Source organism: Adelges cooleyi, unplaced genomic scaffold (genome assembly GCF_023614345.1).
Source record: "Adelges cooleyi isolate 19-005CV unplaced genomic scaffold, UGA_ACOO_1.1 ACOO_flye_CR_arks_rails_tigmint_CR_PRNA_450, whole genome shotgun sequence".
Classification (NCBI taxonomy): Eukaryota; Metazoa; Arthropoda; class Insecta; order Hemiptera; family Adelgidae; genus Adelges; species Adelges cooleyi.
The window spans coordinates 13,889-156,414 of record NW_026096134.1 but is presented as its reverse complement, the minus strand read 5'-3'; the positions used below and the strand labels follow the sequence as shown (position 1 = coordinate 156,414).

The 142,526-nt window shown below is 34.6% G+C and overlaps 28 protein-coding genes and 1 long non-coding RNA gene across 31 annotated transcripts; 15 read left to right on the top strand and 14 right to left on the bottom strand.

Annotated features, from left to right (window-relative positions):
- Window positions 1-20,338: 20,338 nt before the first annotated feature.
- On the bottom strand, window positions 20,339-24,161 carry LOC126842183 (cullin-3-B-like). The gene is made up of 2 exons (XM_050579068.1): window positions 21,573-24,161; window positions 20,339-20,587 (listed from the first exon to the last, which is right to left on the bottom strand). The coding sequence occupies exon 1, from the start codon at window positions 23,912-23,914 to the stop codon at window positions 21,617-21,619; it is 2,298 nt and encodes a 765-aa protein (XP_050435025.1). The 5' UTR covers window positions 23,915-24,161; the 3' UTR covers window positions 20,339-20,587; window positions 21,573-21,616.
- A 396-nt stretch (window positions 24,162-24,557) lies between these two features.
- On the top strand, window positions 24,558-26,631 carry LOC126842184 (uncharacterized). The gene is made up of 5 exons (XR_007686276.1): window positions 24,558-24,767; window positions 24,865-25,073; window positions 25,146-25,260; window positions 25,327-25,433; window positions 26,186-26,631. It is a non-coding gene; the product is annotated as an uncharacterized LOC126842184 (long non-coding RNA).
- Window positions 26,632-34,031: 7,400 nt separating this feature from the next.
- On the bottom strand, window positions 34,032-35,678 carry LOC126842181 (uncharacterized). Its single transcript, XM_050579067.1, has one exon. The coding sequence runs from the start codon at window positions 35,676-35,678 to the stop codon at window positions 34,032-34,034; it is 1,647 nt and encodes a 548-aa protein (XP_050435024.1).
- An 11,409-nt stretch (window positions 35,679-47,087) lies between these two features.
- LOC126842201 (histone H2A) lies at window positions 47,088-47,553 on the top strand. Its single transcript, XM_050579087.1, has one exon. The coding sequence runs from the start codon at window positions 47,131-47,133 to the stop codon at window positions 47,506-47,508; it is 378 nt and encodes a 125-aa protein (XP_050435044.1). The 5' UTR covers window positions 47,088-47,130; the 3' UTR covers window positions 47,509-47,553.
- A 928-nt stretch (window positions 47,554-48,481) lies between these two features.
- LOC126842209 (histone H4) lies at window positions 48,482-48,891 on the bottom strand. Its single transcript, XM_050579095.1, has one exon. It carries the CDS (start codon window positions 48,849-48,851, stop codon window positions 48,540-48,542), a length of 312 nt encoding a protein of 103 aa, XP_050435052.1. The 5' UTR covers window positions 48,852-48,891; the 3' UTR covers window positions 48,482-48,539.
- A 2,859-nt stretch (window positions 48,892-51,750) lies between these two features.
- LOC126842192 (histone H1-like) lies at window positions 51,751-52,464 on the top strand. Its single transcript, XM_050579078.1, has one exon. It carries the CDS (start codon window positions 51,791-51,793, stop codon window positions 52,418-52,420), a length of 630 nt encoding a protein of 209 aa, XP_050435035.1. The 5' UTR covers window positions 51,751-51,790; the 3' UTR covers window positions 52,421-52,464.
- Window positions 52,465-54,526: 2,062 nt separating this feature from the next.
- LOC126842196 (histone H2B) lies at window positions 54,527-55,008 on the bottom strand. Its single transcript, XM_050579081.1, has one exon. The coding sequence runs from the start codon at window positions 54,954-54,956 to the stop codon at window positions 54,579-54,581; it is 378 nt and encodes a 125-aa protein (XP_050435038.1). The 5' UTR covers window positions 54,957-55,008; the 3' UTR covers window positions 54,527-54,578.
- A 349-nt stretch (window positions 55,009-55,357) lies between these two features.
- On the top strand, window positions 55,358-55,823 carry LOC126842198 (histone H2A). The gene has a single exon (XM_050579084.1). The coding sequence runs from the start codon at window positions 55,401-55,403 to the stop codon at window positions 55,776-55,778; it is 378 nt and encodes a 125-aa protein (XP_050435041.1). The 5' UTR covers window positions 55,358-55,400; the 3' UTR covers window positions 55,779-55,823.
- A 930-nt stretch (window positions 55,824-56,753) lies between these two features.
- On the bottom strand, window positions 56,754-57,163 carry LOC126842208 (histone H4). Its single transcript, XM_050579094.1, has one exon. It carries the CDS (start codon window positions 57,121-57,123, stop codon window positions 56,812-56,814), a length of 312 nt encoding a protein of 103 aa, XP_050435051.1. The 5' UTR covers window positions 57,124-57,163; the 3' UTR covers window positions 56,754-56,811.
- Window positions 57,164-60,012: 2,849 nt separating this feature from the next.
- Window positions 60,013-60,726, top strand: LOC126842191 (histone H1-like). Its single transcript, XM_050579077.1, has one exon. It carries the CDS (start codon window positions 60,053-60,055, stop codon window positions 60,680-60,682), a length of 630 nt encoding a protein of 209 aa, XP_050435034.1. The 5' UTR covers window positions 60,013-60,052; the 3' UTR covers window positions 60,683-60,726.
- Window positions 60,727-62,789: 2,063 nt separating this feature from the next.
- LOC126842203 (histone H2B) lies at window positions 62,790-63,271 on the bottom strand. Its single transcript, XM_050579089.1, has one exon. It carries the CDS (start codon window positions 63,217-63,219, stop codon window positions 62,842-62,844), a length of 378 nt encoding a protein of 125 aa, XP_050435046.1. The 5' UTR covers window positions 63,220-63,271; the 3' UTR covers window positions 62,790-62,841.
- Window positions 63,272-63,620: 349 nt separating this feature from the next.
- LOC126842197 (histone H2A) lies at window positions 63,621-64,086 on the top strand. The gene has a single exon (XM_050579083.1). The coding sequence runs from the start codon at window positions 63,664-63,666 to the stop codon at window positions 64,039-64,041; it is 378 nt and encodes a 125-aa protein (XP_050435040.1). The 5' UTR covers window positions 63,621-63,663; the 3' UTR covers window positions 64,042-64,086.
- Window positions 64,087-65,020: 934 nt separating this feature from the next.
- On the bottom strand, window positions 65,021-73,717 carry LOC126842180 (uncharacterized). The gene is made up of 3 exons (XM_050579066.1): window positions 73,371-73,717; window positions 71,143-71,506; window positions 65,021-65,571 (listed from the first exon to the last, which is right to left on the bottom strand). The coding sequence occupies exons 1-3, from the start codon at window positions 73,675-73,677 to the stop codon at window positions 65,079-65,081; spliced, it is 1,164 nt and encodes a 387-aa protein (XP_050435023.1). The 5' UTR covers window positions 73,678-73,717; the 3' UTR covers window positions 65,021-65,078.
- On the top strand, window positions 65,632-66,101 carry LOC126842194 (histone H3). The gene has a single exon (XM_050579079.1). It carries the CDS (start codon window positions 65,666-65,668, stop codon window positions 66,074-66,076), a length of 411 nt encoding a protein of 136 aa, XP_050435036.1. The 5' UTR covers window positions 65,632-65,665; the 3' UTR covers window positions 66,077-66,101.
- LOC126842189 (histone H1-like) lies at window positions 68,292-69,006 on the top strand. Its single transcript, XM_050579075.1, has one exon. The coding sequence runs from the start codon at window positions 68,333-68,335 to the stop codon at window positions 68,960-68,962; it is 630 nt and encodes a 209-aa protein (XP_050435032.1). The 5' UTR covers window positions 68,292-68,332; the 3' UTR covers window positions 68,963-69,006.
- On the bottom strand, window positions 71,072-71,553 carry LOC126842206 (histone H2B). The gene has a single exon (XM_050579091.1). It carries the CDS (start codon window positions 71,499-71,501, stop codon window positions 71,124-71,126), a length of 378 nt encoding a protein of 125 aa, XP_050435048.1. The 5' UTR covers window positions 71,502-71,553; the 3' UTR covers window positions 71,072-71,123.
- On the top strand, window positions 71,903-72,368 carry LOC126842199 (histone H2A). The gene has a single exon (XM_050579085.1). The coding sequence runs from the start codon at window positions 71,946-71,948 to the stop codon at window positions 72,321-72,323; it is 378 nt and encodes a 125-aa protein (XP_050435042.1). The 5' UTR covers window positions 71,903-71,945; the 3' UTR covers window positions 72,324-72,368.
- A 201-nt stretch (window positions 73,718-73,918) lies between the features above and the next one.
- Window positions 73,919-74,392, top strand: LOC126842195 (histone H3). The gene has a single exon (XM_050579080.1). The coding sequence runs from the start codon at window positions 73,953-73,955 to the stop codon at window positions 74,361-74,363; it is 411 nt and encodes a 136-aa protein (XP_050435037.1). The 5' UTR covers window positions 73,919-73,952; the 3' UTR covers window positions 74,364-74,392.
- Window positions 74,393-76,576: 2,184 nt separating this feature from the next.
- Window positions 76,577-77,290, top strand: LOC126842188 (histone H1-like). The gene has a single exon (XM_050579074.1). It carries the CDS (start codon window positions 76,617-76,619, stop codon window positions 77,244-77,246), a length of 630 nt encoding a protein of 209 aa, XP_050435031.1. The 5' UTR covers window positions 76,577-76,616; the 3' UTR covers window positions 77,247-77,290.
- A 2,325-nt stretch (window positions 77,291-79,615) lies between these two features.
- On the bottom strand, window positions 79,616-80,097 carry LOC126842205 (histone H2B). The gene has a single exon (XM_050579090.1). It carries the CDS (start codon window positions 80,043-80,045, stop codon window positions 79,668-79,670), a length of 378 nt encoding a protein of 125 aa, XP_050435047.1. The 5' UTR covers window positions 80,046-80,097; the 3' UTR covers window positions 79,616-79,667.
- A 349-nt stretch (window positions 80,098-80,446) lies between these two features.
- LOC126842200 (histone H2A) lies at window positions 80,447-80,912 on the top strand. Its single transcript, XM_050579086.1, has one exon. It carries the CDS (start codon window positions 80,490-80,492, stop codon window positions 80,865-80,867), a length of 378 nt encoding a protein of 125 aa, XP_050435043.1. The 5' UTR covers window positions 80,447-80,489; the 3' UTR covers window positions 80,868-80,912.
- Window positions 80,913-81,855: 943 nt separating this feature from the next.
- Window positions 81,856-82,265, bottom strand: LOC126842210 (histone H4). The gene has a single exon (XM_050579096.1). It carries the CDS (start codon window positions 82,223-82,225, stop codon window positions 81,914-81,916), a length of 312 nt encoding a protein of 103 aa, XP_050435053.1. The 5' UTR covers window positions 82,226-82,265; the 3' UTR covers window positions 81,856-81,913.
- Window positions 82,266-85,139: 2,874 nt separating this feature from the next.
- On the top strand, window positions 85,140-85,853 carry LOC126842190 (histone H1-like). Its single transcript, XM_050579076.1, has one exon. It carries the CDS (start codon window positions 85,180-85,182, stop codon window positions 85,807-85,809), a length of 630 nt encoding a protein of 209 aa, XP_050435033.1. The 5' UTR covers window positions 85,140-85,179; the 3' UTR covers window positions 85,810-85,853.
- Window positions 85,854-88,179: 2,326 nt separating this feature from the next.
- LOC126842207 (histone H2B) lies at window positions 88,180-88,663 on the bottom strand. The gene has a single exon (XM_050579092.1). It carries the CDS (start codon window positions 88,607-88,609, stop codon window positions 88,232-88,234), a length of 378 nt encoding a protein of 125 aa, XP_050435049.1. The 5' UTR covers window positions 88,610-88,663; the 3' UTR covers window positions 88,180-88,231.
- Window positions 88,664-89,010: 347 nt separating this feature from the next.
- On the top strand, window positions 89,011-89,476 carry LOC126842202 (histone H2A). Its single transcript, XM_050579088.1, has one exon. The coding sequence runs from the start codon at window positions 89,054-89,056 to the stop codon at window positions 89,429-89,431; it is 378 nt and encodes a 125-aa protein (XP_050435045.1). The 5' UTR covers window positions 89,011-89,053; the 3' UTR covers window positions 89,432-89,476.
- An 811-nt stretch (window positions 89,477-90,287) lies between these two features.
- On the bottom strand, window positions 90,288-90,695 carry LOC126842211 (histone H4). The gene has a single exon (XM_050579097.1). It carries the CDS (start codon window positions 90,655-90,657, stop codon window positions 90,346-90,348), a length of 312 nt encoding a protein of 103 aa, XP_050435054.1. The 5' UTR covers window positions 90,658-90,695; the 3' UTR covers window positions 90,288-90,345.
- Window positions 90,696-93,392: 2,697 nt separating this feature from the next.
- On the top strand, window positions 93,393-99,105 carry LOC126842186 (MAD2L1-binding protein-like). Of its 3 annotated transcripts, XM_050579071.1 has the most exons (6): window positions 93,624-93,639; window positions 93,935-94,016; window positions 94,957-95,097; window positions 97,477-97,659; window positions 97,914-98,015; window positions 98,099-99,105. In XM_050579071.1, the coding sequence occupies exons 2-6, from the start codon at window positions 93,996-93,998 to the stop codon at window positions 98,726-98,728; spliced, it is 1,077 nt and encodes a 358-aa protein (XP_050435028.1). In that variant the 5' UTR covers window positions 93,624-93,639; window positions 93,935-93,995; the 3' UTR covers window positions 98,729-99,105. The 3 variants fall into 3 exon arrangements, with proteins under 3 accessions (XP_050435026.1, XP_050435028.1, XP_050435029.1); XM_050579069.1 differs by lacking the exon at window positions 93,935-94,016 and having other exon boundaries at window positions 93,393-93,639; XM_050579072.1 differs by lacking the exons at window positions 93,624-93,639; window positions 93,935-94,016; window positions 94,957-95,097 and adding an exon at window positions 96,399-96,614 and having other exon boundaries at window positions 98,099-99,100.
- Window positions 99,106-100,881: 1,776 nt separating this feature from the next.
- LOC126842187 (ras-related GTP-binding protein A-like) lies at window positions 100,882-105,584 on the bottom strand. Its single transcript, XM_050579073.1, has 8 exons — window positions 105,013-105,584; window positions 104,705-104,804; window positions 104,127-104,193; window positions 103,809-104,037; window positions 103,623-103,718; window positions 102,955-103,169; window positions 102,720-102,835; window positions 100,882-101,621 (listed from the first exon to the last, which is right to left on the bottom strand). The coding sequence occupies exons 1-8, from the start codon at window positions 105,022-105,024 to the stop codon at window positions 101,527-101,529; spliced, it is 930 nt and encodes a 309-aa protein (XP_050435030.1). The 5' UTR covers window positions 105,025-105,584; the 3' UTR covers window positions 100,882-101,526.
- A 20,519-nt stretch (window positions 105,585-126,103) lies between these two features.
- LOC126842179 (uncharacterized) lies at window positions 126,104-129,013 on the bottom strand. Its single transcript, XM_050579064.1, has 4 exons — window positions 128,996-129,013; window positions 127,242-127,397; window positions 126,397-126,567; window positions 126,104-126,274 (listed from the first exon to the last, which is right to left on the bottom strand). Exons 1-4 carry the CDS (start codon window positions 129,011-129,013, stop codon window positions 126,104-126,106), a joined length of 516 nt encoding a protein of 171 aa, XP_050435021.1.
- Window positions 129,014-142,526: the final 13,513 nt, after the last annotated feature.

Here is a 142,526-nt window from a genome sequence, read left to right as displayed (position 1 = left end):
GTTGGGTTCGGCGGCTTCTGGTGGCCGCAAGACCCCCGGTGCTAACTTTTTTCATATAGACGAATTTTTAGACATTTTAGTAAGCTTTCGATTGGTATAGTCAAATTGAGGGAACCTCTTCCGGAACATTGTCAAAAATTGACATAACTGCCGTCGGTTTAGGTCGGCGGTCGGCCGTTTTTTTATTGCTGGGTTGGGTTCGGCGGCTTCTGGTGGCCGCAAGACCCCCGGTGCCAACTTTTTTCATAGAGACGAATTTTTAGACATTTTAGTAAGCTTTCGATTGGTATAATCAAATTGAGGGGACCTCTTCCGGAACATTGTCAAAAATTGACATAACTGCCGTCGGTTTAGGTCGGCAATCGGTCGGCGGTCGGCCGTTTTTTTATTGCTGGGTTGGGTTCGGCGGCCGCAAAACCCCAAGTGCCATTTTTTTAAGTTAAATAATATACTCTTACTGTTTTGTCGATAATTATAATATATTTTAATTATTTAAGTCGATATCGTATAATAATAATCGTCGGTGTTTGGGGTATATATGGACTGCCCCTTAGAATAATAAGTGTATTGGCAACACAACATACACCAACGCCATGACACTTTCTGTTATCAAATATTGCTGGCTCGTTTATGGCTAACTTCACACACGTACATAATTTACTTGTATTAATAGTTTTATTTAAATAGGATGTAATAATATTGTCACACAAATTAGTACAATATAGTGTATGTATGAACTTTGTCGCTAGGTACTATAATTGATAAATATATTATGTTATTCATATTAAATATTGCAAGTTTATATTATGTGAAAATAAGAGTTTTGAATTATGAATTAAAAAAGAATTCTAATAAAAATATTCATTTAATATTAATAAGAAACGAAAGTAAATTTTATTTACCAATAATTATCGTTGTCGTCATATGAACTAGTTGGTTTTTTGTCATTATAAATGTATCGTAAAAATGTGTACTATTTAAGAAAATATAATATATTTTAACACGGTTATTTTTTTTATCATTTGAATTATTGCCGTTTAGTTCTAGAGATAACAGTTAACTCTGACAAACGTTAGTTATATTTTAGTTACTTTTATTCTGATAGAATTGGCAGACTGATAGAATGTGATTTTATATTTTGGTGTTTCTGGGTTGGTCATGCTGATAAAATAATAATTGTGTTATCTTTTGGAAGAACTCTTATCTCTTATCATTTATTGGAAGAATTGCCCTAAACACTAGCTAAGTATAAACAAATACTAACAATTAAGCATTGGTAGTATATATGGAAAAAAAATGTCAACCACAAAATAAAAAATAGCTGTATATTTCAATAACAAATGGAACTTATCACAGATGTTATAAAAATAGCGTAAACAGTAGACACAACGCGGTCACACGGCGCGCGTAACAGTGTTTTTGTATACTATTATAATTTATAACTTATAAGGTTCTGTTCAAACAATAAGTGTCAGCTAAAATACGTTCGATGACATTATTTTCTACTTAAATATTTTTCGGCTATTATATTTTCGGTTAATATATGTTTTGGTTCTAAATTTTTTCGGAATTATTATTTTCGGCATATATTTAACTATAATTTATTATTGTGTTATTGCCTATTGGAAGTTGTAAAGTATTTAAGTAAATGTGTTTAATTTTATTGTCGGGTATCGAATAGTTTCGTATGAGGTATTCACGATGTATTGTTTTTAATAGATAGGTATAATACATCGGTATTAAATAATTTAAAAAAAAAAGTATAATTTCATTGAAATTTGATCAATGAACATTCTGCTTTACTTATTATAAAACGTGTAAGTATGTTTTGAAAAACATTTTTTTTTACAAACTCAAGCGGCAATTTATTGTTGGTAAATTATCACTATAATATAATATTGTAAATATTGTTTCATATACTTTCAGTTTTTTTTTTTATATAAATTTCAATAATAGAAACTGATTTGATTATAACTTAAATAAAAAAACTCAAAACAGGAGACAGGTCACACAGTGAATTAAAAATAGTTCAAGCCTTATTGCATTAATTATGAAATGTACAAGTTTTCCCCTTTAAAAAAACAATACTAGCCGCACAACATACACGAATAATAATCATGCATTTTTTATAAATATTGTATATGTTGGTACCCCTTCGAGTGGCTGCTTGTCGAGTGGCTCGGTGTCGATTTTCGGTGGTTGTTTGTCGAGTGGCTCCGTGTCGAGTGGCTCTTTGAGGTGTAACCCTATTTTGTGGCTCCCTTATCGATGTCGAACACTATCTTTTCTAGTTTTCCTAGTTTTTCTAATTTTTCTAATTTTTATAGTTTTTCTAATTTTTCTATTTTTTATAGTTCATCTAGTTTTTATAGTTTTTATAGTTTTTCTATCTTTTCTAGAAAAACTAGAAAACTAGAAATACTAGAAAAACTAGAAAAACTAGAAAAACTAGAAAAATTAGAAAAACTTTTCTAGTTATTCTAATTTTTAAAGTTTTTATAGTATTTCTAATTTTTATAGTTTTTTTAGTTTTTCTAGTTTTTCTAGTTTTTATAGTTTTTATAGTTTTTCTACTTTTTAGAGTTTTTTTATCTTTTCTAGATAAACTAGAAAAACTAGAAAAACTATAAAAAGTAGAAAAACTAAAAAGATAGAAAATAGTACAATATTATAGTTATTCTAATTTTCTAGTTTTCCTAGTTTTTCTATATTTTATAGTTTTTCTAGTTTTTCTATTTTAAACTCTAAAAACTATAAAAATTAGAAAAACTAGAAAAGATAGGAAAACTATAATATTATACTATTTTCTATCTTTTTTGTTTTTCTACTTTTTATAGTTTTTCTAATTTTTTTAGTTTTTCTAGTTTTTCTAGTTTTTATAATTTTTAAGTTTTTCTATCTTTTCTAGTTTTTCTAGATTTTCTAATTTTTATAGTTTTTATAGTTTTTCTTCTTTTTATAGTTTTTCTATCTTTTCTAGATAAACTAGAAAAACTAGAAAAACTAGAAAAATTAGAAAAACTAAAAAAAGTAGAAAAACTAGAAAAGATAAAAAAACTAACAAAAATAGAAAAACTAGAAAAACTAGAGAAGTTTTTCTAGTTTTACTATCTTTTCTAATTTTTATAATATTTCTAATTGTTAGTTTTTCTAATTTTCTAGTTTTTCTAGTTTTTCTGGAAAAGATAGAAAAACTAAAAAAACTAGAAAAACTAGAAAACTAGAAAAACTAAAAGAGATAGAAAATAGTATCATATTATAGTTTTTTTAATTTTTCTAGTTTTTCTAGTTTTACTAGTTTATCTAGAAGAGATAGAAAAACTATAAAAAGTAGAAAAACTATAAAAATTAGAAAAACTAGAAAAACTAGAAAAACTAGAAAAACTAGAAAAATTAGAAAAATTAGGAAAACTAGAAAAGTTTTTCTAGTTTTTCTAGTATTTCTAGTTTTCTAGTTTTTCTTTCTTTACTAGAAAAACTAGCAAAACTAGAAAAGATAAAAAAACCAAAAAAAAAAGAAAAACTAGAAAAGTTTTTCTAGTTTTTCTATCTTTTCTAGTTTTTCTAGTTTTTCTAGTATTTCTAGTTTTCTAGTTTTTCTTTCTTTACTAGAAAAACTAGCAAAACTAGAAAAACTAGAAAAGATAAAAAAACTAAAAAAAAAGAAAAACTTGAAAAGTTTTTTTGTTTTTCTATCTTTTCTAGTTTTTCTAGTTTAAACTAAAAAAACTATAAAAATTAGAAAAACTAGAAAAGATAGAAGAACTAGAAAAACTTCTCTGTTTTCTTGAAAAGATAGAAAAACTTTTCTTGTTTTTATATTTTTTTAGTTTTTTTATCTTTTCTAGTTTTTCTAGTTTTTCTAATTTTTATAGTTTTTATAGTTTTTCTACTTTTTATAGTTTTTCTATCTTTTTGAGAAAAACTAGAAAGACTAGAAAAACTAGAAAAACTAGAAAATTAGAAAAACTATAATATTATACTATTTTCTATCTTTTTTGTTTTTCTACTTTTTATAGTTTTTCTAATTTTTTTAGTTTTTCTAGTTTTTCTAGTTTTTATAATTTTTAAGTTTTTCTATCTTTTCTAGTTTTTCTATCTTTTCTAGTTTTTCTAGATTTTCTAATTTTTATAGTTTTTATAGTTTTTCTTCTTTTTATAGTTTTTCTATCTTTTCTAGATAAACTTGGAAAACTAGAATAACTAGAAAAATTAGAAAAACTAAAAAAGTAGAAAAACTAGAAAAGATAAAAAAACTAACAAAAATAGAAAAACTAGAGAAGTTTTTCTAGTTTTTCTATCTTTTCTAGTTTTTCTAGTTTTTCTAATTGTTATAGTTTTTTTAGTTTTTCTAGTTTTTCTATTTTTCATAGTTCATCTAGTTTTTATAGTTTTTATAGTTTTTCTATCTTTTCTAGAAAAACTAGAAAACTAGAAATACTAGAAAAACTAGAAAAACTAGAAAAACTAGAAAAATTAGAAAAACTAAAAAAGTAGAAAAACTAGAAAAGATAAAAAAACTATCAAAAATAGAAAAACTAGAAAAACTAGAGAAGTTTTTCTAGTTTTTCTATCTTTTCTAATTTTTATAATATTTCTAATTGTTATAGTTTTTTTAGTTTTTCTAGTTTTTCTAATTTTCTAGTTTTTCTAGTTTTTCTGGAAAAGATTGAAAAACTAAAAAAACTAGAAAAACTAAAAAAGATAGAAAATAGTATAATATTATAGTTTTTCTAATTTTTCTAGTTTTTCTAGTTTTACTAGTTTATCTAGAAGAGATAGAAAAACTATAAAAAGTAGAAAAACTATAAAAATTAGAAAAACTAGAAAAGTTTTTCTTATTTTTATATTTTTTTTAGTTTTTCTAGTTTTTCTAATTTTTATAGTTTTTTTAGTTTAAACTAGAAAAACTAGAAAAGATAGAAAAACTAGAAAAACTTCTCTGTTTTCTTGAAAAGATAGAAAAACTTTTCTTGTTTTTATATTTTTTTAGTTTTTTTATCTTTTCTAGTTTTTCTAGTTTTTCTAATTTTTATAGTTTTTATAGTTTTTCTACTTTTTATAGTTTTTCTATCTTTTTGAGAAAAACTAGAAAGACTAGAAAAACTAGAAAAACTAGAAAATTAGAAAAACTATAATATTATACTATTTTCTATCTTTTTAGTTTTTCTACTTTTTATAGTTTTTCTAATTTTTATAGTTTTATAGTATTTCTACTTTTTTAGTTTTCCTAGTTTTTCTATATTTTATAGTTTTTCTAGTTTTTCTAATTTTTATAGTTTTTATAGTTTTTCTATCTTTTTGAGAAAAACTAGAAAGACTAGAAAAACTAGAAAAACTAGAAAATTAGAAAAACTATAATATTATACTATTTTCTATCTTTTTTGTTTTTCTACTTTTTATCGTTTTTTTAATTATTCTAGTTTTTCTAGTATTTCAATTTTTTCTAGTTTTTCAGGTTTTCCAATTTTTTCTAGTTTTTCTAGATTTTCAATTTTTTTAGGTTTTTCAGTTTTTTCTAGTTTTCAATTTTTTCAGGATTTCTAGTTTTTCAGGTTTTTTAATTTTTTCTAGTTTTACAATTTTTTCTAGTTTTTCTAGTTTTTCAAGTTTTTCAATTTTTTTCTAGTTTTTCAATTTTTTCTAGTTTGTTTTATATAGTACTATATTGTCCTACCGGGGATACAGAAGTGTGGGGGTTGTGTTGGGATGACTAGGAGGAAGGTAGGGCAGCTTGAATAAGCGCCTACGGACTCTAGTCACCGGGAGGAGGGCGCAACTTTAATAAGTGACTCTGTATTTTAAGAAGGACGGCCTTCGATGTGGAATCGTCGGTGGAGCCGTGGGAGCTGTCGGCACATCTGCTGCGGGTGCCGCTTCTGTCGGTTCCGCTGCTGCTGGGGCCGCTGTGGTTACTACTGGTGTCGCTTGCTACTACTGGTAGACGCTGGCGGTTGATAGTATAGGTGCTGGTTTCCAATTGATCCAGTGTATAAGATACCCGGATGGTTGGAAGAAGACTGTACTGATTATGGGATTGCGCTCGGTATTTATGCTGTTCTCATAAAAACCCCGCAATCCCATTGGTCGATTTTTTGTTACTGGTTTTCTGTCGTTGTGTTTACTGTTCGACACGGCCGTGTGGTGTGTTGCTCCGTTACATATATATATATATATATATATATATATATATATATATATATATACCGGGTGATTGGTTAACTATGGACCACTCAATATCTTAGAAGATATTAGACTTTTTAAATTATTTTTTTTTTTTGCACTATTATAGTTATTAGGTGGGACAAATTTGATGTATTTTTCAAAATTTTAATACCATCCCTTATGCGTTAAAACCATATCAACTTTAGATTTTTAAATGGTAACCCCCAATTTTTTTTTGATGATCGTGTTTATTTTTTTAAATTTAATTTAAGGCGTAAAGACTAGCTAAATCGGACAAGTACTTTTAAAGTTATAGCTTAGTACTACAATATTATAATATTAGCTTATATGAGATGCTTTTATAAGTTTTACAACTAAAGAAAAAAATTGTTTATCGCCAGATCTCACGTTGCACAAAATAAGATTGATTAACGATACGGCTGTTGATTAAAATTAATAGTTGACGGGCGTCGGTCACAATGAAAACGAACTAATAATAAATCTATAATATTATATGGGTAATGTCTTCTTATCTGTTTTTTCTGTAGTGTTCCTAGCGGTGCGGTGTACCTGTACGTATTGAATATTAGGCATTAGCTGCTGTTATGTATGAACAAACCATATTATGAGCCCTAGTAAATAGTTTTTTTTTTCAATTTCAACCATAGGTTACCGTGGTCTAATCTTGGTCTTATATAGAGTATATACCGTGGTTCTACCAAAACGATTCGTTACTAGCGTAGATTAATATCAACACAGAACAAATTATTATAAAAATACGACTACTTGAAAATTAATTAAAAAGTTCATTATTCTAATTTTTCAATTATTATGGTTATTTAGCGTCTTGTTTTTTCTTTAAATATTTAGCGTCTTGGTCTTAATAAATGTTACTTGTACTGGTGTCTTAACTAGTCAAATTATTAATTCTGTTAGTGAAAATGTTTTTAAAAAAACTTTAATAAATAACATTCAATTTTTTGTTTTTTTAGTATAATACTGTATTACATACAGTTAATAGATAATATGTACCGAATATATACAGAAATAAACAAAAACTAAACTTAATATGTACAGAAACTATTTTAGCATTTGTTCAAACTGGTTTATGATAGGTACATAAGATGTCAAACAACATCTTTATAAGGCAACTATTGTGTTTATTAAAATGTTTAGATAACAAAGGATGCCATAAGAAATATGTTCATCCAATACTTGTGCACTAAAATAAATTTTCATTTTTATAATTTAAAGTTGTAACGCGTCAATTTTAACTATTTCTAGTTCAGTATTTTTAATTATTAAAAGCTGTATTTATTTATTAACTCTTTATTATATTACCACCTTAAGCCTATACTGTATATATTTCATAGTATTAACTATTCTTACTTACTTTAATATGTTCATATGAACAGTAAAAGTATGTTTTTTATTTAATAAATGGTTGTTTTTCTCGTTGTACGAGGTATAAACAAAAATTTAGAGTGACAATGAAAAAGTACAATTTTTGTTGTTCTTGTACGGCTTTTTTAACAGTCATAAGCTTAAAATTCAATAATAATATTACTAACAAACATTTAAAAACTATATTATGTTATGTTTATTATGATAATAGTAAAATAAAAAAACAAGTAACAAGATAAATAATACGCTTATAAGATACGAATAAACATTTTTATTTGCTAAATCATATTAAAAAACTAAGACTAAATAAAATTAACATATCTATAATTAACTTGTAAATAATAGAGGTACTACATATTACTGTATATAGTGATGTATTTACAGGAAGTTACCTAGGGCGGTAAAGTTTGTTTGATGATTTTCCACTAGAAGAAATCCATCTCCATTTACATATTTAAGATAAAAAATATTTATAAGTATATTCATTCAATTTACTTTTTTACACTTAATCCAGTAGTTAACATTTTTTTTTTCTATTTTGTGTTTTATAATTTTATTTACTTTATTACTTATAAAAACTTAATCGTAAACCACTAGAAAGTTGTCAATAAATTCTGTAATAGCTAATGCCAAAACTATGCCATCATGAAAATAATTTCAAGATTTGTATTAAGACAATAACATATTTTAGAAATATTAACATTCTCAGCAGCATTTTAAATTAAATTAATATTAAATAAAGAATTCATCATTAATAATTAATAAATAATGTATAGTAATTATAGATATGTTAAGTATATGTGTGTTTAAATACTTAGAGTTTAAAAACTCATTGTCACTTTCAAAATGATAAAGTACTTTTAAATTATTTTATTGAATTACATTTTTAGCTGAATAACTAAATATACATAGTTGTCTAATATTTGATTTGAACTTGTGAATCCATCTTTTTCTCCTTACTGACTTAATGGAAAACCGTTATCTGCAATAGTGTGCCACAGTAACTAAAAAAATAATAATAATAATAAATTGTTAGTGATGAATTCATAGAAATTAACTAAATTATTGCAAACTGATGATCTTATATATTTTACCTTAAAGTAAAACACCTATAAATTTACTGAAAATTGAATACCACAACATTCGACAATGTATTGATGGAATTGGTTTAGACTGATTGACTACAATAATATAATACACCAAATTTGACGTTGGTAGTAGTGTAGTTGTAGACAATAATAAATATCAATTTAAGTTGAGATAGTCCATATTAATATTGAACATACTGAAACATATAATTTAAAAAAAATTAAATAAGTTTCTTAGATACTTAAATAATTATATGGTTAAGCAACAAATATCAGTATACACATATATTTTTTATAATTATACAAGTATGATAATTTTTAAGTTAAAAGTTAATTTTTAAGTAACGCATTTTAATAAAACATATTAAGTATGATAAACTTAAGTAATCCAAAAAAACTTATTATGTAAAAACATTTTATATGTTCATGAATAATAAAAAAATGTACTTATACAATACACCTATATTAATAAATACATTATCTTACCTATTATTGATACAGTAAACGATGATTGAAGATTCAATTTTTTCATACAAAATTTTATATTTTTTCTTTGAATTCAGATACCAATATGTTAAAACACAAAACTACACATTTATAAGTTTCTCAGAACAAAGACATAATACTGTAAAAATAAAAGTTTTAATTAAAATATCATCAAGCATAATTCAAATTACTCTATTTATTTTAAATAACATATTATTATTATAAGTATCTTTAATTTTGATATCTGATGTGCATACATTTTATAAGTAATGTTTTAGGCTTTATAGACTTGTCACTTGAGCAAAACTCCATCTCGGTATTCACATTGATTATGGATATTTAATACCAATGTTATTATTTAAAACACAATAAATGTTGACAAGTTCATAGATCTAGTAAGTTATGATACTATATTATTATAATATACTATGAAATTAAGACGTACAAATCGCATGAATAAACAAAATGTTTCAAATTAACCAAAACAAATAATTGCTAAATGCTGGAAAAATATACACAAGGTATTGATAACAAATTAAACATACCTACTATTTTACAAAATAAATGTAAAAGTGTGTAGTGGTGGTATATTTGTCAGTCGATATAGCGGTTATCATTTTAATTTACTATCGGTGAATTATTTACCTAAAGTAAATAGTGTTTGGTACGGTTATGATTTTTAAACGCTATTATAGCTATTGTCAAAGTTAATTGTCAATAAATAATAACAGAGAGCAGTCAAGTGTCACCTTAATATGTTAGCGTCTCCAAGATATTTAATTTATTTTTTACACTCCCTTTATTTTAAAACTGTGTAGCTCGTTAACTACTCAGTCGATTTACTTAGTTTTTACGCCTAAAATTATATTTAAAAAAAGTAAACACGATCATCAAAAAAAAATTGGGGGTTACCATTTAAAAATCCAAAGTTTATATAATTTTAACGCATAAGGGGTGGTGTTAAAATTTTGAAATATATATATAAAATTTGTCCCAACTAATTACTATAAAAGTATAAAAAAAAAAATAATTAAAAAAGTCTAATATCTTCTAAGATATTGAGTGGTCCATAGTTAACCAATCACCCGGTATATAATATATTTATTATGTATGTGTATCATACACAATATAATATAATGTATAACATCAATATATAAAACTTAAAATATACCCATAAACGTACAATGTATAAAAATTATGTACCTGAGACGTCGCGTAATCTACAATAGTAGAACATGCAACTTTATCGTCCAACATACAGAATTACACTAAAAAATAAAGTCCGAAATCATAACAGATTTCAACTATACAATGGCATTTAAAGGTATTATAATTATCATTGTGATGAGGAAATCCTAAAACTATTTAAAATAAAATTCATTATCGGTGTACTACAAATTACAATAGTAGAACGCGCGACTGATTTAGGGTTAATCGCATTACTCAACCGCACTTCAACACAGTCCTTAATTTTAAACTCCATTCAAAAGATTCAGCAAATTATTCTTATTTTAAAAAGTTTGGCAATTAATTAAATGCGTTCACATTAAAGATTCAAAAGTTAAAAATAATAACAGTGTTTATTATTTATTAGTTTAATAATTTTGTACAATAACATGAATATTTTATTTAACCATCTTGATTGATGACTAAAGTTTCTCATTATTTACTTTTAGTTAAATTTAATCTATAATATTTGCAAAAGCTTAAAAAATAAATGTCGCTAAAAAAAATTGTATAATTTATACATAACAAAATCGGCACGTGGTTATTATTTGTTGAGTTAACTGAATAAACACGGCATGGCACTTGTGTGAAACATGATGTCCCAAAATAAAATAATTTAATAAAATATGTTTAATACTAGGTGATCTTGTTGGACTTTGTTTATAGTTTTTAATAGCAAACTGGTTTACGATGTTTAGGTGTAATATAAAGGAAGTATTTTTTATTCTGTATTATCCAAAAGTTACCCAAATAATTTAAAAATAAAATCATTTTTTTCTCGGAAGTGTCATACGCAGCTGTGTGCACCACCCGTCCGAAACGCCTGGAAAACATGGTTATGTACGTGGCACGTGTAAGATATTTAGGATATTTTGTGATTATCATTGTCAAAATTTTGTATAGCGTTCCAATGTCAAGTTATTGTAAACTAACATAATATTATAACGTCACACGGCCCTTGGGTTTTCTTATCGGATATCCAATACGAAGGAAATTATATTATGTAACATACAATATTATTTTTACTTTTTTTGTCCTATAAATGTACACCTCTATATCCTGCTACAGTATTGAAATACTGATATTTAGAAAAATAGACAATGCCAATTTCTGAAACAGCTTTGCAGAACTCGAATTTTAATTGGTAGTTTTAGAGCATATATTATGCAAAACGCATAATACAAAAACCGAAAACCAATAATGATATTGCACAGGATAAATTTAACTAACTGGAACGGTAGTGAACAAAATCCTAATTATTTATTTATTCCACAGAAAAACTGTAAAAGTTAGATTTGGTCCAATAATATTATTAGACAATATTCAAATTTGTATCATGTTTATTATTTACTGTAAAAATAACTCTACCCTCCACCCTTCCTCCTGTCATAACTTTAAAACTTAAATAACTAAAACTGGTTAGCGACCAGTTAAAATTTTTAGAAAATCATTCTTAACTTAAAGAGTTAATAAAATATGTACGTTACCATTTAAGTTTTTAAACCTCATAAAACTAGAAAATTCTAAAAAGATAAAAATTTGAATATCGTGAAATATTGTAGTATAGCATAAACAAAATATTTTCAGAAAGAAAAACTAAAAAATTGTTATTATTTTCCGAGTAAACTAGTATAGGACGTTAAAAGAATCATACGGTACATATTATAAATATAAAAATAATAAAACAAATATAATAATATATTTTTTTTGATACGAAACGATTTATTTTAGTATTACAATTGCATAATATTTCACGCAGGTTTGGATTCAAATTTTCTGAAAAAAATCATGCAGTATAGGGTTTAATAAAAATGTTGGAAGTACATAATTAATGTGTAAGCCTTGTTTCAAAATAGTGATAATACACTATGCTTAATTTACCAAAGTGTGCATTTGGTCATTGATATTAATATTATGTCAATAACAAACTATTTATGATATTTATATGTAGGAAGTATGAAGGTATATTTCAATATTATCCGTAAGTTAAAATATTTTAAATACATGACTCGTGTAGCAATATTATTATGAAATAAAATTTAAGGGTGTTTTATAAGTTCATATAAGTGTCGTATTTAAAATTTTTAAAACATAAAAATAGGCTCTCTAATTAAATAAAAAAATACACATTGGTAATAACTAATGTATTGGTTAAAATCTAAATACATAATTTTTTAAAATATATATATTATTATTATATCAAACTCTACAGTTTTTATTTATAAAATGGCCCGTGAAGTATATTATTAATATTACAGCAAATAACTAAGCCATGTGTATGTGTGTGTAGTCGCACCAATTTTTATCGCCAAAAAAATAATAGTACAACAATACATAGGGCGGAAGTGTTAACAACGGTATGTTGAAAATACCTATAAACTATAAAGACCCATTTATCTATGTAAGCACACAATCACTTTATTTTTCTCGGAAATAATTATGTGTACCATCTAAACTATTATTTTTTGGGAAAATTTGATTTTATCAAGAAGAGAGTTATTTTGTACCGATGACTGGAAATATTAATTAAAGAGATGGGAGAAAGTGACAAAATTTAGTAACGGTTCCAATGGTGACAGTGACCAAAATGTCACCGTTACTTTTTATGGTGACTTGTCACCACTTATTCTACTGATCGAATATTTAACATTTCACAAAGTCGCCATCACGTATCAGCCTAAGAACGGTCGCCGGTCAGCCGTCGCGTTCTGCGGCGAAGTGAGAAGGCCCCAGTGACCACAGCTGTCACGGACGGTTGTGTGTAACCATGGTTGAAATATACAGGTTATTGCACATCGTCTCGAATCGTTATCTTCAGAAAAAAAATTGCCGCGTAACGGGATATCAATTTTACTATTACTGTATATTTTACTGTGTACATATAATATACCTACAGTATACTTTATTATTGCTAATTGCTAAGCGTTACGCTGACATATTTGATTTCATCATCAAAGGGTCCTATTGATAATACGTTTTTTGAGACACGTAAATACTAAATGTGGTAAATTGAACCAATATTACTTCCACCAAGCTAAAGGATTACCTACTCTTGATAATAAATCTATTTCTAGATATCTATTGACTTAAGAAGACGTTCTTTCTCCTATTTATTAAGGCGTTATGTTATTCCGTATAGACATTTTTTTGGAAAATCCTAATTTTAACATAAAACTGAAGTGTTAATATTTGTTCAGTAATTAGGACTGTGTTTTTGAATTACCACAGCAGCATCCTTGACAGGGATTTAAAAAAAAATTAATTGAAACATAACTACGCAAAATACGCTTTACTCAGTTCATAGTGGTTTTAGAGCAAAAACACCTATTATAAAATCGAAAGATATCAAAATTTCAGAGACAATGCCATGTCCGATTTTGAAAGTAAAAAAATAATGATTTTAAATGTTAAATATTTGGTTTATCAAAAAAAGAATATGTATGACATTGTCTCCCAATTCTTTTCATTTTTCATTTTTGTTATCAGTATTTTTGCTATGAAATACAGCTTCACAGAGCGAGTAAAACGCATTCTGCGTAGGTATATTTAACGCTGTACAATTAGGTGTATAACATACTCTTAAATAATACCTTTAGATATAGGTATTTGTTCCTTATGCATAATAACATTTGATCTAATTTACTATGTCTACTGTAGCATTTATAATTTCAGATTTTGTTTAAGCGGAATTTTTTAGGTTAATGGTAACTATTTAAATCTTGGTTCTAAAAATGTACTATTCTTAAATTACTGTTTTCCAAGTTGGAGAAACGTTTGACGAGTCCATTTTTCAGTTGTAAAATAACTTTTGAAATATTAGTAACATGATCTTTTACATACATTTTATCTGTCACTGCCTTTAAGCTATTGCCCGTAATAATTACCAAAGAATCACTCATGTATATCTCTCCACTCACTGCTTTAGTAACTTCCTCAAACGACTTTAATATAAGACAAAGTTCCTTACAAATTTTCCAATCATTTGGTAATAAAGTAGGCAAATTAATATCGAGTATAGCAACTGTTGCTTTTAACGCATTTTCTAATTCTATGAAACGACTTAACATATAATAGGTAGAATTCCACCGTGTGGCTACATCTTGCAATATTTTTTTTGGCGTAGCTCGCAAATTTCGTTGATATTTATCAAGTTTATGGGAGGCATTTGAACTTCTTTTGAAATGCCCCACCAATGATTTAATTGTATTAATTATATTTGTTATTTCAGTTACTTTTTAACGATTCTTGGACAATTAAATTGAGCGAATGGGCAAAACATCCAGAATGCTTAATATTTTAATTATTCAACGCTCCTTTTATACAGAGGTATTATCAGATACCATTAGTAAAATTGTATTATCTAGCTCTCAGACACTTATAATAGTCTGTATTTCTCGACTCAGATTTAAACTAGTATGTTTTTCTTCAAATGACGTACATAGTAACAAAATATATTTTAAACAAAATCAGCTTTGAATATTGATTAAAGTTCCACAATCTGTCATTTAACTTAAGGATAATGAATCTACTTTTATATGTATCTTCATATAATTTAGGTGCACATTTTTCATATAAAACAGGCAAAGAAGTATTTGATAAGTATTGGTTTCTAGCCTTTCATTTAGCAGCATGAGTTTTTTTAAGTGTAAGTAGATATTAATCATTAGACGATGGACCTTCCACATTATATGCTAAACGACAACTACTTGTAGAAGCACAAACTTATGAAACAACAACCATCTGTTGTTTCAGGTAGGTACCTAACATTAAATAAGCCATGATATTATGTAACTATATTATTATATAACTACAAATAACATAGTATGTATTCATTGACAAATATTTAACTAAAAATAGTATAATAAAATATACTAAAATTTTTAAGCTGTAAATACTATTGGTAGTAGGTACACTAATAGTTATTATAATTATTATTGTTATAATTGTATAAAACTCTATAGTCAAGTAAAATAAACTTTTTTTTTGTAAAAAAAAAGTTAATAAATTTCAGAAAATCTAAATAATGGCCTAAGTAAGGTATTATAGTACGTAAATTTTAACATGGTGGTATTTTCAGATTTTTCACTATTGCAATTAGTTTAAAATAAGGCTTTTGGTTTTTTCTGCCATGATATGGAAAATCTAAAAAGTATTCTATTTTCACTTTTTTTTTAACATACACGTGATTGTGGTCACGTGACTTCCCCTCGAGTGATTTTGCCAATATTTTCACCCTTATCGTCTTATGCCTTCTAAATATTCACATTGATTTCTTTAACAGCTAGTGTAAATCGTAAAAAAAACTATCTTAATTATAATTCATAAGTTTTGTCATCTGTGTAATATTAAAATAAAGATAGTTCTACTTAAGTTATAACTGAATTTTATCATGAGTGATTCGAGAAAACGAACTAGTGAACTATGGCAGTTTTTTACTTATATTGACTCAAATCATGCCAAATGCGATGCATGTCATGTAAAAATTTCACATAAAACTACCATGTCTAATTTAAAATAACATATGGAAAGGAGGCATCCATTGGTTATTTTAGGAATACCCTCTACATTTGAGTTACCACAAGTAAGCTCAGACAAGTTTATTTTACTTGAATTTAGAGTTTTCTATAGTTTATTTAAAATAATTATCAGTGTACTACCAATAGTATTTACAACTTAAAAATTGTATTATATTTTATCATACTATTTTTAGTTTAGTATTTGTTATTATATTTGTAGTTATCAAATACCTCACTACCTTTTTTGTATGAGAAATGTGTATCCGATATGAAAATTAAAATGAAAGCAGAAGCATTATCTATATGTTTAACAACAGATTGTTGGACTTCCATTAACAATCAAAGCTTCTTAGCGTTAACGGCCCATTATTTAGATAGCAACTTTAGTTTAAATTCGGTTTTGTTGCAATGTTCTCCTTTTGAAGAGACACATACTAGTTCAAATTTGAGTTTAGAAATGCAGACGATTATAACTGACTGGGAGCTAAATGACAAAATTGTATTAATTGTATCTGACAATGCCTATAATATTAAAGGAGCAATAAATAGTTTGAATCTAAAGCATTTTGGATGTTTTGCCCATTCACTAAATTTAATAGTCCAAGAATCGTTAAAAATAACTGAAATAACAAATATAATAATTAAAATTAAATCATTGGTGGGGCATTTCAAAAGAAGTGCGAATGCCTCCCATGAACTTGATAAATATCAAAGAAATTTGGGAGCTACACCAAAAAAAATATTGCAAGATGTAGCCACACGGTGGAATTCTACCTATTATATGTTAAGTCGTTTCATAGAATTGGAAAATGCGTTAAAAGCAACAGTTGCTATTCTCGATATTAATTTGCCCGCTTTGTTACCACATGATTGGAAAATATGTAAGGAACTTTGTCTTATTTTAAAGCCATTTGAAGAAGTTACTAAAGCAGTGAGTGGAGAGAACTATATGAGTGCTTCTCTGGCTATTGTAATGGTTAATAGTCTAAAGGCAATAACTGAAAAGATGTATATGAAAAATTATGATATTAATATTACAAAAGTTATTGTAGAGTTGAAAAAAGGACTAGACAAACGTTTCTCCAACTTGGAAAATATTAACACTCTTACCAATTGTACATTTTTAGATCCCAGGTTTAAACAGTTACCCTTAAGTGAGAAAGTTGCCACTCTTACGAAAAATAGAATAATAAGTGCTACAGCAGACAAAGTTAAAACAATACAAGATAATATGACAACAACTAGCTGCAATGAGGAGATAGAAAGTGATGAGTTTAGTATTTGGAATAGTTTTGACATAATTAGATCAAATGTTACACCCCAAGGGACAAATACATCCAAAGGTATAATTGAGGTTAATAGATATTTAGAAGAAGATCTTTTGATTAGAACTGGTGATCCCTTGGCTTGGTGGAAAGAGCATGGGTACAACTACCCACATTTACGAATTTTGGCCCGAGAAAAGTGTTGTGCAATGGCGACATCAGTACCATGCGAAAGAGTTTTTTCGAAGGCAGGATATGTGTTTAATGAGCGCTGTAACCGCCTAAAACCAACAAAAGTCAGCCAAATACTATTTTTAAACCATAGTTATAAATTTTAAATATAATATTAATTTAAAAAAAAAGTTCTTTTTTTAAATTTAAATGTTTACATCGTGTACAAAGTATATAAGAGCAATAAAGATAATTAAAGATAATATATTTTAACATAAGTAAAAAACATTACAAAAGTTTAAACTACAGAATAAAATTTAAATTTATAACATCCAATATCCATATTTTAATTGTTTTACAACAAGTGTAAAATTAAGTGATTACAGATATTTACTATTTTGTAGTTTATCACGGTGATAGTGACAATATTATCGTAGAAGTGGAGTCACCACTGGCAGTGTCGCCACGGGCGCCACAATTTTTGTTTTTTTTTTGTAAATATATATTTTACTACTTTAATCACTGGTCACCATATATTTTACCCAAGTGTCGCAGTGACTACTAGTGACAGTAATGTCGCCGTGACAAAGTCGCAGCGACGAGTTTACTTACCCTACTCTATTTAATTTACACGCGAATGAAATGACGTCGCATATTATATAGTGTATTAAACAAACACGACACCTAAAATACAATAAAAATGTATTTCATATGGTACAGTATTCGTATACCTGGACACATGAGTAATATACCGCTAGAAAGATGATGTTATAAAGCGTTTTGTTGGAATTAGATTTTGATAATTATAATTATTTTCCACATTATAAACAAATGAATATTACTAATTAATGATGTTATTGGTTAGCCGCAATGCTTGCTTTTTGGCACCATTTTCAGTATCGGATTCCAACAACAAATTGAACCCAATAAAACCAATTAAAAATCATCAATACTGTATTTATAAGTATAAACTAGTTAAGATCTAAATTAGTATTTAGCGAAACGTTATCTATGCGTCTATGTTTATGAAAAATGCTGTGTAAGTGTAATTAATCACGTTAACTTTGGTAAGCAAAAATTTTAAAAAATTAGGTTTATATTCTAACGTAATAATTACTACACATAATTAGTGCTATGTTAAAATATTTATTTACCAACATTAACAACTTGTAGTTGTTTAATATATTTTACGAACTGTTAAATATATGATAAAATATTTTAGATAAAAATTATACAAAATTAAATATTCTAATAAAAAGATTTTGAGTAATATTTTCATAAGATAGACAATTTAGGGTGTTCCTTAGCCATATGAGAAAAAAAAATAAATGATATATGTTTGGTCTCACCCCCTAAATCGATGTGTATACATATAAAAACGAACTGCAAAAAATGTTAGATCAATCAAATAAAGTTATTTCCTAAACCGTTATGAAAATCGTAATTTTTCTTCAAATGTTTTTTCAAGTAAATTAAATTTCCAATATATTTTATAATATAACATTTTTTGATAAATCTATTTATTTATAAGATGCATAAGCTTTACTCTTAAAATACACAATTTCTCCATAAATGTATTTATTTACATTACATTTATAATACTATAGTATTTCACTGTAGGACATTAGACATATATATAATTAAGAGTCAGAATTATATAATAAAGGGCTAAAAACACAATCTATTACTTTCGATGAGGTCATAAAAATATCAAACAATTTTTTACTGTAGTTTGAAAATGCACTCGTAGTGGATTATATTTTCGAAAACCGTAGTGCCACAATTTTTAATACTTTTGTGTACGCGTCAAGAGTGCGCCTCAGGGCGCCATCAGTAGTGCGACCCGGCGGTAGTCTTTCGGCTGGATGGCGACCAGTGCGCGGCCCGGGGCGTAACCGTACTGCGACCGGGCCGTAGTTTTTGGGCTCGGGTGTATTTTCCGGGCCGAGTCCGCTGATTAAACTTATGTATTTAAAAAGCTAAGAAAATTTCCCATAGGACGGGCATAAGGAAAAAGGTCACCCGTCGGGGGTTATATTTTTAATTGTTTTCTGAACGCGGCCCGGGCGTAGGTCTATGGCTCGGTCCCGGGCGCGCCGCGGTAGTCTGCGGTTTATGGGTCTTTGCCGTCGCATATACGGAATATGCGGCGGCCTCTAGCGGTAGATATCATGATATTTCATAGGTCACCAGTCGGTAACCTATTTGAACCGCAGTGGTTACTGCGGTCCATACGTAAAATCGTTATCACGAATTGCTAGAATGGAATTGCTAGTTTCACACTCGTTAGAAAAAAGACAACTCCTTTATCCTAAGAACCGAGAAAACCAGAAAAATATAACTGATTGGTAAAAAATTAAGTCACTGTATCAACAGCAGGTCATAGCAGTCATTGGGGTTTTCATGTTAAAATGTACATATTATTATTATTCATTTAGTTAATACCAAGTAGTTCCATCTATAAAAAAAAAATAGAAAAATATTGCAAATGAAATAATTAAAGAAAGTGTTGTTGGGGAAATTTAATACATAGTTTATATTTCAATTTAAAAGTGTTTAGACAATTATATACATATATCAGTTTATTCTTATTATTATTTCATTTTAAACATTACAACTTACACATACTATTTAAGTATACTGTAACTTTTTCTTACTAATCTGTTTCCGATGAATATATCGGTTCATAACAAACGGCACCGTGTAAATGGGCTGGATTAACATTTACTATTTATAATACATTACTTTTCTATTTACTGTCATCCAACGATGTCGAACCATCTTACATTCTAATTAGTCGGTTTTGTTGTGGTATTTTGCAACTTTGTTGCATTGTTCACCACATACGGTGCATTCATCATCGCTGTCGAGGATTAAGGATATATGTATAAAGTAAAATGTAAGTATATTTTTTTTTTATCGAGTATATTTATAAACAATCACTCAAAAAAATACCTAAAATTATTCCTAATGTAAGTAGTGAAAAGTTAATGGCAAAATCAAATAATTCTTATAGAAAACTAACATCTACATAATATGCACACTACATAAAACGTAAAACACAATCTTATCACTAGAATAATTTTGAATTATTTTCATACTACACTTAAACAATAATTAAATAGGAAAAAAAAACACGAGTAAAAACCGTCGGTATTCATTAGTTCAAAATCACATGTTGATACATTTCAGGTTACATTTTAGGTTGATACATTTCAGGTAGAAATGTATCAACCTACAAACTTCTTTTTTACAAAACCATTATCTGAAACATAAAACAATGCACAATTAATTTGGTTAAACATTTACAAAGGTTTGTGTTTAAAATAAAATTGTTTGCAATACTAGTGTGGCAAAAACAATGATTATCAGTCCAACGGTCCAATTGATTTAAATTTATATTAATGAATTAAAAATCTATTTAAAGCATTAATTTAAATTATTCCCCAATGTAAAAAAAATTGTAGATAAATATTTATTATGCATATAGTTGCAAATTAGGAGATTAGAGAATATTTTTATCTAGTTTGCATAATTTTCTGAAAAAATCATATTTTTTATCAATATATTGATGAATTATTATTTATAATTGTATTATTTTAAGAGAGACTGTTTTTAAATTACTACATTAAATTTAATGACCAAAGATATAGTGAACAATAATAATATTATTTTTTTTTACGTTCAAGTATGTTGGCATTAGTTTGTAGTTTTTATTAAAAATGTTTTAGTATTTAGAGAGATTGTTTTTAATATTTAAATATAACATTTTGGTAATACCTATTTCAGGAATAAAATATTTTTTAATTTGAATTTATTTTATCTCTCAAAGAAATAATATTCAATTATAATTTTTTTCTTTGTTCAAAATGTATTTGTTGTTTTAACTGAATAATTAAACATATTATATAGTATGTTTTTGTTACATTACTTTAGCTATTATAGTGGATTTTTACATGAAAATATATTTTAAGTTTATACATATATTTATTGGCTTTCTACAGCTTTAAAAGGGTAACAAATGTATCAATCAGAAATTATATTATTATCATTGAAAAAATATTATTATGGAGATAAGAGATGATTTTTAGGTTTTTTTTCTTTTTACCATATTTTACCAGTTTTTTATTAAGTATTAACAGAATACTTTAAGACATTATTAGTGCCTATAATAATTTTAACTTTTCAAAAACCTAAAATTCTGTTCTCTAGTATTAAAAACAAGAAAATATATATTTTAAAATAATTACCTCATACATAAATGGACGTCGGATAAACAATTTGTGGCATGTGTTTATATGACATAGATGTAAGTGTTTTGATCTTCCAGAGTACGTGCTATGTATTCTTTTTCGATCAACCACTCGATTCGTTCTTTAATGTATTTATATGACGGCATGAATTGCGACCTCAACTGCTCAACAACTTCTATTACGAGCGTATCGTGCGTTAGTTTTTTGCGAGCTTTCATAATGCAAACCACTGCTGCCTCGATTTTGTGCATTCTATCCTCTTCCACCGTGTCCTTGGTCTTTTGAAATTCTGGCTTGCTTTCGCTTTTAGTTGAGGTTGACATTATTTGGACTTGGAATTTGTTCGACATGTACGACTCGTTCACAGAGAACTCGTGAGATAGTTCAATTTCTGGTGTATTAGGGCTCTTCAACAGCACTCTTTGCGGTGGTTTGCCCATCACCAACGATTGCAGAACGTGGGTCAGATCTTCCTTGTCGATTTCGGTTTTGTTCATGATGGTTTCCATAGTGATTTTCTCGTAAGTGTTGAACAACATCAGTATTGCCATTTGATAGGTGGAAACTTGGAAGTTATATTTTCGTGTAGACAACGTACCAATAGAATTCACGCTCGTACCAGAATTTAATGAACGGGACACAACGATGGCATTTGTGCTTGTCGCACTATTATCTTGACGAGTCTTGTTAAACACGGCAGTAATGTCCGCCCATCCCAATTGAGGTTGGAGCCTTAATTGTTGGTGGCCCTTGGGTTCTCTTATACAAAAGTTTTGATAATTATTGTATGCCAGTTGCGCTACACTTGGCATGTTACATTTCGGTGTGGTTGCTGGCAACGGCCAGTAACCAGTTGTCAAGACGCAAACGGACAGTTCCATATTCTTACAATTCAAAGGAGTCCTGGCTAAATTTTTAAAAGAATCCATCATGAAGTTTGATAGCGCCATGTCTTTGAGCATACCTTCTAGTTTATACGTGAATTGACGTCCACACACCAATATCAATTTAGAGATCATGTTTTTCTCGATATCGTCGCTGACAGATTTGTTGTGCAACAATCTTTTGGCCAAAAGTCGCCTATAGTATGTTTCGAAAACATCTTTGTCCTGAAGCAATCGGAACAACGCTATGGCTTTGTCAAGTACCGATTCCAGGTCATCCTCGTCCATTCCACAAACTCCTCTCTTCAACTTGTCATCGATAAATAACGACAAGTACTCTGGAGATTTTGGATTTAAATTTAAAAAATATATGAAACCCGAAGATATCGTCTGTTTGAACATTTTGTCGTTGACAAAACATTTGTTGAGGAATAAATCGAATCTATCTTTGAGATCCAACAGACTCTGTATGCAAGTGATAGGATTTAAATTGGTTTCGTCTTCTTTCACCAACGAACAGCCTTCTTCTCGTAGATATTTACTTAAACAATCTAACATGGTTTCGAGTTCGTCTGGAAATTTTTTCAGAAAATTGTACATACAAGCCAGGTCATTTGTTCTTTTGTTTCTCAACATGAACACTAAGCCGGAATTTTCCATTTCCAAAATGGCTTTTATATTTTTCTGGATAAGATGTTCCTTAAACGCTTGTATTATTTTCTTTGAGGTTGAGTTGTAGTCATTCTTGCAGCAATTCTTGGGGGGGTCCATGAAGTTTTCAGCCAGCTCGACTTCCTTTCTGAAGCACGCTTCAGCTTCTTTTATGTAATTGGGAGCACTGTTTATGGCCAGCAGCCTTTTACTTTCGAATTTGTAGAACTTGATGGACAGGGCAAGAAAAGGTTTTTCGAAATCTTCTTCATACACTGTCCGTTGTTGAATTCCCAACACCATGAGCATTCGACACGCACGCTCCAACTCTTTCCTATCGATGACCTCGCCGTTTCTTTCACTCATTACCATGCTCAACAATGTTTCACGTAAATGAAATTTAATGAGATCGTTGTGCACCACAATGTCGCAAAACAATCTGAGTCCAAGGCTGTAAACGCTGTGTAGCCTGTTCACTGCATTCAAATGCATGAATAAATATGTAATCACATCCATTGCTCTCTGATGATTCTGCCAGCATTGCTCCAGCTTTCTTAAAAAATGATTGTTTAATGAGCCGAGCACTTTGGCTAGCACGTTAGTCTTTAAATGCGCAGACACTGTTTCCTTCAGGCCGTTGTACAGTCGTTCGCCTTTTTTTAACGATAACAATTTGTATGTGTAGTTATACAGATCCGTATGTAACTTAAAGCTCATAATAGAGTTGTTCTTTAGTACATTTTGTACGGTGGTCATCAGCGTTTCCCACAAGCGGTCGTCCTCGGTGAGGTACGGGACTGCCATCTCGGTTTTCTTCTTCCGTATCTAGCTGTTCAATACGCTGGTGTTTGGTGAGTCTCCGTCCAACTTAAATCGATCTTGTGGCGCAACTAAAGTTGTTAGACGTTGACTAGAGTTAACAGCGATTACACATGAGGCATTTCACATTAAGCGTATTTTCGCGAAGGAACCAAAAGCAATAGGCAAATATTATACTAAACCAATGGCTTACAGATTACTGACAGCTGACTACTGTTTATTGATCGATAAAATGTTATCCAGGGGGTGTGACTCTCTATTCTATACTCCGGACCCTGATAAAAATTAACACAGGGATGATGCTTATCACACAAACCGCGGCGGCCATCTTTTTTAGGCTTCACCCCCTTGGATCCACCCCGGTCTACGCATAAAATATTTAAACACAGTGTTTGGTGTGGGTACCTATTTAAATATTTTTCAATTTATTTGGAAAATCAAAAATGTTGTCTTAATTAATATGCTTCAGAAATCGCTTTTACAATATTTTTCACCGTGTATACTTAAATAACCGCGGTTTGCTTGTATCGCGGATATAGCTTGGGACCTCCTGGGAAATTTCTTATCATTAGTTTACTATTGCAGCGTACTGATAACATGACACATAACAACAGAATCGCCAATTACATTTATATTTTTTATACAAAACATTTATATTTTTTATATAATACTGAATACTAGCCAGTAGTCGTTCGCTAGGAACATTATTTTGAGACAACTCTACAAAACAGAAAAATTAAAAAAGTGATTGCACAGCTATTGTAATTTAAAGGGTTTAAATTTTTTTTTGTAATGAACAAACTACGCAAAAAATCAACGCTTCTAAATAATCGTTCGGGTTAGTGTGAACAAAAACTGATTATATAATATTATGTATTTATGGGGTATTCTAATTTTAGAACCAAATCGTTCTATATTTTTCTTTTGCATTTCAGATTTTGTTAATTTTTCTTCGTTGTCTATCAAATCAACATTTTCCTATTAAGGCCCTTGACTTTGAAGGCGTTGACAGGCCTTTGAATATAAAAGCTCGAGTTAAATGGCCTTGTTACACATCATGGATGAAGATCTAGCCGATAGAAGGTTTGGACACCGCTATGGTAGAAGAGGTGACTCCGAGCGGGAACTCGAGTTGGAGCCAATGGTATGTAAAAAATAATAGAAATTCCAAAACATAATTACAAGAAATCATAATACGATCCTCATAAAATTACAGACTTAACTGCGTGATAGCGATATAGAAGTCTCTGATGCTTGTCCAAGTTTTTCAAAAGATAATGACGAGTTACTATGTTGTGAGCTATGGATTTTATCATCGCCGATAAGTCCAAGTAAGCAAAAACAATAGAGGCTATAAGAATTATGCAAAATGTAACTTTATAGTTTTATGTTTTAAGGTGAGAATTCATGGGGAGATAGCTGACTAGTTCCTGGGATCAACCGCTTGTTGTTGGTGGCCTTGGGTGCAGTGGAAAATTTGGAAATGAGCGTAATGTATTTATAGGTACATATATATTTATGTATATTATTTTTTTCTATATTAAAGCCATTATTTTAATAAATAGTGAATAGAGTGTATTTTATATTGGATTTAAAAATATATTTGTTTTGCTATTGCAGGTAAATTTTCGTTAGTGATTATTTGAAAAGTTTTAACTTAATAAAAATTCGGGTGAGATTAGGTTAAGTTTGCTTTTTGAATATTTGGTTTGAAAAATCGTTTTGTTTTTGTTTAAAATCGTGTAGTTGAAAATGTCTACTCGTTTGTTAATGATGTGAGGTATTGTTATGCGTACTTGTGAAAAGGCCTACAAATAAGACGACGCATGCTTATGAATTTTTCTCAAGAATCTTACCTACTAAAACAAAGACGGCTGCACACTTTTGTGATCTCAGCCTATAATTTATGTTAATTTTTTTAGCTACAACACGGAGCTGAGAGGCTAATTTCATTTGTTTTTTTTACTGAGTTTGTGTATGAATAGGGTGTAGATAACTGCAATCAAATAGGGTAATTATTACAACTGCTAAACTTTTCATTAATATTTTTAAACATTGACTAAATAACTATAACTAGATGCATAAGCGATTTAACCTTAAAAAAAAACCTAATTGGTATTTTTGTGTTATATGAAGTTGATATTACCTAATCTATGCTGTAGAATTTTTTCAACAAGAATTATTTGTATTGTAAATTTAAGTTATAAGATATTTTTTGTTTGTTTGTAAATTAATTACATGTGTTCCTTTTTTTAGGACTTTATGCACAAATGGTTATCATAACAAAATCTTCATAAACTGTTTTTGGCAAGCTATGAATGTTACATTTGTTGCTACTCTCTTCAGTTGTAAATCATCAACTACTGCTGCTACTACCATAGAATCAGCCACTGTTGTATTTGAGTCTTAACAAGCTCTACAATCTGTTTATCGCAGAATTATTTGTTTATGCTCAGTTTTCTTATTAGCCCATTATTATTGTTATTTATCGGTCCACACAAAGTGCAGTATAAATTAGTACAATAACAAAAGTTGGGTTAAACCAATTATAAAATCCAAGGGCGGATCTAGAAACAAAAAAAAGAGGGTTAGAAAAAAAATCAAAGAAAGAGTATATTTAAAGTCCTGAGTAAAAATGTTTATTATAAACTTTATTAGGTAATTAATTAACAATTTTGTATATAAGTGTGTAATGAAAAATAAAAGTGTGTTTAATATATTAATAATAATAGTACTGTAATATGTATATAATTTTATTATTATACGAAAAAATGCTTAGTGTATAGAAATTAGTTATCACTAGGTTCCTGATCTGAATTATCATTACTACCTACTCAATAGTGATTCCGTTTTTGGATCATCTGGCCATACTTGAACAATTTGGTTTCCATTCATTTGGTAGTGGGTAGTAATATCGAGTGAAGAAGTTAGTTTGCAATCGTTAGGATGGTATGTCTCCGTTATTATTATATATCCAAATGATTCAACTGACAGGAGCTTTGTATTTTTTTACAATCCTATCAAAAGGCAATGGTGGCCAAGTTGGAATCCTGGTAGAGTTTTACCTTGATAAAACATAAGATTTTTTTTAGTTGCCTAATGTAGCTTACTAGTTATTATAGTTTATTTTGTTGTGTCATTCATCGAAATCTAATAAAATACATTTATGTAGTCCTTAGTTATTGTTACATAATTGGGGTATTTTAAATGCTAAAAAGATTTTGTATTAAAAACTATTGTTATTGGAAGGTCAAGCTTTACCTAAATATTTTAAACGTAACTTTAAATATTCTAGCCATAACGTGTTATACGTGTGGTTATTAAAAAATAAACGTTTATATTTTTGTTAAACGGTTATGAATTATTAATATTTAAATGACTTTTAAATGTATGGCATTCAAATGTATCACGTAAGTGACGGATCAACAAAATTGACTAAGCTGTGCTAGTCATGTATAGAGGTCAGAAGGCCCCATTGGGTTGGCCACACGAGAAAACTAGAAACCAAACGACCCAGTAAACGAGGGGAGATAAGGTTGCCAAAGTTTTCTTTCAATGTTATAAAGTGAAAGTAGAAAATGGAGTACAATAAAAAGCAATGCCATTACAATTCTATAATAATATTTACCCTGGTAAACAGGTCGGTAGTTCAATCCATTTCTAATTATATTTTCTACAGCATTTTCAGTATACTTTCTTCTCTCTTCTCCAAGTTTGTCCAACTTTAAGAATAAAGTAACTTAAAAATTTAATGAATAACCGTGTTAATAACATATTATAATAAAAATAAAATAGGTAGCATCTTTTTTTTTGGTTTTTAAGTTGAAATTTTAAATTTAAAGTATCTAGAGGGCTATATCGTCAACAATGTTTTAAAAATCTTGAAAACGCAAAAAAAAAAGGAAAACTACACTTGCATTGTATTAAATTTCTAGATTGCTTTTTTCAAAAAGAAACAATAGTGAATAACCCAACTAAGTATTCTTACTATGATAAATTCTTAACTTTTCTTTAATTATACTAATTTAAATTTCAAAATTGTAATTTTTTGGCAAAATAATTATTTAAATAAACAAATTATGCGAAAACAATTTGGTTCGAATTAGGTTCTAAGTGTTTTAATCGAATAAACATATTTAAATAAATCAAACAACTTGAACCTACATTAGACAAATTTTTCGTTAACGTAAAACGTATTGACAAAAATGTGTTATTTATTGTGATGCGAAGTGATCAAAAATCATTTATGCTGTTCAAAACAATACTTTAAATACAATTTTTGTTGAATCCCGCTTTCTCTCCCACAACTATAATTATAAAAGTCGATAGTTAATTTTGTTTATTGTTTACAATTTTTTTTTTTAAATAATAAAAGCTCAAAAAAGTCTACTATTACTTATTGTAACTATTATGTGATCACAAAAAAAGTAAATTTCAACTTTGAAATAAACTAAAAGGGCTATTTACAGTTATTGAACAAATTCATACTTACAAAAGTAGAATAACTGATTTTAGGATCAAGTTGGCTTAGCTCAGGCTCAGGAACAGCTTGCAAATAAAACATTTCTCTTATACAATACTGTAATAAAGAGTTAATCCAAGAGTATCCAATAAGACATTAGGACCTATTGAAGTATTGAACCCTGCGGTCAATATGAACGGCACGGGTTGTGCAGCTAGCGATATGTACAAGATAATATTTGTAGACCAAACAATATAAAATCAGATTCTATTTTTGACCAAAAAAAAAAGAAGACACATGGCGGTCCTCGGCCGCCGGTGTGAATATTAGTCTGCGTTCACTCTGATAGAGATTTTATTTGTAATATTACATAAAATTGATTTATGAACAATAAAAAACAAAAGCTTTGCCCCAAAATTAAAATAGCAAATACTATGATATAGCCAACGGGGGGAGGGGGGGGGGCGCCTTACCCCCCCCCCCACTGATTTTACCCACGCCTGGCCGTTCGACTGACCAAGAAACCCCACCTGCCCTTTTCAGGGCACTCGACCGGAAAGGTTACTTGACAGCAATGGCGGAAGTCAACTGTTCACAGCAGTTTACTACTGTGAAAACCAAGAAGAACAGGAAAAGAAACCAGACCACGCCTACCACCAGGGCTAACAAAAAACCGACGATCTCCACCTCCACACCAGAGGACAACTCCGACACTGAAATGTCGATTGCTAACTCATGTATCTCCGAAGAGGATCATTCAAGGCCAGCCACTCCAGTGGACCGAACACCAAAAATTAAGATACCGCCAATCATAGTTCAAGGCTCCGCCTGGAGGACTGTGGCGAAAAAACTAATGACTTCAATGCCCGAAGATGCCGTGGAGGCAAAAGCCTTCGGCAAAGAAGAAATCAAAATCCAATGTTCTAACATGGAGGCCTTCAAGATAGTGCAAAAATACCTTACAGTGACCGGAACCAAATTCCACACCTTCAGTCTACCCTCTGAAAAATCACTCAAAATCGTCATTAAAGGCCTCCTCAACAGCATCACTGAAGTAGAGGTCGCCGAAGAACTGAAAGATCTTGGATTCGCCACCAAAAGCGTCCGTCAGTTCGGAACTGCAGACAAGAAATTGCCAATCCACATGGTAATTCTACCAAACTCTCCGGAGAACAAAGGGATATTCCAACTTCGCTCTCTGTTCTACATGACGATCAGAGTCGAACGTTACAAATCAAACGCCCCATCACAGTGCTACAACTGCCAAAAATTCGGACACTCAAGCCACAACTGCGGATTTGCCACCAAATGCGTGAAATGCGCTGGACCACACCGACCCAGCGAATGCCCCAAGACCAAGGAAGAGGAACCAACCTGCTCCAACTGTGAAGGCCGCCACACGGCCAACTTCAAAAAATGCCCCGCAGTCATCAAGGCCATCACTGAGAAGCGTTCCACAAGGCCAATCATAACAAGAATCCCCGCAAAAACTACAGCTCCAACACAACCGGAAACCTCCGGGCCCGTCCAACAAGTCTCCCCAGGAATAACCTACGCCAAGGTCACGAAAGGAAACCCAGCAGTGATGATGCAACCAATAGCAGCTAAACTGCAGGAATTGTTACTCAACATTTCCTCGGGAAAAACGGATATGAAGGACGCTCTTATCGCCACAATCATGGCAATCCTGCCCCTTATCCTAAATAACAATGGATAACACCCGCATCCTCATTTGGAACTGCCAAGGCGTAACTCCCAAACGCCTACAACTCCTCCAGTTTGCCAGAGACAAGAAAGTAGACATAATGTTACTAAACGAAACGCACCTGACGGACACCGTGAAGTTCAAGCTGGCAAATTTCCACACGTACGCGACAAACCGTACTCGTACGGACAACAGCCGCCCGAGTGGAGGCACGGCAGTTCTCGTGCACAAGAAGTACACCCACCATCAAGTACAAGTTCCAACGATGTCCATCGAGAACACCACAATCCACCTACAGCTCGGCAGAAAAGAATTCAGGCTAACAGCAGCATATAAGAGCCCACACACCCAGCTGGATACGAGCGACATATGCTCGCTGCTAAACTCAAACCTCCCTACAATCGTGGCAGGCGACCTGAACGCCAAACATCCAACGTGGAACAGCAACCAGACAAACACGGCCGGTAGGCGTCTTGAAAGATACCTGTCCACAAGAAACGACACTGCGGTAGCTGCGCCGGACTCCCCGACACACTACCCGGACATCCCGTACCACAACCCAGACGTACTAGACATAGCCATCCTAAAGACGGGCGGAATGCAATACCAGCTGGACAACCTAACTGACGAACTGACTTCGGACCACACAGTCCTACTACTGGACATCTGAACTGGAAAAGAACATTTGACGCCCCCGAAACCACTCCGAGCAGTCAACTGGACCCAATTCATGACCGACCTCACGAACTCAGTGGACATTAACCCACACACTGAAACCAAAGAGTCTATTGACGAAGCTATCACGACACTCACCTCCAACATAGCCCAGACACTCAACAACAACACGACAACAGTCACACCGACTGACAGAAAATATGACTTACCCAGAGCGATCACGCTGGAAATTGACTACAAACGCCGGCTTCGGTCAAGATGGCAAAGGACAAGGGACCCCACGGTCAAAACCGCCCTGAACAGACAAAACGCCTTGGTCAAGAACCTCTTACAGTCCCACCATGAAGAGAACTGGACAAACTTCCTGGGCACAGTTGACCCCAGCGAACGCCCATGGACGAGACTCTTCAACCTCAACCGAACCCTCCTCCGGAAAAAACCCGCAGACCGACCACTGGCCGACCAAACCGGCAACCTCCACTACAACGCGGACAACAAAGCAGAGATCTTTGCCTTAGCAATGGAGAAGCAATTCTCGCTGCCACCTGCCGACGTCATCACTCCAACAGACGAACTAGTACAACAAACCCTAGACAATTACAGAACAGAAACATACGTCAAGTCGATTTACTTCACGCCCCTGGAAATTCAAAAGAAAATTAAGAGACTCCCAGGCAAAAAAGCCCCAGGACCAGACGGCATCACAAACGCCGCCCTTAAACATTGCAGCAAAAAGGTCATTATCCAGCTAGCTCACATTTACAACGGTTGCATTCGCCAAGAATACTTCCCGCGGCAATGGAAAACTGCTACAACGATAATGATCCCGAAACCAGGAAAGGACGCCAAAATACCAGCCAACCACAGGCCGATATCACTGCTCAACACAATGTCGAAGGTCTTTGAGTCGCTTCTTCTGGATTGTCTCAAAATGTCATTCACACCACGCTCCGAACAACATGGATTCAGAACCCAATACTGTACGACGACCCAGCTAGTCAAAGTAATTGACGACTTAGCAAACAACTTGAACAACAGGAAGAAAACGGCAGCAGCACTCCTTGACATAGAAAAGGCCTTCGACAAAGTGTGGCACGACGGCTTAATATATAAGCTAATCAAACTCGACACCCCGCACCAACTGGTACACATCATAAAATCCTTTTTAGAAGACAGGTCATTCCACGTCAGAGTCTAAGAAACTGAATCGACACCAAGACACATCAACGCCGGCGTCCCACAAGGATCGAGCCTATCACCACAGCTCTTCTCCGTCTACATCGACGACATGCCCCGGCATCCCAAAACCAAGACCGCTCTCTTCGCCGACGACACTTTAATATACGCATCGAGCCCAACGAACACCTGCTCGTCAAAACGACTCCAAGAACACCTGAATCTACTGACACCGTGGCTCAAACAATGGAAGATTACAGTCAACGCCCAGAAAACAAACGCTATCATGTTCTCCAACAAAGCCACGACGAACACACCACGGATTGTCATGCAAGGTCAACAAATCAAATGGTCCCACTCGACCAGATACCCGGGAGTTCAAATCGACCGGAGGCTCAACTTTTCCCAGCACATCAACAAGACGGTCCAAAAAGCCAAAGCAGCCAAGAGAATGCTATTCCCGGTCATAAACTCAAAGAGCCCCCTCTCCATCAACACAAAACTGTCAATATACAAGCTATACATCAGGCCAATCATGACGTACGGAGGAGCAGCCTGGGCGTCAAACCTTTCAGAAACAAGTTGGAAAATACTCGAAACCGTCCAAAACACCACGCTCAGGGCAATAATAAATCCAGCGCCATTTGTGAACAACACGGCAGTAAGAAACAGCACGAAAATGCCAACAATCCGAGAAACCATAAAGAAAGCGACACAAAACGTATACAAGAAGCTTGAAAACACCCCCCACCAACATCTCAAGCTAATCACCACCCGGCCAGCTACAAGAGAGCGTCACCACAAACGACCCCTCAGCATCGGAAGTTAAAACACAAACGGAAGAAACCAAACAGGGAAAATAAAATCCACAGAGATTCAAGCCAATATATCAAACTCCCTGGAAGAAGCAAATAGCTTGAAACAGAGGAACAATCCAAACCAGCAATGCAATGCAATGTACCTTACGCGAAGTACCTTAACGACCTACCGCTAACCGCACACTCCAGGACAGCAATATTCGCGGACGACACCATGTTCCACTCAGGCAACCAAAACACTAACTTCGCAATACTCCAGCTGCAAAAACAACTCGACCTTGCCGCAACATGGATGGAAAAATGGAGACTCAAGCTCAACGTCGATAAAACCGAAGCCATCCTATTGGGGCCCTACCGAGCAGAAAAACGAAGAAAATAACTATACAAAACCAGCCCATCGAATGGAAACACAAAATAAAATATCTTGGCATAACACTTGAACACTAGAATCCTACAAGGGGCATGGGACAATTTCTCAGAAACGTTAAATTTCAAAAATAAATCACTCTATCAACTAAACCGCCGCCTCCTGAACAAAAAACCTGCAGATACACCGCTACAAACAACAACAGGGGTCAAAATATATGAAGCAGGCGAGAAAGCAGAACTATTCGTGGATACAATGGCAAGCCAATTCACAAACAACCCGGGAGATGATATACGGGAGGTGACTCAAGCGACTATTCCTATTTGCCTAGTGATTCTGACTCACAACGCAAACGCTAAAGAGATTTACGACCTCGATTCACTATTTTATATTAAAATTTCCGTCGAACAATTTAAGAAAACAGGACCGGCCCAATGCACAAAAACCCAAGAAATGAAACCAAAGTGCTGCAATTGCGGTGGCGAGCACACCGCAAATTATCGCGGCTGCTCCTACTACCAACAAGTTACCGAACTGGGTAACAAACACCTACCACCCAAAGCAGAAATAAGTCCAACTGGAGACGTATTACACCCAAACATAAATATACCATTATCAAACAAAAAGATAATCCAGATCCAAACCTATGCAAATACCACGAAAAACATCCAGCCACCACAAACCTCATCCAACTACTCAAAGATCTTGTTGTATATTGTTATACTGTATATTGTTATATTTATAATATGGTTATTCAGATAACACTAATTAATGTGTACGCAGTGGGGACTGTTCACGGCGTACGCTAATATTGAAAATAATTACTTGTCATTGCTGTTATAGCGTTTCATAATAAACGTCTTTTATTAATCCTAAAGTTGAGTTGTATTCTTCTACAGTTAAGTATACAACAAATTGGCGACGAAGATGGGATTTATGGTAATTTTAAAGTCTCCGCACAGCCTGACACTACCGCCCCTTTTCAATATTGGAACTACGGGAGTTGCCCATTCACTGTGGTCGACGGGTATCAGAGCGTTGATAGACAACAGTCGATCTATCTCGGTCTCAACTTTTCCCCTTAATGCTAAAGGAACTGGACGATGTTTAAAAAACTTTGGCGTGATCCCCGGTTTTACTTTTAGTGATATTTTGTATCCATTAAAAGTCCCCAGCTCCTCACTGAACACGTTTGGATACTTTTTTAAAACCGTTTCAACGCTATCCTCTGCGCCGGTAAAATTACACTTTAAGTTTAACACGTTATTAATACCGAGCGTTGATAAATCATTTCTACCGAGTAACGGTGGTCCCCCGTTTTGAACAATATACACCCATATGTCGGCTGTTTTATTGTTATACGTGACGGTGAGCGCGACTTTACCTATCGGTGTGATTCTATTGCCGACGTAATCTGACAACTCGACGTCGTTAGTGACAATAACCTTCGGACCTATTAATGATTTAAACATCGATTCGGAAATAATACTGTGCACAGAACCGGTATCAATTTCAAAGGTTATAGGTTTACCTTCGACAGCTAAACTAATTCGATACGGGGCTACTTTAAGCTTATCGTGGGAAATATCATTAAGTGCAAAAAAAGAATCGATTAAATCTACGCAAGAATCGTGATCGCCTGACCGCTCCTTTACCGTTAAAAACTTATTTTGCGCCTTATACTTAGTACCTTTATTTTGTGTACCCCTAGCTTTGCACATAGGGGCCAAATGACCTACTACCCCGCACCCATTACAAGAATAATTTTTAAACCTGCATGATCCGGTGTCGTGGTTGGAACGGCCGCATACTTGGCACTTCCCTTTCCCGTTGGCTTGGTTACTCGTGGCCGCATTCTGGTGATGTCCACTTGACCGCTTAACTCCATTTCGCTTCGGTGTCGTGTATACTTGACTCCCTTTCTGTTTGGTGAAGTGGAGCGCACTGGTCGTTTCCCTTGACCACTCTTTACTCGCGTTGATGTTTGCCTCCTTCGTGGTCGCCACCTCCATCAGCTTAACCAGCGTGGTTGATGCTACTGACGCATCCTCTTCCAGTAAACGATCCTGGATCTTGCCGGATCCCATTCCAACAACGAATACGTCCCGCACTACTACCTCCAGCTCTGGCCCAAAACCGCATTTAGACGCAAGTTCGCGTACGCGAGCGCCCCACTGGACCACACTTTCATCGTGGTTTTTACGAGCTAGGTAAAACTGGTGGCGGGCGGCAAAATACGATTTTTTTGCCTCATAGTGATTTTGCAGTATGACCGATAACGACTCAAAAGTCTTACCGTCGGGGTCCTCGGGCAAACACAGACTGAACAGAATTTTATGCACTTCCTCCGAAATCGAGGATAGCAAAATTGCCCTCTTCTTACTCTCCTCCGTGATGCCGTTGGCGGCGAAAAAGTTCTTTAGCCGAGCGAAATATATCTTTACATTCGTCTCTTGATCGAAAATTCCCGGAGTGCCGATGACTTGCGAGTAGATGGTCCTTACTGACGCCGATGATGCTCCGTCGTTGCGTGATGATTGTGTCATGTTAAACGAGTTCGGTTTTTTTTTTTTAAATATTTTTTACTAACAATATGTATATAAAATATGTTATATACTAGCAAAGAACAAAAAAAAAAATTTTAAATCTTCGTCGCCAATTTGTTGTATACTTGACTGTAGAAGAATACAACTCAACTTTAGGATTAATAAAAGACGTTTATTATGAAACGCTATAACAGCAATGACAAGTAATTATTTTCAATATTAGCGTACGCCGTGAACAGTCCCCACTGCGTACACATTAATTAGTGTCTCTGAATAACCATATTATAAATATAACAATATAACAATATACAGTATAACAATATACAACAGTGGCTTTTGCTAATGTCGCGATTCAACGCGCGCTCGGTTTGCCGTTTCCGAGTCGACAAAATACATCTGACAATAGCGAGATGCACTACCATCAGCTGGAATAACGTGATTGTACTGATGATACATTTGGCCAAACACTGTAAAAACCCTTGGCCCTGGACCAACCAGCTGTTGACGTTGATGGGGGTTTGCATTGTGGGCTTGGGCGCTGACGGTAAACGAAGCGAATGCCAACACATTATTATATTGACGGATTTCTCCTCTGAAGTGACGACCCTTAGCACTGTCATCTATTAGTAAAGCCATCAACGATTCCGGTGGCTGTCGCAGTGTACGGTCGTCGTCAAGAGCTACCACTCCGTTCCTGCAACACGTCGAAAAGTGACCAGCTCGCACTCTCTCAGCTAAAAAGTGTCGAGCTTGGCAGTGTTGACAAATTAAGTTCATGGCTCCGATGTTATGTGACGCAGGCAGTGGATTTTGAATTCCAACCTCTCGGTCCACCAGCGGTCTAAGCTCCACCTCATCCTAAAAATGAAATAATGGTATTTTTATAACAGAAAAAAGAAGCGAGAGAATGTCAAATTTAATACTTACCTCGACCGGAGCATGTCGGCCGGCTACAACCGGCAAGACGTTGATAAGGTCCGCTAAGCCAACCACTTCTTCTTCGACTTCCTCCTCAGCGACTGGCGCTACCACTCCAACCTTTATTAAGGACATCATTTTTATATATAGTTGGTTGGGAGATTAAATTTTAAAATACATTTTAAAAAAGACATTTAATAATGTGCAGGTGAGGTTAGGAGAGGCACATCATGTAATAATACTTCCATGGTAATAATTGTATATATATATAATTGTAATAATGCGGTAGGTAGATAAAAAAGTTAAGTACTCAAAGTTGTTATCAAAATACTAAGTTGGGAAGAAAGGAAATACAACATTTTTTTTGAAAAAATTGAGATCACATTATATAAAAACAATATTGGGAAAAAGTAAAATTCATGTAAAATCCTATGAGATATTGAGTGGCCCATGATAAAAGAATCACCTTGTATACTTAAGTAACAAACATTTAAATGTAATAGAAGAATTTGTATAATATAATGCTCCATGACTCACTCATAAACTAAAAAACTTTCAACTCAAAAAAATAATAATTGACTTGGTTAATAATGAAATCCAATAATCCAATAATACTTTCATAGCCGTGTTATGAATACACTGTGTTATAATATGAAATATTATATTAATTTTAAATAATATAAAATCGATACCCTTTGCTATCTAATTGTTATGTTAAAAAAAATCTACATCTAACTTAATATTTAGTTGGCCCACCAGTAAACGCTATATGTCACTATAAGAGTTTAAAATAGTGAACCCTGATGTTATATTTACTGCTGCATCAAAAGTAAATTTTAGAATTTTTAAAAGTTGGATGCCGGGTTGCATAAAAACCTACTTATCCAAAGGTCACTAAATAAACGTTCATGTAAGTTTTAAAATGGGCTATTATTTTTAATAATAATTTATTGTATATCTTAAGTATTAATAATATATTAATCAATAACAATATATACGTTGATCACCTCCAAATAAAAGGTACAAAAAAATTAACCTAACCGCAAAACATTAATAAAAAAAAAATAATTTAGAAATTTAGAAAAATTGATATAATGCCAATAAAAGTCAGTGATAATCTTAAATGCAAATGATTGGAGAAATATTTGAGTGTCTACTAAAAAAAGTAAAAGAATACTGGCTTACCAGTTTTGCCTGAATACATATTGAATTACCAGATTAGTAACCTAATAACGCAGCCTATATGCTCTGTCACCACCGTGCTAACGTTTAGTGATACTTAGTGACTTATTAACTAATAAATATTAATGATTATGTATACTTATGCCGTACTATTGAAGGCACAGCTGCATTAGTAAGGCGACGCCGGTGCACTGCTCTTGTGTAATCTTCTGGAATGAAATGCCTCGAACAGAGGACTGAAGTCCGTAAAACGTCGCGGAGATTTCTGCCGTTAGGTTCCACAAAGTCTAACCATCGCTGTCTGCGTCCTCCAGCATTATTTTCGGGAAACCTATGTTAGAGAACACATAAATGAAACACGTGTTACATGATATACAAAGAATATATTTACTTGTGTAATGCGACTCCATCAGCCCGCGTAGCTGCACACAATAAACATCTCTCGACCATAACGTCAAAAAATAAGTTAAATAAAAAAGTTTAGTAACAAATAAGTGTAAATAAAATAAGTATTAAGAAACACTTTAAGTGCGACGGGAAAAGATCGCTTGCAGGTTATAACATTAAAACATTTACACGATGTAGTACCAGCTAATAAAGTGACCGATAATGTCCGTCTCTCTCCCTCCTACACCGGTCAATGAGAGATAAGCGACACGGCAGATTTACACAGCGGTTATGGTATACACTGACCAGATGTTAAAAAAAAAAAACCTAAACGCGCTGAATTTCAAAATTAAAATAAAAAATGTTTAAAACAACTATATTTTGCAAAACATAAGTACTTAAAGCGTGCAAGTACGCCTGTATGTAAGTAAGTGTATGATTGAAGAGTCTAAGACAGCCGTTGTATTTGTTATGATAAAAAATATCAATAAGTAGATAAATTTCACATAATTGTCCGTCTATTTTACCAAACCAGTTACCGGTAAACGATTGTGATCACATAGATAAAACATAATGAATGTGTCAAAACAGAAAATTGCAAAATATAAAAACTCCAAAATAGCGTGCAAGTACGTCTGCATGTAAGCATATGTATGGTTGGAGAGACGAAAACGGTCATTGTAGGCACTGTACTTGTAAGGGTGCTATGGTATATATTAATATTATTGTTGTACATATATTTTATGGAACTTATGAGCCATAATTTTGAAGGCAGCAATCTTTAGATAAGACGTAGATAAATCATAAATCGTGTAAAAATTGCCCGTCTCTTTTCGCCAAACCGGTGTTCAATTGTGCAATGCAATCTGGGGAAATATTAAATATTCCAAAAGTTCAAAGTCCAAAATCATATTATGCTAACAGACGAAAATAATTTTTGACGGTGGTGTCATTTTCCTCCCGTCGAAGCCCGTGGAAACAACGTAAGTACCAGCCACATATTCTCCGTTATAAATATGCACGTGAGATTTCTTATGATATTTTACTCGAAAATTAATTGACTAAAAACTTACTAAATTAACTAAAAATATGTTAATTTTTTAATTTATATTGCATTTGAATTTGTTTTCTTAGTGAAATATGAAACCAATAAAAATAGTAAACATTTTTAAAAAGGTATGGACCTACCACAATGGTCCCCTACAAGTTAGTGCCCGGCGTGGGAGCAAACGTAAGTAGTATTTTAATAAATATATTTTAATAAATAAAAAGCTATAATAATGTAATACTAATGTTTAATAACGTATATTTCGGATATACATATGGGGCATCATGAGTCAAACCACGCGGTCATCGCCCTGACCTCCTCAAATTTTTTTTTAATCTTCTTTTGGTCTAATGTAAGATATGTTAATTTTCAACAAAAAAAATGGATTTCGACCAGTTTTAAATTTCTAAATTTTTATCATAAAATCAGAGACTTACTCAGAGACTCACGGATGGGTGGCCATCCGGAAAAATTTTCATTATAAAAAAAAAAAACAGAAATAAATCTCGGCCCACTCCCGTTATTAGACGAAAAGATTTGATATAAAACTGTAAAATTTCAGAAATGGTCATCGGCCTGCCCTCCCCAAATATATATTTTTTTTGAAATCATTACCGCTCAATATATACCGATAAAATAGAGGATTTTTAAATACATGTATTGTAATTAAAGAATTATTTGTTTTCCAAGTAACATCGGTATCATCTAATTACACGAAAGGTGGTCGGTGTGGGCTGATTATATAATATATATATATATATATACTATCGAATTTTTTGTTCCAGGTTGCTGGGTATGTCGCAGGACAGGCCACCTGGCCCGTTTTTGTAGTAAGTACCGAACGTACTAACGCACACACCTATTTAAAAATTAAATTACAATTGTTTTTCAGAAAAAAACCGTCAGGCTGCCGCCGCAGTTGTACCGCCAGCAGCGCCACCCCGACCGCTGACCCCCCAGGCAGCGGAATTCCCGAAAACTGACCCCATTGTAGACCCGCCAGAAGGTAAATAAATATATATCAAAAAATTTTAAAAGTAAACTTAGAGTACCTTATTTCCCTACTAAAATGTAATTTATTTTTAAGATTAAGATTATAAATAGGCACAATTAATTTAATCACCTAAAGAAAGGAAAACATTTTTTTTTGGTTACATCAAGTTCAAGCACTATCTATATCTACCTGTACCTATTTAAACGTTTAAAAATAACATGTTTTTTAAATAAGCCACAATGAGGCATAAAATCTAAAAAAATTCCAGTTTTGTTTTTATTTAAATGGAAAAAATAGTTTATTTATTAACATCATATGGATGTTCACATCATACATAATAAATAGGAAATACTTAAATGTATGTTAAAAAAGTTGTGATCATTCCATCTTAATAATAAATAAACATTTTAATCATTTAAATCACATGACAAATTGGACTTATTATACTATTAAATAAACTATATGTTCATTTGGCATGTTTGTCCTATCCTATATGACTGAAAAGTAATATTTTCCTTTTAATATAATTAACATTATTATATAACATTATTATATATTATTATAATTAACTTATATTACATTAATACATTATATTATATAATAATATATATATATACATAACATAAATGTAATCTTAGAAATATTAAAATGTTAGCAAAATTGTCAAAAAATAGCAAAAATCACTTTAAACTTTTATTTTGTTTCAGAACCCGAAATAGAAGAGATGGGTAAACAAAATTTCATAAATAACATAATAAATAAATAATATAATGACTATGTCCTCTTGTTTTTGAGGTGAGATGGTTGTTGACAATCACATATAATAAAAAAGTTAATTATTTAAATTGGTGTTAATTTTTTCAAACTCAATTTAATATTCCACAACCACAAAAGAGTAAAATTAAGCCATGCATATACATTATTAATTATTATTATTATTATTAATAATGAAAATTAATTTACAATTATAGATATACTGTAATAGTTTCAATAATAATTAATAATATATAAAACAAATTATCTAAATAAAATGTGGTATCTATAAATTTATAGATATAAATATTATTAAAAAACGTGAAATAATATATTATAAGAAATATATAAAAAACCTATAGTATATTATATGTAGTGATCATAATTGAAGACAGCTTTAACAAAAAATGGTGAAATAATTAAAGTATTTATTATTCATACATCAGTATTTGTATGTGCACGTTTAGAAATGAAAGTGTTAAAAGAAGTCGCTTTAAGACACTTAAATTAGGGTTGAGTATAAAGATTGGATAGGCACGAACTATTAAAAAATACTTCATAAATAACAAAAAAACCAACTTTGTATGGTGTAAGTTTTCCGTTGGCCGCAAGAAAATTAATCGGTAACGGCACAGCATAGCAGAGTCTGTAACCGATGGTAACAATAATAATTCTTATTGTATTAATTAATATAGAGTAGATAGAAGCATAAAATATTCTACTCACCTTTCATTGCAAATAGCCAATCTGTCTTCAAACGGACACGCATCGGTTATGATTTCATTATATAGTTTAGCCTAAAACAAATAAATAAAATGGTAAGTTATTTATTTCCAATAAATAATAGTAGTAGATAGTAGATATAATATAAACCAACAAATTTTGCAAAAAAATATATAATGTACCGTTATCAGTTATCACACACAGCGGTGTGAAAATATAGGAATTTTGTAAAACTAATTAATTGGATATTTGGTTTAAGCAAGAAAAAAGTAATGCATCAATATGAACTATACTATATATATATTGTAAGAAACCTACCAAAATTATTTATCAACAGATCAAACAACAATCCAACGACGCATAGGTAACGTTTCACACACCGGGAAACACTATTGAATAAAAAACCACGTATGACAATGAACAACAGTGTAATAACAATAATAATAATAATTTTACGTTTAATTTAAGGAAAGTACAAACTCGGCAATAAAAACAACACACGCCGTCACCGTTATTATTTGATACGATAACGTTGTGACATGATAAAAACGCGCGCCAACGCCACGCGCTGCCCAAGCCGCCTTTATGCTTGTCTATGAGCCAGATGTATTATACGAATCCCATGGAAGAGACGATTAGGCGACTGGCGGGACGTCGGCTATTTGAATTGACATTTTATTATTATGATTGACCTAAAAAAATAACTAAATTAGATTTGCTGAAATTCTAAGTTATAATTGTTTAAATATACCTATATTTTCTAAGGGCTCGACAAAATAATGTAACGATATTTTTCGCCCAACATAGCACATCATTTTATACCGGAAACACAACAAGAGTGTTGCAATAATAGTAAATATTGGTGGCCCTGAAAAGGGCCGTTTTAATATTTGTATTAACTATGCCAGGCTGAGCCTTTGCTAGTGATGGATTGTTACTTTGGTTGCTGTTGTTGACGGTTTGAGCTACTGGTTGCGTGGTTTAGGTCTGTGTCCAATTTAGAGGTCTTGTTAGGTTTGTGGCGAAGCGGTTTGGCCAGTTCGGTTCTTTGTCTTTTCCTATTAGACGGATATGATGGTAGGGCGAGATGCTGTTTTTGTAGAGCATTGTTCTAGATTGCGACTTAATAGTGTCTTTAATAGTACTGGAGTTGGTTTGTTGGAGTAGGTGGATGTTTTTGAGGATCTTTGGCATTCCTGTTAGTAGTCGTAGTGCTGATGTTTGAGCAGATTCGAGGTTTTTCTATTGGGTTTTCGTTGCGTTTGGCACCCATGCTGCTCCGGCGCAGGTTAGGATCGGAAGCACATACATTTCCCATAACCTTAGCCTTGATTTTAAGGGAATTGCCGAGTAATTGTTCAGGATTGGGTAGAGGATGCCTCTTCTTTGAGTAGCTTTTTTAATGATGGTCTTTATGTGTGGGCCTGCGTTGAGCTTCCGGTTTATTGTTATCCCTAGGTATTTGACGTTTTTTGACCATTCGACGGCAGTACCTGCGAGATGGATTTTCGGTAGTCTGTCCAGTTTAGTACGGCCGAATAGTACTGCTACTGTTTTGTTTGGGTTTATTTTTAGACGCCATTTTGTGAACCATTCATTGGCCTGATTTATTTGGTTTTGGACTTGAATTATTGCTCTTGTGGCATTGTGGTTACTAGAGTATACCATGGTGTCTTCGGCAAAGAGGGCTACTTTAGATTTTTGGGTTAGTGGCATGTCGTTGGTGAAGATGATGAAGAGAAGAGGAGAAAGGCACGATCCTTGTGGGACTCCGGCAGTTATTTTGCGCTCTGTTGACAGTTGGTCTTCGCATTTGACTAGGAAGGTCCTGTCGGTCAGGAAGGATTCGGTTAATTTTATGAGCGAAATTGGGATGCCCATTTGATCCATTTTGTAGAGAAGTCCCCCGTGCCACACCTTGTCGAAGGCCTTCTCTACGTCGAGGAAGACTGCTGCCGTCTGTTCGCCGTTTTGAAAGTTGATCGCTAGATTGTCCATGAGTTTGGTGAGTTGTTGCGTTGTTGAGTGATTAGGACGGAAGGCGAATTGCTCGTCTCTTATGCTGCCGGCTGAGTTTAATTTAATGTGATAAAGGATAATTATTTCGAAGATTTTTGAAAGTGATGTCAGAAGAACGATGGGCCTGTAGCTTTCGGGTAGATTTGGGATCTTGTCTGGTTTCGGAATTGAGATGGTTATTGTTTTTTTCCAGATTTTCGGGAAGTAGGCAATTTTTAGACTTCCATTGTAAATTTTAGTGAGGGTGAGGATAATGTTCTTAGGTAGGAATTTTAGAGCGGTGTTTGATATTTGGTCATCGCCCGGGGCTTTCTTTTTCTGTAGTTTTTTTATTATTTTGGCTTTTGTACCTGGAGTGGTGAATATTTTTGAAGAAGTAATTTTGATATTTTTGATTTCGTGCGTTTTGTTTTCTACTATTTCGTTTGGGGGGTCTGGGTTGGGAGTGAATTGATGAGCGAGTGAGTCGGCTATCAGTTCAGCCTTTTCTTTCGGCGAGAAGACTAGACCATTCGGACCTAGTAGAGGGTGTGTTGCGAGTCGCTTTTTAAGGAAGATTTTATTTAGTTTATATATTGAATTTGGGTTGTCACTGCGTTCCAGTTGGTCTAGGTAGTTGTCCCAGTCGTCTTGCTTTTGGGTCTTTAGCATGCTTCTAATTAGTTTGATTTTGGCGTTGAGAGTTTTCTTGGTGTTGGGGTCTCGGTTTATTTGCCATTCGCGACGAATTCGGTTTTTCAGGGTTATTTCGTGGAGGATGAAGTCTGGGATTTGGTTTTTGGTGGAGTTCTTTTTGGAGATTGATGCGCTATTGTTGAGGACTGTTTGTATGTAACTAGTAAGTTTTGTTATGGCCGTGTCAATTTCTTGCATTTTGTTCGTTGGAGGGTTGATGATAGCGGATTCTCATGACAGGATGTCTTTGAATTTTTTCCAGTTGATTAAGCGATTGGTGGATGGTGGGGATGATTTGATTGGAGAGCTTGAAATTTCCAGGAGTACCGGATTGTGGTCTGATGAGGGCTCGTTTAGGTTAGTGACTTTGACTAGTAAGGGTACTCTGGTCAGGGCTATGTCCAGGACATCAGGTCTGTGGCCTGGAGATGATGGGTAGTGAGTTGGGGAGTCCGGAGCGTAGATCATATAGTCGTTTTATTGTAGGTAGTTGTAGATTGTCTTTCCGGATAGGTTGTGCAGTCTGCTATTCCAGAGAGTGTGCTTTGCGTTCAGGTCTCCTGCCGCTATAAACCATTTGGCGCTTTTTGTTAGTATGTCGAGGTCGGTAATCTCTAGTTTTGCATTTGGGGGCTTGTAGACTGCTGAAACCAATACTTCTTTGTCGTCAATTTGTATTAGGATGCTAGTTGATTGGAGAGCTGTGTTTAGTTTCGTTGGTTGATGAGTTACGCTTCTGTGTACAAGTATGGCTGTTCCTCCGTGAGATGGTGAGCCTGGAACTAGAGGTAGATCATTTCTGTAGGTGAAGAAGTTCGGAAGTTTGAGGTTAATTTTCGGATTCAGGTGGGTTTCGTTTAGTAATATAATGTCTGTTTTGTTTTGATTAATGTAGTTTTGGAGTTCGAGGATTTTATTTTTGATGCCGTTGGAGTTCCAGTAAACAATTTTTAGGTTATTCATTGTTGATTGCTAATATTTTGAGAAATGAATTAATTGTTGAAATTAGAAGAGTTTTTGGGTCCTCGTTAGAAGTGATAGTTTGTAAGAGATCTTTGAGTAGTTGGATGATTTGGTTTGTGTGATTTGGCTGGATGTTTGGCTACATCCAGCATATTTATGTTTGGGTGTAATACGTCTTCAGTTGGATTTATTTCTGCTTTGGATGGTAGGTGTTTGTTACCCAGTTCGGTTACTTGATGGTAGTAGGAGCAGCCGCGATAATTCGCGGTGTGCTCGCCACCGCAATTGCAGCACTTTGGTTTCATTTCTTGGGTTTTTGTGCATTCTTTAGGTAAGTGGGGGCCGGCGCACTTGACGCATCTAGGTGGGTGTCCGCAATTGCCCGAGCCGTGCCCAAATCTTTGGCATGCGAAGCATTGGGCCGGTCCTGTTTTCTTAAATTGTTCGACGGAAATTTTAATATAAAATAGTGAATCGAGGTCGTAAATCTCTTTAGCGTTTGCGTTGTGAGTCAGAATCACTAGGCAAATAGGAAGTAGTTTACTTGGGCTACCAAAGCGCTTGACGGTCTGTATCTCGAAGCCGTGGTTTGTTAGTTCTTGTTTGAGTTCGTCTTCTTCGATGTCAGTTGGTAGGCCTCTAATTATGACTTTCATAGTTCTTTCGTCTGGAAGTTTGAAGGTGTGAAATGCAATGTTGTTTTCGGTAAGAATTTTCTGAATTATTCGGAATTGGTTAACTTCGTTTGTGATTAGTTGGATGTTGTTGTCGGACGTTATTTTTGCTGTGAAGGAGTCTGGATTGGTGTCAGGATTTTGGAAAATAGTTGGGGCGATTTTTCTCCATGCCGAGGATTCTAGCATTATTGGTGGTATTTTGAATTTTTTGACAGAATTTGGTTTAACAGAGCTTGTCTTATGAGGAGAATCTTGACATTGTTGGTTGGATAGGCTGGAGGAAGAAGATGAAATGTAAGGGTCGCCTGACATGGAGTCGTTGTCGGTAACCTCCGGGGAGGTTGGTGCGGAGCGCTGTTTGCCTTTATTATCAGACAATGACAATGACTGGACTATTTTCTTAGCTTGTGGGGAGCAAGAGCGACGGTTAAATGAGGCAGGCGGAGATTTTCTTTTTCTGGCCATGGTGGCGAGAGTAGGGATGCTACGGGTTTGTGTTGAAAGTTGTACGGACGGCGTACCGACTAGTAAACACGATCGCGACGTATCAAAGATACGCTTTGAATTGTTTGTGTTGCCCGTTGGCAGTCGAGCGCACGGCGGAAGTACTGCGGCAATGTGAGGGCGCGGCCCCACGACAGCGCTGGGGAATTCGACGCGACGAACTTCGGTTGGCGGACTGTGACTGGAGGACTAGTCGGAGTACCGTACGGTGGTCGCGGCGGACTATATATGATGGTTCGAAAATCGTTTACGCTCATATTTATTACGCGTCGCGACTTCGTTTATCGAGTACGATTTGTAAGAGTCGACGAAAAAACGACGAGTAAGACTAACACTTTGTGTTTAAAAGCGAACCCTACGATGTGCCGTTTTTTCATCGTCAACGTCTAAGCATCAAAGAAAAACACGACGAGTATAAACAACACATAGCTTGGGACGTTCATACCTACGAAGTGTGGTTTTTCATCGTTGTTATTTTCAAACGTAGGCCAACATACAGACGCGTTTACGTCGTATAAGTGTATAAATACCGATTTTGGCCTGTTCCGATCATCAGTATCGTCTGGATTTTCTCTCGTTTCACTACACGACAATCTACAATCGAGCATCATGAGCGGACGCGGCAAAGGAGGAAAAGCAAAGAGCGGCAAATCGAAGACCCGGTCGTCCCGTGCCGGACTCCAGTTCCCGGTCGGTCGTATCCATCGTCTGTTGAGGAAGGGCAACTACGCCGAGCGCGTCGGTGCCGGCGCTCCCGTGTACCTGGCCGCCGTCATGGAGTACTTGGCCGCTGAAGTGTTGGAGTTGGCCGGTAACGCCGCCCGTGACAACAAGAAGACCCGTATCATCCCCAGACATTTGCAGTTGGCCATCAGGAACGACGAGGAGTTGAACAAACTGTTGTCCGGCGTCACCATCGCCCAAGGCGGTGTGTTGCCCAACATCCAAGCCGTCCTTTTGCCCAAGAAGACCGAAAAGAAAGCATAAGAACGTCGTCGCCGTATTTACAAATATTAAAACGGCCCTTTTCAGGGCCACCAATATTTACTATTATTGCGCAACACTCTTGTTGTGTTTTCGGTATAAAATGATGTGCTATGTTGGGCGAAAAATATCGTTACATTATTTTGTCGAGCCTTAGAAAATATAGGTATATTTAAACAATTATAACTTAGAATTTCAGCAAATCTACTTTAGTTATTTTTTAGGTCAATAACAATTTATAAAATATGACTATAACTCGAATTGGAAATAATATTTAAGTATAATATACAATATGATTATTAGTATGAGCTTGAAATACCAACGTATACATATGTGACAACAGTGATTTAATGACACTTGACTAAAACAAAAAAGACAATTGTATTTTGCTATTTAGCTACAACATCGGCCGGCACTACAATAATAACATCATTGGTTAATATCGAAATATTGTCTCTTCAATAATATTGTCATCGATATTAATAGATATTATAGATTTAGATCAATGACTTACAATATTATATTATTGTGACAATAAATTAGTACTATATGTCTATTTTACCAATGGGCTATAGTTATAAAAATCGTATATTACCCACGTGCGATTCTACTAATTGTATAATACACAAATATTCAATTATTATGTTATATTATATTATACATTTAGTTTGTTATATTTTTTATGTCAACTAGCATGTATGTTACAGAGTACACAATAGTCTGTATGTACTATAAAATATTAACTCGAACAATTACAAATGTATACCGTTAAAACTACTCGTTTGTATATATATTATTATTATAATGGCAATACGCCATAACGTTTTGTTAATTCATACGGTATACTTCATAATATTAACTATTTTGCGCATCCAAACACGTGACACATAATATTAGTACTCATGTAGCCGACTGCGAAATGCATTAAATGACATAAACGTTAATGGATAATTGTGATAACATAAAATGGTGGCCCTGAAAAGGGCCGTTTTAAAGAACAGTAGGTAGGGTGCAATGCGAACGGTCGTCGGGAATTAACCTCCGAAACCGTACAGAGTGCGGCCTTGGCGTTTCAGAGCGTAGACCACGTCCATGGCGGTGACGGTCTTCCTCTTGGCGTGCTCGGTGTAGGTGACGGCGTCACGGATTACGTTTTCCAGAAACACCTTCAACACTCCGCGGGTCTCTTCGTAGATCAGGCCGGAGATACGTTTGACACCACCGCGGCGGGCTAACCGACGAATGGCCGGCTTGGTGATTCCTTGGATGTTGTCCCGCAGCACTTTACGATGACGTTTGGCGCCTCCTTTTCCCAAACCTTTTCCTCCTTTGCCGCGTCCGGTCATTGTTGCTGATTGTCGTTCGGAGAGCTGCGTCGGACTGAAGAAACAAATCGAATGATGCCCGGACAACGTTTTCGCGTCGTATTTATGTAATCGGGCCGTCGCGCGGACCAATCGCGGCGCGGTATCGCGCGAACCCCCTCTGTTTCGGCAGGCCGTTCCGTCGACCAATGAGAACTCGCGCCTATGATCCGAATTTGTATATAACCAGCTCGTTCGGTGTGTGGAGACACATTCGACCGTTTCGAGTTTTTACAGACAGTCTACGAACTACCGACATGGCCCGTACCAAGCAAACCGCCCGCAAATCTACCGGAGGCAAGGCTCCCAGGAAGCAGTTGGCCACCAAAGCCGCCCGCAAGAGCGCACCGGCGACCGGAGGAGTGAAGAAACCCCATCGTTACCGTCCCGGTACCGTGGCTCTCCGTGAAATCCGTCGTTACCAGAAGAGCACCGAGCTGTTGATCCGCAAATTGCCGTTCCAACGCTTGGTCCGCGAGATCGCCCAAGACTTCAAGACCGACTTGCGTTTCCAGAGCTCGGCCGTCATGGCTCTGCAAGAAGCCAGCGAAGCATACTTGGTCGGTCTGTTCGAAGACACCAACTTGTGCGCTATCCACGCCAAGCGCGTTACCATCATGCCCAAGGACATCCAGTTGGCTCGCCGTATTCGCGGAGAACGTGCTTAATCGTCTCAAACACTACAAATCCTCTTTAAAACGGCCCTTTTCAGGGCCACTACATGCGTTACAATTATTTCTTTATTGACCTTACAGCGGGCGCCGCGCTGTTGGTAAAATTAATACAACAGTTTGTACTATGTTTATTATTATCGACGGTCGTGGGTATCCCCCCGAGAATGTTGTTACTTACATTTTTAGATTAATCTTGAAAATTTCCAACGACCGTTTTTATTGAAGTATTATTTGTATTAAAAAAAAGCGGGTAAAATAATAGGCGATAGACGATGAACGGGTCGGGATAGTGTTAGGCAAGTGTAAATGTATTTTTGGCGCGCGCGGGAAGTAGTCGGCGGCGGCCGCCGCGTTATAGTCGATATGAATTTGAAAGGTTGTAGAACGTGGTGTATAAAGGAATTATTATTTTCTATCCGGTTTGTCCGACGGGAGGGATGGAAGCGTTATTAAAAAAAAGAAAAAAAAACCCGTAGATTGTGGTGTATTGTTTAAAACTATTTTAACTGAAAGTAGGTAGATAGATGAGCCCCACACGTTTCCGCGGCACTTAATTTAAAATACACGGGCAGTGACGACATCAATAGGTTCTATACGTTTCTCAAAACTAAATAATATAATATACCAAATGACGTATAATAATAATAATATATTACTTGCTAATGTGAAATGGCCATTGTTCAGCTGGTGTTTGTATTTTGTTTATCGAATACCTAGCCCATAATATACAATTAATTATAAAAGTCAACACTTTTTGAAATTTTGGGAAAACATGAAAAAAACCGTTTAAAGACATAATAATTAAGACAAATAGTTGTTATCTAATAATTGCAATTTTTTTTTGTTAATTGCTCTATATTTTAAATTATTTTTCCAACCACGTTTCAAATGAAAAAGTAACTAGGTTCGGCACTCAAATGTGAGTAAACGAAAAGTTTTGGAATTAAGTAGATTATTTCTGGAGAAAAAAAAAACAACGATTTTATTCATAAAATACATTTTCTATTTCTATTTCTAATTTTACAATAATAATTTAGCATTTTCGTTTAATAAAATGAGAAATAATTGTTTCCGACTTTAATATTAAAATATAATAATATGTAATACCGTTGTGATGGTAATAAGTTTTTATTTGACAAACGGTCAATATTACATGCCTCTTGGCAATTACTGCAGACAATAACTTTTGGAAATAAGCCTACACATAAAGTATATGTTTATCGGGTAAAAAAACGGGTTTTGGAAATTTATTTCGAGACAAAATAAACCAAAACGTCAATCATAAAACTTTAAAAGATAATACCGATATTAATTTTTTGCAACGTAATCGGTTTTGTAAACGGGCTACTCGTCGTTCAGTTTATACACTGTGCTGTCCTCGTCATAATATGGACCCCCGACGATCACGGGCGAGTCTAGATATTTAACAATACTACTGTTGAGCAGACGTAATAAATCGGTCTCGAACTTTCAAAAATATATAAAATAAATTTGAACAAACGTAAAGACGTCTTAGTCGCGACGGTTTACTCGTTCGAAGCGGCTTACGGTTCGATTAAAATACAGTTCAGCGTTCGTTTGGAAGTCTTATTTTTAATAGAAATCGGGGCAGCTTTGATAGCCGAACGGGTAATATATTTTTATAATGACAATTGAAATTGTTTTTACTATTTTCGGTGTAATCTTAGGTCGATTCGGTCGGTGTGGCCGCCGTCAAAATATCGCATAGAGTCTCGACGATAACTGCGCGACGCGTAAAACTACTAACGACCCGAATTCGACACGGCCCCCTTCGGTCCCTTCATAACTCAGACTCTTATACCCTACGCGATAATTTTTCAATACACGTGCAGATTGCGAATCGAAAAGACTTTTTAATTTAACTCGACATTAACGGGTTGTAATCGACCTCGAAAGAGGTGTATCGTTGAATAGTCGGACTGGTCGGAACAACCTCCTACGGCACAGCGGCCGTCGACTTAAAGAGAAAATTCGACCGACCGACGGCTTTGCTATAACGTTGGCTTTAAGGAGAAAGAGATTTATCGCCGTTGAGTGATTTTCGAGCGGAAAAAACGAGATAAAACGGAACGGGATCACGTCAAAACGGAAAATTCGATTCCGTAAGCGTTTACTAGTCGGTATGGCGACGAGTATATAGACGGTGTGACGGCCAAACTCGAGTTATACACACCGTTCCTGTTCATTTTGCCAGAGTACCAGAGTCTATTTTCAAACCGCTTCACCATGACCGACACCGCAGTCGCCGCACCAGCACCAGCCGCCTCGTCGCCGGCCCAGGCCAAGTCGCCGAAAAAGAAGTCCGCCGCTCCCAAGGCGAAGAAAGCCGCACCGGCTCATCCTACCACAGCCGTGATGGTGATCGCAGCCGTCAAGGAACTGAAGGAGAAAAAAGGATCGTCGTTGCCGGCTATCAAGAAATATTTGGCCGCCAACTACAAAGTGGACGCTGCCAAGCTAGCGCCTTTCATCCGCAAATTCCTAAAGTCGGCCGTCGCCAGCGGCAAGCTGGTCCAGACCAAGGGCAACGGAGCGTCGGGCCATTTCAAATTGGCCGCCGAAGTCAAAAAAGAGAAGAAGGTAGCGCCGAAAAAGAAGCCGATCGCCAAGAAAGCGGCGGTGTCCAAGGCGCCCGGAGCGGCCAAGAAGAGGAAGAGCACCGGTGCCAAGAAACCGAAATCCGGCGAGCCCGCCGCCAAGAAGGTGAAAAAGGTAGCCGCAGCGCCTAAACCCAAAGCCGCGAAACCGAAAAAGTCTCCGGCCAAGGCTAAGAAAGCGCCGGCCACCAAAGCCAAGGCACCCAAGGCGAAGAAGGTGGCAGTCAAGAAGACGGCTGCGCCCAAAAAGAAGGCGTAATTTGTTAAAAACACTCTCTTAAACCCTTAAAACGGTCCTTTTCAGGACCACCAAATATTAATAAAATATAATATACACACAATAGTCGTGTCGGTCAACGGCGGTGTCTCGTACCGATATTTAATATTTTATAGATTATAGTAATACAAACTACAGTAAGTAATAGTGACTGTGAAATGGAATGAAAAAGTTAAAACGATTACAATATGAGTAAATACGTTTGTTATTGTATATTTAGGAAAATTATGTCCTACAGATACAAACTTAGAATAAATCCGTAGTTCATCAACTGTTAGTCGGTATTACCCGTAGAATACAAATAAAAAAAAATTATGACAATCGTATTTTAAACAGATTGAAAGGGCAGGGGTGACGCCTTTAGAATGGACGAGCGGGGAAATTTAATAAAAATACCAACGTTATTTTAATGCTATAAAAAATACTTGGCTATTGCAGATAATATGTAAGATGATTAAAGCGATTATGAAGTATGCAAGCATGTATGTATGTATGTATGTATGTACGTATGGATGGCGTGTACGTTAAAAGACATTGCTTTTAGAATTGATCGATATCGAGATAGTTTTTCGTGTACAGTTTATCATACTACAAATTGACCTGACTGATTAAAAACGGAAAAAAACAACCGACGCGGCCGCTGCGCTGTGCGTTAAACGGCACACGCGAGATATAGATAACAGGACAAAAACAAAAAAACAAACGAGCGGAATGAACGACCCACGTCGTTGTATTCATTTGTATTTCATTGTAAATTTGTATTCAAATTCAAATACTTGTGTACTATAGTCGTATATGATAAACTGTACACGAAAAACCGTCTCGATGTCGATCAATTCTAAAAGCGATATCTGTTGACGTACACACCATCCATACATACATACATACATACATGCATGCATGCATACGTACTCACATACAAACGTACTTCATAATCGCTTTTTTTATATTGTACCTATCTGTAAATTGTTCAATGAAACCCCAAGTATGCACTCGAAATTTATTTTTAAATATAACTTGTATTTTTTAAATATCATGTTCATACTAGTTGTAACCGCAAAACCTAAATAAAAATAGTTTTTAATAAAAAATATAATTTAACACTTTTAAATAAACAAAATTTTAAAATATGACGCAATTATCGAAAATAATAAAACATTTGAGTACCCACCTGCCTAAGAATAAAAAAATCCCAAAATATACAACAAAAAAAAAATGTTCGATTCTTTAAAATGTAATTCAAAATTGTAACTTGTCAGTGTCGTATACGCACTTTGGTACACGAACCGTTAAAAACACACAACACAAACACACACACTTAAAATCGACGGGAGAAAAGGTAACACTTTTAAATTAAGTAAAAGAAAAGTAACTCAAAAGTTAATAAACACACACACAATTATAATATTCGTAAAAACAATAATGCGCGCGACAATACCCTCCTCGTAATAAAACGGTCGATTACGGGAGAGTGCCCCCGACAAAGTAATTTGGGCGGCCTTAAATGATAAACATTATTGACATTTTTACTGTGTAGACAATTTTGTATAGTTTTGTTTTGATTGTTTGGCCTGCGTTTATTTGCTAAAATACGTTGGTCTTTAAGAACTATACTGCAGTCAGATGTATTTTTCAGACCATTCGGTACAAGTCCCGGGCCCTAATAATATAATATATTCAAATGCAATAATATTATACTCTGCCAGTAAACTGTGTCGTTATGCAATTAACTCGAGTGAGCAGATCACTGTTGTATTTTATTTTAGTTAATAAAGCTGTTATATACATATATAGCTAATATTGTTTTCCCGTTTTTTTCTAATTTGTGTAGTGAATTTATATTTTTAGTAATGTAATGTGAAAAAATTCGCTGAATGTACAAATAAAATACACGTCGTAGTACTAACCGACGACAAACGTAATATAATGATACAAAAGACGATAACACACACGGCGGTCGTCCGTCCGGTCGGTGATATTGTCAATAAAAATTAAAAACCCCAGATATTAATAACTTAAATAGGATACACTACGAGTAATAATAATAATAATATATAATAACGTGTATCAGAATAATAATTTGGTGGCCCTGAAAAGGGCCGTTTTAAGTGGATATAGCGCGCGACTAATATCGAAATGCTTATTTGGAACTGGTGTACTTGGTCACGGCCTTGGTGCCTTCACTGACGGCGTGCTTGGCCAATTCACCGGGCAACAGGAGACGGACGGCGGTCTGGATCTCCCGGCTGGTGATGGTCGAACGCTTGTTGTAGTGGGCCAGACGGCTGGATTCGGCGGCGATGCGTTCGAAAATGTCGTTGACGAAGCTGTTCATGATGCTCATCGCCTTGGAGGATACGCCGGTGTCGGGGTGGACTTGTTTCAACACCTTGTAGATGTAAATACCGTACGATTCTTTCCTCTTCGGCTTGCGCTTCTTGTCGGACTTGGTGATGTTTTTCTGCGCCTTGCCGGACTTCTTCATGGCCTTGCCTGCGGATTTACCTCCTGGTGCCATAGTGACTGCGGTTGTACACGGTTTGCGGGTCGTCGAAATAGTTGGCCGGTAGCTGGTGGACGAATGATGGTTCGAAAATCGTTTACGCTCATATTTATTACGCGTCGCGACTTGGTTTATCGAGTACGATTTGTAAGAGTCGACGAAAAAACGACGAGTAAGACTAACACTTTGTGTTTAAAAGCGAACCCTACGATGTGCCGTTTTTTCATCGTCAACGTCTAAGCATCAAAGAAAAACACGACGAGTATAAACAACACATAGCTTGGGACGTTCATACCTACGAAGTGTGGTTTTTCATCGTTGTTATTTTCAAACGTAGGCCAACATACAGACGCGTTTACGTCGTATAAGTGTATAAATACCGATTTTGGCCTGTTCCGATCATCAGTATCGTCTGGATTTTCTCTCGTTTCACTACACGACAATCTACAATCGAGCATCATGAGCGGACGCGGCAAAGGAGGAAAAGCAAAGAGCGGCAAATCGAAGACCCGGTCGTCCCGTGCCGGACTCCAGTTCCCGGTCGGTCGTATCCATCGTCTGTTGAGGAAGGGCAACTACGCCGAGCGCGTCGGTGCCGGCGCTCCCGTGTACCTGGCCGCCGTCATGGAGTACTTGGCCGCTGAAGTGTTGGAGTTGGCCGGTAACGCCGCCCGTGACAACAAGAAGACCCGTATCATCCCCAGACATTTGCAGTTGGCCATCAGGAACGACGAGGAGTTGAACAAACTGTTGTCCGGCGTCACCATCGCCCAAGGCGGTGTGTTGCCCAACATCCAAGCCGTCCTTTTGCCCAAGAAGACCGAAAAGAAAGCATAAGAACGTCGTCGCCGTATTTACAAATATTAAAACGGCCCTTTTCAGGGCCACCAATATTTACTATTATTGCGCAACACTCTTGTTGTGTTTTCGGTATAAAATGATGTGCTATGTTGGGCGAAAAATATCGTTACATTATTTTGTCGAGCCTTAGAAAATATAGGTATATTTAAACAATTATAACTTAGAATTTCAGCAAATCTACTTTAGTTATTTTTTTAGGTCAATAACAATTTATAAAATATGACTATAACTCGAATTGGAAATAATATTTAAGTATAATATACAATATGATTATTAGTATGAGCTTGAAATACCAACGTATACATATGTGACAACAGTGATTTAATGACACTTGACTAAAACAAAAAAGACAATTGTATTTTGCTATTTAGCTACAACATCGGCCGGCACTACAATAATAACATCATTGGTTAATATCGAAATATTGTCTCTTCAATAATATTGTCATCGATATTAATAGATATTATAGATTTAGATCAATGACTTACAATATTATATTATTGTGACAATAAATTAGTACTATATGTCTATTTTACCAATGGGCTATAGTTATAAAAATCGTATATTACCCACGTGCGATTCTACTAATTGTATAATACACAAATATTCAATTAGTATGTTATATTATATTATACATTTAGTTTGTTATATTTTTTATGTCAACTAGCATGTATGTTACAGAGTACACAATAGTCTGTATGTACTATAAAATATTAACTCGAACAATTACAAATGTATACCGTTAAAACTACTCGTTTGTATATATATTATTATTATAATGGCAATACGCCATAACGTTTTGTTAATTCATACGGTATACTTCATAATATTAACTATTTTGCGCATCCAAACACGTGACACATAATTATATATACTCATGTAGCCGACTGCGAAATGCATTAAATGACATAAACGTTAATGGATAATTGTGATAACATAAAATGGTGGCCCTGAAAAGGGCCGTTTTAAAGAACAGTAGGTAGGGTGCAATGCGAACGGTCGTCGGGAATTAACCTCCGAAACCGTACAGAGTGCGGCCTTGGCGTTTCAGAGCGTAGACCACGTCCATGGCGGTGACGGTCTTCCTCTTGGCGTGCTCGGTGTAGGTGACGGCGTCACGGATTACGTTTTCCAGAAACACCTTCAACACTCCGCGGGTCTCTTCGTAGATCAGGCCGGAGATACGTTTGACACCACCGCGGCGGGCTAACCGACGAATGGCCGGCTTGGTGATTCCTTGGATGTTGTCCCGCAGCACTTTACGATGACGTTTGGCGCCTCCTTTTCCCAAACCTTTTCCTCCTTTGCCGCGTCCGGTCATTGTTGCTGATTGTCGTTCGGAGAGCTGCGTCGGACTGAAGAAACAAATCGAATGATGCCCGGACAACGTTTTCGCGTCGTATTTATGTAATCGGGCCGTCGCGCGGACCAATCGCGGCGCGGTATCGCGCGAACCCCCTCTGTTTCGGCAGGCCGTTCCGTCGACCAATGAGAACTCGCGCCTATGATCCGAATTTGTATATAACCAGCTCGTTCGGTGTGCGGAGACACATTCGACCGTTTCGAGTTTTTACAGACAGTCTACGAACTACCGACATGGCCCGTACCAAGCAAACCGCCCGCAAATCTACCGGAGGCAAGGCTCCCAGGAAGCAGTTGGCCACCAAAGCCGCCCGCAAGAGCGCACCGGCGACCGGAGGAGTGAAGAAACCCCATCGTTACCGTCCCGGTACCGTGGCTCTCCGTGAAATCCGTCGTTACCAGAAGAGCACCGAGCTGTTGATCCGCAAATTGCCGTTCCAACGTTTGGTCCGCGAGATCGCCCAAGACTTCAAGACCGACTTGCGTTTCCAGAGCTCGGCCGTCATGGCTCTGCAAGAAGCCAGCGAAGCATACTTGGTCGGTCTGTTCGAAGACACCAACTTGTGCGCTATCCACGCCAAGCGCGTTACCATCATGCCCAAGGACATCCAGTTGGCTCGCCGTATTCGCGGAGAACGTGCTTAATCGTCTCAAACACTACAAATCCTCTTTAAAACGGCCCTTTTCAGGGCCACTACATGCGTTACAATTATTTCTTTATTGACCTTCCAGCGGGCGCCGCGCTGTTGGTAAAATTAATACAACAGTTTTATTATTATCGACGGTCGTGGGTATCCCCCCGAGAATGTTGTTACTTACATTTTTAGATTAATCTTGAAAATTTCCAACGACCGTTTTTATTGAAGTATTATTTGTATTAAAAAAAAGCGGGTAAAATAATAGGCGATAGACGATGAACGGGTCGGGATAGTGTTAGGCATAGTGTAAATGTATTTTTGGCGCGCGCGGGAAGTAGTCGGCGGCGGCCGCCGCGTTATAGTCGATATGAATTTGAAAGGTGTAGAACGTGGTGTATAAAGGAATTATTATTTTCTATCCGGTTTGTCCGACGGGAGGGATGGAAGCGTTATTAAAAAAAAGAAAAAAAACCCGTAGATTGTGGTGTATTGTTTAAAACTATTTTAACTGAAATTAGGTAGACAGATGAGCCCCACACGTTTCCGCGGCACTTAATTTAAAATACACGGGCAGTGACGACATCAATAGGTTCTATACGTTTCTCAAAACTAAATAATATAATATACCAAATGACGTATAATAATAATAATATATTACTTGCTAATGTGAAATGGCCATTGTTCAGCTGGTGTTTGTATTTTGTTTATCGAATACCTAGCCCATAATATACAGTTAATTATAAAAGTCAACACTTTTTGAAATTTTGGGAAAACATGAAAAAAACCGTTTAAAGACATAATAATTAAGACAAATAGTTGTTATCTAATAATTGCAATTTTTTTTTTGTTAATTGCTCTATATTTTAAATTATTTTTCCAACCACGTTTCAAATGAAAAAGTAACTAGGTTCGGCACTCAAATGTGAGTAAACGAAAAGTTTTGGAATTAAGTAGATTATTTCTGGAGAAAAAAAAAACAACGATTTTATTCATAAAATACATTTTCTATTTCTATTTCTAATTTTACAATAATAATTTAGCATTTTCGTTTAATAAAATGAGAAATAATTGTTTCCGACTTTAATATTAAAATATAATAATATGTAATACCGTTGTGATGGTAATAAGTTTTTATTTGACAAACGGTCAATATTACATGCCTCTTGGCAATTACTGCAGACAATAACTTTTGGAAATAAGCCTACACATAAAGTATATGTTTATCGGGTAAAAAAACGGGTTTTGGACATTTATTTCGAGACAAAATAAACCAAAACGTCAATCATAAAACTTTAAAAGATAATACCGATATTAATTTTTTGCAACGTAATCGGTTTTGTAAACGGGCTACTCGTCGTTCAGTTTATACACTGTGCTGTCCTCGTCATAATATGGACCCCCGACGATCACGGGCGAGTCTAGATATTTAACAATACTACTGTTGAGCAGACGTAATAAATCGGTCTCGAACTTTCAAAAATATATAAAATAAATTTGAACAAACGTAAAGACGTCTTAGTCGCGACGGTTTACTCGTTCGAAGCGGCTTACGGTTCGATTAAAATACAGTTCAGCGTTCGTTTGGAAGTCTTATTTTTAATAGAAATCGGGGCAGCTTTGATAGCCGAACGGGTAATATATTTTTATAATGACAATTGAAATTGTTTTTACTATTTTCGGTGTAATCTTAGGTCGATTCGGTCGGTGTGGCCGCCGTCAAAATATCGCATAGAGTCTCGACGATAACTGCGCGACGCGTAAAACTACTAACGACCCGAATTCGACACGGCCCCCTTCGGTCCCTTCATAACTCAGACTCTTATGCCCTACGCGATAATTTTTCAATACACGTGCAGATTGCGAATCGAAAAGACTTTTTAATTTAACTCGACATTAACGGGTTGTAATCGACCTCGAAAGAGGTGTATCGTTGAATAGTCGGACTGGTCGGAACAACCTCCTACGGCACAGCGGCCGTCGACTTAAAGAGAAAATTCGACCGACCGACGGCTTTGCTATAACGTTGGCTTTAAGGAGAAAGAGATTTATCGCCGTTGAGTGATTTTCGAGCGGAAAAAACGAGATAAAACGGAACGGGATCACGTCAAAACGGAAAATTCGATTCCGTAAGCGTTTACTAGTCGGTATGGCGACGAGTATATAGACGGTGTGACGGCCAAACTCGAGTTATACACACCGTTCCTGTTCATTTTGCCAGAGTACCAGAGTCTATTTTCAAACCGCTTCACCATGACCGACACCGCAGTCGCCGCACCAGCACCAGCCGCCTCGTCGCCGGCCCAGGCCAAGTCGCCGAAAAAGAAGTCCGCCGCTCCCAAGGCGAAGAAAGCCGCACCGGCTCATCCTACCACAGCCGTGATGGTGATCGCAGCCGTCAAGGAACTGAAGGAGAAAAAAGGATCGTCGTTGCCGGCTATCAAGAAATATTTGGCCGCCAACTACAAAGTGGACGCTGCCAAGCTAGCGCCTTTCATCCGCAAATTCCTAAAGTCGGCCGTCGCCAGCGGCAAGCTGGTCCAGACCAAGGGCAACGGAGCGTCGGGCCATTTCAAATTGGCCGCCGAAGTCAAAAAAGAGAAGAAGGTAGCGCCGAAAAAGAAGCCGATCGCCAAGAAAGCGGCGGTGTCCAAGGCGCCCGGAGCGGCCAAGAAGAGGAAGAGCACCGGTGCCAAGAAACCGAAATCCGGCGAGCCCGCCGCCAAGAAGGTGAAAAAGGTAGCCGCAGCGCCTAAACCCAAAGCCGCGAAACCGAAAAAGTCTCCGGCCAAGGCTAAGAAAGCGCCGGCCACCAAAGCCAAGGCACCCAAGGCGAAGAAGGTGGCAGTCAAGAAGACGGCTGCGCCCAAAAAGAAGGCGTAATTTGTTAAAAACACTCTCTTAAACCCTTAAAACGGTCCTTTTCAGGACCACCAAATATTAATAAAATATAATATACACACAATAGTCGTGTCGGTCAACGGCGGTGTCTCGTACCGATATTTAATATTTTATAGATTATAGTAATACAAACTACAGTAAGTAATAGTGACTGTGAAATGGAATGAAAAAGTTAAAACGATTACAATATGAGTAAATACGTTTGTTATTGTATATTTAGGAAAATTATGTCCTACAGATACAAACTTAGAATAAATCCGTAGTTCATCAACTGTTAGTCGGTATTACCCGTAGAATACAAATAAAAAAAAATTATGACAATCGTATTTTAAACAGATTGAAAGGGCAGGGGTGACGCCTTTAGAATGGACGAGCGGGAAAATTTAATAAAAATACCAACGTTATTTTAATGCTATAAAAAATACTTGGCTATTGCAGATAATATGTAAGATGATTAAAGCGATTATGAAGTATGCAAGCATGTATGTATGTATGTATGTATGTACGTATGGATGGCGTGTACGTTAAAAGACATTGCTTTTAGAATTGATCGATATCGAGATAGTTTTTCGTGTACAGTTTATCATACTACAAATTGACCTGACTGATTAAAAACGGAAAAAAACAACCGACGCGGCCGCTGCGCTGTGCGTTAAACGGCACACGCGAGATATAGATAACAGGACAAAAACAAAAAAACAAACGAGCGGAATGAACGACCCACGTCGTTGTATTCATTTGTATTTCATTGTAAATTTGTATTCAAATTCAAATACTTGTGTACTATAGTCGTATATGATAAACTGTACACGAAAAACCGTCTCGATGTCGATCAATTCTAAAAGCGATATCTGTTGACGTACACACCATCCATACATACATACATACATACATGCATGCATGCATACGTACTCACATACAAACGTACTTCATAATCGCTTTTTTTATATTGTACCTATCTGTAAATTGTTCAATGAAACCCCAAGTATGCACTCGAAATTTATTTTTAAATATAACTTGTATTTTTTAAATATCATGTTCATACTAGTTGGTAACCGCAAAACCTAAATAAAAATAGTTTTTATAAAAAATAAATTTAACACTTTTAAATAAACAAAATTTTAAAATATGACGCAATTATCGAAAATAATAAAACATTTGAGTACCCACCTGCCTAAGAATAAAAAAATCCCAAAATATACAACAAAAAAAAAATGTTCGATTCTTTAAAATGTAATTCAAAATTGTAACTTGTCAGTGTCGTATACGCACTTTGGTACACGAACCGTTAAACACAAACACACACACACACACACTTAAAATCGACGGGAGAAAAGGTAACACTTTTAAATTAAGTAAAAGAAAAGTAACTCAAAAGTTAATAAACACACACACAATTATAATATTCGTAAAAACAATAATGCGCGCGACAATACCCTCCTCGTAATAAAACGGTCGATTACGGGAGAGTGCCCCCGACAAAGTAATTTGGGCGGCCTTAAATGATAAACATTATTGACATTTTTACTGTGTAGACAATTTTGTATAGTTTTGTTTTGATTGTTTGGCCTGCGTTTATTTGCTAAAATACGTTGGTCTTTAAGAACTATACTGCAGTCAGATGTATTTTTCAGACCATTCGGTACAAGTCCCGGGCCCTAATAATATAATATATTCAAATGCAATAATATTATACTCTGCCAGTAAACTGTGTCGTTATGCAATTAACTCGAGTGAGCAGATCACTGTTGTATTTTATTTTAGTTAATAAAGCTGTTATATACATATATAGCTAATATGTGTTTTTCCCGTTTTTTTCTAATTTGTGTAGTGAATTTATATTTTTAGTAATGTAATGTGAAAAAATTCGCTGAATGTACAAATAAAATACACGTCGTAGTACTAACCGACGACAAACGTAATATAATGATACAAAAGACGATAACACACACGGCGGTCGTCCGTCCGGTCGGTGATATTGTCAATAAAAATTAAAAACCCCAGATATTAATAACTTAAATAGGATACACTACGAGTAATAATAATATATAATATATTATAACGTGTATCAGAATAATAATTTGGTGGCCCTGAAAAGGGCCGTTTTAAGTGGATATAGCGCGCGACTAATATCGAAATGCTTATTTGGAACTGGTGTACTTGGTCACGGCCTTGGTGCCTTCACTGACGGCGTGCTTGGCCAATTCACCGGGCAACAGGAGACGGACGGCGGTCTGGATCTCCCGGCTGGTGATGGTCGAACGCTTGTTGTAGTGGGCCAGACGGCTGGATTCGGCGGCGATGCGTTCGAAAATGTCGTTGACGAAGCTGTTCATGATGCTCATCGCCTTGGAGGAAACGCCGGTGTCGGGGTGGACTTGTTTCAACACCTTGTAGATGTAAATACCGTACGATTCTTTCCTCTTCGGCTTGCGCTTCTTGTCGGACTTGGTGATGTTTTTCTGCGCCTTGCCGGACTTCTTCATGGCCTTGCCTGCGGATTTACCTCCTGGTGCCATAGTGACTGCGGTTGTACACGGTTTGCGGGTCGTCGAAATAGTTGGCCGGTAGCTGGTGGACGAATGATGGTTCGAAAATCGTTTACGCTCATATTTATTACGCGTCGCGACTTGGTTTATCGAGTACGATTTGTAAGAGTCGACGAAAAAACGACGAGTAAGACTAACACTTTGTGTTTAAAAGCGAACCCTACGATGTGCCGTTTTTTCATCGTCAACGTCTAAGCATCAAAGAAAAACACGACGAGTATAAACAACACATAGCTTGGGACGTTCATACCTACGAAGTGTGGTTTTTCATCGTTGTTATTTTCAAACGTAGGCCAACATACAGACGCGTTTACGTCGTATAAGTGTATAAATACCGATTTTGGCCTGTTCCGATCATCAGTATCGTCTGGATTTTCTCTCGTTTCACTACACGACAATCTACAATCGAGCATCATGAGCGGACGCGGCAAAGGAGGAAAAGCAAAGAGCGGCAAATCGAAGACCCGGTCGTCCCGTGCCGGACTCCAGTTCCCGGTCGGTCGTATCCATCGTCTGTTGAGGAAGGGCAACTACGCCGAGCGCGTCGGTGCCGGCGCTCCCGTGTACCTGGCCGCCGTCATGGAGTACTTGGCCGCTGAAGTGTTGGAGTTGGCCGGTAACGCCGCCCGTGACAACAAGAAGACCCGTATCATCCCCAGACATTTGCAGTTGGCCATCAGGAACGACGAGGAGTTGAACAAACTGTTGTCCGGCGTCACCATCGCCCAAGGCGGTGTGTTGCCCAACATCCAAGCCGTCCTTTTGCCCAAGAAGACCGAAAAGAAAGCATAAGAACGTCGTCGCCGTATTTACAAATATTAAAACGGCCCTTTTCAGGGCCACCAATATTTACTATTATTGCGCAACACTCTTGTTGTGTTTTCGGTATAAAATGATGTGCTATGTTGGGCGAAAAATATCGTTACATTATTTTGTCGAGCCTTAGAAAATATAGGTATATTTAAACAATTATAACTTAGAATTTCAGCAAATCTACTTTAGTTATTTTTTTAGGTCAATAACAATTTATAAAATATGACTATAACTCGAATTGGAAATAATATTTAAGTATAATATACAATATGATTATTAGTATGAGCTTGAAATACCAACGTATACATATGTGACAACAGTGATTTAATGACACTTGACTAAAACAAAAAAGACAATTGTATTTTGCTATTTAGCTACAACATCGGCCGGCACTACAATAATAACATCATTGGTTAATATCGAAATATTGTCTCTTCAATAATATTGTCATCGATATTAATAGATATTATAGATTTAGATCAATGACTTACAATATTATATTATTGTGACAATAAATTAGTACTATATGTCTATTTTACCAATGGGCTATAGTTATAAAAATCGTATATTACCCACGTGCGATTCTACTAATTGTATAATACACAAATATTCAATTAGTATGTTATATTATATTATACATTTAGTTTGTTATATTTTTTATGTCAACTAGCATGTATGTTACAGAGTACACAATAGTCTGTATGTACTATAAAATATTAACTCGAACAATTACAAATGTATACCGTTAAAACTACTCGTTTGTATATATATTATTATTATAATGGCAATACGCCATAACGTTTTGTTAATTCATACGGTATACTTCATAATATTAACTATTTTGCGCATCCAAACACGTGACACATAATATTATATACGTACTCATGTAGCCGACTGCGAAATGCATTAAATGACATAAACGTTAATGAATAATTGTGATAACATAAAATGGTGGCCCTGAAAAGGGCCGTTTTAAAGAACAGTAGGTAGGGTGCAATGCGAACGGTCGTCGGGAATTAACCTCCGAAACCGTACAGAGTGCGGCCTTGGCGTTTCAGAGCGTAGACCACGTCCATGGCGGTGACGGTCTTCCTCTTGGCGTGCTCGGTGTAGGTGACGGCGTCACGGATTACGTTTTCCAGAAACACCTTCAACACTCCGCGGGTCTCTTCGTAGATCAGGCCGGAGATACGTTTGACACCACCGCGGCGGGCTAACCGACGAATGGCCGGCTTGGTGATTCCTTGGATGTTGTCCCGCAGCACTTTACGATGACGTTTGGCGCCTCCTTTTCCCAAACCTTTTCCTCCTTTGCCGCGTCCGGTCATTGTTGCTGATTGTCGTTCGGAGAGCTGCGTCGGACTGAAGAAACAAATCGAATGATGCCCGGACAACGTTTTCGCGTCGTATTTATGTAATCGGGCCGTCGCGCGGACCAATCGCGGCGCGGTATCGCGCGAACCCCCTCTGTTTCGGCAGGCCGTTCCGTCGACCAATGAGAACTCGCGCCTATGATCCGAATTTGTATATAACCAGCTCGTTCGGTGTGTGGAGACACATTCGACCGTTTCGAGTTTTTACACACAGTCTACGAACTACCGACATGGCCCGTACCAAGCAAACCGCCCGCAAATCTACCGGAGGCAAGGCTCCCAGGAAGCAGTTGGCCACCAAAGCCGCCCGCAAGAGCGCACCGGCGACCGGAGGAGTGAAGAAACCCCATCGTTACCGTCCCGGTACCGTGGCTCTCCGTGAAATCCGTCGTTACCAGAAGAGCACCGAGCTGTTGATCCGCAAATTGCCGTTCCAACGCTTGGTCCGCGAGATCGCCCAAGACTTCAAGACCGACTTGCGTTTCCAGAGCTCGGCCGTCATGGCTCTGCAAGAAGCCAGCGAAGCATACTTGGTCGGTCTGTTCGAAGACACCAACTTGTGCGCTATCCACGCCAAGCGCGTTACCATCATGCCCAAGGACATCCAGTTGGCTCGCCGTATTCGCGGAGAACGTGCTTAATCGTCTCAAACACTACAAATCCTCTTTAAAACGGCCCTTTTCAGGGCCACTACATGCGTTACAATTATTTCTTTATTGACCTTACAGCGGGCGCCGCGCTGTTGGTAAAATTAATACAACAGTTTTATTATTATCGACGGTCGTGGGTATCCCCCCGAGAATGTTGTTACTTACATTTTTAGATTAATCTTGAAAATTTCCAACGACCGTTTTTATTGAAGTATTATTTGTATTAAAAAAAAGCGGGTAAAATAATAGGCGATAGACGATGAACGGGTCGGGATAGTGTTAGGCATAGTGTAAAATGTATTTTTGGCGCGCGCGGGAAGTAGTCGGCGGCGGCCGCCGCGTTATAGTCGATATGAATTTGAAAGGTTGTAGAACGTGGTGTATAAAGGAATTATTATTTTCTATCCGGTTTGTCCGACGGGAGGGATGGAAGCGTTATTAAAAAAAAGAAAAAAAACCCGTAGATTGTGGTGTATTGTTTAAAACTATTTTAACTGAAATTAGGTAGACAGATGAGCCCCACACGTTTCCGCGGCACTTAATTTAAAATACACGGGCAGTGACGACATCAATAGGTTCTATACGTTTCTCAAAACTAAATAATATAATATACCAAATGACGTATAATAATAATAATATATTACTTGCTAATGTGAAATGGCCATTGTTCAGCTGGTGTTTGTATTTTGTTTATCGAATACCTAGCCCATAATATACAGTTAATTATAAAAGTCAACACTTTTTGAAATTTTGGGAAAACATGAAAAAAACCGTTTAAAGACATAATAATTAAGACAAATAGTTGTTATCTAATAATTGCAATTTTTTTTTTGTTAATTGCTCTATATTTTAAATTATTTTTCCAACCACGTTTCAAATGAAAAAGTAACTAGGTTCGGCACTCAAATGTGAGTAAACGAAAAGTTTTGGAATTAAGTAGATTATTTCTGGAGAAAAAAAAAACAACGATTTTATTCATAAAATACATTTTCTATTTCTATTTCTAATTTTACAATAATAATTTAGCATTTTCGTTTAATAAAATGAGAAATAATTGTTTCCGACTTTAATATTAAAATATAATGTAATACCTATGTGAATACCGTTGTGATGGTAATAAGTTTTTATTTGACAAACGGTCAATATTACATGCCTCTTGGCAATTACTGCAGACAATAACTTTTGGAAATAAGCCTACACATAAAGTATATGTTTATCGGGTAAAAAAACGGGTTTTGGAAATTTATTTCGAGACAAAATAAACCAAAACGTCAATCATAAAACTTTAAAAGATAATACCGATATTAATTTTTTGCAACGTAATCGGTTTTGTAAACGGGCTACTCGTCGTTCAGTTTATACACTGTGCTGTCGAACTCGTCATAATATGGACCCCCGACGATCACGGGCGAGTCTAGATATTTAACAATACTACTGTTGAGCAGACGTAATAAATCGGTCTCGAACTTTCAAAAATATATAAAATAAATTTGAACAAACGTAAAGACGTCTTAGTCGCGACGGTTTACTCGTTCGAAGCGGCTTAACGGTTCGATTAAAATACAGTTCAGCGTTCGTTTGGAAGTCTTATTTTTAATAGAAATCGGGGCAGCTTTGATAGCCGAACGGGTAATATATTTTTATAATGACAATTGAAATTGTTTTTACTATTTTCGGTGTAATCTTAGGTCGATTCGGTCGGTGTGGCCGCCGTCAAAATATCGCATAGAGTCTCGACGATAACTGCGCGACGCGTAAAACTACTAACGACCCGAATTCGACACGGCCCCCTTCGGTCCCTTCATAACTCAGACTCTTATACCCTACGCGATAATTTTTCAATACACGTGCAGATTGCGAATCGAAAAGACTTTTTAATTTAACTCGACATTAACGGGTTGTAATCGACCTCGAAAGAGGTGTATCGTTGAATAGTCGGACTGGTCGGAACAACCTCCTACGGCACAGCGGCCGTCGACTTAAAGAGAAAATTCGACCGACCGACGGCTTTGCTATAACGTTGGCTTTAAGGAGAAAGAGATTTATCGCCGTTGAGTGATTTTCGAGCGGAAAAAACGAGATAAAACGGAACGGGATCACGTCAAAACGGAAAATTCGATTCCGTAAGCGTTTACTAGTCGGTATGGCGACGAGTATATAGACGGTGTGACGGCCAAACTCGAGTTATACACACCGTTCCTGTTCATTTTGCCAGAGTACCAGAGTCTATTTTCAAACCGCTTCACCATGACCGACACCGCAGTCGCCGCACCAGCACCAGCCGCCTCGTCGCCGGCCCAGGCCAAGTCGCCGAAAAAGAAGTCCGCCGCTCCCAAGGCGAAGAAAGCCGCACCGGCTCATCCTACCACGGCCGTGATGGTGATCGCAGCCGTCAAGGAACTGAAGGAGAAAAAAGGATCGTCGTTGCCGGCTATCAAGAAATATTTGGCCGCCAACTACAAAGTGGACGCTGCCAAGCTAGCGCCTTTCATCCGCAAATTCCTAAAGTCGGCCGTCGCCAGCGGCAAGCTGGTCCAGACCAAGGGCAACGGAGCGTCGGGCCATTTCAAATTGGCCGCCGAAGTCAAAAAAGAGAAGAAGGTAGCGCCGAAAAAGAAGCCGATCGCCAAGAAAGCGGCGGTGTCCAAGGCGCCCGGAGCGGCCAAGAAGAGGAAGAGCACCGGTGCCAAGAAACCGAAATCCGGCGAGCCCGCCGCCAAGAAGGTGAAAAAGGTAGCCGCAGCGCCTAAACCCAAAGCCGCGAAACCGAAAAAGTCTCCGGCCAAGGCTAAGAAAGCGCCGGCCACCAAAGCCAAGGCACCCAAGGCGAAGAAGGTGGCAGTCAAGAAGACGGCTGCGCCCAAAAAGAAGGCGTAATTTGTTAAAAACACTCTCTTAAACCCTTAAAACGGTCCTTTTCAGGACCACCAAATATTAATAAAATATAATATACACACAATAGTCGTGTCGGTCAACGGCGGTGTCTCGTACCGATATTTAATATTTTATAGATTATAGTAATACAAACTACAGTAAGTAATAGTGACTGTGAAATGGAATGAAAAAGTTAAAACGATTACAATATGAGTAAATACGTTTGTTATTGTATATTTAGGAAAATGATGTCCTACAGATACAAACTTAGAATAAATCCGTAGTTCATCAACTGTTAGTCGGTATTACCCGTAGAATACAAATAAAAAAAAATTATGACAATCGTATTTTAAACAGATTGAAAGGGCAGGGGTGACGCCTTTAGAATGGACGAGCGGGGAAATTTAATAAAAATACCAACGTTATTGTAATGCTATAAAAAATACTTGGCTATTGCAGATAATATGTAAGATGATTAAAGCGATTATGAAGTATGCAAGCATGTATGTATGTATGTATGTATGTACGTATGGATGGCGTGTACGTTAAAAGACATTGCTTTTAGAATTGATCGATATCGAGATAGTTTTTCGTGTACAGTTTATCATACTACAAATTGACCTGACCGATTAAAAACGGAAAAAAACAACCGACGCGGCCGCTGCGCTGTGCGTTAAACGGCACACGCGAGATATAGATAACAGGACAAAAACAAAAAAACAAACGAGCGGAACGAACGACCCACGTCGTTGTATTCATTTGTATTTCATTGTAAATTTGTATTCAAATTCAAATACTTGTGTACTATAGTCGTATATGATAAACTGTACACGAAAAACCGTCTCGATGTCGATCAATTCTAAAAGCGATATCTGTTGACGTACACACCATCCATACATACATACATACATACATGCATGCATGCATACGTACTCACATACAAACGTACTTCATAATCGCTTTTTTTATATTGTACCTATCTGTAAATTGTTCAATGAAACCCCAAGTATGCACTCGAAATTTATTTTTTAAATATAACTTGTATTTTTTAAATATCATGTTCATACTAGTTGTAACCGCAAAACCTAAATAAAAATAGTTTTTATAAAAAATAAATTTAACACTTTTAAATAAACAAAATTTTAAAATATGACGCAATTATCGAAAATAATAAAACATTTGAGTACCCACCTGCCTAAGAATAAAAAAATCCCAAAATATACAACAAAAAAAAAATGTTCGATTCTTTAAAATGTAATTCAAAATTGTAACTTGTCAGTGTCGTATACGCACTTTGGTACACGAACCGTTTAAACACAAACACACACACAAACACACTTAAAATCGACGGGAGAAAAGGTAACACTTTTAAATTAAGTAAAAGAAAAGTAACTCAAAAGTTAATAAACACACACACAATTATAATATTCGTAAAAACAATAATGCGCGCGACAATACCCTCCTCGTAATAAAACGGTCGATTACGGGAGAGTGCCCCCGACAAAGTAATTTGGGCGGCCTTAAATGATAAACACTATTGACATTTTTACTGTGTAGACAATTTTGTATAGTTTTGTTTTGATTCGTTTGGCCTGCGTTTATTTGCTAAAATACGTTGGTCTTTAAGAACTATACTGCAGTCAGATGTATTTTTCAGACCATTCGGTACAAGTCCCGGGCCCTAATAATATAATATATTCAAATGCAATAATATTATACTCTGCCAGTAAACTGTGTCGTTATGCAATTAACTCGAGTGAGCAGATCACTGTTGTATTTTATTTTAGTTAATAAAGCTGTTATATACATATATAGCTAATATTGTTTTCCCGTTTTTTTCTAATTTGTGTAGTGAATTTATATTTTTAGTAATGTAATGTGAAAAAATTCGCTGAATGTACAAATAAAATACACGTCGTAGTACTAACCGACGACAAACGTAATATAATGATACAAAAGACGATAACACACACGGCGGTCGTCCGTCCGGTCGGTGATATTGTCAATAAAAATTAAAAACCCCAGATATTAATAACTTAAATAGGATACACTACGAGTAATAATAATAATATTATATAATAACGTGTATCAGAATAATAATAATTTGGTGGCCCTGAAAAGGGCCGTTTTAAGTGGATATAGCGCGCGACTAATATCGAAATGCTTATTTGGAACTGGTGTACTTGGTCACGGCCTTGGTGCCTTCACTGACGGCGTGCTTGGCCAATTCACCGGGCAACAGGAGACGGACGGCGGTCTGGATCTCCCGGCTGGTGATGGTCGAACGCTTGTTGTAGTGGGCCAGACGGCTGGATTCGGCGGCGATGCGTTCGAAAATGTCGTTGACGAAGCTGTTCATGATGCTCATCGCCTTGGAGGAAACGCCGGTGTCGGGGTGGACTTGTTTCAACACCTTGTAGATGTAAATACCGTACGATTCTTTCCTCTTCGGCTTGCGCTTCTTGTCGGACTTGGTGATGTTTTTCTGCGCCTTGCCGGACTTCTTCATGGCCTTGCCTGCGGATTTACCTCCTGGTGCCATAGTGACTGCGGTTGTACACGGTTTGCGGGTCGTCGAAATAGTTGGCCGGTAGCTGGTGGACGAATGATGGTTCGAAAATCGTTTACGCTCATATTTATTACGCGTCGCGACTTGGTTTATCGAGTACGATTTGTAAGAGTCGACGAAAAAACGACGAGTAAGACTAACACTTTGTGTTTAAAAGCGAACCCTACGATGTGCCGTTTTTTCATCGTCAACGTCTAAGCATCAAAGAAAAACACGACGAGTATAAACAACACATAGCTTGGGACGTTCATACCTACGAAGTGTGGTTTTTCATCGTTGTTATTTTCAAACGTAGGCCAACATACAGACGCGTTTACGTCGTATAAGTGTATAAATACCGATTTTGGCCTGTTCCGATCATCAGTATCGTCTGGATTTTCTCTCGTTTCACTACACGACAATCTACAATCGAGCATCATGAGCGGACGCGGCAAAGGAGGAAAAGCAAAGAGCGGCAAATCGAAGACCCGGTCGTCCCGTGCCGGACTCCAGTTCCCGGTCGGTCGTATCCATCGTCTGTTGAGGAAGGGCAACTACGCCGAGCGCGTCGGTGCCGGCGCTCCCGTGTACCTGGCCGCCGTCATGGAGTACTTGGCCGCTGAAGTGTTGGAGTTGGCCGGTAACGCCGCCCGTGACAACAAGAAGACCCGTATCATCCCCAGACATTTGCAGTTGGCCATCAGGAACGACGAGGAGTTGAACAAACTGTTGTCCGGCGTCACCATCGCCCAAGGCGGTGTGTTGCCCAACATCCAAGCCGTCCTTTTGCCCAAGAAGACCGAAAAGAAAGCATAAGAACGTCGTCGCCGTATTTACAAATATTAAAACGGCCCTTTTCAGGGCCACCAATATTTACTATTATTGCGCAACACTCTTGTTGTGTTTTCGGTATAAAATGATGTGCTATGTTGGGCGAAAAATATCGTTACATTATTTTGTCGAGCCTTAGAAAATATAGGTATATTTAAACAATTATAACTTAGAATTTCAGCAAATCTACTTTAGTTATTTTTTTAGGTCAATAACAATTTATAAAATATGACTATAACTCGAATTGGAAATAATATTTAAGTATAATATACAATATGATTATTAGTATGAGCTTGAAATACCAACGTATACATATGTGACAACAGTGATTTAATGACACTTGACTAAAACAAAAAAGACAATTGTATTTTGCTATTTAGCTACAACATCGGCCGGCACTACAATAATAACATCATTGGTTAATATCGAAATATTGTCTCTTCAATAATATTGTCATCGATATTAATAGATATTATAGATTTAGATCAATGACTTACAATATTATATTATTGTGACAATAAATTAGTACTACTATATGTCTATTTTACCAATGGGCTATAGTTATAAAAATCGTATATTACCCACGTGCGATTCTACTAATTGTATAATACACAAATATTCAATTAGTATGTTATATTATATTATACATTTAGTTTGTTATATTTTTTATGTCAACTAGCATGTATGTTACAGAGTACACAATAGTCTGTATGTACTATAAAATATTAACTCGAACAATTACAAATGTATACCGTTAAAACTACTCGTTTGTATATATATATATTATTATAATGGCAATACGCCATAACGTTTTGTTAATTCATACGGTATACTTCATAATATTAACTATTTTGCGCATCCAAACACGTGACACATAATATTATATTACGTACTCATGTAGCCGACTGCGAAATGCATTAAATGACATAAACGTTAATGAATAATTGTGATAACATAAAATGGTGGCCCTGAAAAGGGCCGTTTTAAAGAACAGTAGGTAGGGTGCAATGCGAACGGTCGTCGGGAATTAACCTCCGAAACCGTACAGAGTGCGGCCTTGGCGTTTCAGAGCGTAGACCACGTCCATGGCGGTGACGGTCTTCCTCTTGGCGTGCTCGGTGTAGGTGACGGCGTCACGGATTACGTTTTCCAGAAACACCTTCAACACTCCGCGGGTCTCTTCGTAGATCAGGCCGGAGATACGTTTGACACCACCGCGGCGGGCTAACCGACGAATGGCCGGCTTGGTGATTCCTTGGATGTTGTCCCGCAGCACTTTACGATGACGTTTGGCGCCTCCTTTTCCCAAACCTTTTCCTCCTTTGCCGCGTCCGGTCATTGTTGCTGATTGTCGTTCGGAGAGCTGCGTCGGACTGAAGAAACAAATCGAATGATGCCCGGACAACGTTTTCGCGTCGTATTTATGTAATCGGGCCGTCGCGCGGACCAATCGCGGCGCGGTATCGCGCGAACCCCCTCTGTTTCGGCAGGCCGTTCCGTCGACCAATGAGAACTCGCGCCTATGATCCGAATTTGTATATAACCAGCTCGTTCGGTGTGTGGAGACACATTCGACCGTTTCGAGTTTTTACACACAGTCTACGAACTACCGACATGGCCCGTACCAAGCAAACCGCCCGCAAATCTACCGGAGGCAAGGCTCCCAGGAAGCAGTTGGCCACCAAAGCCGCCCGCAAGAGCGCACCGGCGACCGGAGGAGTGAAGAAACCCCATCGTTACCGTCCCGGTACCGTGGCTCTCCGTGAAATCCGTCGTTACCAGAAGAGCACCGAGCTGTTGATCCGCAAATTGCCGTTCCAACGCTTGGTCCGCGAGATCGCCCAAGACTTCAAGACCGACTTGCGTTTCCAGAGCTCGGCCGTCATGGCTCTGCAAGAAGCCAGCGAAGCATACTTGGTCGGTCTGTTCGAAGACACCAACTTGTGCGCTATCCACGCCAAGCGCGTTACCATCATGCCCAAGGACATCCAGTTGGCTCGCCGTATTCGCGGAGAACGTGCTTAATCGTCTCAAACACTACAAATCCTCTTTAAAACGGCCCTTTTCAGGGCCACTACATGCGTTACAATTATTTCTTTATTGACCTTACAGCGGGCGCCGCGCTGTTGGTAAAATTAATACAACAGTTTTATTATTATCGACGGTCGTGGGTATCCCCCCGAGAATGTTGTTACTTACATTTTTAGATTAATCTTGAAAATTTCCAACGACCGTTTTTATTGAAGTATTATTTGTATTAAAAAAAAGCGGGTAAAATAATAGGCGATAGACGATGAACGGGTCGGGATAGTGTTAGGCACAGTGTAAATGTATTTTTGGCGCGCGCGGGAAGTAGTCGGCGGCGGCCGCCGCGTTATAGTCGATATGAATTTGAAAGGTTGTAGAACGTGGTGTATAAAGGAATTATTATTTTCTATCCGGTTTGTCCGACGGGAGGGATGGAAGCGTTATTAAAAAAAAGAAAAAAAACCCGTAGATTGTGGTGTATTGTTTAAAACTATTTTAACTGAAAGTAGGTAGATAGATGGGCCCCACACGTTTCCGCGGCACTTAATTTAAAATACACGGGCAGTGACGACATCAATAGGTTCTATACGTTTCTCAAAACTAAATAATATAATATACCAAATGACGTATAATAATAATAATATATTACTTGCTAATGTGAAATGGCCATTGTTCAGCTGGTGTTTGTATTTTGTTTATCGAATACCTAGCCCATAATATACAATTAATTATAAAAGTCAACACTTTTTGAAATTTTGGGAAAACATGAAAAAAACCGTTTAAAGACATAATGATCAAGACAAATAGTTGTTATCTAATAATTGCAATTTTTTTTTGTTAATTGCTCTATATTTTAAATTATTTTTCCAACCACGTTTCAAATGAAAAAGTAACTAGGTTCGGCACTCAAATGTGAGTAAACGAAAAGTTTTGGAATTAAGTAGATTATTTCTGGAGAAAAAAAAAACAACGATTTTATTCATAAAATACATTTTCTATTTCTATTTCTAATTTTACAATAATAATTTAGCATTTTCGTTTAATAAAATGAGAAATAATTGTTTCCGACTTTAATATTAAAATATAATATGTAATACCTGTGAATACCGTTGTGATGGTAATAAGTTTTTATTTGACAAACGGTCAATATTACATGCCTCTTGGCAATTACTGCAGACAATAACTTTTGGAAATAAGCCTACACATAAAGTATATGTTTATCGGGTAAAAAAACGGGTTTTGGAAATTTATTTCGAGACAAAATAAACCAAAACGTCAATCATAAAACTTTAAAAGATAATACCGATATTAATTTTTTGCAACGTAATCGGTTTTGTAAACGGGCTACTCGTCGTTCAGTTCTATACACTGTGCTGTCACTCGTCATAATATGGACCCCCGACGATCACGGGCGAGTCTAGATATTTAACAATACTACTGTTGAGCAGACGTAATAAATCGGTCTCGAACTTTCAAAAATATATAAAATAAATTTGAACAAACGTAAAGACGTCTTAGTCGCGACGGTTTACTCGTTCGAAGCGGCTTAACGGTTCGATTAAAATACAGTTCAGCGTTCGTTTGGAAGTCTTATTTTTAATAGAAATCGGGGCAGCTTTGATAGCCGAACGGGTAATATATTTTTATAATGACAATTGAAATTGTTTTTACTATTTTCGGTGTAATCTTAGGTCGATTCGGTCGGTGTGGCCGCCGTCAAAATATCGCATAGAGTCTCGACGATAACTGCGCGACGCGTAAAACTACTAACGACCCGAATTCGACACGGCCCCCTTCGGTCCCTTCATAACTCAGACTCTTATACCCTACGCGATAATTTTTCAATACACGTGCAGATTGCGAATCGAAAAGACTTTTTAATTTAACTCGACATTAACGGGTTGTAATCGACCTCGAAAGAGGTGTATCGTTGAATAGTCGGACTGGTCGGAACAACCTCCTACGGCACAGCGGCCGTCGACTTAAAGAGAAAATTCGACCGACCGACGGCTTTGCTATAACGTTGGCTTTAAGGAGAAAGAGATTTATCGCCGTTGAGTGATTTTCGAGCGGAAAAAACGAGATAAAACGGAACGGGATCACGTCAAAACGGAAAATTCGATTCCGTAAGCGTTTACTAGTCGGTATGGCGACGAGTATATAGACGGCGTGACGGCCAAACTCGAGTTATACACACCGTTCCTGTTCATTTTGCCAGAGTACCAGAGTCTATTTTCAAACCGCTTCACCATGACCGACACCGCAGTCGCCGCACCAGCACCAGCCGCCTCGTCGCCGGCCCAGGCCAAGTCGCCGAAAAAGAAGTCCGCCGCTCCCAAGGCGAAGAAAGCCGCACCGGCTCATCCTACCACGGCCGTGATGGTGATCGCAGCCGTCAAGGAACTGAAGGAGAAAAAAGGATCGTCGTTGCCGGCTATCAAGAAATATTTGGCCGCCAACTACAAAGTGGACGCTGCCAAGCTAGCGCCTTTCATCCGCAAATTCCTAAAGTCGGCCGTCGCCAGCGGCAAGCTGGTCCAGACCAAGGGCAACGGAGCGTCGGGCCATTTCAAATTGGCCGCCGAAGTCAAAAAAGAGAAGAAGGTAGCGCCGAAAAAGAAGCCGATCGCCAAGAAAGCGGCGGTGTCCAAGGCGCCCGGAGCGGCCAAGAAGAGGAAGAGCACCGGTGCCAAGAAACCGAAATCCGGCGAGCCCGCCGCCAAGAAGGTGAAAAAGGTAGCCGCAGCGCCTAAACCCAAAGCCGCGAAACCGAAAAAGTCTCCGGCCAAGGCTAAGAAAGCGCCGGCCACCAAAGCCAAGGCACCCAAGGCGAAGAAGGTGGCAGTCAAGAAGACGGCTGCGCCCAAAAAGAAGGCGTAATTTGTTAAAAACACTCTCTTAAACCCTTAAAACGGTCCTTTTCAGGACCACCAAATATTAATAAAATATAATATACACACAATAGTCGTGTCGGTCAACGGCGGTGTCTCGTACCGATATTTAATATTTTATAGATTATAGTAATACAAACTACAGTAAGTAATAGTGACTGTGAAATGGAATGAAAAAGTTAAAACGATTACAATATGAGTAAATACGTTTGTTATTGTATATTTAGGAAAATGATGTCCTACAGATACAAACTTAGAATAAATCCGTAGTTCATCAACTGTTAGTCGGTATTACCCGTAGAATACAAATAAAAAAAAATTATGACAATCGTATTTTAAACAGATTGAAAGGGCAGGGGTGACGCCTTTAGAATGGACGAGCGGGGAAATTTAATAAAAATACCAACGTTATTGTAATGCTATAAAAAATACTTGGCTATTGCAGATAATATGTAAGATGATTAAAGCGATTATGAAGTATGCAAGCATGTATGTATGTATGTATGTATGTACGTATGGATGGCGTGTACGTTAAAAGACATTGCTTTTAGAATTGATCGATATCGAGATAGTTTTTCGTGTACAGTTTATCATACTACAAATTGACCTGACCGATTAAAAACGGAAAAAAACAACGGACGCGGCCGCTGCGCTGTGCGTTAAACGGCACACGCGAGATATAGATAACAGGACAAAAACAAAAAAACAAACGAGCGGAACGAACGACCCACGTCGTTGTATTCATTTGTATTTCATTGTAAATTTGTATTCAAATTCAAATACTTGTGTACTATAGTCGTATATGATAAACTGTACACGAAAAACCGTCTCGATGTCGATCAATTCTAAAAGCGATATCTGTTGACGTACACACCATCCATACATACATACATACATACATGCATGCATGCATACGTACTCACATACAAACGTACTTCATAATCGCTTTTTTTATATTGTACCTATCTGTAAATTGTTCAATGAAACCCCAAGTATGCACTCGAAATTTATTTTCTACTTTTTTAAATATAACTTGTATTTTTTAAATATCATGTTCGTACTAGTGATGGGAATCCGAAAATCCGGATTTTTCAAAAAAACGCTTTTTAAGTCATTTGAAAATCATTTAATTGTTAAATACTATTACAATATAAAGATGTGTACCTAAGTAAAATTTGTTGATAACATTTTTTAAAAAAAAACTTTTAACTTTGTTTATAAAATGCTTTCGGATTTCGGATTCCGGATTTTCGGATTTCAACAAATCCGAAATTCAAAAGCAGTTTATCTCTTTGGGGTTTTGTTTTATTTTCACATATTTATCAAAAAATGTTACTTAGATATAGAGCTTTATGTTGTAAAATTATTTAACACTTATATGATTTTAAAGTAGCTTAAATAGCGTTTTTTTGTGAAAATCCGGATTTTCCGATTCCCATCACTAGTTCATACTAGTTGTAACCGCAAAACCTAAATAAAAATAGTTCGATTCTATAAAATGTAAATTCAACACTTGTAACTAGACAAAAGTGTACGATATGACGCACTTATGGTACACGAACCGTAATAAACACACTTGAGTACCCACCTGCCTAAGAATAAGGAAAAATCCCAAAATAAGTAAAAGAAAAGTAACTCAAAAGTTAATAAACACACACACAATTATAATATTCGTAAAAACAATAATGCGCGCGACAATACCCTCCTCGTAATAAAACGGTCGATTACGGGAGAGTGCCCCCGACAAAGTAATTTGGGCGGCCTTAAATGATAAACACTATTGACATTTTTACTGTGTAGACAATTTTGTATAGTTTTGTTTTGATTACGTTTGGCCTGCGTTTATTTGCTAAAATACGTTGGTCTTTAAGAACTATACTGCAGTCAGATGTATTTTTCAGACCATTCGTTACAAGTCCCGGGCCCTAATAATATAATATATTCAAATGCAATAATATTATACTCTGCCAGTAAACTGTGTCGTTATGCAATTAACTCGAGTGAGCAGATCACTGTTGTATTTTATTTTAGTTAATAAAGCTGTTATACTAGCTATAGTGATAGCTAATATTGTTTTCCCGTTTTTTTCTAATTTGTGTAGTGAATTTATATTTTTAGTAATGTAATGTGAAAAAATTCGCTGAATGTACAAATAAAATACACGTCGTAGTACTAACCGACGACAAACGTAATATAATGATACAAAAGACGATAACACACACGGCGGTCGTCCGTCCGGTCGGTGATATTGTCAATAAAAATTAAAAACCCCAGATATTAATAACTTAAATAGGATACACTACGAGTAATAATAATATTATTATGTAATAACGTGTATCAGAATAATAATTTGGTGGCCCTGAAAAGGGCCGTTTTAAGTGGATATAGCGCGCGACTAATATCGAAATGCTTATTTGGAACTGGTGTACTTGGTCACGGCCTTGGTGCCTTCACTGACGGCGTGCTTGGCCAATTCACCGGGCAACAGGAGACGGACGGCGGTCTGGATCTCCCGGCTGGTGATGGTCGAACGCTTGTTGTAGTGGGCCAGACGGCTGGATTCGGCGGCGATGCGTTCGAAAATGTCGTTGACGAAGCTGTTCATGATGCTCATAGCCTTGGAGGAAACGCCGGTGTCGGGGTGGACTTGTTTCAACACCTTGTAGATGTAAATACCGTACGATTCTTTCCTCTTCGGCTTGCGCTTCTTGTCGGACTTGGTGATGTTTTTCTGCGCCTTGCCGGACTTCTTCATGGCCTTGCCTGCGGATTTACCTCCTGGTGCCATAGTGACTGCGGTTGTACACGGTTTGCGGGTCGTCGAAATAGTTGGCCGGTAGCTGGTGGACGAATGATGGTTCGAAAATCGTTTACGCTCATATTTATTACGCGTCGCGACTTGGTTTATCGAGTACGATTTGTAAGAGTCGACGAAAAAACGACGAGTAAGACTAACACTTTGTGTTTAAAAGCGAACCCTACGATGTGCCGTTTTTTCATCGTCAACGTCTAAGCATCAAAGAAAAACACGACGAGTATAAACAACACATAGCTTGGGACGTTCATACCTACGAAGTGTGGTTTTTCATCGTTGTTATTTTCAAACGTAGGCCAACATACAGACGCGTTTACGTCGTATAAGTGTATAAATACCGATTTTGGCCTGTTCCGATCATCAGTATCGTCTGGATTTTCTCTCGTTTCACTACACGACAATCTACAATCGAGCATCATGAGCGGACGCGGCAAAGGAGGAAAAGCAAAGAGCGGCAAATCGAAGACCCGGTCGTCCCGTGCCGGACTCCAGTTCCCGGTCGGTCGTATCCATCGTCTGTTGAGGAAGGGCAACTACGCCGAGCGCGTCGGTGCCGGCGCTCCCGTGTACCTGGCCGCCGTCATGGAGTACTTGGCCGCTGAAGTGTTGGAGTTGGCCGGTAACGCCGCCCGTGACAACAAGAAGACCCGTATCATCCCCAGACATTTGCAGTTGGCCATCAGGAACGACGAGGAGTTGAACAAACTGTTGTCCGGCGTCACCATCGCCCAAGGCGGTGTGTTGCCCAACATCCAAGCCGTCCTTTTGCCCAAGAAGACCGAAAAGAAAGCATAAGAACGTCGTCGCCGTATTTACAAATATTAAAACGGCCCTTTTCAGGGCCACCAATATTTACTATTATTGCGCAACACTCTTGTTGTGTTTTCGGTATAAAATGATGTGCTATGTTGGGCGAAAAATATCGTTACATTATTTTGTCGAGCCTTAGAAAATATAGGTATATTTAAACAATTATAACTTAGAATTTCAGCAAATCTACTTTAGTTATTTTTCTAGGTCAATAACAATTTATAAAATATGACTATAACTCGAATTGGAAATAATATTTAAGTATAATATACAATATGATTATTAGTATGAGCTTGAAATACCAACGTATACATATGTGACAACAGTGATTTAATGACACTTGACTAAAACAAAAAAGACAATTGTATTTTGCTATTTAGCTACAACATCGGCCGGCACTACAATAATAACATCATTGGTTAATATCGAAATATTGTCTCTTCAATAATATTGTCATCGATATTAATAGATATTATAGATTTAGATCAATGACTTACAATATTATATTATTGTGATAATAAATTAGTACTATATCATATATGTCTATTTTACCAATGGGCTATAGTTATAAAAATCGTATATTACCCACGTGCGATTCTACTAATTGTATAATACACAAATATTCAATTAGTATGTTATATTATATTATACATTTAGTTTGTTATATTTTTTATGTCAACTAGCATGTATGTTACAGAGTACACAATAGTCTGTATGTACTATAAAATATTAACTCGAACAATTACAAATGTATACCGTTAAAACTACTCGTTTGTATATATATTATTATTATAATGGCAATACGCCATAACGTTTTGTTAATTCATACGGTATACTTCATAATATTAACTATTTTGCGCATCCAAACACGTGACACATAATATTATATTAACGTACTCATGTAGCCGACTGCGAAATGCATTAAATGACATAAACGTTAATGAATAATTGTGATAACATAAAATGGTGGCCCTGAAAAGGGCCGTTTTAAAGAACAGTAGGTAGGGTGCAATGCGAACGGTCGTCGGGAATTAACCTCCGAAACCGTACAGAGTGCGGCCTTGGCGTTTCAGAGCGTAGACCACGTCCATGGCGGTGACGGTCTTCCTCTTGGCGTGCTCGGTGTAGGTGACGGCGTCACGGATTACGTTTTCCAGAAACACCTTCAACACTCCGCGGGTCTCTTCGTAGATCAGGCCGGAGATACGTTTGACACCACCGCGGCGGGCTAACCGACGAATGGCCGGCTTGGTGATTCCTTGGATGTTGTCCCGCAGCACTTTACGATGACGTTTGGCGCCTCCTTTTCCCAAACCTTTTCCTCCTTTGCCGCGTCCGGTCATTGTTGCTGATTGTCGTTCGGAGAGCTGCGTCGGACTGAAGAAACAAATCGAATGATGCCCGGACAACGTTTTCGCGTCGTATTTATGTAATCGGGCCGTCGCGCGGACCAATCGCGGCGCGGTATCGCGCGAACCCCCTCTGTTTCGGCAGGCCGTTCCGTCGACCAATGAGAACTCGCGCCTATGATCCGAATTTGTATATAACCAGCTCGTTCGGTGTGTGGAGACACATTCGACCGTTTCGAGTTTTTACAGACAGTCTACGAACTACCGACATGGCCCGTACCAAGCAAACCGCCCGCAAATCTACCGGAGGCAAGGCTCCCAGGAAGCAGTTGGCCACCAAAGCCGCCCGCAAGAGCGCACCGGCGACCGGAGGAGTGAAGAAACCCCATCGTTACCGTCCCGGTACCGTGGCTCTCCGTGAAATCCGTCGTTACCAGAAGAGCACCGAGCTGTTGATCCGCAAATTGCCGTTCCAACGCTTGGTCCGCGAGATCGCCCAAGACTTCAAGACCGACTTGCGTTTCCAGAGCTCGGCCGTCATGGCTCTGCAAGAAGCCAGCGAAGCATACTTGGTCGGTCTGTTCGAAGACACCAACTTGTGCGCTATCCACGCCAAGCGCGTTACCATCATGCCCAAGGACATCCAGTTGGCTCGCCGTATTCGCGGAGAACGTGCTTAATCGTCTCAAACACTACAAATCCTCTTTAAAACGGCCCTTTTCAGGGCCACTACATGCGTTACAATTATTTCTTTATTGACCTTACAGCGGGCGCCGCGCTGTTGGTAAAATTAATACAACAGTTTTATTATTATCGACGGTCGTGGGTATCCCCCCGAGAATGTTGTTACTTACATTTTTAGATTAATCTTGAAAATTTCCAACGACCGTTTTTATTGAAGTATTATTTGTATTAAAAAAAAGCGGGTAAAATAATAGGCGATAGACGATGAACGGGTCGGGATAGTGTTAGGCACAGTGTAAATGTATTTTTGGCGCGCGCGGGAAGTAGTCGGCGGCGGCCGCCGCGTTATAGTCGATATGAATTTGAAAGGTTGTAGAACGTGGTGTATAAAGGAATTATTATTTTCTATCCGGTTTGTCCGACGGGAGGGATGGAAGCGTTATTAAAAAAAAGAAAAAAAACCCGTAGATTGTGGTGTATTGTTTAAAACTATTTTAACTGAAAGTAGGTAGATAGATGGGCCCCACACGTTTCCGCGGCACTTAATTTAAAATACACGGGCAGTGACGACATCAATAGGTTCTATACGTTTCTCAAAACTAAATAATATAATATACCAAATGACGTATAATAATAATAATATATTACTTGCTAATGTGAAATGGCCATTGTTCAGCTGGTGTTTGTATTTTGTTTATCGATACCTAGCCCATAATATACAATTAATTATAAAAGTCAACACTTTTTGAAATTTTGGGAAAACATGAAAAAAACCGTTTAAAGACATAATGATCAAGACAAATAGTTGTTATCTAATAATTGCAATTTTTTTTTGTTAATTGCTCTATATTTTAAATTATTTTTCCAACCACGTTTCAAATGAAAAAGTAACTAGGTTCGGCACTCAAATGTGAGTAAACGAAAAGTTTTGGATTTAAGTAGATTATTTCTGGAGAAAAAAAAAACAACGATTTTATTCATAAAATAAATTTTGTATTTCTATTTCTAATTTTACAATAATAATTTAGCATTTTCGTTTAATAAAATGAGAAATAATTGTTTCCGACTTTAATATTAAAATATAATATGTAATACCTAGTGAATACCGTTGTGATGGTAATAAGTTTTTATTTGACAAACGGTCAATATTACATGCCTCTTGGCAATTACTGCAGACAATAACTTTTGGAAATAAGCCTACACATAAAGTATATGTTTATCGGGTAAAAAATGGGTTTTGGAAATTTATTTCGAGACAAAATAAACCAAAACGTCTATCATAAAACTTTAAAATAATAATACCGATATTAATTTTTTGCAACGTAATCGGTTTTGTAAACGGGCTACTCGTCGTTCAGTTCTATACACTGTGCTGCCTCGTCACTTTGACGAAACCGTCATAATATGGAGCCCCGACGATCACGGGCGAGTCTAGATATTTAACAATACTACTGTTGAGCAGACGTAATAAATCGGTCTCGAACTTTCAAAAATATATAAAATAAATTTGAACAAACGTAAAGACGTCTTAGTCGCGACGGTTTACTCGTTCGAAGCGGCTTAACGGTTCGATTAAAATACAGTTCAGCGTTCGTTTGGAAGTCTTATTTTTAATAGAAATCGGGGCAGCTTTAATAGCCGAATAGGTAATATATTTTTATAATGACAATTGAAATTGTTTTTACTATTTTCGGTGTAATCTTAAGTCGATTCGGTCGGTGTGGCCGCCGTCAAAATATCGCATAGAGTCTCGACGATAACTGCGCGACGCGTAAAACTACTAACGACCCGAATTCGACACCGCCCCCTTCGGTCTCTTCATAACTCAGACTCTTATACCCTACGCGATAATTTTTCAATACACGTGCAGATTGCGAATCGAAAAGACTTTTTAATTTAACTCGAAATTAACGGGTTGTAATCGACCTCGAAAGAGGTGTATCGTTGAATAGTCGGACTGGTCGGAACAACCTCCTACGGCACAGCGGCCGTCGACTTAAAGAGAAAATTCGACCGACCGACGGCTTTGCTATAACGTTGGCTTTAAGGAGAAAGAGATTTATCGCCGTTGAGTGATTTTCGAGCGGAAAAAACGAGATAAAACAGAACGGGATCACGTCAAAACGGAAAATTCGATTCCGTAAGCGTTTACTAGTCGGTATGGCGACGAGTATATAGACGGCGTGATGGCCAAACGCGAGTTATACACACCGTTCCTGTTCATTTTGCCAGAGTACCAGAGTCTATTTTCAAACCGCTTCACCATGACCGACACCGCAGTCGCCGCACCAGCACCAGCCGCCTCGTCGCCGGCCCAGGCCAAGTCGCCGAAAAAGAAGTCCGCCGCTCCCAAGGCGAAGAAAGCCGCACCGGCTCATCCTACCACGGCCGTGATGGTGATCGCAGCCGTCAAGGAACTGAAGGAGAAAAAAGGATCGTCGTTGCCGGCTATCAAGAAATATTTGGCCGCCAACTACAAAGTGGACGCTGCCAAGCTAGCGCCTTTCATCCGCAAATTCCTAAAGTCGGCCGTCGCCAGCGGCAAGCTGGTCCAGACCAAGGGCAACGGAGCGTCGGGCCATTTCAAATTGGCCGCCGAAGTCAAAAAAGAGAAGAAGGTAGCGCCGAAAAAGAAGCCGATCGCCAAGAAAGCGGCGGTGTCCAAGGCGCCCGGAGCGGCCAAGAAGAGGAAGAGCACCGGTGCCAAGAAACCGAAATCCGGCGAGCCCGCCGCCAAGAAGGTGAAAAAGGTAGCCGCAGCGCCTAAACCCAAAGCCGCGAAACCGAAAAAGTCTCCGGCCAAGGCTAAGAAAGCGCCGGCCACCAAAGCCAAGGCACCCAAGGCGAAGAAGGTGGCAGTCAAGAAGACGGCTGCGCCCAAAAAGAAGGCGTAATTTGTTAAAAACACTCTCTTAAACCCTTAAAACGGTCCTTTTCAGGACCACCAAATATTAATAAAATATAATATACACACAATAGTCGTGTCGGTCAACGGCGGTGTCTCGTACCGATATTTAATATTTTATAGATTATAGTAATACAAACTACAGTAAGTAATAGTGACTGTGAAATGGAATGAAAAAGTTAAAACGATTACAATATGAGTAAATACGTTTGTTATTGTATATTTAGGAAAATGATGTCCTACAGATACAAACTTAGAATAAATCCGTAGTTCATCAACTGTTAGTCGGTATTACCCGTAGAATACAAATAAAAAAAAATTATGACAATCGTATTTTAAACAGATTGAAAGGGCAGGGGTGACGCCTTTAGAATGGACGAGCGGGGAAATTTAATAAAAATACCAACGTTATTGTAATGCTATAAAAAATACTTGGCTATTGCAGATAATATGTAAGATGATTAAAGCGATTATGAAGTATGCAAGCGATGTATGTATGTATGTATGTATGTAGCGTATGGATGGCGTGTACGTTAAAAGACATTGCTTTTAGAATTGATCGATATCGAGATAGTTTTTCGTGTACAGTTTATCATACTACAAATTGACCTGACCGATTAAAAACGGAAAAAAACAACGGACGCGGCCGCTGCGCTGTGCGTTAAACGGCACACGCGAGATATAGATAACAGGACAAAAACAAAAAAACAAACGAGCGGAACGAACGACCCACGTCGTTGTATTCATTTGTATTTCATTGTAAATTTGTATTCAAATTCAAATACTTGTGTACTATAGTCGTATATGATAAACTGTACACGAAAAACCGTCTCGATGTCGATCAATTCTAAAAGCGATATCTGTTGACGTACACACCATCCACTACATACATACATACATGCATGCATGCATACGTACTCACATACAAACGTACTTCATAATCGCTTTTTTTATATTGTACCTATCTGTAAATTGTTCAATGAAACCCCAAATATGCACTCGAAATTTATTTTCTACTTATTTTTAAATATAACTTGTATTTTTTAAATATCATGTTCGTACTAGTGATGGGAATCCGAAAATCCGGATTTTTCAAAAAAACGCTTTTTAAGTCATTTGAAAATCATTTAATTGTTAAATACTATTACAATATAAAGATGTGTACCTAAGTAAAATTTGTTGATAACATTTTTTAAAAAAAAACTTTTAACTTTGTTTATAAAATGCTTTCGGATTTCGGATTCCGGATTTTCGGATTTCAACAAATCCGAAATTCAAAAGCAGTTTATCTCTTTGGGGTTTTGTTTTATTTTCACATATTTATCAAAAAAATGTTACTTAGATATAGAGCTTTATGTTGTAAAATTATTTAACACTTATATGATTTTTAAGTAGCTTAAATAGCGTTTTTTTGTGAAAATCCGGATTTTCCGATTCCCATCACTAGTTCATACTAGTTGTAACCGCAAAACCTAAATAAAAATAGTTTTTATAAAAAATAAATTTAACACTTTTAAATAAACAAAATTTTAAAATATGACGCAATTATCGAAAATAATAAAACATTTGAGTACCCACCTGCCTAAGAATAAAAAAATCCCAAAATATAAAAGAAAAGTAACTCAAAAGTTAATAAACACACACACAATTATAATATTCGTAAAAACAATAATGCGCGCGACAATACCCTCCTCGTAATAAAACGGTCGATTACGGGAGAGTGCCCCCGACAAAGTAATTTGGGCGGCCTTAAATAATAAACACTATTGACATTTTTACTGTGTAGAAAATTTTGTATAGTTTGTTTGGCCTACGTTTAATTGCTTATTTGCTAAAATACGTTGGTCTTTAAGAACTATACTGCAGTCAGATCTATTTTTCAGACCATTCGTTACAAGTCCCGGGCCCTAATAATATAATATATTCAAATGCAATAATATTATACTCTGCCAGTAAACTGTGTCGTTATGCAATTAACTCGAGTGAGCAGATCACTGTTGTATTTTATTTTAGTTAATAAAACTGTTATATACATATATAGCTAATTTAAGTGTTATATATAGCTAATATTGTTTTCCCGTTTTTTTCTAATTTGTGTAGTGAATTTATATTTTTAGTAATGTAATGTGAAAAAATTCGCTGAATGTACAAATAAAATACACGTCGTAGTACTAACCGACGACAAACGTAATATAATGATACAAAAGACGATAACACACACGGCGGTCGTCCGTCCGGTCGGTGATATTGTCAATAAAAATTAAAAACCCCAGATATTAATAACTTAAATAGGATACACTACGAATAATAATAATATTATTATTAATAACGTGTATCAGAATAATAATAATTTGGTGGCCCTGAAAAGGGCCGTTTTAAGTGGATATAGCGCGCGACTAATATCGAAATGCTTATTTGGAACTGGTGTACTTGGTCACGGCCTTGGTGCCTTCACTGACGGCGTGCTTGGCCAATTCACCGGGCAACAGGAGACGGACGGCGGTCTGGATCTCCCGGCTGGTGATGGTCGAACGCTTGTTGTAGTGGGCCAGACGGCTGGATTCGGCGGCGATGCGTTCGAAAATGTCGTTGACGAAGCTGTTCATGATGCTCATAGCCTTGGAGGAAACGCCGGTGTCGGGGTGGACTTGTTTCAACACCTTGTAGATGTAAATACCGTACGATTCTTTCCTCTTCGGCTTGCGCTTCTTGTCGGACTTGGTGATGTTTTTCTGCGCCTTGCCGGACTTCTTCATGGCCTTGCCTGCGGATTTACCTCCTGGTGCCATAGTGACTGCGGTTGTACACGGTTTGCGGGTCGTCGAAATAGTTGGCCGGTAGCTGGTGGACGAATGATGGTTCGAAAATCGTTTACGCTCATATTTATTACGCGTCGCGACTTCGTTTATCGAGTACGATTTGTAAGAGTCGACGAAAAAACGACGAGTAAGACTAACACTTTGTGTTTAAAAGCGAACCCTACGATGTGCCGTTTTTTCATCGTCAACGTCTAAGCATCAAAGAAAAACACGACGAGTATAAACAACACATAGCTTGGGACGTTCATACCTACGAAGTGTGGTTTTTCATCGTTGTTATTTTCAAACGTAGGCCAACATACAGACGCGTTTACGTCGTATAAGTGTATAAATACCGATTTTGGCCTGTTCCGATCATCAGTATCGTCTGGATTTTCTCTCGTTTCACTACACGACAATCTACAATCGAGCATCATGAGCGGACGCGGCAAAGGAGGAAAAGCAAAGAGCGGCAAATCGAAGACCCGGTCGTCCCGTGCCGGACTCCAGTTCCCGGTCGGTCGTATCCATCGTCTGTTGAGGAAGGGCAACTACGCCGAGCGCGTCGGTGCCGGCGCTCCCGTGTACCTGGCCGCCGTCATGGAGTACTTGGCCGCTGAAGTGTTGGAGTTGGCCGGTAACGCCGCCCGTGACAACAAGAAGACCCGTATCATCCCCAGACATTTGCAGTTGGCCATCAGGAACGACGAGGAGTTGAACAAACTGTTGTCCGGCGTCACCATCGCCCAAGGCGGTGTGTTGCCCAACATCCAAGCCGTCCTTTTGCCCAAGAAGACCGAAAAGAAAGCATAAGAACGTCGTCGCCGTATTTACAAATATTAAAACGGCCCTTTTCAGGGCCACCAATATTTACTATTATTGCGCAACACTCTTGTTGTGTTTTCGGTATAAAATGATGTGCTATGTTGGGCGAAAAATATCGTTACATTATTTTGTCGAGCCTTAGAAAATATAGGTATATTTAAACAATTATAACTTAGAATTTCAGCAAATCTACTTTAGTTATTTTTCTAGGTCAATAACAATTTATAAAATAATATTTATGTGTAATATACATAAATCATTTTTTTTCCAACATTCCAGTTTGCTACAACATCAGCCGGCACTACAATGATAACATCATTGGTTAATATCGAAATATTGTCATCGATATTATAGATTTAGATCAACGACTTACAATATTATATAATTGTGATAATAAATTAGTACTATATCATATATGTTTATTTTACCAATGGGCTATAGTTATAAAAATCGTATATTACCCACGTGCGGTTCTACTAATTGTATAATATACAAATATACAATTAGCATGTTATGTTAAATTATGCATTTAGTTTGTTTTATTTTTTTATGTCAACTAGCATGTATGTTACAGAGAACATAATAGTCTGTATTTACTACAAAAAATATTAATTCGAACAATTACAAATGTATACCGTTAAAACTACTCGTGTGTATTTATAATGACAATACGCTATAACGTTTTGTTAGTTTATACGGTATAATACTTCATAATATCAACTATTTTGCGCATCCAGTCACATGACACATAATATTATATTAGCGTACTCGTGTAGCCGACTGCGAAGTGCATTAAACGACATAAACTTTAATGAATAATTGTAATAATATAAAATGGTGGCCCTGAAAAGGGCCGTTTTAAAGAACAGTAGGTAGGGTGCAATGCGAACGGTCGTCGGGAATTAACCTCCGAAACCGTACAGAGTGCGGCCTTGGCGTTTCAGAGCGTAGACCACGTCCATGGCGGTGACGGTCTTCCTCTTGGCGTGCTCGGTGTAGGTGACGGCGTCACGGATTACGTTTTCCAGGAACACCTTCAACACTCCGCGGGTCTCTTCGTAGATCAGGCCGGAGATACGTTTGACACCACCGCGGCGGGCTAACCGACGAATGGCCGGCTTGGTGATTCCTTGGATGTTGTCCCGCAGCACTTTGCGATGACGTTTGGCGCCTCCTTTTCCCAAACCTTTTCCTCCTTTGCCGCGTCCGGTCATTGTTGCTGATTGTCGTTCGGAGAGCTGCGTCGGACTGAAGAAACAAATCGAATGATGCCCGGACAACGTTTTCGCGTCGTATTTATGTAATCGGGCCGTCGCGCGGACCAATCACGGCGCGGTATCGCGCGAACCCCCTCTGTTTCGGCAGGCCGTTCCGTCGACCAATGACAACTCGCGCCTACGATCCGAATTTGTATATAACCAGCTCGTTCGGTGTGTGAGACACATTCGACCGTTTCGAGTTTTTACAGACAGTCTACGAACTACCGACATGGCCCGTACCAAGCAAACCGCCCGCAAATCTACCGGAGGCAAGGCTCCCAGGAAGCAGTTGGCCACCAAAGCCGCCCGCAAGAGCGCACCGGCGACCGGAGGAGTGAAGAAACCCCATCGTTACCGTCCCGGTACCGTGGCTCTCCGTGAAATCCGTCGTTACCAGAAGAGCACCGAGCTGTTGATCCGCAAATTGCCGTTCCAACGCTTGGTCCGCGAGATCGCCCAAGACTTCAAGACCGACTTGCGTTTCCAGAGCTCGGCCGTTATGGCTCTGCAAGAAGCCAGCGAAGCATACTTGGTCGGTCTGTTCGAAGACACCAACTTGTGCGCTATCCACGCCAAGCGTGTCACCATCATGCCCAAGGACATCCAGTTAGCTCGCCGTATTCGCGGAGAACGTGCTTAATCGTCTCAAACACTACAAATCCTCTTTAAAACGGCCCTTTTCAGGGCCACTACATGCGTTATAATTATTTCTTTATCGACCTTACAGCGGGCGCCGCGCTGTTGGTAAAATTAATACAACAGTTTTGTACTTGATAGTTTTATTATTATCGACGGTCGTGGGTATACCCCCGAGAATGTTGTTACTTACATTTTTAGATTAATCTTGAAAATTTCCAACGACCGTTTTTATTGAAGTATTATTTGTATTAAAAAAAAGCGGGTAAAATAATAGGCGATAGACGATGAACGGGTCGGGATAGTGTAAAATGTATTTTTGGCGCGCGCGGGAAGAAGTCGGCGGCGGCGGCGGCCGCGTTATAGTCGATATGAATTTGAAAGGTTGTAGAACGTGGTGTATAAAGGAATTATTATTTTCTATCCGGTTTGTCCGACGGGAGGGATGGAAGCGTTATTAAAAAAAAAAAAAAAACCCGTAGATTGTGGTGTATTGTTTAAAACTATTTTAACTGAAATTAGGTAGACAGATGAGCCCCACACGTTTCCGCGGCACTTAATTTAAAATACACGGGCAGTGACGACATCAATAGGTTCTATACGTTTCTCAAAACTAAATAATATAATATACCAAATGACGTATAATAATAATAATATATTACTTGCTAATGTGAAATGGCCATTGTTCAGCTGGTGTTTGTATTTTGTTTATCGAATACCTAGCCCATAATATACAGTTAATTATAAAAGTCAACACTTTTTGACATTTTGGGAAAACATGAAAAAAACCGTTTAAAGACATAATAATTAAGACAAATAGTTGTTATCTAATAATTGCAATTTTTTTTTGTTAATTGCTCTATATTTTAAATTATTTTTCCAACCACGTTTCAAATGAAAAAGTAACTAGGTTCGGCACTCAAATGTGAGTAAACGAAAAGTTTTGGAATTAAGTAGATTATTTCTGGAGAAAAAAAAAACAACGATTTTATTCATAAAATACATTTTCTATTTCTATTTCTAATTTTACAATAATAATTTAGCATTTTCGTTTAATAAAATGAGAAATAATTGTTTCCGACTTTAATATTAAAATATAATAATATGTAATACCGTTGTGATGGTAATAAGTTTTTATTTGACAAACGGTCAATATTACATGCCTCTTGGCAATTACTGCAGACAATAACTTTTGGAAATAAGCCTACACATAAAGTATATGTTTATCGGGTAAAAAAACGGGTTTTGGACATTTATTTCGAGACAAAATAAACCAAAACGTCAATCATAAAACTTTAAAAGATAATACCGATATTCATTTTTTGCAACGTAATCGGTTTGTAAACGGGCTACTCGTCGTTCAGTTTATACACTGTGCTGTCTCGTCATAATATGGACCCCCGACCATCACGGGCGAGTCTAGATATTTAACAATACTACTGTTGAGCAGGCGTAATAAATCGGTCTCGAACTTTCAAAAATATATAAAATAAATTTGAACAAACGTAAAGACGTCTTAGTCGCGACGGTTTACTCGTTCGAAGCGGCTTACGGTTCGATTAAAATACAGTTCAGCGTTCGTTTGGAAGTCTTATTTTTAATAGAAATCGGGGCAGCTTTGATAGCCGAACGGGTAATATATTTTTATAATGACAATTGAAATTGTTTTTATACTATTTCGGTGTAATCTTAGGTCGATTCGGTCGGTGTGGCCGCCGTCAAAATATCGCATAGAGTCTCGACGATAACTGCGCGACGCGTAAAACTACTAACGACCCGAATTCGACACGGCCCCCTTCGGTCCCTCCATAATCGCTTTTTTTTTTTTTTTTTTTTAAGTCGATTTCGGGCAACCAGATGTAAAACAAAAAACTAATAATTATCGGTTGGTACTATCGACCCATTTTGATATTGCTCCGTGTGATAAGTGAGAACTTTTATTGACTTGATACAGTACTTATTACATCAACAAAGTTATCAAAACACGGTATTATCATTTGATACATGCACATTATATGGTATTTTTTGTGTAAATCGGGCTAATACGTTAGGTTATATTAATGGTTTTCATCAGTGTTATGTCACTGACTAATTAATGGTATGTAAGTTTTTCAAATTTATGATGGTCAATGTTCATATTAAGATTACTTCGTCATAGTCTATCCTGCGAATAAAGCCAACCCATCAATATAAGGTGGATTATATTAATTGAAAAAAATAATTGAAAAAGTTACAAAATACATGTTTTTGGTATTGTTATATCTTGTTACGTTGGCTGAGGAACTAAGCATATTTATAAAGGTATTTATGCGGGACAGAGTTGGACAGAGTTGTCATTTTGTTTGCTACATCAGTGTAACAAATTAAAACATATTAGTGTACACAAATTTCTAATTTGAAATTGTTTAGAATGTATTAAAATAATGTCCATAAAGTAAAACAAATAAGTAGATGTATTATAAATAGGATACTAAGAGTGATAGGATAAATTATATCATACAGATTTTATTAAGTTTTGTATAATGTTTATAAATTTATAACTAACTTAGTAGATAATCATATATCTTTGTATGTTTCATTACATTTTTTTTTTTAGCTAGAAAACTTAAAAACAACATAATGAAAAATCAGTCACTAAATCTGATAGTGTAAATTGTATGAATATTAAGTATAAAGTAGTATGTCTGCAATCTGTATAGTATAATATAGTGTTACTATACTTAACAAATGTCATCAGCAAATACTTTAAACATATTGTTGTGTAACAATTGTTGTGCATTTTTTGGAAATGAACCACTCACTTTATAAGTTGTTAAACTGGGTAGTTTATTTTTTCATTCAAAAGTATCATTTTTATTATGTATTGATGTACACAATAAACATCAAGACAAAAAATATTTTAATTTTCTTTTATTAAAAATTAATACACGTATTCCTTTTGAATGTGTGCACTTATTTTACACTTCAGCTCTCTGGAAACTTATGAACAATTTTCATAAAACTTATACATACATAACTTTTATATTATTGGAGTGAAAAATAAAATACTTTCTTTTTTATTTATTTTAGTATACTTTTTGTATTATAAAACTAATTTATAACAAACAACAATTAACAGAATATAACCATATAATATGTTACTTAAAGATAACAATATAACATAACTCAAATAAAAATCAACTCCTTTGCAATAGTTAAACGAGTACAATCTTAAATGTCAAATTATAAATAATGTAAGTCTTAATAAAGTGTATATTTCTTATTGGGACATCATTGAAAGTATGGAAATTAAAGTCTAAAAGGCACTTCAGAAAACAAATCATCACTATCATCATCTGTATTTTCATTTTCTGAAACTATACCATACCTACTTCATTGTTACTACTTTCTGTGTAACTTTACTTTCACTGTTCATTGGGATTAATAGTGTCTGGTTTAAATCCCAGTTTGATAATACAATCATATATCTAAAAAAACACAAAAAACTATTTTATATAGTTAACAGAAAATTATTAAAATATCATAATGTATACATGTAAATTATGTTTTATAAACACCAGTTTGCTTGCTCTTTCATTTAAAAGTATATTTATTTGTGTACTGTGGACATCTTTATAGGTACTAAATGTGTGTTCAACTACTGCTGAAGTGGCTGGTATGGATATAATGTTAACAGCAATTTTAGAAAGCTCAGTATCACAACAATATGCTGCCCACCCACCAATCTATTGGATTTGTTTCTTCAGCAGCAACCCAAAGGTATTCTTTATGCTTTGGAAACTGTTCAGTTTTATTTTGAAGTTTGTGAAATTAGAAATTACTTTTCCTTTAAAGTGACCAGATCAAAATTCTCAACAAAAAAATTATAATCAAAATAGGATAAAAACAAAACTCGAATCTATTTTTCATTGAACATAAAATATTTAGTAATATACAGTATATAACCTTAGTAAAATGAAGTATATTTTATACTTAACAAAAAAATTATAAAAACAAAATGTAATTTTAGTTCTTTAAATTGCACAGTCCATAAATCTAAATATTCATTACTGATTACATGTATGATAAAATTCTTTTATAGATTTCTCAAACTAAGCTTGGTTTAACTCTGTATTTTTTAATCATGTCTTTACTGACATAGGAATAAAAACATGTTCACATTTCTGTTACAAATTATTTTTCAGTTCATTTAATTCCTGGAAAATGTCTGCTATAGAAAATTTAGTTCCTTCTATTTTTAAAACTGTTTGGTGAAATATGTATGATTGAGATGAACGAATAAAATGAAACCATGCTTCAGAAGATAGATTAATAATAACATGTTTTAATAAAACTGGACATTTTGCTTGACTTTAAATCTGGATACATTTGAAAAATTCTCTCAATAGCTGCCATTAACGCTAACCACCTTGTTTTGTTGTAGCCTAATATCTGTTTATATTCAACTTTCAATATTATTATGAACTCGCGAAATTCCTTTAGAATTTAACAGTATAAATAAAAAAGAAAAAAATATATTTTTACAACTATGCTTTCAATATCAATAGGCAAGCAAAATCAATTCACGTCCCAGCTATATATATAAATATATAATATCTACAAATATAAATACAAACCACAGTGAATAATATAATATAATATATAGACTATATATATAAAAATGAATGTCTGTTTTAATTTTTTTAAATCATTTTATTGTTTATTGATTGTATAGATTTGAAATTGCCGCCATAAAAATATAGGCCAATCAGAGCCCTTTCCATAGGTATCATAGGTTATGCGGTGTAACCTACGCCGCTGCAGCTACAGTGCTTGTCAGTGGTGTCCAAAACAATGTTAAAAGAAATCAAAAATATATATTACATAAATTGCAGTTTTAATATAATCGCGCCTCGCCGGGAAACGTATACAAATAACATAATAATACATTATCATATATTAAATATTCGATAGTTTTTAATTTGTACAATAATAATATTATACTGATTATGATATTGCGTTATTTTGAACACCACTGCCGTCCGTAGCTGCTATCAGCAGCAGCGGTGGCAGCAGCTGCTCTCATCAGCACAGCTATTGTCTTGTACGTTTAATTTGATAAGTGTTTGAAAAATAAATTCCGAGTGTTTTTGCACGACTATTCGTTTTGCCTTTTTGCCCGAACCGTACAATAATAATAATTACATCGACGTTGTTCGACACACTTTGGCCGATAGTGTTTTTCTATATTGTGTACTCGATTACGGTTCGCAGACCGTCGACTTTGCATACACGAGGTAAGTCGAGTCAGTTAAGTTGGAGTGATTTTTTTTTATCTATACCTACTTGAAGTCGTCTTCGAAAAAGTATGCCCCTTCCCCCAGAGGGGGGCCAAAAGATCCAGAACGATCAAATTGTATCGTTAAATCTCGGTCCGATAACAACAGTCGATGGTCGTCGTCGAGCGTTCGAGTAAAACATATTGAACAACGATTTTGCTTAATTGAATTCTACATTATCGGTTTGTCTATCTGTTGACATTCGAAATCGATCAACTTATCGACAAACTACGCTTCATCGTCATAGGCGTTTGCAGACTTCTGTAGCAGCAAATATGGCTACTATTTTTTTTTTACCACCCATCCCAGCACATAAACCAAAAAAAATGTACACAAGTTGTAAAATAAGAACAACATAAGGAAATGAAAATATATTTTAGATAATTTACCTGCATTACGTTAAAATGTTTAATGTAAATAAACTGATAAACAACAATATAATTGCGTGGACTAATATTATTGTTTTAAGTATTAACCTTCGTTCTTATTCTGTTAAGACTTTTAATGCTTCAATTACTTCATCATAGTTTATTGAATTAGTAACTTGTTCATCAAACATGTATAATATCGCGTCCAGTCGTTATTGATCCAATGGGGACCATGGTTAGGTTAGGAAGAAGCTAGTACGGAGCACTAGCAAAAACAATTTTAGAATGTTTGTTAAATGATTAAAAACTTTATCATTTAACCAATGTATCCAATGATGAATTATTTTACTTGATGTTCCTTTAATAGTTAATAGTTAATGTTTTATGTGTTTAGTTATTCAGATTTTTGTTATTCAGCTTAGCTCAATGTTAATCTGTTTTTTTTCTTTCAGAAAACAAATCCCATGGCTACTTGCGACGTATGTGTCCATTTGTCCGACATAATGACGCCTCGGTCGTTTTCCACGTTACTGACAACCTTAATGAAGTATCTGGTTTACGAGAAACAGCTCATACCTTATCCGTACGACCGTTTGAAGTTGTACGTCAAAAAGTATAACGAGCTACAGTTAGAGGTGAGTTTGTTTTGTTCGAGAACACATTATTTACTGTACCCGAACAACCTTTTATTTTTGCCACAATAAAACTTTGGCTCAATCGGAAATCCGCGGCCATACGTTAAACAAATTTGCTTACCTAATGCGTCGTTGATTGCCAATGCTTTAAAGTGGCTACGACTTGTCGAATCCGCCGAACGTCAAGTGCTAACTTTTAGCCTAAAAAATAAAATCACTAAATTGTTTTAATTTCGGTTGATATGCTTTTTCAGGGAAACAGTCATTGTAACATAAAGAAAAAATATAAACTAGAATCCGACAAGTATTATAAAAAAGTGTCGGACACTATAAATGCGTTGGAGACTGTGTTTAAGGTAAATTGTTATTGTTGTTTTATTAAATAGCTGTAAAATTGCAAAAGGCTTTGATGTATTTGTGATTTGATTGGTTTTTTTAGTGTATTGAAAATGAATTTCTCAGTCGCATGACGAATCACATTGAAACGGTAGTGATTCTAATCGGATCCAACGTTCTAAATCCGCTGACCGTCTTCAATATCCACGTGCCGGAATTGAGTTACTCGCACAGCGACAAGCAACATTCTTCGAGGCAACACATCGACAATGTCTTCAGGAGCATATTGAACAACGACAAGTTCAACGAAATACTGACGTCGAACATAATGGTCGAAACCAACTTGTACGTCATGTTCAAAGTGAAAAAGGGCGAAACGATGGTGTCCGATTGGTGTGTACCTAAAGAGCAATTTCGATGTTTACGAGGCAAACAAGTGATGTTACGGTTTGACGCGCTGTCCACCGTGTCCGACTCGAATTCCAAGGAGAACTGTCGCCTGCGGTGTAGCAAAGATTGTTTAGTAGACGAAATTCCGCTAATAGTAGACATGGCCGACGACAAACTAGGTCCACGGCATATCGTCGACGACGACGCGTACAAAGACAGTTGCTGCGTGGACTGGTACTTAGGTAAACACCACGTTACGGGTTTCAAAAATTACAAGTACAACGGCGTTCCCATATCTGACACGTGGTTAAATCCCAACATAATCGACAGGATGGTTTCCTGATTTGACGTTGACGTTGGACCGCATGCACGCGATGCACACTTTCTAGCCAATTGAAAATAGAAAAACAAACTTTGACCGAAAAACTGGTTGATTTTATTTTTTTATTTTTCCCAGGATTTGTTTTTCGTAGATATTTATTCTTTTAAATTGAAACTGTTATTCTTTCGCCGATTGATTAACAATACTTGTTTGTCGTTTTTTTATGATTCGATTGTGCCGCTTTAAAATTATTATTACTTTTTTTTTATACTAGATTCTTGACTACCAAATGGATATAAATTATGTTGAACAATAATTTTCTATTTTACTTATAACGACAATCGATAAAATATATTTCTTTCATTTGTGGAAACAAATATTATTATCATTGAATAAACCATATTATAACGATTTTAATTTATTACTATTATTTTTTTTTTTCTCACTACGTTGCCGTAAAATAACAAGAACAAAAAAAAAAACTCGAGATTTGACAAACTCGTTAAAAACAATTGTGTGATATTTTAAACAGTGTTTTAGACTAACGTTAAACGGATATTCCTTCAACTCCGATTCCAAGCCAATTCAATTTTGTAAATGAAAAAACAAAAGTAACATTTTGTATAAAAATTAAAACAATATTTAATTTACTCTCGATTTAAATGATATATAAAAAAAACACTTTTTTTCACATAGAAAACACCTTGTAATTGATTTGAACAATATAGATGCTGTTTCGAAGTTAAAATGAGAATATTTTTAGCAACGTACCTCGGAGCAAAAATGTATCCAGTCAAAAATTTAAATTTTCCGTTTTTTTTGTTCACCTAGATTTAAATTTTGCGCTCTATTTAGGTCCATCGATTTAATTAGTTAATCATACGATCCATTCCGGACACCGATACCGGGGAAACCATTCAGAAACAATCATCGCATTATGACAGCGCTGGGCCTTTAAGGTACGTTAAGCTAATGATTATGATGATGAATTATTGTTTAATAATTATTTATTTATTAATACATTTGTTTACATTTTGTGACTTGATGCACTTTTGCTCTTGGGTACGGATATGTTTTTTTTATAAAACCAATACGACCAGTGTGCGTTTTAAAAGTTGAAAATAAAAATAAAATAAAAAAATGTATCCTTATTACTGTGTATTATTATACGTCTAAATTCCTGTCTGTTCGTTTATTTTTTTTAAATAAATTAAGTACTTTCAAGTGTCATAGTTTAGCTTTGAGCTTTCAAATTGAAAAATGTTGATTAGATATCAAGTATTCAATATATTATAGTGAGTTGTTGTATTATTATAATATTAATCTGATATTGTTTAAAATTAAACTGAAACTTAATTATAAGTAATTGTATTTGAATAATACAACTGTATTTTATTAGTAATGTACGTACTTGGGCCTTCGTGGCGTTAAATCTAAATAATAAAATAAAGTTAGAATTTGTTTAATGTAAAATAAAAACTTGTTAAACCATGTTAATTAAATGCAAAAATAAAAAATGAATAAGGATGTACTTAATTGTAGAGTTGGAGGGAGATCTGTAATTTTATGGATTCTTATTTGGATAGGCTACTATCGTCTGAAAGGGTAAGTCGTAGTATGAAAAACTAAACACAAACAACCTTTTTTTATATAAAAGAGAGTAGTCTAAACAATTTTGTTTGAAAAGTTTTGATCATCTATTTGTTTTTTTTAAGTATAAAAGTAAGTTAAAAAAATATATTTTTAGCCTATCCCCAAGCTAATATTTTTCGTTTGAGATTAAGTTATTATAATTAGAGTTGTTTTCTTTGAGAGAGTACCCGATGTGACAGATTAAATTTTTTATCAGCATCTATACGGTAGACATTATTTTTGTGATACTTCAAATGATAAATTAGCTTGGGAGATAGGCCAAAATGCCGGCTTGTCTATTTATTATTCTCGCTTAAAGTATTTAAAATTGTAAAATCTCAATAAAATTAACAATGTTATAATCGACATAGACTAACCATAGATTAGATTAACCTTGTGTATTATTTTATTTAAATATTTCAGCACAGTTTTCGATGGGATTACTATATCTAATAACAAACAAATTAGTGATTAACAAATTCGAGTACTCGTCTTATTAAAACATTCAAAACAAATTTTGATTTCTAAAAAAAAAAAAAAAAATATAACATCTCCATTTATTTTCTTAATAATTGTTACAATCGACGAGTTGATAATAATAATAATAATAATTTAACATACATATTAACAAAGATACATTAAAAAAATATATATATATTATAACGTCACATTATTAGGGTTATAAGTGATAATTTTACGGGGTGAGGAGAAAGAGGATCTGGGTAAATTTTTTTATCGGATGAATGGCAATCGTATAGTAACTGTGAAAATAAACATTTAGCTTACATAATATTGTGTTGCATAAAAGGAACATTATTATGATGTTATACAAACAAAATCTATCATAACTGTGCAGCAAGGCGAATGTGGCAAGCTCGAGGAGTAAGTTACGAGACGCAGCAGCCGACGACTACTCTCGACACTATAGAAAATTGAAGGGAAAAGTGTGAACGTAAATGTAAGTATAATTGTACGGTGAGCTAGTAGACAAGCTAGTATCTCAAGCGGTTACTTATAATAGTATAATAATAATTTAATAAATTGTAAACGATAATATAAATCAAAACAACGATTGTCGATACGAATGTAAACATTAATCATACACGACGGAACAGTGAACCCACAATTTATAATATAATATACCGTTAGTTTACATTATACCATTGGTTGGGTTCACTTAGTTAGTTTTATCTGCTGTTGTTCTGGTGTGCTTGGCTTTTGCGTTCCAATTTTTCAAAATGTTTACGGGCGTTTTTGATGTTGATTAAAGTCGCTGCCGAGGCTAAAGAGAAAAAAATAAACAATATATACATAACATATAAATATAATTTACGTAGCCTTAAGGGTAACACAATTTTACAGTCTTCAATGTATATTGAGTGTCCTTACCCTCCTCCCCCTTCCCATATCCAGCCTCAAATGAGAGAAAACAGTTTCCAAATAAATTTTACCTTACACCAGAAAAGTTAAAAAAAAAAAAATTGTTTTAGACGTCAAAGCTATATTATATAGTATAAAAATAGTTAATAACTATTTGTCGTAAAGGTATTGTCGCTTTGTAATCTAAACTTGGACACAATTATTATTCTTAAGGTGTTCATGTTTTGAATTTCGGAAGGACTGATGAATTTTTTCAACTTTAATGTTTAAAAGAGTGTATGTGTAAAATCTGAAATAAATTTGATAATTTTAAAAATATAATCAATAATTAAAAAGGGACCTACACACTCAAGAGGTAAAAAAATGGGTCTTCACATCTAAACTAACCGACAACAATCAAATGGTTTGAGAACGGATTCATAAGTTCCAAGATAGTTAGAATTATGTTTTCACACATCAAATGATAAGTTAAGTGTTTAATGAAAATTGTACATTTGTTAGTTCCTTATGATTTATGTGTAATAATAATAAAATCTAATATTCATAATTTATCTATTATTTACAACACTTTTTTTAAATGTTTTTTTACAAAATATGTTTACAAGTGTTTTCTAAACCGATGATGGTTATAACTTTTTTTGGTAATTTTTTTATCATTAGGAAATATTATAACATGTATATTGATTGAAGTGATTTGAACCAAACACACGGTTACGAATAAATTTTTTTATCAAAAACAAGTTTTTAATCTGCCGATATATTATTACGTCACCGAACCCCGTTTTTATCTGTATTCGTTTTACAGCTCTTTTGTTAATTTGAGAAAAAGATTTCGAAGAAAAATTAACGAACATAATATTACTATTATTGAAAACACATACATATTATATTATATAAAAATTATTATTTTTTTTTTTTATATACATTAAATCCAAACAAATATTGTCGAAATGCAACTTAACGTATGAAATATTGTTCCGAAAAACAATCGAGTACTTACGAATGTGTGGATCCGACATGATGACCATGATATACGTGTTGGTGGTGAAAATGTCGATGAACGCAGCAAAGTTGGAATTTCTCACCTCCATGCTTTGGAACTGGGCGGCCACCTTACTGCGTGCACATACAAATACACAACGAGCGTTTTAAATACTTAAGGGTGAGGTTGAAACATTTTTTTTTTTTTTTTTTAAACACCGTAACGACAAACACTTTTAAAGCGCTACACCGACCTGCAGCTGAGTTTGAACTGTTTGATGATGTTGGACACTTTTTCGAAGCGATGTATGTCGTGATGCAAGTTCCTTTGACAGTGCGATATAACGAGGAATGTCGCCCGCTCGAACAATAACACTTCGTCTCCGTCCATAAGGTCGGCAAACATTTTCAAACTTTGTTCTAGCTCTTTGACGTTGGGTATGAGTTTGTACACGATCGAAGACCACGCCTGAAAGAAAAGTTAATCGGTTAGTAATAAATCAAAAAATAAAAAAACGTGCAAAACTTTTAATTTTTAACAGTGGCAGTCACTTGAAAAAAAAAAACAATTTGATGTGAACGATCTGTCATCGACTATTCAAATTCTCCACTGGAAACGTCAATTAGTGCGATTAATTACACAATTTAACTTAAACTTCTCGAAGAATAAGGGGCAGATTTTTTTCAAAACAATGAGATGCTAAATTAAAAACTTTTCTAGCGTAAATTGGATTGATGTTGCAAATAAAAAAAAAATTAGCAAACTTTAAACGAGAAATGCATTTGTTATGTCATTGTTTTTGTCAATATTTTATGTTTTCTATTTTTGAGCTTCTACAAATTGCCATTCCGTCCACACAATTTTAGAAGTACACACATCATATTATACCCTTGTACACTACTATGCCACTGGTATAATTACCCGATATAACGTTTCGTCCCAAATGGACGTTTTGAAACAAGTACAGTTCACTGGCTTGGACATGTTTATTATTTCGTTTTCACGTTCGGAAAATATCTGTAAACAGAAAAAAGTAATCAAGTCAATGTTTTAGTTAAACCGTATTGTGACAAAACAGTCGACGGCAATGTCGTTTGATTTGTTCACCTTATCCCTTTGATCCTCTTGCAACAAATCCATTTTGTGTATTAGACAAAACACCTTGGCGCTCGGTGAATTTTCGTAAATGGCCGTCAGACACGATTGGTAATACTTTAAATCTCTTTTCAGCTCGTCATCACGACTTTCTACGTCAAACACGTAAATCAACACTTCTACGTTGCGAAAGATGTTCTCGCGTTGGCTGACAAAGTAGTTCTCCATGAATGCTTCTTGTCTAAATTGCAAAAACCAATGTGTTAAAAAAAAATTGTAATCTCTTAAACCGAATCTTAACCATCCTAGTAATGGTTACGTATCGCTTACCCTCCGCAATCCCAGAGATTGAGAACGAGGTTGCCTAGAAATCTAACGTGAGAATGTTCGACGTCGACTGTGGACATAATTATTAAGATTAATAAATAATAATTTGTGTTTGGCTTGAATAAACCTTGCGATTGGGCCATTCTGTGTAAAATCAAAAATTGTTGTGTATACTTCGCACTTGGCGTAGTAATCGATGGATTGACGTTTTTTACAGTGGGATACATCTTGATTGATGATCGAAAATTAATGACAACTTATGAGTATTTTTTTTTTTTAAAGTGATTCTCGATTGTCAAATGTGGAAAAAGAGACGTTTTATATAGAAATACAAATTAACCAGTTGCGGTACATCAATCAAAGATTACTTGTTTAACGGGTTAAATGAATACTTAAAACCGAGTACAGTTTTACGGATAATACTTGTGAAAGTGTACTTACAGAGCCGACACCGCTCAAACGTAATGTAATTTATAATGTAACTAATGTGCTAAACCGTTAATGAACTATTGAGCGGATCGATTGATATTACGCGAAACGACCCAAATCGCAGTAGGTACAATATTAATCATTCAATTTACTCGTCGCTCCCAGTCGTCGAGTGTCTTTGGCAATGTAGTTGGCGAAAATTATCGACCGCATGCTGGTCTTGCCCGAACCGCTTTTGCCCATCAACAGCACCTGAAACGAAAAAAAATATGATCCAATAGTCTACAGCCGAACGATGGTATAAAATACTATTGTCGACGTTATCACGGAAAGCGTACGCTGCTTACAACATAGGAGCGTAAAAAGGAATAAAAAAAACACCGATGACTTTTTTAAAATAAATTCAAATCGTCACAGTTTCTTTTTCATTCCATTTTACTAATGTTAATGGTAGGTTTACCTTTTTTTTCATCTTTTCCTTGGCGGTTTTCTCCGGCCAGAAGGCGAACGCACAAAACGACAAAGCTCGCGGAAAATAACGTGCGAAAACTCGACTATTGAATTTTAATTTTAATATTATTATTATTATTATCAAGGCGAGGTCTTTTCGGCGGTACGACGACGGCGGCGACAACAACAACAAAGGCCATTAGCCGACGACAACCGACGAACGGTCAAACGGGCTGTCGCGGTGCCCATGTTTTCGGTTGTTCATTTAATATTGTTGCCGTTGTGAGATTTCATGTAATTTTTAAAATATAATATAGATATTATTGCGGTTGTTTTTGTTTTCGTTTAAACGATTGACGTGAGTTATGTTATTGACGAACGCGGGGACAGTGTCGCGTTTCGGCCACCACACGAGTATAGTACATATTTTATTTCAGATATTTTCTTCAAACGCCGTGCGGAAAGATAAGACGAGCGGTTGCCGATGGGCGGGGGCGGCCGAATGAAAGATAACAACAATGAAATTTTATTAATGTAAAAAATAATAAAAGAACGATTGGTGAACAGCTATTGGCCGTTGGGCTAATAGTATTATGATGATTCAAGGCGATCCCGGAGAGAGAACCGATACGCACTCCGGTGGCGCTCGGACGAGCCGTACTGATAACAGTGACAGTGATAACGGGCGGTGTGAACACGGAATAACCAGAAGGGAAACTTTGAAACAAAATGAATGTCGGACGCTTATCGGTGCCGACTAGGTTTCCCTTCTGGTTATTGCTCTCTTTTTTGATTATATTGTTATGATAACGACAACGTGTGTGTGTGGGGATTGCGCGCGGCCCGTTTGACTTTTTAAACCAAAAACCCAGACAAAATGTTAAATGTAGACTACTTACGATGGTCCGATTTTGGTTCTGTATTAATGTCATGAACAATTTTCAAACAGATTTCCTCGATCACGAGAAACTGCATTTTTTTTTTCAATGAAAATCGATTTCCTACTCAGTCCAGTAGAGGAGTAGTTTAAAAGAACCAGAATGTCTTTACAGAAAATTGTAATCCGATCATTCTGAGTAGGTTAGGGCTTTTAGGCCGAAAAGAAACCAAAGATGACATTTACTCAATAGAATAAATTATATAAATTAAAACAAATACATCGGACCATCTCAACCTATTCTCTCTCGTTTTCTCCACAATTCATGCAACTCTGAACTCCTAGACTCCACTTTTTGTATTAATTTCCCATTCTATCTTCCCTAGTCACTCCACTCATCCATCTCAACATTCTCATCTCCGCTACACTCATTCTTTGTGCAGTTTTCTTATGTACTGCCCATCATTCCGACCCATACACATAACATTGCTGGCTTCACTACCGACCTATACAATTTTCTTTCAATCTTATAGGAATCCTGCTGTCACACAGAACACCTGACTCTCCCATCCACAATTTATCCTATTTTTCACGTCCTCCTTATACCCACCATTTTTTTTTTTTTTGTACTACTGAACCTACTTTTCCACAATTTGCCTCATAAAAAATATTGGTTCCATAGTTGATTTCCATGGCATGAACCCAAATTGATTTTTCTTTTCTATCGCCTTTTCCCGTTTCGTTCATACTATATAAAGTAATAAAAACAATTATATAAAAAATATTTGTGGTCTTTTTTTGACATTAAAATGTTAAAAAAAAAATTGTTTTAGACAACCCTAATATAATTATTACACAAATTTTTATCCTTGTGTATTTAAACGGCAACGACTATGTTATGAATTCATTAATTCAGTAATTTATGGTGTGTTAACGGAGCTAGAAAAAAATATGTATTTATAAAAAATAAATATGACTATAGATATGTATATCTATGCTTATTACATTTTTTTTTAATGTCTAAAAATGGCACTTGAGTGTAATAAGTTTTTATTTTTTTTTTATTGAAACTTATGTCTGTTATATTCATAATATCATGTAAAAAAGTTTTAAATTTACGGCTCGGTTTTGTTATCGTAGAAAGTCAAGATTTTTTGATGTTTTAGAAAATTTCTACTACCCAAGTAGGTCCGACTTAAATTCTTTGGCAACTTTACTAGGTAATATTGAAAACAAATTTTTGATTTTTTTATGCAAAAGAACCGCGTTTTAATATGGAAAAAATTGCATTTGTCAAATTACAGGAAACGGCAATTTTTAAATGAAAATCGGCTTCCTTCATAACATAGCATTAAGCACTAGAATATCTTTGCAGAATTGAAATTGGACAATCTTATGCAGTCGACATTTTGGTCTAAGAAAATGGCTTTTACTCATAGAAGATTGGGTTTAAATTAATTATAGTATCTTGTTGCTTATACAAAATAACCGGCAAATTAATTGACATGGTTGAAATTTATTGAAACATTTTATTTAAAATTATCTACGAAAAACTTCTTGAAAACAGACCGTTCAAGTTAAAGTGGACTATATGGACAACTATAATATACATATATTTTTATTGGATAATAACAATTATAATAAAATAAAATACAAATAATAGTCTATTTAAAACATATTTTGTTTTTCTGGCTTTGATCGATGCAGAATCGTCCGAAACATTCTCGAACGAGACAGTTGTTTTTACATAGCTGACAAATCAGATAATTATTCTGTTTTTAACTTGACGAATCAATGTTTATTTTTTAAAGTAAAATACGGCTCCGAAAAAAGAAGGTATTTTTTGCATCATCGTTAGAAAATGTGATGACCGAACGAAAATCATTGGACGGTATACCGGCAAGTACAATTATCGGTTACCTACAGCCTAATGCATATAATTAGATGATTTTTTACCGCACAATTACAGTGTACATAATAAGTGTTATTTAATAGTCAACAATGGTACAGTGGAGAAGGTCGCTTTTTTCAAACATTTTTTTGGCAATGGTCGGCGTTATTAGATTTGTCATGAATAAGATAGATCACGCTAATTAATACTTATGGGAAGCAATAACAATATTCTATAGTACCAGAATCTGATACATGAACTATTTTTTTTTTTTAATGATAATAATAAACCCGGTAAAAATAATAAATGACATTTTCATTGGAGCATGCGTTGGATAAATTATCTTGTTCTAGAAAATATTGTCTTTATTTTTAATTTCTTATATTTATGTAAACATTTTAATTTTATTTATTAGTTTATAATTCGATTAACCAGTCATGTACTTGATCCGTTTCTCTGTTATTTTTGTTATTATTTGCCAAACGGCCTCTACGGGATTTACACCAAAATTTCTTCCAAATCTACCTGCGGTAATATTAAACGTCATAATACAGCAACAAAAAGTTTAAAAACAAAAAACTTCTACCGGTATTGTTGGTTTAATTTTTTTTTTTTTTTTTTGCAGGGAGAGTTCCGCATGAAGATTAAGCAATATTCGTCTTGTGAATCTACGGTGACACATTTGCTGAAGTACAATATATATTTGAGCAGGAGGTCACCGACTGTGTTGGAATTAAAAGGCAACAGCACATTCTTGATTCCATTCGACGATTCAATAACCGTTAGTAAATTAATACGATATTAATATGTAATTAAACAAGCTAAATATATTATATGGAATATCTGTGTCCTAAAATCGACTAAAAACTAGCATTTTTAGGTATGCAACTAGTATACTACATACCTACAATGTATATTGTTAGTTAAAAAGTAGCATGTTTATATTTTATAGCACACATGAATGCATACTGTTCATAATAAATTAATATAAAATATCAGAATCACGTTGTGTTCCGTGTGAATTAGTTTTTCATTGTATTCATTATCGCAGTTGAATGTTAACATGGCTGTAAAAGGATCAATCGGAGGATGGATAAATAATGCTGAAGTGTATACGACGAAAAGAGCTTGTTTTATGACAAAATTTTTAATGGGAAAAAGCTGGACATCGTTTGCTAAAGCATTTGGTTATGCCAATAATGGAGATTGTCCTATAAAACCGGTAAGTCCGTGGTATATAAATAATTATAATTCTCAATTTAGTTTGTTTACAATTAGTCAATGTATTATATTTTTTTATTATTAAATGAATATTATTGTAAAAATGCACAGGGCGTTTATGTGTCGTCCGGGTTTAACGTTGACGATATCAACAATAATGGATTTCCGAAACAATATTTTTACGGTGAATATAAAATCACTGTAAAATTTACAAACGACTTGAATAAAATACTTGGATGCCAAGTCCTTGTTGCAGATTTTGTTCGTCCGTGGGAAGCATAACTTCTAGTAGATATAAGCGCATAACTCGGTGTATTAGTTTTGCTAACAAAGCATATAAAAATAATTATAATACAATAATAATAATACAACGTCTGCACTAAATATAACTGTTCAATATAAATGTTTTTCCTTTTACATTACCTTAATCTTACTCTTCTCCGATGGTATCAACAACCACAAGACTGCCTCAGACTCTTAGATTAAGACGATAGTTTGATTGATACATCTACAAGCATTTTTAACATAACCAATATTATGTTGTCCTGGTATTGTATCCTATATAAGTTTTTTTTTTATCATATTATTATTAGGTATGTTATTCTAGTATTTCTCGTTTAGCTCTTGGACGGTCAAACTGCAAGTATTGCAATTGCAATGGCCTACTACAACTTAAAATAAATCCTGGAATACAGAGCTAGATTATGCGGGATGGCTGGGGGGGGGGGGTGCTAAAAGAGCTACAGCTCAAGACCCCTAAGAAAAACCGATCCCTTAAAATATTTTGGGTCTGTATTCTTTTTTAAAAATTTATTTAGGTATAATTTAAGGGTCAAACTAGGTGGTGTTGCCATTTTGAATTTGTAAGAGCATTATTTATCAATAATTATTATAGAAATATTCTTAGTTTTTTTTTAAACATGTACAACCATAATAACAAAGAAAAGGCTGATGTAAGCAAGAGATTGTTTGATTGATTTAAAAAAAATTACGTCAATAACTTTAGTAGAGTTTGTTGTGAATAGGAAAAATAACAAAATGCTACACGCTAATAGCGAGAAGATAGATATTTATTATTTATAGAGATATTTGTCTACGGTTTAATAAAGGATAATAGACGAGTAGATCGGATTTCATACCCATGCGGTATAATGATTTAAAATGGAAAAAAGTCTGTGTGTTACTATATCTTGTAACCGCTTAATTTTTAATTTTCTCCTAAACATTGAGTGATAGCAAGCAGATTCAAAGCTCTTTAAAAATAGCTTGTCAGAAGATGATAAATGTGAATTAAAACAATTATTTAAGCTCTTATATTAAAAAAAAAATTGTTAGTTTTGCTACATTTTCATAGCTTACAACTTTGAAACCGATGAAAGGATTTTATTGTTTAAGGTCTTATTATAAAGATAAAAATTATGAATTAAAAAAACCAGTATAGTGGGGTCGGAGCATAGTGGAGACTAGGAGGTCATAGGTTTATAGAAATTTTTAAATCTTCATGTGATTAAATCACTTTTGAATAAACGCTTCGATGCAAATCAGTAGATTGTATTTCCAAGCCAGTAAAGTCCAAACCATAGCATAAACCAGCACAGTAAGAAAGAATTAAAGTAAAGTGCAGTGTTTACAAATTAGCATCAAAGCGTTTATTTGAAAGTTATTTTATCACTTTTATTAATAAAAATTCCTGTAGACCTATGACAAACTTCGTCTCCATATGCCCCGACCCCACCATGCTCCGTCACCACTAAGCCCCGAAACCACTGTACTGTATTTTTTTTTGCAAAAACATAGTGACCCAAATAACACATAATTAATGTCTTGTTAAATTTAGTTGAAATGGCCGATGATTCATGTTTCAATCGTTTTGTACTCCATAATTTAAATCACAATCGCTTATTTTCAATAAAAATAATATTTATGTATTATATACTTCCATTAAAGCAATTTCACACCAACTGTTTATACTTCATAGATCATTTTCTTTCTTAGATCTATTATATTTCTATTTTACTAGATTGATAATGTACAAAACAAAATTCACCTAAAAAAACCTTTACATAGATCCTTAAATTGTATATTATTTATATATTGCAGTGTTCTAAAGAAAAATTAAGTCTCCAATTTGAAATTAAAAGTAAATCTTACACTGGTACTGTGTTGGAACTAACAATACATTGTACTTACATATATTGCTTAAATTAATCGGTTTTTGCCTGTTAGATTTAATTTTTATAACAATACTATAACCTTATATGCCTAATACTCTAAGAGTAAGACGATAGTTAACATGTTTGATTGATACATCTACACGCATTTTTTTTTTTATTTTATAATTATCATGTTATTCTAATATTATTTCGTTTTGCTTTCGGTTTCAGTCAACATGTACAGTCATATAGTTTATTACATTTTTAGTGACCTACTGCAAATAAATAAAGCCTGGAATGCAGGTCTGGTATAAGTGGGGGGGGGAGGGAAGCTAAGAGGGCTATGGCCAAGGGCCTCTCTAAGAAAAAGTGATCCCATAAAACCTTTTGAGGACTGTAATTATTTTTTTTAAATTATTGAAGTACAATTTAAGGGTCAAACTAGGCGTTGTTGACATTTTGCATATGTATGACCATTATTTATTAATAATTAGGGTAATATTCTTAGTGGTTTGAAAAACATGTATATTATGATAACAACGAAGAATAAGCTGATATAAACAGTGAAGCAGTTACGTATCAGCGGTTTATATAAATACATATGGTGGGAATTGTCTACCATACGCAAGTGCTATAATTCCCACCATGTGTATTTATATAAACTGCTGATACGTAACAATCACTAATGAAAAGCCTTTTAAATATGAGTCTGATTTTATGTGAGTCTCGAGGCATACTTATTTAGAACATTGTAAATAAACGTTTGGTGTGTTCATTTTTTATAACAATTTACATTTCATTAAAAAAAAAAATGTATTTGGCATGAAAATTTGGCTTAAAATCTAAGTACAACAATCATGGATATTTATGAAGACGCTGGAGAAAATTTAAACTATTTTAAGTGGGAGAAAAAAATATGAAGTTAATACTCACATTGTTATTATAGACACATTGAGTCACGAATTTCCTTTTCCCTAGAGAGGCGGGACCATTTTAATTATTTCGCTTATTCAGGTGAATTTTTACGGCCTAAGGTCTAGAAAATAGTCAGAAAGTAGATCTAGAATGGGTTTTTGAAATCGGTTTGTAGAGTAGAGAAAATGTCATATTGTTGTTTTTTATAAACCTAATATTTAACATTTGAAATCAAGTTTTTAAACGTTTATAAAAGAACTACTTACTAGGTACTTTTTTCCACGTTCATATTTTCAAAATTAGATATCAAATATTTTTGTTAAATCACCGATAATGATGCTAAATAATGATTTGTTCGAAAAACTGAAGACAAAATGAAGATTAAATATTATATATTTGGTATAATATTTTTAAAAAATGTTTACGGTCATTATTATTTTTAAGTTACTACTATTATCATATCCAGGAAAAGAAATTCTGTTAAGGTGACATTTATACGATAAATATTATAACTTTGATTTTGGAAGATAATACATCAGTGTAGTAACCCTCGTTTCACGACTGACATTTTATTTCTAAGTTGTAATTGGTATGAGGAATAAAAGAAATTTTTCTAATCTAACCCTTGTGCGTGTAAGACATGAAAAATTTAAACTTTATTGATGCCCTTTAAGAACAGAAAAAATAGTAATGTTGACTAAATATTATGATCTCCTCGAGGGAAGCCAGATAAAACATTGAAAAAACATTCGATTGGAAATGTAATTTTCATATTTTGCAGCTTGGTCCCAACTGGTTAAGAAGGAACGGTCCTACTAAAGAAATCATGTTTAGTTATTTGAAAAGAATGATTATACTTATCAAACACCTTTTCAAAATCTGTGTAAACTAAATCAATTTGATCATTCTTATTTCTGAACGAGTTCAAAGTTTGTCGTTTAAATAATGTACTTAAATTACTTATTGTTAAACGTCGTGGACGAAAACCACGTCAGAAGAGAAATTTAGTTGTTAATTTAACTTAGGTTCCCCCCCCCCCCAAATAATCGCTAACCCGTGAGGGAACTATTTGCACACTACTTTCTCCCAGGCAGCATCGTTTATTAGCATCCACTACGAAAAATTGTAAAATAAAAAGTAAAATATGTAAAAGAGCCTTCAGAAGACATTTCGACGCATATCAGCAAACTACAGAATCTTCAAAACCAAGTCGCTCTGTCAGGAGAGAAAATCTCTGACAATATGTTGCTAACTAAAATTTTTATGACTTTACCGCCATCTTATAAACATTTTTACAGTTCATGGGACAGTGTACCTCAAGCAAGTAAAAATTTAAATGAACTTACACCTCGGTTGCTAATAGAAGAACCGAGAATGTCTCAAGAAAGTTCAGAGGTGTAAGCAGAGAAATCCAATGCTTTGACTGTCAAAAGATTTCAAAAGACATTTTTTAAGAAGAATGGTGGTAATGTTGGTAAAGAACGTAATTTTAGTAATAATAATACTAAAAAGATAGGCCCCTGTTTTTGGTGCAAGAAATTAGGTCATCTCAAGAATGACTGCAGGAAGTACCAGAAGTATCAGGATGAGGTGAAATCGGATTCGCAACAGGTCACGCGTTCTATAGCGAGTCATTGTCTACTGATCGCAAAGAAAATCAATGGTATTTGGATTCAGGTGCTACTGAACACATGACAAGCAACCAGGAGTGGTTTGTGAATTATAAAAAATTCAGGTCGCCAGTGAAAATAAGGATTAGCGATGGTACGAATTTACAGGCAGAAGGTTCGGGTAGTATAAACATAATATTTTAGGTGGGAAATAACATGAATAAAAATTATTTGTCTAATGTGTTATATATACCAAATTTAAAGTATAACTTATTTAGTACGGGAAAGGCATTAGATAAAGGTTTAAAGATGGAATCAGACAGTAAGCAATGTGATTTCTTGAAAAACAATGAAGTCGTTTGCGTTGGTGAACGCAAAAACGGGTTATACAATATGAACATTGAGATTTTACAGCAAATAGCCGACAACATGACATTGACCGAGCAAGGTAACGGACAAATGGAAGTGAAAGCAGCAACGTAGATACCATTCAGCTTTGGCATGAACGTCTTGGGCATCAATGTAAACAGTACGTAAAATCATGTTTGCTTAAACATAATATAAATGTAAGCGGTGATTGGAACTAGTTTTTTTGCGGTGACTGTGTGATTGGGAAGCAAACGAGAAAGCCGTTTCAGAGTCGTTTGACTACATCAGGTAAAACCGGAGAGTTAATTTATGCAGATTTATGTTGCCCAATGCAACAAAAATCGTTGGGTCATTCCCAAAATTTTTATTGTTTAAGGATTATAAGCATTATCGGACGGTAATTGAGAAATAAAAATGAGGTCAAAAAGTAAAATAGAGTTATTTATTCAATCTGTTAAAAATGATTCTGGAAATAAAGTAAATGCTATTAGAACTGACAATGGTTTAAAATTTCTATGTAAGGATGTTACAAGTATTTTACAGAAATATGGCATTCGACATGAACAAACTATACCATACACACCACAAAAAAATGCTGCAACAGAACGAGAAACTATTGTGGAAGCAGCACGTACATTAATTCACTCAAAGAACATGGACTTATTAATTTGGGCAGAAGCAGTTAATACATCAATGTATGTACTTAATCTAACTGGTAAGAGCTCTGTAGAAGTTAAAAGTCCATATGAGCTTTATTTTAACAAAGAACCAGATATAAGGCATCTAAGAGTATTTGGAACAGAAATGTACGTTCACATTCCAAAGCACAAAAGACGAAAGTGGGAGGCTAAAAATAAAATTGTGTATTTTTGTAGGGTATCCTTTATATAAACGTGGATATAGGGCTCATTGTCCAAAAACCAAGACTAGAAATGATTATAGAGATGTTGTTTTTAAAAATGAAATAAATACTAACGATTTAACATTTAGCAAAAGTGTAAGTCAAGATTATGATGTCGACAAGGAAACATCTCAGGCTGTAGCGGTACAACCATAAAAACAACTCGAAGTCACGTCAACAGAACTACCACGATACAATCTTCGCGATCGAGGTGAATTGCGTAAAACGGCCAGATATGCATGTATTACGTCGTGTGTCACAGAACCAATAAACTATAATGAAGCTGTGAGTTGTGAGTACACAAATTATTGGATTCAAGCCATGGACGTTAGTGCCAACTCCAGTAGGAAAGCAAGTGTTAAATACTTCCTGGGCTTACATAATCAAGTACAATGTTAACCGGCAGGTTGATAGATTTAAGGCACGGTTAGTTGTAAACAGTTCTCGATAAATACATGGGATTAATTATAACGACACATTCTAACCTGTAGTCAGATTTGAATTTATCAGAACAATTTTGGTCATAAGTGCGGCTCAGAAATTGGAATTATGCCAATTTGACATTCGTATAGCATTTCTATATGTTATGTTAGAAGACGAACTATATAATGAACAACCGATCGGATATGATGACAATTCAGGTCGGGTTTGCAGATTACGTAAATCGTTGTATGGATTAAAACAATCTCCACGATGTTGGAATTCAAGGTTTAAAAATTTCCTATTACAATTCAATTTAATTCAAAGTAAATATGATTCGTGTGTTTTCACTAATCATGATAATAATGAAAAATTGATTTTGGCTATTTTTGTTGATAATGGTCTTATTGCGTCAGCCAGTAAAACAAAAATACAGGTATTATTATCTAAGTTAGACAGAGAATTTGAAGTTAAACCTGGTAACTTAGATTACTTTCTAGGAATGGGAATTAAGTAGTTAGATGATGGATCATTATTTATTAATCAAACTAATTATTCTAGAAATAGTATTAAACGTTTTAATATGTTAGATGCAAAGGAAATTTCAATACCCATTGATAAGTCAACGACATTGGATGTTCACACGGATTAAACAGTACTAGAAGAAGGTCAAGTACCGTATCGAGAAGCAGTGGGAAGTTTATTATTCGTCACAATTAACAAGACCAGATTTGGCGTTTGCAGTCAATTTTGCGTCACGATTTTTGGAAAACCAACTAATCCTCATTGGTCAATGGTCAAACGCATTATGCGTTACGTAAAACATACAATTGATTATGGATCGGTTTAAAAATCTAAAAATAATTTAGATTTAAGAATATTCACAGATTCTGATTATGCCGGAGATTTAGAAACAAAGAGATCAACGTCGGGACGTCTATTCATGTTGGGGTCATCTACAATTTCATGGCAAGCTCAACGTCAAGCAACGGTTTCTCTTAGTTCAACGGAATCGGAATACATTTCAACCAGTGACATAGCGAAGGGACTAATGTGGTTTAAAAGTTTTTTACGAGAACTTACTAATAATAATATGTATGATAAACCTATATTATTTATTGATATCAAAGTACTATTCGTTTAGTCAAAAATCCTGAGTTACATCGAAAAACCAAGCACAACGATGTAAGATACCATTTCATTCGTGAGAAATATGAGGAAGGTCAATTCGAAGTTCAATACAAGAACACAGAAGAAATGTTAAGAGATACCTTTACAAAAGCACTTCCAAAAGACAGATTTGGGATGATTCGATCAACCATTGGAGTATAGAAGATATCACAGTAGAATAAGTTAATTCAAGGGAATATTAATTAAGGGGGTGTATTGAATATAATTAATAATGAAATAATTAATGAGTATGTTATAAGTAATAAATCTAATATAATATTATATAAAAGTATATGTGAATATTATGGAAATCATTATGTAATATTTAAAAGTTGTTTGGTACAAAGACCAACTTCATTTGTGACCTAGAATATACCATGTATAAGCCATAATATTAAGGTGTCGGGTACCCCTCTATTACGGATGCTGTTATAACTGTAACATACGTTGTATACGCTATTCGAAATGTTCTAGCCCGTGCATTGACATTAAATTTAGCATAAACATTTGATTTAATAGTTATTGAAAACGGTTTAGCAGAATATTATGTAAGTAAAAACGTCAACCATTGGAGTATAGAAGATATCACAGTAGAATAAGTTAATTCAAGGGAATATTAATTAAGGGGGTGTATTGAATATAATTAATATTATGCAATATGGGTCATGGAATATGAGTATGTTATAAGTAATAAATCTAATATAAAATTATATAAAAGTATATGCGAATATAATGGAAATCAGTATGTAATATTTAAAAGTTATTTAGTACAAGGACCAATTTCATTTGTGACCTAGAATATACCATGTATAAGCCATAGTATTAAGGTGTCGGGTACCACTCTATTACGGATGCTGTTATAACTGTAACGTACGTTGTAAATACTATTCTTAATATTTATACTGTTTGTTTTTATGTTAAACAGTATTAAGTTCACTCATAATATTGTTGTTTTTTATTTCTACTAAAAAAATACTAACTTCCACCAAGTTATACAAGCGTATAATCCAATAATAATAATATAATACATTGTCTTAGCTTAATTTAAAACAAACTACATTGAGAATAATAATTATTAATTATGTATTACGGATTTACCGGTTTTAAAGGGCATTCTCCGTTATTGACGTATTTAAACTATTTGGATAACGATGTCCAGCTTTTTCCCATTAAAAATATTGTCATAAAACAAGCTCTTTTCATCGTATACACTTCTGCATTATCTAACCATCCTCCGTTTGATCCTTTCATAGCGGTGTTAATATTCGACTGCAAAAATGAATACAATGAAATTTTACATAAATCATAAACGGAATGTTCCCGCCTGTGCATTGACATTAAATTTGGCATACAAATTTGATTTAATTATTTTTTTTTGTTATTTGAGTTATTGTTATTAAGTAAAAACTTCTAGTTAAAATATAGCTATAGACTCTAAGTTAACTCGCATGAAACACAACGAGATTCTATTATTTTATATTCATTTGTTATGATCAGCATATGCATTCCTGTGTGCTATAAATAAACATACTACTTTTCGACCAATAATATACTTTGTAAGTATGGACTTTATTAGTTCTATACCTACAAATGCTAGTTTTAGTCGATTATAGGTACAGATATTCCATGAATATTTAGCTTATTTAATTAAATATTAATATCTTATTAATTTACTAACGTTTATCGAATCGTCGAATATTGAATGGAATCTATAATGTGTGATTGCCTTTTAATTCCAATACAGACGGTGACCTCCTGCTCGAATATACATTGTACTTCAGCAAATGTGTCACCGTAGATTCACACGATGAACACTGCTTAATATTATTGCGAAACTCTTCCTACAAAAAAAAAAAAGTAAACGAATACCAATGTAAGTTTTTTGTCTTTAAACCTTATGTTATCTATATGATTAATGACGTTTAATATTACTGCACGTAGATTTGGAAGAAAGATTGATTAAATCCCGACGAGGCCGTTTGGCAAATAATAACATTAAATCTAATAACAACAATTATTGCCAAAAAAAAATGTTTTCAAAATACGACCTTCTCTATTGTACTATTGTTGACTGTTAAATAACACTAATTATGTACACTCTAATTGTGGGGTAAACAATAATTATTTAATAATATGCATTAAACTGTAGGAAACCAATAATTATACTTGCTGGTATATCGTCCAATGATTTTCGTTCAGTCATCACATTTTCTAGCGGTGACGCAAAAAATCTTATTTTTTTATTTAAAACCCCAAATATTGATTCTTTGTAGAAAAAAATGTCTCATCCGAGGATGTTTCAGTCGATTCTGCATCAAGGAAAGCCAGACAAACAAAGTAAGACTAAGACAATTAATTTGCCGGTTAATTTGTATAAGCAACAAGGTATTATTTTTAATTTAAATACATTTTTAGTAGCTTTAAGTAAAATCCATTTTATTTTTTTTAGACCACAAAGCCGGAAAAAATCTCGACTACATTAGATAGTCTAATATTAATTCTGCAAAAATATTCGTGTACTTTGTTTTGGGAAAGATCAAAAATCTGTTTCCTATATTACCTAGTAAAATTGCCAAAGACCTTGTATATCTTTACAGAATTGAAGTCGGAGTAATTTTCTAAAACGTCAAAAAATCTTGACTTAATTAACAAGCCGAGCCGTAAATTTAAATCATTTTTACATGATATAAGGAATAAAAACAAGTTATGCGTAAAACATACATAGGTTTCAATAAAAGTTTATAACACTCAAGTGCCATTTGGAGGGAAAAAAAATGTATTAACCATAAATGTACATAGTCATATCTATTTTTTATAAATACAAACCCGTAGAGATATATTATTTCAGTTTTGTTTTTTGACAATGATCGGCATTATTAGATTTAACATGAATGAGATAGACGTAGTCTATTAAATATTTTGGGGAACCAATTTTGGAGGCAAACCGATACATTAATCGTACACTCCTTGTGTCTATTTCGTTATTATACCTGCTTCCATATTTCGTATGCACGTGCACTAACTATATTTGTTTAATCTGTTTTTATAATTAGTTATTTATTATTCTGTACAGTAGTACATACATTTTTCCCAAAAATAAACTCTCGATAATAATATTAAGGGTATTTTTATTTGAGCATGCATGAAAATATCATTTTTAATTTTTTTATATATATGTCAACATTTGGATATCTAATTTTTTTTTTTTGTTATTTTGATTTACAGCTAGACCGCTTATGTACTTGGTCCGTTTCTCTATAGCTTTTGTTATTATTTGCCAAACGGTCTCGTCGGGATTTGAATCAAGGTTTTTTCCAAATCTACGTGCAGTAATATGACTTTTAATAAATAATATAGCTAACATAAGGTTTAAAGACAAAAAACTTACTTATTGGTATTAATTTACTTTTCTTTTTTGCAGGGAGAGTTTCGCATTAAGATTAAGCAATACTCGTCTTGTGAACCTACAATGACACATTTGCTGAAATTCAATGTATATTTAAGCAGGAGGTCACCGACTGTATTGGAATTAAAAGGCAACAACACATTATTAGTTCCATTCGACGATTCGATAATCGTTAGTAAATTAATACGATATTAATATGTAATTAAACAAGCTAAATATATTATATGGAATATCTGTGTCCTAAAATCGACTAAAAACTTGCATTTTTAGGTATGCAACGATATTAATATTTAAACAAAAATAGTAGTAAGCCCAGCAATGTTTTATGGGTCGGAATGTTGGGCAGTAGGTAAGAAAACTTAACAGAGAATGAGGGTAGGGGAGATGAAAATAATAAGACTAGGGAAGATAGAATAAGAAATGAATACATAAGAAGGAGTTAGACTTGAGTTGCATCAATTGTAGAAAAAATGAGAGAGAATAGGCTGAGATGGTTCGGTCGCGTTATGATAGATACATTACAAAGAGATTAATAATATTCAATACGATATTTAAATTTAAAAAAAACAAGCTAAATATTTATGGAATATCTGTACCTATAATCTACTATAAACAAGCGTTTGTAGGTATGAAACTAAATAAAGTTCACACCTACAATGTATATTATTATTTTTTGTAGTTAAAAAGTGGTATGTTTATTTATAGCACACATAAATGCATTCTGTTTATAACAAACTAATATAAAAATTAGAATCCCGTTGAGGTCCATATGTGAGCCTATAATATATTCTTACTAGACGTTTTTACTTACCTAATATTCTGCTAAACCGTTTTCAATAACTATTAAATCAAATGTTTATGCCTAATTTAATGTCAACGCACGGGCGGGAACATTCCGTTTTTGATTTTTGTAAAATTTCATTGTATTCATTATCGCAGATGAATGTTAACATCGCTATGAAAGGATCAAACGGAGGATGGATAAATAATGCTGAAGTGTATACGATGAAAAGAGCTTGTTCTATGTCAAAATTTTTATTGGGAAAAAGCTGGACATCGTTATCCAAAGCGTTTAAATACGCCAATAACGGAGAATGTCCTTTAAAACCGGTAAATCCGTAATATATTAATCATATTATTATTCTCAATGTAGTTTGTTTTAAATTAAGCTAAGTCAAAGCATTGTATTATTAATATTATTATTGAACGAATATTATTTCTAAACTACACAGGGCGTTTATGTGTCGTCCGGGTTTAACGTTGACGATATCAACGATAACGGTTTTCCGAAAAAGTATTTTTACGGAGAATATAAAATCACAATAAAATATACAAACGACTTGAATAAAATGCTGGGATGTCAAGTCATTGTTGCAGATATTGTTCGTCCGTGGGAAACATAACTTCTAGTAGGTGCAAGCGCATAACTCAGTGTAATAGTTTTGCTAACAAAGCATTTAGAAATAATTATAATACAATGTTAATAATACAACGTCTGCACTATATTTAGTGTTGTGTATAACTGTTTAATATAAATGTTTTTTTTTTTTTACATTACCTTAATCTTCCTCTTCTCCGAGGGTATCAACAACTACAATCAAATTACGTCCTAAGACTCTTAGAAAAAGGCGATAGTTAACATGTTTGATTGATACATCTCCACGCATTTATAACATAAGTCATAACTAATATTATGTCCTGGAATTATGTCCCATCTAAGTTTTTTTTATTGTATAATTATCATGTTATTTTAATTTTATCTTGTTTAACTCTCGGGTGCATAAATACAGCCAACCGTATTTATTAAAACTGCAGTGTCCTACTGCCTAAAATAAATCTTGGAGTACAGAGCTAGATTATTCGGGATGGGGTGGTGCTAATAGAGCTATAGCCTTTTTTTTTGTTTAGCTATTTAATAATATAGGTACAATTTAAGGGTCAAACTAGGAGGTGTGGCCTTTTTGAATTTATAAGAGCATTATTTATCAATAATAATAATAGAAGTATTCTTAGATTTTTGAAAACTATAAATAACGATAATAACGAAGAAAAAGCTGATGTAAGCAAGAGATTAATTCATTTTTAATAAAGTAATTGAAATTTAAAAAAAAATGACGCTCATAACTTTAAAAATATGTTGTGATTAGAAAAAAATAACAAAATGCTACACACTAACAGCGAGAAGTAAGATATTTGTCTACGGTTTAATATAAGATAATAGACAAGTAGATCGGATTTCATACCCACGCGGTATAATGATTTGAACTTGAAAAAAGTCTGTGTATTACAATATCTTATTAACGCTTAATTTTCAATTCTCTCTTAAACTTTAAGAGATAGAAAGCAGATTCAAAGCTCTTTAAAAATAGCTTGTCAGAAGATGATAAATGTGAATTAAAACAATTATTTAAGCTCTTATATTACAAAAAAATTGTTAGTTTTGCTACATTTTCATAGCTTACATCTTTGAAACCGATAAAAGGATTTTATTGTTTAAGGTCTTATTAGATGCAATTTAGCATGTAGAAGTGCAGTGAAGAGTTTCAGAACTTTAAAGTTGTATATCATAAAAACACACTTTCCCGTCCTAATTTTTCATACTTAAAAAAAATATATATATTTTAAGTTATTGTTCAATAATTATTTAAAATCTACACGACATCTAAAAAGAAAGTCTACACGACGACTCCGACTTGGCATACTACTAGCCACTTCAATGAGTTCAATACTTTCTTAGTGAAGGCGGCTTTATAAAAAAACGTATATTTTTGTTAAATGTATTCTATTTCCGTAAGAAAGGAGTTTTTGTTCCTATTTCAGTTATCTGTAAAACAAATTGCCTCAACTGCAACATCATTGGTGATAAATACTTAGCACAACACAACAACACGCAGTAAGAAGAAACAGCTGAAATGTAGATTAAAAAATATAAAGACTAAATCAAAAGATAAAACGATTTATCTGATATTTTTGTTTGGTGTAATAATAATAAATTAGCTTAACATATTGAAAATGATATAACTCTACGTCACAAGTAACCCGGTTTTACAGTACTTGACGTTATGGTCAAATATTTTATCTGTTTACTATTATTTTTATACCAACTTAATGTCGTTTTATTTTACCTTTAAATGTATATTATATTGCAATTGTATGCAATTTTATACTTTTAACGTTTCATATTTCATCATGTTTGTAAGTTATGTAATCTTTGTATATTTACATATTCTATATATTGAACTCATTGGAGTGGCTAATAGTATGCCAAGTCGGAGTCGTCGTGTAGACTTTCTTGATTTTTAGTTATTGGAGAATTCCTTTATATATATATATATCCATTATTATTTAGAAAGCAATAAATTCTATTAGTATGAAAAATTAGGACGGGAGAGTGTGTTTTTATGATGTACAACTTTAAAGTTCTGTAGTGATTGAACTTTATCAGACAGAGTTCTGGAACTCTTCACTGCACTTCTGTATACCAAGTTGATTCTGATAAGACCTTAAATAACAAAATACTTTCATCGGTTTCATCCTTGTTTCTGAATGAAACATGACCTTTCTATATGAGGCATATAACAGACTTAGCCACTTAGGTGATCTGAACTTTTTTTCTTTTCTTCCGAGTTGTCTCCATCCTATCACCCACGTAACTTCTAAGTAAGATGTTTTATGCTTCATTCAGAAACTGGCCAAGTGTTAAGCAATACAAATAAACGAGTAGTGTTGCTCATCCAAGTAGGAGTGAAGTGAGGTTATGAACTAAAGAAATTGCAGACTTGGCCACAATGTAGATATCACTACTTTGATGGGCTGACTTTTTTGGGAGCTGGTCTAGACTCTAGAACTTGGCCTTTTTTCACTGTAAGACTTTTGTTGGAGATAGGTACCATTTACTGTAAAATATAACTTAGTTCTTTTTACTTTTAACATATATTTTTTGTACTGAAAACGCTACAGAGCTTATAAGCAACAACGGGAACCGCGGAGTCTAATGATTGATATAATTGTTATCAATACCGGCTTATACATTATAAGTAGTAAAATAATAATAAAATGTATATCTGTAGGGTGACAATGAATTTCCAAATAATGAAACTGAACTTAGTAATATTCCATGGAACAAACTAGAATAGTGAGTTTAAATAAATTCCTTTTACTAATTATAATATAGTTTACAAAAAAATAATTATTTGGTACTTATGTACACCCCATTACCTATTCAAATATATTTAATATTTGCGTTATAATACATAATGAATAGAAATTTAGTACTAAAACTTTACTTAACATAAGCGATAAATTATAAATTATTAAACTTATTTTTTAGAATTAAATCAATGTGAATTTTTACAACCAGCTCAGCAACCAAATAGGAACTGAAAATTTCAGGAAAAAGAATTTATGCCACCTGATATACATTGGTATTTTTGTTCATTGATATACGCAGATATATTATGTAATCAACTTTTTTATATAGTTCATTATATATCTGTATATTTATAAAACACTTATAGTAATAGTTAAATCATTATTTTAACAACTCAATACTATTACCAGTAATTTCATATTTTTTTCTAGCTCCGTTAACACACAATAAATTACTTAATTGACGGATACAAAATATAGTCGTTGCCGTTTAAATTAATAAGATAAAAATTTGTGTAATAATTATATTAGAGTAGTCTAAAACAATTTTTTTTTTTTGATATTTTAATTTTTAAATAGTTAATTGGCCTGGGAAGGACCACAAATATTTTTTATATAATTGTTTTTACTACTATATATAGTATGAAAGTTTTGGGAAAAGGTGATAGAAAAGAAAAATCAATTTGGGTTCATGCCATGGAAATCAACTATGGAACCAATATTTTTTATGAGGCAAATTGTGGAAAAGTACAGAGGGGGGGGGGAAGAAAACTGTGTATGGTATTTATAGATTTATAAAAGGCGTGTGATAGAGTTCCCAGAGAGGTAAGGACTGAGGATTAGTAGGAGTAAAACGGAGTCAATCGTGTTTGATTTTGGGGAAAGTTATAGGGCAAGATGGGTAATGCAGATGGGTGATGGTGCAGTGTGCGAGGTTGATAGGTTTAAGTACTTACGTAGGATCAGTAGTACAAAGACCTTAAACAATAAAATCCTTTCATCGGTTTCAAAGATGTAAGCTATGAAAATGTAGCAAAACTAACAATTTTTTTTTAATATAAGAGCTTAAAAAATTGTTTTAATTCACATTTGTCATCTTCTGACAAGCTATTTTTAAAGAGCTTTGAATCTGCTTTCTAGCTCTTAAAGTTTAAGAGAGAATTGAAAATTAAGCGTTTATAAGATATTGTAATACACAGACTTTTTTCAAGTTCAAATCATTATACCGCGTGGGTATGAAATCCGATCTACTTGTCTATTATCTTATATTAAACCGTAGACAAATATCTATCTTCTCGCTGTTAGTGTGTAGCATTTTGTTGTTTTTTTTCTAATCACAGCATACTTTTAAAGTAATGAACGTCATTTTTCTTTTTAAATTTCAATTATTTTAATTAAAAATTAATTAATCTCTTGCTTACATCAGCTTTTTCTTCGTTACTATCGTTATTTATAGTTTTCAAAAATCTAAGAATACTTCTATTATTATTATTGATAAATAATGCTCTTACAAATTCAAAAAGGCAACACCACCTAGTTTGACCCTTAAATTGTACCTAAATTATTAAATAACTAAAAAAAAAAAGGCTAGAGCTCTATTAGCACCACCCCATCCCGCATAATCTAGCTCTGTGTTCCAGGATTTATTTTATGCAGTAGGACACTGCAATTTCGATAAATGCGGTTGGCTGTATTTATGCACCCGAGAGTTAAACGAGATAAAATTAGAATAACATAATAATTATATAATAAAAAAAAAACTTAGATGGAACATCAAACATGTTAACTATCGTCTTTTTCTAAGAGTCTTAGGCAGTCATTTGATTGTGGTTGTTGATACCCTCGGAGAAGAGGAAGATTAAGGTAATGTAAAAAAAAAAAACATTTATATTGTACAGTTATACAGACCACTATAATTATAGTGCAGACGTTGTATTATTAACATTCTATTATAATTATTTCTAAATGCTTTGTTAGCAAAACTATCACACTGGGTTATGCGCTCATACCTACTAGAAGTTATGTTTCCCACGGACGAAGAATATCTACAACAATGACTTGACATCCCAGCATTTTATTCAAGTCGTTTGCATATTTTATTGTGAATTTATATTCTCCGTAAAAATACTGTTTCGGAAAACCGTTATCGTTGATATCGTCAAGGTTAAACCCGGATGACACATAAACGCCCTGTGTAGTTTAGAAATAATATTCATTCAATAATAATAATAATGATATAATGCTTTGACTTAGCTTAATTTTAAACAAACTACATTGGCAATAAAAATATGATTAATATACTACGGATTTACCGGTTTTATAGGACATTCTCCGTTATTGTCGTATTTAAACGCTTTGGATAACGATGTCCAGCTTTTTCCCAATAAAAATTTTGACATAGAACAAGCTCTTTTCATCGTATACACTTCAGCGTTATTTATCCATCCTCCGTTTGATCCTTTCATAGCGATGTTAATATTTGACTGCATTAATGAATACAATGAAATTTTACAAAAATCAAAAACGGAATGTTCCCGCCCGTGCATTGACATTAAATTTGGCATAAACATTTGATTTAATAGTTATTGAAAACGGTTTAGCAGAATATTATGTAAGTAAAAACGTCTAGTAAGAACATAGTTAAAGGCTCTCATATGGAACTCAACGGGATTCTAATTTTTTATATTAGTTTGTTATAAACAGAATGTAATTATGTGTGCTATAAATAAACATTCTACTTTTTAATTACAAAATATAATAATATACATTGTAGGTGTGAACTTTATTTAGTTTCATACCTACAAACGCTTGTTTATAGTAGATTATAGGTACAGATATTCCATAAATATTTATCTTTTTTTTTTTAATATTAATATCTTATTAAATATTATTAATCTCTTTTTAATGTATCTATCATAACGCGACCGAACCATCTCAGCCTATTCTCTCTAATTTTTTCTACAATTGATGCAACCCTTAGACTCCTTCTTATGTATTCATTTCTTATTCTATCTTCCCTAATCTTATTATTTTCATCTCCCCTACACTCATTCTCTGTTAAGTTTTCTTACCTACTGCCCAACATTCCGACCAATAAAACATTGCTGGGCTTACTACTATTTTTGTTTAAATATTAATATCGTATTAATTTACTAACGATTATCGAATCGTCGAATGGAACCAATAATGTGTTGTTGCCTTTTAATTCCAATACAGTCGGTGACCTCCTGCTTAAATATACATTAAATTTCAGCAAATGTGTCATTGTAGGTTCACAAGACGAATATTGCTTAATCTTTATGCGAAACTCTCCCTGCAAAAAAAAAAGTAAACTAATACCAATGTAAGTTTTTTGTCTTTAACATTATGTTATCAATATTATTTATTAAAAGTCATATTACTGCACGTAGATTTGGAAAAAACCTTGATTCAAATCCCGACGAGACCGTTTGGCAAATAATAACAAAAGCTATAGAGAAACGGACCAAGTATATGGTCGGTCTAGCTATAAATCAAAACACGAAAAAAAAAAACAAAATTAGATATCCAATTGTTTACGTATATATAAAAAATTTTTAAATGATATTTTTATGCATGCTCAAATAAAAATTCCTCTAATATTATTATCGAGAGTTTATTTTTGGGAAAAATGTATGTACTACTGTACAGAATAATAAATAACTAATTATAAAAACAGATTAAACAAATATAGATAGTGCATGTGCATACGAAATATGGAAGCAGGTATAATAATGAAATAGACACAAGGAGTATACGATTAATGTATCGGTTTGCCTTCAAAATTGGTTCCCCAAAATATTTAATAGACTACGTCTATCTCATTCATGTTAAATCTAATAATGCCGATCATTGTCAAAAAAAAACTGAAATAATATTATATCTCTACGGGTTTGTATTTATAAAAAATAGATATGACTATGTACATTAATGGTTATTATATATTTTTTTAATATCTCCAAATGGCACTTGAGTGTTATAATTTTTAATTGAAACCTATGTCTGTTGTACCTACGCATAACTTGTTTTTATTCATTATATCATGTAAAATTGGATTTAAATTTACGGTTTGGCTTGTTATTTAAGTCAAGATTTTTTGACGTTTTAGAAAATTACTCAGATTTTAATTGTGTAAAGATATACATGGTCTTTGGCAACTTTACTAGGTAATATACTAAACAGATTTTTGATTTTTCCCAAAATAATAGGGTTTTAATTTTAAAAAATGCATTTTTTAAATTACAAGATACTGAAATGTTTAAATGAAAATTGACTTCCTACATAACAAAGCACACGAATATTTTTGCAAAATTGATATTAGACTACCTAATGTAGTCGATTTTTTTTCCGGCTTTGTGGTCTAAAAAAAAATAAAATGGCTTTTACTTAAAGCTACTAAAAATCTATTTAAATTAAAAATAATACCTTGTTGCTTATACAAATTACCGGCATATAAATTGACTTAGTCTTACTTTGTTTTTCTGGCTTTCCTTGATGCAGAATCGTCTGAAACATCCTTGGACGAGACAGTTGTTTTTACAATGAATAAATATTTGGGGTTTTAAGTAAAAAAAAAAAAGCTAAAAAAAAAGAAAATTTTTTGCGTCACCGCTAGAAAATGTGATGACTGAACGAAAATCATTGGACGATATACCAGCAAGTATAATTATTGGTTACCTACAGTTTAATGCATATTACAAGATAATTATTGTTTACCCCACAATTAGAGTGTACATAATTAGTGTTATGTCACAGTCAACAATAGTACAATAGAGAAGGTCGCATTTTGAAAACATTTTTTTTTGGCAATAATTGTTGTTATTAGATTTAATGTTAATATTTGCCAAACGGCCTCGTCGGGATTTAATCAAGGTTTCTTCCAAATATACTTACAGTAATATTAAACGTCATATGGTCATATTGCTAACACAAAGTTTAAATACAAAAACTTTAATTGTTATTTGGTTCCTTTTTTTTTTGCAAAGAGAGTTTCGCATTAAGATTAAGAAATGTTCATCGTGTGAATCTACAGTGGCACATTTGCTGAAGTGCAATGTATATTTGAGCAGGAGGTCACCGTCTGTATTGGAATTAAAAGGCAACAACACATTATTGATTCCATTCGACGATTCGATAGTCGTTAGTAAATTAATACGATATTAATATTTAAAAAAAAATAGTAGTGAGCCCAGCAATGTTATATGGGTCGGAATGTTGGGCAGTAGGTAAGAAAACTTAACAGAGAATGAGTGTAGGGGAGATGAAAATAATAAGACTAGGGAAGATAGAATAAGAAATGAATACATAAGAAGGAGTCTAAGGGTTGCATCAATTGTAGAAAAAATGAGTGAGAATAGGCTGAGATGGTTCGGTCACGTTATGATAGATACATTACAAAGACATTAATAATATTTAATACGATATTAATATTTTAAAAAACAAGCTAAATATTTATGGAAAATCTGTACCTATAATCTACTATAAACAAGCGTTTGTAGGTATGAAACTAAATAAAGTTCATACCTACAATGTTACTATTATTTTTTTGTAGTTAAAAAGTAGTATGTTTATTTATAGCTCACATAATAGCATTCTGTTAATAACGAACTAATATAAAAAATTAGAATCCCGTTGAGTTCCATATGAGAGCCTTTAACTATGTTCTTACTAGACGTTTTTACTTACATAATATTCTGCTAAACCGTTTTCAATAACTATTAAATCAAATGTTTATGCTAAATTTAATGTCAATGCACGGGCTAGAACATTCCGAATAGCGTATACAACGTATGTTACAGTTATAACAGCATCCGTAATAGAGGGGTACCCGACACCTTAATATTATGGCTTATACATGGCATATTCTAGGTCACAAATGAAGTTGGTCTTTGTACCAAACAACTTTTAGATATTACATAATGATTTCCATAATATTCACATATACTTTTATATAATATTATATTAGATTTATTACTTATAACATACTCATTAATTATTTCATTATTAATTATATTCAATACACCCCCTTAATTAATATTCCCTTAAATTAACTTATTCTACTGTGATATCTTCTATACTCCAATGGTTGATCGAATCATCCCAAATCTGTCTTTTGGAAGTGCTTTTGTAAACATATCTGTCAACATTTCTTCTGTGTTCTTGTATTGAACTTCGAATTGACCTTCCTAATATTTCTCAGGAATGAAATGGTATCTTACATCGATGTGCTTGGTTTTTCGATGTAATTCCGGATTTTTGACTAAACGAATAGTACTTTGATTATCAATAAATCATATAGGTTTATCATACATATTATTATTAGTAAGTTCTCGTAAAAAACTTTTAAACCACATTAGCCCCTTCGCTATGTCACTGGTTGAAATGTATTCCAATTCCGTTGAACTATGAGAAACCGTTGCTTGACGTTGAGCTTGCCATGAAATTGTAGATGACCCCAACATGAATAGACGTGTTGAGATTAATTGTAGTGGAACACAAAAGAAATAACAAACAAACACTTTGAGTAATAATAGAGTTAATATTATAGACACAAGTTAAACCAATAATAACAATACAATATAGATATATGTATAAGTCAGAAGTAACAAGCACATTAACAAAATAGTAGCTGTGGAACGAGTGTGTCCCCTTGTCCACATACAAAGGTATTTATATCATAAACCTAGGTTAAATCAATTCATACAAAATACTTTCTAAGATTTCACATACAATAGTGTCTTCCTCGACATACTAAACTAATCACATTAAAACTATCTTAGAATATTAATTACATCTCAACACTCTCCCTTAATTAATATTTTCCTTAATTAACTATTGTCCCAACTTGAAACCAGTTGTGGATATTCATAGCTGATCTGATCATCTCGAATCGTTCCTTTGGCAATGGTTTGGTGAAGATATCTGCCAACTCATCCTTTGTCTCCTTGTATTGAAGTTGAAACACTCCATCTTCATACTTCTCACGAATGAAGTGATGTCTGACATCAATATGTTTAGTTCGTTTGTGAAACTCTGCATTCTTAATTAAACGAATAGCACTTTGATTATCTATATATTATATTGGTTGAATACATTCATTATTAGTGATTTCCTGTAATAAACGTTTAAACCAAATGATCCCTTTTACTGATTCTGCCGCAGAAATGTATTCAGCCTCACATGAACTTAAACTTACTGTTGATTGCCTTTGAGATTGCCATGCTATTGTAGAAGAACCTAGCATAAAAAGGTTGCTTGACGTTGACCTTCTTGTCTGGACATCTCCAGCAAAATCTGCATCTGTATAGACACTAAAATCTGAGTTATTTTCAGTTTTATAGTACAATCCAAAATCAATCGTTTTGTTTATGTAACGAATAATTCGTTTTACCATAATCCAGTGAGCTACCGTTGGATTGGATAAATATCTACTCACGTAGCTGACAGCATAACTCAAGTCCGGTCTGGTTACTTGTGATAAGAATAATAAACATCCGACCGCTTGTCGATATGGCACATCCTTACCAATTGGTTTTGATTCTGTTTCTAATGCCGTTGCCCTGTCGAATGGAATCGCCAACTCTTTTGCGTCTTGCATATTAAAACGTCTAACTATGTTAAAAGCATAATTTGATTGATGAATTATTAACGATCCATCGTTCAATTTTCTTATTTGTATCCCAAGAAAATAATCTAAATCATTACTTTTGACCTCAAATTCCTGTTGTAAAGTTGATAATAAAGACTGAATCTTAGATGAACTATTTGACATAACTAATCCGTCATCTACATATATACCCAATATTATCTTATCATTACCGTCATGATTTATAAATACACAAGGGTCTGCTGTGCTTTGTGTTAGATTAAAGCGCAATAAAAATTCTGTAAATTTTTGATTCCAACATCGTGAACTTTGTTTCAATCCATAAAGACTCTTGTTTAATTTACATACTCGGCCTGATTTATCATCATACCCCACTGGTTGAGACATGTAAATTAGTTCCTCAAGAACCCCATTCAAAAATGCTGTCTTTATGTCAAATTGTTTTAATTTCAATTTTTCTTTGGCTGCAACTGCTAAAAGTGCCCTAATAGACTCAAAACGAACTACAGGTGAGAATGTCTCATTATAATCTATACCGTATTGCTGCCTCGATCCATTTATTACTAGCCTAGCTTTATAACGTTCAACATCTCCGTTGCTCGCATACTTAACTTTGTATACCCAAGAATTATTTAAAATATTTTTGTCTGTCGGTCTGTCTACTAACTGCCAAGTATTATTTACAGCAAGTGAATTTAACTCGTCATTCATGGCTTCTGTCCATTCATGACTGTTTTCACCATTGATCGCATCATAATAATTTATTGGTTCCATACCTTTCGCTGTACATGCGGCGTATCTGTCAGGTTTTCGTAGTTGACCCCGGTCACGTAAGTCGTAACGTGGTTCTTCACGTTCTGACTCGTCCGCTACTGGTCGTTGTGAAGTATCGTGTTGAATATCTAAATCACTTTCATATAATGATACATCAACAGTATTGTGACATTCGTTTTTAAATATGACATCCCTAGAATCAATTATAATTCGTTTTTGTTCTAAATATACACGATATCCTTTCTTGTCAATTGAGTACCCTACGAAAATACCTGATTCACTTCTAGGATCCAATTTTTGACGTTTCTCTTTGGGAATATGTGTGTACACTTTTGTCCCAAATACTCTCAGATGTTTTATATCTGGCATTTTATTATAAAATAATTCATATGGACACTTACCTTCCACAGAACTTTTACCAGTTAGATTTATCGTGTATACTGCCGTATTAACTGCTTCAGCCCAAAATGATAAATCCATTTTATTAGCATGAATCATTGTTCTCGCAGAATCCATAATTGTTCTGTTTTCTCTCTCGATTTTTCCATTTTGAGGAGAAGAGTAAATTTGAGTCTTCCGATGTTGTATCCCAAATGTCTGAAATATTCTAGTTACATCATCATTTAAAAATTCAGTACCATTATCTGTCTGAATCGCCTTTATCTTAAAACCTGAACCTGTTTTAAAACTTTTTATAAATAACTTAAGTTTATTTTTCACTTCACTTTTATGTTAAAAAAAATATACCGTACGAAATCTACAGTAATCGTCTTTACATAGTAGAAAATACCTTGACCCGCCTTTCGATTTCTTTTGGATCGGCCCGCACAGGTCTGCATAAATTAAATCACCTATATTTTGTGAAATATTTGTCCTGGTTTTAAATGACTTTCTCGATTGTTTGCCAATTATACAGTCATCGCATTGAAAAGTGTCGTCTTTGTCTGGTACCTGTATATTATGTTTAAACAAACACGTTCTTACATACCCGATATTTTGATGAGCTAATCTTTTATGCCAAACACGTATTGAATCAGTCATTACTGCTGTTGCATTCGCTTCAATATTTTTAATTGAATCATTTGTATTGCCCGTCAATGTCACGTCTGTAGAAACCTGCAATACTTTTATTTTTAAATGATATAAACCGTTGTTGCGTTTACCTTCGCAAACAACTTTGTTATTCTTCAAGAAAACGCACATTTTACTGTCAGACTTCATTATTAATCCCTTATCTAGTGCTGCACCACAACTAAATAAATTAAACTTTAAGTCTTTTACATACAACACATTTGATAAATAATTTTTGTACGTTTTGTTTTTAACTTGGCAAGATATATTAATTCTCCCAGAACCTTCTGCCAACAAAACTGATCCATCCCCGATTGTTACTTTTGCTGGTGAATCAAATTGTTTGTACTCACAAAACCATTCCATATGTCCTGTCATATGGTCAGTTGCTCCACTGTCGAGAAACCATTGATCCTCTTCTTTTTCCGTGAATAATAATTCACTATAGAAGGCTTGCCCTGTTGAACTTGAATTTGAAGAATCGGATTTCGCACCCTCTTGATCCTTTTTGTACTTTCTGCAGTCCCTTTTAAAATGACCTGGTTTTTGACAATAAAAACAGGGACCTACCTTTTTAGTACCAGTATTTTGTTTACTGAATTTTTGTTCAACTGACTTCTCACCACTCGGCTTCTTAGAAAATTTCTTTTGAAACTTTCTGGCAGTCAAAGCATTATTTTCTTCTGCTTCAACCCCTGAACTAACCTGTTGCATTCTGGATTCTTCTATAAGTAACCTAGATGTTAGAACATTTAGATTTTTACTCGCCTCAGGAACACTATCCCAAGCGCTGTAAAAATGTTTGTAAGTCGATGGTAGAGTCATTAAAATTTTGGTTATTAACATCCCTTCCGAGATATTTTCTCCTAGTGAGTTGAGTTGGTTCCGTAAATTTTGAAGTTTACTTATGTGGGTCGATATATCATCAGAGGAACTTTTACTGTAACTAAAAAATTTATTTTGTAGTAAATGTACACTTGCCTCTGTTTTTTGCTCGTAGACACTCAGCAACTTATTCCACATTTCATTGGCGGTTTGACAATTAATTAAACATTGTAACGGTCCATCATCCACTGACGTTACAATTATCTTTTGGCATTTTCCGTCTGCCCTTCGCCATGCAGATATTTCATTAGCACACCTCGCCCGTGCTTGTTCTTCTGTTTCAGTGGATGTTTTGACTAACCTTGGTTTTGGTATTTCTCCGCTAAGTATTCCTTCCAGGTCAAAACTGTTCACAATGACCCTTATTTGGAATTTCCATAACAGCCATCCTTCTGCACTGGACAACTTAGTAATCTTGACCGAATCTTCCATGACGTCGATCGAACTGTACAATTGTCTGTACCAAGAAATATTACCTTAAGTCAGTAAGTATGTATTGGTCAGTATTCGATGTTTGACTTTTGAGTATCGTGGTCTGGGCCAATAACCTGTTGAGATTAATTGTAGTGGAGCACAAAAGAAATAACAAACAAACACTTTGAGTAATAATAGAGTTAATATTATAGACACAAGTTAAACCAATAATAACAATACAATATAGATATATGTATAAGTCAGAAGTAACAAGCACATTAACAAAATAGTAGCTGTGGAACGAGTGTGTCCTCTTGTCCACATACAAAGGTATTTATATCATAAATCTAGGTTAAATCAATTCATACAAAATACTTTCTAAGATTTCACATACAATAGTGTCTTCCTCGACATACTAAACTAAACACATTAAAACTATCTTAGAATATTAATTACATTTCAACAAGACGTCCCGAAGTTGATCTCTTTGTTTCTAAATCTCCGGCATAATCAGAATCTGTGAATATTCTTAAATCTAAATTATTTTTAGATTTATAAACCAATCCATAATCAATTGTATGTTTTACGTAACGCATAATGCGTTTGATCATTGACCAATGAGGATTAGTTGGTTTTCCACAAATCGTGACGCAAAATTGACTGCAAACGCCAAATCTGGTCTTGTTATTTGTGACGAATAATAAACTTCCCACTGCTTCTCGATACGGTACTTAACCCGCTTCATGGCTCATGCTATTTTTGACTTTATAGTTTATCAACTTGTAGCTCCAATTTTGTAAAAAATATTTCATTATTTAATTACTATGTTAAAATAAATATATATTTTAATAATAATTAAAAAACATTAATGATAATACTTTATAGTTTATATTATGACTTGATCAATTCTTGTGAACATTTTACTTTGTGATACTGCTGCTATACTATTATTAAAAAAACACAATTTAAAAAATCTCCATATAAGGTTATAGTATTGTTATAAAAATTAAATCTAACAGGCAACAGCCGAGTAATTTAAGTAATATATGTAAGTACAATGTATTGTTTGTTCCAACACAGTACCAGTATAAGATTTACTTTTAATTTCGAATTGGAGACTTAATTTTTCTTTAGAACACTGCAATATATAAATAATATACAATTTAAGGATCTATGTAAAGGTATTTTTTAGGTGAATTATGTTTTGTACATTATCTATCTACTAAAATATAAATAGAATAAAGAAAGATATGATCTATGAAGACGTATAAACAGTTGATGTGAAATTGCTCTAATGGAAGTATATGATACATAAATATTATTTTTATTGAGAATAAGTGATTGTGATTTAAATTATGGAGTACAAAACGATTGAAACATGAATCATCGGCCATTCCAACTAAATTTAACAAGACATTGATTATGTGTTATTTGGGTCACTATGTTTTTGCAAAAAAAAAGACAGTACAGTGGTTTCGGGGCTTAGTGGTGACGGAGCATGGTGTGGTCGGGGCATATGGAGACGAAGTTTGTCATAGGTCTACAGGAATTTTTATTAATAAAAGTGATAAAATAACTTTCAAATAAACGCTTTGATGCTAATTTGTAAACACTGCACTTTACTTTAATTCTTTCTTACTATGCTGGTTTATGCTATGGTTTGGACTTCACTGGCTTGGAAATACAATCTACTGATTTGCATCGAAGCGTTTACCAAGCCGTATCCGCCGACGACAGTTTGCCACCCATATATTACGTACAAATTTATTTCACCTTTTGAAAGACTTAGATTTCCGGTATAGTAAAAGAAGTAGGAACAGTGCTATGACCGAAAAAAATGAGATTGTCGTGTGGCGAAGAATGTATTTGGACAACATCAAAAAATACCGGGAAGAGGGTCGACATATTTATTTCCTCGACGAAACATGGGTGAATGCTGGCGACTGTACTTCGAAAACGTGGGTCGACGGAACAATCAAATCTCACCGGGACGCGTTTCTAAAAGGTCTATCGACAGGTGCTGTTAATCCTTCAGGCAAAGGGAAACGACTTATTGTACTCGACATCGGCTCAGAAGACGGTTTTCTACCCGTGGGTTTGCTATGTTTCGAATAAAAAAAAAAACACAAGTGACTACCACGATGAAATGAATGGGACACATTTCGTGAGTGGATAGAGGGCATTCTACCTCGCCTAAAACCGAACTCCGTTATTGTCATGGACAACGCTTCCTACCATTCGGTTAAAATCGACAGAAGCCCCAACATCAAATACAAGAAAGGCGGATATTATTGAGTGGTTAGAGGATAAGGGAGAAGTCGTAGACCGATCTATGGTTATCCCTCAACTATTGCAGTTGACAGTACAGTGGTTTCGGGGCTTAGTGGTGACGGAGCATGGTGGAGTCGGGGCATATGGAGAAGAGGTCTGTCACAGGTCTACAGGAATTTTCATTCATAAGTGATAAAATCACTCAAATAAACGCTTTGATGCTAATTTGTAAACACTGCACCTTACTTTAATTCTTTCTTACTATGCTGGTTTATGCTCTTTCAGCCCCCCCCCCAGCCATTCCGCATAATCTAGCTGTGTATTTCAGGATTTATTTTTAGTTGTAGTAGGACATTGCAGTTGCAATATTTGCAGTTTGAACGTGCATATGCATCCAAGAGCTAAGCGAGATAAATACTAGAATAACATACCTAACAATAATATGATAAAAAAAAAACTTATATGGGATACAATTCCAGGACAACATAATATTAGTAATGTTAAAAATATCAATTTAACATGTTTACTATCGTCTTACTCTAAGAGTCTTATGCAGTCTTTTGATTGTGGTTGTTGATACCTTCGGAGAAGAGTAAGATTAGGGTAATGTAAAAAAAAAACCAGTTTTTTTGAATTGTTATATTTAGTGCAGACGTTGTAAGTATTAACATTGTATTTTAATTATTTTTAAACGCTTTGTTAGCAATACTATTACACTGAGTTATGCGCTTATACCTACTAGAAGTTATGTTTCCCACGGACGAACAATATCTACAACAATGACTTGGCATCCCAGTATTTTATTCGAGCCGTTTGTAAATTTAATTGTGACTTTATATTCTCCGTAAAAATACTTTTTTGGAAGACCGTTATCGTTGATATCGTCAACATTAAACCCGGACGACACATAAACGCCCTGTGTAGTTTTAAATTCATTCAATGATAAATATAATCAATAGACTTATCTTAATTTTAAAAAAACTACATTAGGAATAATTATTTATTAATATACTACGGATTTACCGGTTTTACAGGACATTCTCCATTATTGACATAACCAAATGCTTTGGAAAACGATGTCCAGCTTGTTCCCATTAACACTTTTGACGTATAACAAGCTCTTTTCATCGTATACACTTCTGCATTATTTATCCATCCACCGTTTGATCCTTTTATAGCTACGTTAACATTCATCTGCGATAATAAATACAACGGAATTTTACAAAAATTAAAAACGGAATGTTCCCGCGTGTGCATTGACATTCAACTTGACATAAATGTTTGATTTATTTGTTATTGAAAACTATAAATAAACATACTATATCTTAACTCTTAATATACATTGTACGTATAAACTTTATTAGTTCGATACAAAGAAATGCTTGTTTTAAGTCGGTTATAGGTTTCATACATATTTAGCTTATTTAGTTAAACATTAATATCGTAATAATTTACTAACAGTTAACGAATCGTCGAATGGAATCAAGATGGTGTTGTTGCCTTTTAATTCCAATACAGTCGGTGACCTCCTGCTCAAATATACATTGAATTTCAGCGAATGTGTCACCGTAGGTTCACAAGACGAGTATTGTTTAATCTTTATGCGAAACTCTCCCTGAAAATATTAAAATACCAACACCTGTTTTTTGTCTTTATACCTTATGTTATATGATTGATGACGTTTAATATTACCGCACGTAAATTTGGAAGAAACCTCGGTGTATATCCCGCAGAGGTCGTTTGGTAAAACATAACAAAAGCAATAAAGAAACGGACCATGTACATGATCAGTGATTTAGCTGTAAATTAAAGTATTAAGAAACAAAATAACATAAAATAAAAGTTTACATAAATATATAAAAAATTAAATATATATATTTTAGAACAAGAAAACTGATCTAACGAATGCTCAAATAAAATGACCATTTATATTTTTACCGAGAGTTTATTATTAGGAAAAATATATGTACCTATTGCTCTACGGAAATATTAATAACGAATTAAAATTATTAAAAGAAAAAAACAATTTAAACAAATAGAGATAATGCACGAGCATACGAAATATGGAAGCGCTTATGATAACCAAATGGACACAAGGAAATAGGAATATACGGTTAACATATTGGTTTGCGTCCAAAATTAGTTCCCCAAATTTTAATTAGTTTTGTCTACCTCATTCATGTTAAGTATAATAATGCTGATCATTGTCAAAAAAAAAAAAAAATGTTTTCAAAAAGCGGCCTTCTCTATTGTACCATTGTTGACTATTAAATAATATTGGTTCCCCAAAATATTAATTAGCGTGGTCTATCTTAATTATGTTAGGTCTAATAATGCCGATTATTGTCGAAAAAAAATAGATTTTTTTTCAAAATGCGACCTTCTCTATTGTACTATTGTTGGCTAATAAATTATTGTACTCATTTAATTAAAACAGATTTTTTTTTAAATGGATATGTTTTTGGGCTGGGGTCATTCTGAAATTTGTGTTACGATTGGACATAAAGATGTAATCGACATAAACAGGAGGACAATGAAATAGATGATTGTTTTTCTGTATCTGAGATAGAAATTAAGGAAAACCAAGGCTTACAGATATCAAGGACGAAGATGTGCATTCTCATTTCACTGAGTAAGAATTGTATAAAAAAAAAAATGTTTCATATAAGATTAACTACTAATAAGTTATCATCATAATAAATTTATTAGGTACTATTCTTTATAGCAATACAATCAACTGTACTATGAAATATAATCAAATTCAAACTGAAGAAATTCCATCCAACACACATACAAGACACACACCGCCGAGAAACAATTTTAGTGTGAATTAGGCTTAAAGACGAATTCAGCTGGGAATCTAAATAAGGACAAAAGGACACACACAAGCTACAGAACTTTTCAATGTAAAATATGTAAGAAGACATTTTCACAATTAGGACATCTTAAAAACCATTTAAGGACACATACTGGTGAGAGGCCTTTACAATGTGAAACCTGCTAGTCATAAAAAGCATAATATAATAATACACTCGGGTAAAAGGTCTTCAGTGTCTCATGCTTAAACATGTTTGGAAATCTTTTGATTTGAAATATTTATAACTGCCTGGAGTAACCCGGTCCATTTTTTTGTGAATATGTTTTTTGTGGACATTTTACTATATGTGTTATGCAGTCAATCAATAAAGAACTTTTAGTTACTTTTCTGAAACTCAATTTTCACAATTTTTTTTTCAACTTCCGCTCTCCACAAATTATATTCGGTCGCAATTTCTTTTATTACATCCGAACGTTTTTAATTTATTTCATATAAATAACACAATTAAATATTCTTTTTGTTTTCATTAATTTTATTCTTTTTCAAATTTTTTAGTTTATTGGCATCAACTTGTAGACATTTTCCGAATTAATCGTTTGTATTTTAGTTATATATTCTCGACGTGTCGTTATTCTAAATTAGGGAAACTGATTATTAGTCTTAATAAAAACTAGAATTTATTAATTATTTAAAATTCAATTACCAAAAGTATGATATGATATCTTCAGTTTGATCGTGTGTAGTACTTTTATTTTGATATTTTGGTATGCAATTCACAGTTTAAATGTAAATAAAAATATTAACTTAAAAATTTTAGTTTCATACTAAATTATTTATTTATTCAACAATTTAAAAATGTTTAGCTCTTCTCCTTTAAAATCGAAAAAAATTGTTCATATTTTGTAACATAAAATTACTGCACGCTATACCATTTTATTAAAATAGTAAAATTAAACTTAAAGGTATACGAATTAGAGCAGCTTTATTTTCAATACTTTTATATTGGTCCTTAGAGGACAATTTGTTGTTGTGTAAAAAAATTGTTTAATAACTACCTCAATTTTAGGTAAATAATAACGTTTTATGTTATAATTAATGAAAAGAGTTGGTTTAATTTATGGAACTACCTGAATACTTTAATATAATTGACTTTTTTCTTCGAAAATTGTGGTTTTCAACAATATAATACTAATGAAAAATACCAAAAGTCCTATAATCAAAAATTAGATGATATTCGTCTCTAACTTTTGACTATTTGGTGAATTTAGAACTACAATTTAATTTGCGCAACACTACAAATCACTACCGTCCTTTAAAATATAAATAAAATAATTTTATCCAGTAGTCCTGAAATTACACATAAAGTTGTCTACTCTTCTATACTTTATACTTGGCCTCAAATGTAAATTTTGATTTATGTACTTGCTAAGTATAGAATGAAAACGGTGTGTTTAATTTATGGAACTACCTGAATAGTTTAATGTTGATGACTTTTAACTTGGAAAATTGTAGTTTTTTTTAACAAAATAGATTACCAATTTAAAAATAACAAAAGTCCTACAAATTACTACCGTCCTTTAAAATATAAATAAAATATTTTTATCCAGTATTCCTGAAATTACACATAAAGTTGACAACTCCTCTATTTTTATATTTAGTCTTAAATTCAAATTTTGATCAATATACATGCTTAGTGTAGAAAATGGGTCGGTTTTAAAAACCAAATCATCTGGACAGACATAAAAAAAATCTAAATAAGAACACATCATTGCCAAACAAAAACATTCGCAGATCACAAAAATGTGCTTCAATCAAATTTGAAATAATCAAATTCAACTTTATATAACATTAGCTATTTAGAAATTCGAGCTTACATAATTGGGTTCTAATAATAATTATTAAATGCTAAATTTATCATCTGTTTTAGTTTTCTTTTTTTTTTTAGCCTAAACAGTCTCATGAAAACTCATCAAAGCCTGCACACTGGTCAGAGCGCACACAAATGTTGTGTCTTTGCAAAAATAATTGTCAATCAATATAAACAAAAAATTTCCCAACAGCCAGACTTGGTGGTAAAAGAAGTTGTTTTTATTGTCTTAGGAAACAGGTGTTGGCCAGATTATAAAAACTCGAAAGAAGTCCATTCTCCATACAGAAAAAAGGTCAGACTGTTATGTACTGGTAAGGTGGATGATTTTGCACCGAGTGCCATACAGTAGAAGGTACACGACTTTTGGTTCAGACAAGAAGTACCCACCTCAGACAAGACCTCTTACTTTCCATAAACCAAGATCCATCGCTCAACACATACCTACAAAAGGATTACTCTCCATACTTTAACGCGCGATCTAAATTTTTACTCAAAAAGAGGCCGTAATAGTTTAATTGAAAAAGAAGAAATTGTTTTGTGGCATAGCAATTACATCCAAAATACTCGTAGATGTCGGGCAGAAGGAAGGCTCATCTATTTTTTGGACGAAACTTGGACAAACTCAGGCGATTTTACGTCCAAAACGTGGAAAGACAAAACAGTAAAGTCCTATAGGGATGCCTTCTTGTCTGGTCTTCAAACCGGCGCTCCCAAT

Bases quoted from the DNA above. Each gene is read 5' to 3' on its own strand.
- LOC126842188 (XM_050579074.1), top strand. From the start codon at position 76,617: ATGACCGACACCGCAGTCGCCGCACCAGCACCAGCCGCCTCGTCGCCG.
- LOC126842210 (XM_050579096.1), bottom strand. From the start codon at position 82,225: ATGACCGGACGCGGCAAAGGAGGAAAAGGTTTGGGAAAAGGAGGCGCC.
- LOC126842194 (XM_050579079.1), top strand. From the start codon at position 65,666: ATGGCCCGTACCAAGCAAACCGCCCGCAAATCTACCGGAGGCAAGGCT.
- LOC126842197 (XM_050579083.1), top strand. From the start codon at position 63,664: ATGAGCGGACGCGGCAAAGGAGGAAAAGCAAAGAGCGGCAAATCGAAG.
- LOC126842179 (XM_050579064.1), bottom strand. The intron at 126,568-127,241 runs GTTAGTAAATTA...TCATTAATGCAG, and splicing joins CATTCGACGATTCGATAATC to TCAAATATTAACATCGCTAT. The intron at 126,275-126,396 runs GTAAATCCGTAG...TAAACTACACAG, and splicing joins GAGAATGTCCTATAAAACCG to GGCGTTTATGTGTCATCCGG.
- LOC126842209 (XM_050579095.1), bottom strand. From the start codon at position 48,851: ATGACCGGACGCGGCAAAGGAGGAAAAGGTTTGGGAAAAGGAGGCGCC.
- LOC126842205 (XM_050579090.1), bottom strand. From the start codon at position 80,045: ATGGCACCAGGAGGTAAATCCGCAGGCAAGGCCATGAAGAAGTCCGGC.
- LOC126842181 (XM_050579067.1), bottom strand. From the start codon at position 35,678: ATGACACAATCATCACGCAACGACGGAGCATCATCGGCGTCAGTAAGG.
- LOC126842200 (XM_050579086.1), top strand. From the start codon at position 80,490: ATGAGCGGACGCGGCAAAGGAGGAAAAGCAAAGAGCGGCAAATCGAAG.
- LOC126842189 (XM_050579075.1), top strand. From the start codon at position 68,333: ATGACCGACACCGCAGTCGCCGCACCAGCACCAGCCGCCTCGTCGCCG.
- LOC126842202 (XM_050579088.1), top strand. From the start codon at position 89,054: ATGAGCGGACGCGGCAAAGGAGGAAAAGCAAAGAGCGGCAAATCGAAG.
- LOC126842199 (XM_050579085.1), top strand. From the start codon at position 71,946: ATGAGCGGACGCGGCAAAGGAGGAAAAGCAAAGAGCGGCAAATCGAAG.
- LOC126842211 (XM_050579097.1), bottom strand. From the start codon at position 90,657: ATGACCGGACGCGGCAAAGGAGGAAAAGGTTTGGGAAAAGGAGGCGCC.
- LOC126842203 (XM_050579089.1), bottom strand. From the start codon at position 63,219: ATGGCACCAGGAGGTAAATCCGCAGGCAAGGCCATGAAGAAGTCCGGC.
- LOC126842208 (XM_050579094.1), bottom strand. From the start codon at position 57,123: ATGACCGGACGCGGCAAAGGAGGAAAAGGTTTGGGAAAAGGAGGCGCC.
- LOC126842190 (XM_050579076.1), top strand. From the start codon at position 85,180: ATGACCGACACCGCAGTCGCCGCACCAGCACCAGCCGCCTCGTCGCCG.
- LOC126842206 (XM_050579091.1), bottom strand. From the start codon at position 71,501: ATGGCACCAGGAGGTAAATCCGCAGGCAAGGCCATGAAGAAGTCCGGC.
- LOC126842180 (XM_050579066.1), bottom strand. From the start codon at position 73,677: ATGACCGGACGCGGCAAAGGAGGAAAAGGTTTGGGAAAAGGAGGCGCC. The intron at 71,507-73,370 runs GTTAATTCCCGA...GTACAACCGCAG, and splicing joins CACTCTGTACGGTTTCGGAG to TCACTATGGCACCAGGAGGT. The intron at 65,572-71,142 runs GTACACCAGTTC...TTCGGATCATAG, and splicing joins GGCACCAAGGCCGTGACCAA to GCGCGAGTTCTCATTGGTCG.
- LOC126842186 (XM_050579069.1), top strand. From the start codon at position 93,580: ATGTTTTTGGTATTGTTATATCTTGTTACGTTGGCTGAGGAACTAAGC. The intron at 93,640-94,956 runs GTATTTATGCGG...ACATCTTTATAG, and splicing joins AACTAAGCATATTTATAAAG to GTACTAAATGTGTGTTCAAC. The intron at 97,660-97,913 runs GTGAGTTTGTTT...ATGCTTTTTCAG, and splicing joins ATAACGAGCTACAGTTAGAG to GGAAACAGTCATTGTAACAT.
- LOC126842207 (XM_050579092.1), bottom strand. From the start codon at position 88,609: ATGGCACCAGGAGGTAAATCCGCAGGCAAGGCCATGAAGAAGTCCGGC.
- LOC126842187 (XM_050579073.1), bottom strand. The intron at 103,719-103,808 runs GTGAACAAATCA...TTCTGTTTACAG, and splicing joins AAGAGGATCAAAGGGATAAG to ATATTTTCCGAACGTGAAAA. The intron at 103,170-103,622 runs GTAATTATACCA...CTTTTCTTTCAG, and splicing joins GGGACGAAACGTTATATCGG to GCGTGGTCTTCGATCGTGTA.
- LOC126842201 (XM_050579087.1), top strand. From the start codon at position 47,131: ATGAGCGGACGCGGCAAAGGAGGAAAAGCAAAGAGCGGCAAATCGAAG.
- LOC126842183 (XM_050579068.1), bottom strand. From the start codon at position 23,914: ATGGCAGTCCCGTACCTCACCGAGGACGACCGCTTGTGGGAAACGCTG.
- LOC126842195 (XM_050579080.1), top strand. From the start codon at position 73,953: ATGGCCCGTACCAAGCAAACCGCCCGCAAATCTACCGGAGGCAAGGCT.
- LOC126842198 (XM_050579084.1), top strand. From the start codon at position 55,401: ATGAGCGGACGCGGCAAAGGAGGAAAAGCAAAGAGCGGCAAATCGAAG.
- LOC126842192 (XM_050579078.1), top strand. From the start codon at position 51,791: ATGACCGACACCGCAGTCGCCGCACCAGCACCAGCCGCCTCGTCGCCG.
- LOC126842191 (XM_050579077.1), top strand. From the start codon at position 60,053: ATGACCGACACCGCAGTCGCCGCACCAGCACCAGCCGCCTCGTCGCCG.
- LOC126842196 (XM_050579081.1), bottom strand. From the start codon at position 54,956: ATGGCACCAGGAGGTAAATCCGCAGGCAAGGCCATGAAGAAGTCCGGC.